The sequence below is a fragment of the Bos indicus x Bos taurus genome, chromosome 13, assembly GCF_003369695.1.
Source record: "Bos indicus x Bos taurus breed Angus x Brahman F1 hybrid chromosome 13, Bos_hybrid_MaternalHap_v2.0, whole genome shotgun sequence".
Lineage (NCBI taxonomy): Eukaryota > Metazoa > Chordata > Mammalia > Artiodactyla > Bovidae > Bos > Bos indicus x Bos taurus.
Window position 1 is genome coordinate 42,634,081 of NC_040088.1, and position 121,896 is coordinate 42,755,976.

The following is a 121,896-nucleotide window of genomic DNA, read 5'->3' on the forward strand; positions in this document are numbered from 1 at the left end:
GTCAAAAGTCATTTCCTCAAATGACCTTATAACTACAAGTCAATCTATATACAATTCCAGAATGAAAACATCTTTTGAGACCTCTTTCTCACTCAATGTCATCATCATCAAAACCATCAACAAGACTCACAGACATCTGTGCTATGTTTCCTGTGTGTCAGGCCCTATGGTTAGTATTTATATGGATTAATTCATTTAAGCCACACTATTATCCTTTCAGGAAGATGCTAGTATTTCCATTTTGCAGATGGGAGAAAGGTTGAGCTCTTGGCTGCACTTCTGGCAGGTAGGAAGCTGGAAGTGGGACATAAGTCCAGGCCAGTGAATATCTGAGTCCTCAGTCTTCATCACACATATGCTGGCCAGCTTTCTGTCCTAGAGGTTCAGTGAGCAGCGAAGCTTTGAATCTCCCTTTCCTCTGCCCCCTCTCTTCAATTACTCAAGGCCAATGGAGTGTAACCTGGCTCTCAAATCTCCATCCTCCCCTTGCTGGGCTCACCCTAGCTCTCAACACATCTCTTGCACAGCTGCTATTGCCTCCTGCCTCAGTGTCCCCTGACTTGAATTAATCCTCTGCATGGGCACAAAGCAAGGATGCAGTCAGCCCAGGTTCCGCTTAACAAAGGCAGAGATGTGATGTGTCACTCCTCGCTGATGACAGAATCAGGTTTCAGGCCCCGAGGATGCCCTTCGGAGCTGTGTGTTCAGGTTCCAACCCACCTTTCCTGATGGATTTTCCGCCACTCCTCCTGCCAGCTTCAGGTCTAGTGACCCGAAATTACCAATAATCACCCAGACGGGCTGGGGACTTCCCTGACTCCATGCTTTTGCTTAAATCCGTCCCTCTGTTTGGAATGTCCTTTTCCTCTCTCCTACCTCTAACCCCCAGTTTCTGCTAATCAAAGCCTATACCTTCCTCAAGGCCCTGCTCAGGTGCAGAGCCAGCCTTGACTCCTTGAGTTGGGAGGACATGCTCTCACAGAACTGTTTACATAAGCGCACCCCCCATTCCTTTTTTCACAGTTCAGAAATGTAAAACACTTAGAAAGCCCCAAACTTCATTTGATAACTTCCATGCAGACTTTTTTGGTGGCCTCACCCAATCTGAGCTGACATGAGACTGTCATTTATAGTCAGTGTGAAATGTTACCTTTTTCTTTAGAAATGTTGGCTTCACTTTAGAAATAGAAACTGGGGTGATTACCACGTGCTGCCCCAGATTCTGCTGGGAGTGGTACATAATACATGGTCTATGCACCACGTTGCCCTGTGTTCTGAACTCCATAGCACCTCTGGCCTCAGTGATTTCAGATGATGGATCGCAGACCTGTACTTAGTGCTCGCCACAGTGTTTGGGATTAACAGTAGTTGTTACTACTCATCCTGCCAGCCACCTGCAGTTCCTCTTAACAGAACCAAGGACATGTGTGGCTGACGTCACCACATCCCTCATGTCCCCAGTGAAGGGCATCAGGAATGAGTCCCTGAACCTCCTGATGCAGCACCACCACCACCTCACCTTTTTTTCCCTTCTGGTTTCACACTGCTGAGTTCCCACACCAGTCTAGGACCAGCTTCTTCAATCTGCATCTTCATCCCACTCCTCCTTTAGACTCGATGGCTTAAATTACCCCCTGTTATTCCCTATGTTACTTACTGAGTCTTTTCATTCCATCTCTAAGAAAATTCATGTCTGCCCACCTTCTTTCTAAAAACATTTATCCACACTGATATAAATAAGTTAATAGGAGCTCTTCTTTATAGTAATAAACCAACCAATAAATGCAGAAGGAATACATTTTTTTAGGGGAAAAAAAACACATTTTATAACCATCATAGTAATAACTGATTCAGGCAAAAGTCATCAATGAGGGGCTTCTCTGGTAATCCAGTGGCAAAGAATCCCCCTGTCAATGCTGGGGACATGGATTCCATCCTTGGTCCACGATGTTTTCACGTGGCGAGGGGCAGCTACTGAATCCACGCCCTAAAGCCTGTGCTAACAACAAGAGAACAGCAACGAGCAGCCCACACGTGGCAACAAAGATTAACTCCCCGCTCGCTGCAACTAGAGAACGCCCCGGCGCAGCAAGGAAGACCCAGCACAGCCAAAAATAAATAAATAAATATATTTTAAAAATATCATCAGTTCTGTTCAGTTCAGTCGCTCAGTCATGTCTGACTCTTTGAGACTTCATGAACCGCAGCACACCAGGCCTCCCTATCCATCACCAATTCCCGGAGTTTACCCAAACTCATGTCCATTGAGTCAGTGATGCCATCTAACCATCTCATCCTCTGTCATCCCCTTCTCCTCCTGCCTTCAATCTCTCCCAACATCAGGGTCTTTTCAAATGAGTCAGCTCATCGCATCAGGTGGCCAAAATATTGGAGTTTCAGCTTCAACATCAATCCTTCCAATGAACATCCAGGACTGATTTCCTTTAGGATGGACTGGTTGGATCTCCTTGCAGTCCAAGGGACTCTCAAGAGTCTTCTCCAACACCACAGTTCAAAAGCATCAATTCTTCAGAGCTCAGCTTTCTTCATCGTCCAACTCTCACATCCATACATGGCTACTGGAAAAACCATAGCCTTGACTAGATGGACCTTTGTTGACAAAGTAATGTCTTGCTATTTAATATGCTGTCTTAGTTGGTCATAACTTTCCTTCCAAGGAGTAAGCGTCTTTTAATTTCATGGCTGCAATCACCATCTGCAGTGATTTTGGGGCTCAAAAAAATAAAGTAAGCCACTGTTTCCACTCTTTCCCCATCTATTTGCCATGAAGTGATGGGACCAGATGACATGATCTTAGTTTTCTGAATGTTGAGCTTTAAGCCAACTTTTTCACTCTCCTCTTTCACTATCAAGAGGCTCTTTAGTTCTTCACTTTCTGCCATAAGGATGGTGTCATCTGCATATCTGAAGTTACTGATATTTCTCCCAGCAATCTTGATTCCAGCTTGTGCTTCCTCCAGCCCAGTGTTTCTCATGATGTACTCTGCATATAAGTTAAATAAGCAGGGTGACAATATACAGCCTTGATATACTCCTTTTCCTATTTGGAATCAGTCTGTTGTTCCATGTCCAGTTCTAACTGTTGCTTCCTGACCTGCATACAGGTTTCTCAAGAGGCAGGTCAGGTGGTCTGGTATTCCCATCTCTTTCAGAATTTCCCACAGTTTATTGTGATCCACACAGTCAAAGGCTTTGGCATAGTCAATAAAGCATAAGTGAAGTGAAGTGAAGTCTCTCAGTCGTGTCTGACTCTTTGCGACCCCATGGACTGTATGGAGCCTGCCAGGCTCCTCCATCCATGGGATTTTCTAGGCAAGAGTACTGGAGTGGGTTGCCAATAAAGCCGATGTTTTACTGGAACTCTCTTGCTTTGTCTATGATCCAGCGGATGTTGGCAATTTGATCTCTGGTTCCTCTGCCTTTTCTAAAACCAGCTTGAACATCAGGAAGTTCACGGTTCACATTGCTGAAGCCTGGCTTGGAGAATTTTGAGCATTTCTTTACTAGCGTGTGAGACAAATGCAATTGTGCAGTGGTTTGAACATTCTTTGGCATTGCCTTTCTTTGGGATTGGAATGAAAACTGACCTTTTCCAGTCCTGTGGCCACTGCTGAGTTTTTCAAATTTGCTGACATATTGAGTGCAGCACTTTCACAGCATCATCTTTTAGGATTTGAAATAGCTCAACTGGAATTCCATCACCTCCACTAGCTTTGTTTGTAGTGATATTTCCTAAGGCCCACTTGACTTCACATTCCAGGATATCTGGCTCTAGGTGAGTGATCACACCACCATAATTATCTGGGTCATGAAGATCTTTTTTGCATAGTTCTTCTGTGTATTCTTGCCACCTCTTCTTAATATCTTCTGCTTTTGTTAGGTCCGTATCATTTCTGTCCTTTATTGAGCCCATCTCAGTGAATACTAAACACTAATGGTAGGTGATTGTCTAATGAGGAGTAGGATACTTACATAGTCTCAAAGTATCTTTTCATAAATTACTGATTTTAAAAAGAAAATAGCTTCACAGTGGAGAAACGTGGCAGACCCTGCATTATCAAGTGATCAAAGATTCTGTCCCTGATAAGGAAATAAGGCAACATCATGTGCCTCCTGATAGGATGTCGTGAGAAAACACATCGCTTCTGGGGCCATCCTAAAAAAATTAGAAAGCTTAATCGAGTCTTGAGGAAGCATAATCAAATCCACACTGAATGACATTCTATACAATAACCAGTCCATACTCTTCAAAAGTGTCAATGTCATGCAAGATAAGGAAAGCTCTTAAGAACTGTTTCATTTCAAGGAAACCAAAGAGATATGACAACTCAGTGAAATACACAATCCCAGCTTGGATCCAAATGAAGAAAAAATAACTACAACAGGACTTCTTAGATATAGTTACTGAAATTTGAATACAGAATGTATGAAATTATTATTCTGGTCACTTTACTATTGTAATGGAAAGTAATGTCCTTATTCATAAGAAATCTACATTGAAATGTCATCTACTCCCACTGCTTCCTCCTAAGCAGTTAATCCAGCCCTGGCTCTCTCCCAAATTTCAGAACCACGTTACCAATGGTCTATGAGCTTCTCATGGATGTTCCAGACTTTACCAAATTGAATTTATTATCTCTCTCTTCAAACCTTCTTCTGCAGCCCACGTCTCAGTCACTAACATTCCTAAGCATTTCGTCTCACTTGGAACGGCAAGGTGGCTGTAACTTCTCTTTCCCTTCCTCTCTTGGGTCCCTCATTCTCTCTTCTCCTATGGCCACTTACAGCAGCTAGGCTTGGCCACCTGGACACCTGATGGAGCAGCTGGTTGTGGCCCAGATCCCTTAGCATGAGAGTCAAAGCACTTCCCAGTTCAAGTCAGCCTCCCTTCCAGCTTTACCTGCTCCCACCTCTACAGCCTCCTTCTCCAGCTACACTCGGCCTCTCACTGGAACCAGGCACATCACATCGTCTCGTTCCTTCACCCCTCTTCTCATGCTGTTTTTTCTTCTCTTCCCTAATCTTCCACCTGAGGATCCTACTCACCTGCCAAGGAAAAGCCAGTTTCAATACCAGCTCCATTACAAAGCCTTCCTCTATCCTTCCCAGTTTGGTTGAACCAGATTTAATTCTCCGAGCTCCCACAGCACTTGATTAGATGCTTGTTTTAGTGCCATCTGCAAACTAAAGTGTTGCTGATTAGTGGTATACGTATCTGTCCATCCACATTCTAAACTCCCAGGAGACAAGGCTACATGTAATTCACTTTTGGTTTCCAGTAACTCCCAAGCACACGGTAGGCTCCCCACCAGTGTTGGCATGGACTCTCATGCCTGTTTGCGGCAATGATGGTAGCTGCCCTGAGAACATTTCTAACAAACGTCCTTGGATCTTACTTTGAAGCACCTTTGTTGGGAGCTTGTTAGTCAATTAATAACAGCTCGTCACTCCTTTCTCTGCTCCTCATTTTGGCTCCAGGCATAATCCTTGGCTTCCACTCCAGCTCCTACCCCTGCCCTGAATATCAGTCAGGCTGATGGTCCACATGTCCTGATGTCCCATCTCCCTCTTTCCTGCCTTATTCTCTGGAACCTGAGCTTCAGGAAGAGGTGGGATTATAATTTGACTGGAAGGATGCATAGAAGTAACCATGCAATTCTCTTCAGAGACTGTCACTGTGTTCTTTTGTCCCCATAACCTAGCCCCTGCCAGGTGAGCTGTGTTCTGCTTTGGGTCACTCTGGGTTAAACAGACATTGACTTTAAGCTCCCAGCGAGACCCCACATAGCATCTGGTAGAAACCCTTCAACAAGCAGATAAGAAAATTCAGACTCAGAGAGAGAAACAGACTCGGCTAAGGTCATCTAGGCAGTTGCCAGCAGTCTTTTGAGGGCATAGCTTTCCCCAATTTGCACCTGGGAAGAGGTTTACCTACCATCACTCGTGATTATGAAACAGTTTTCCCATAAAAGGCCATTTCACAGCACTGGCTTATCTTATTTAATACCAGGCAGTCATGTTCCAGTGTTTGATTGCTGAATATATTATATTTCTCTATGTTTGCTAAGTAGGTTTTCATGTATTGTAAATAACATGCATGGACAAAGTCTCACAGATGGGAACTGACTAAATATTGGTCCTTATTTTGCCAGATAATTGTAAAATAATAACCACCTGGGAAAAAAATCAGATATAGTTTTCTATGCCATATTGTCTTCAATAACACTGGATTTGATTAACATGGGGAAAAAAACCAAAGCTGAAATGAGAAAAATAAAGAGGGTTATTTACATCCTGCTTTGTTTGTGTGTCCTCAAAGAAGCTTTAATGCAGCACAATTTCAATGATTGTCAGAAAATTGGTAGTTCTCAGCAGCACCTAAGATTCTCCATTGACCTGATTGTTCCTAGGATTCATTATAAAAGAAAGATAAGGATAATTTTCCTGGAATTGTTGTCAAGCGTCTGATTGTATAAGCAACTACAATTTTCAGGTGTTTTCTGAGCCTAAAAGTACAACAAGCAGAAAGCAGCGATTAAGAAGAAATCCACAAAACCGTGTTATATTCAGACCGCCTCATGTATGTCTGTATCTGTTTTTTCTTTAGAATTCAAAAATCAAAGAAGGCAGAAACGATTTATTTTCAGTTTCACTGATATTTATTTTATTTTTTTGGGGGGGGGAATAGCTAGCTTTTTATATAAATCTACCTTTCCTGTACCTTACTTAAATGTTTTTTGTACTTGGCATGTACTAATTGCTTTTATCAAAAATGAAAATCTTCTAAACAATGCCTGAGCCATTTCCAAACCAAAATGTCTTTGCCAGTACTTGAGTACATTCAGTTACAAATGAGAGTTTAATGATGCCCAGTATGAGTTTAATTACCCAACTGTTGGTGTGATGACTTGTCTTCCTCACTCTTCAGTAAGTGCCATTAAGCATCAATATTAACAAACATTTTGGTTTGGCTTCCTCCAGACAGCGAAGTCCTGAGCTGAGGATTTTAGCGCAAGTGGTTTATTGGGGGGTGACCCCCGGAAGCACGTCTGGGAGTGGGAAAGTGATAGAGAAAAGAAGGAAGTAAAAAGAGGGTGTACTACTGAGTAGGTCACCACTATGGGCCTCTGGGCTCAGCGCCGCTGGGGACGTCTGGAATGCAATGTGGAACGTGCCTCACCCTTGTTTCCCTTGGAGATTTTCACACTAACCACCCCTAGCTGGGTAGCTTGAGGGCAGCTGGGGCAGGGCGGCATTAACTTTGCAGTATTTTTGTCCTGTGCTAAGTCGATTCAGTCATGTTTGACTCTTTGTGACCACATATTCTGTAGCCCTCCAGGCTCCTCTGTCCATGGGATTCTCCAAGCAAGAATACTGGAGTGGGTTGCCATGCCCTCCTCCAGGGGATCTTCCTGACCCAGGGATGGAATCTGCATCTCTTATGTCTCCAGGATTGGCAAGCAGATTCTTTACCACTAGCACCACCTGGGAAGCCCCATTTATTTTGTCCTGAGGACAAATAAAACCTTCAGCAAAGAAGTCAAGATGCTGGTGTTTGCAGCCATAGTGTCAACATACACAGGAATGGTACAAGTGCAAAGGACATCTGGGCAGGGCACCCACAGCTGAGCTGTAATAGTTTATGCCTATTAAGAAACATCAATGGATGTGTATTGAATAGGTAATACACACATGGTTAAACCTTTTTTTTTAAACCTTAACCATTTATTTTTCTTGAAGTATAGCTGATTTACAATATTGTGTTACTTTCAGGTGTACAGCATAGTGATTTGCCTTTTTTTGTTTTGTTTTGGAGGTTATATTCCATCATAGGTTATTACAAGATATTGGGTATAATTCCCTGTGCTATAGAGTAAATCTTTATTGCTTATCTACCCTATGCCTGTTTTTCATCATCACTGCATCACCTACCAGACAGTGTGCCATGTGGTAGGTGCTCAATGTGAAAGAAAGGAAGGATGGAAGGAAGGAAGGAAAAAGAGGGAGGGAGGGAGAAATAAATTGCCCTGCTAAATGTATATCCAATCTAAGTGTCACAATGAAACTGAATAATTGATGGATGGGCTGGAGAATCCCATGGACACAGGAGCCTGGTGGGCTACAGTCCATGGGGTCACAAAGAGTAGGACACGACTGAACGACTAACACTTTTTTCCTCAGCTGGAATGCTCATGGATGAGGCCACATCCTTCTCAGGGTATCCCACTGGAGGCAAACAGTGTCGATCTGTCCCTTATTGGTGGACAGATGGCCAAGGCACTACCTGATTTCTCCGTTTTCCTTCACTGAAATAAACCTGGGTTTGTTTTTCACCTTCTAAGTGATAAGCAATCTGTGAGGTGATACGTTAAGATCCTACAAACATACTCCTCCTCATCAAAATTTCCCCTAGAGTTGGTACCCTTTGGTGATTCTTGTCTAACCCTATGTTTACTGTAACAGTTGAAAAACGATGAGGCTGGCAGTGGTGAGTGGCAACCAGAAGGAAAGCTCCCGGAAGAGTCAGGCAGAATCTCAGTAACAGGACTTCTAGGAGTCGGGGGCTTCTGTTTCTGTACATCCATCCATTCAGAGTCATAGAGGACCAAGGGCTGTGGGACAAAGCCACGCTACTTCCCTGGAGCACAGGGCACTGGAGAAAGCTGCCACAGCTCAGTCACAGTCTGAGAGCTGCACATGCCGGTCAGCCACTTCCCCTGGGCTGGGTCTCAGGAGGAGGACAGAGGCCAAGCTATGGCAAGCATCCCCCACTCTGCTTCAGGACATTGAACTGGAACACAGTTGACCTTGTCCAAATGTAAGTAAAGGATACACAAATCCACGTGGAGCTTATGAAGAAATACCATGAAGAGAGGGAAAGAAAACTGCTTCTAAATGACCCAGAGGAAGATTCTTTCTCTGGGAATGATGTAATTCAGTATACAGGGGAAAGAAAAAAAAGGCTTTTAGTAATATTTTGTTGCTGTGCAAGAATCTATTACCTGTAGAGATGGTAGCAGAAATGTGTAAGGAAATAATAGGCTGAAATAAAAAGGCAACAGAAAAAGATGAAAAGACAGTGAAATAAAGTTTTAATAATGGCTGTCACTTATGGAGTATTTACTATATGCCAGGCACAGTGTACACATTATCTGACTACTGCTAAAAAATAATCTCTACTCTAAAAGACAGAGAGTTCGATAAGTGAAGTAACTTGCTCAAGGTCAAGCGGTTGTAAATATCAGAGTAGTGATCTGAACCCAGGTTTGTCTGTCTGACTCTAATGCCATGATATACAGGCTAACCAAAGGATAACTGCAAATAAATTATTAGAATTATATATTCAGCAAATTTGTTGGATTTCTATATAGCTGTATTTCCATAATGAACAATCACTAGAAAATAAAAAATTTTGAATACTCCTTAAATAATACATTAAAAAATCATTTTCCTAGAAATAAACCTAACAAAATATGTGCAAAAATCTTTACAAAATAAACTACTAAACATTGAGAAACCTAAACAAATGGAGAGATATATTTATGAACCGGAAAACTTATAACAAATAAGTCAAGCTTTCTCTCCATTTAGTAGGCTGTCTTTTCTTTTTGTTTATGATATCCTTTGCTATGCAAAAGTATTTTATTCTGATGTAGTTCCACTTGTTTACTTTTTATTTTGTTGCATTTCTTTTGGAACCAGTTCTAAAATAGTATCACCAAGACCAATGTCAAGAAGTTTACTGCCTGTGTGTTTTCTTCTTGAGGTCTTTTATATTTTAGATTATTTATTTTAAATTTAACAGTTGTAACAGAGTTCTCCAGATGAAGAGAACCACTGGGATATATATAGAGAGGAGATATATATATATATATATATATATATATATATAGAGAGAGAGAGAGAGAGAGAGAGAGAGAGAGAGAGAGAGAGAAGTTTATTTAAGGAATTGGCTCACAAGATTGTGGGGCTGGCAAGTTTGAAATCTGTGGAGCAGGCGGCAGGCAGGCTGCAGACCCAGGGAAGAGTTGATGCTGCAGCCCTGAGCCGGACGGAGTACAGTCTGGAGGCAATATTTTTCTTCTGAGGACTTCAGTCTTTTCTCCTAAGGCTTTCAATTGACTGAAAGAGGCTCACGCACACTAAAAAGAGTAAAATGCTTAATAAAAGTCTACTGATTTAAATGCTAATCATATCTATTAAATAAAAAAATACCCTCTCCACAGGTATTTGACTGGAGTTTGACCAAACGATTGGTAACAATGGCTTCACCAAGTTAACACATGAAATTGACCATTACACCAGTGGAGTTTTAGAATTTTAGAATAAAAGAGGATAGAATTAGTATGGATTCTATATACTAGAAACATACAAACACCATGGTACTCCTAACCCCAGCCTCTCCAAGTGCTTTACTATGCCATGCAATCACAAACTGAAATATGATTCACTGATCAAGAGAAATATGTGATTATTTACTAATACAGCAGTCCCTGAAAAAGGCTTCATGATTTATTAAGGACTCTTAAAAGGCAATAGGAACATTCTAATGGTGAGTGAGATAATATTAAATATTGCCATAGTATCTTATGGATTTAGGCATAAACTAGAACATCAAATAGTAATATTTGAAGATTATTATATTGTATTAAAGTTTTACATTTTAGACACCTTTTCTTGGAAGGTATTTCTGATTACACCTTTACAGCATTATTTCATTATAATATTAGTAGTATGCCTATTTTCATAGGCAACAAGACATAGTTATCCTTCAATAATTGGTGTGTAGTTATGCTGAATGTAATTTTCAGGGAAGATTATAATGGTTACGTTGGTCATGTTATAGTGTAACTGCTGTAAGGATTGTATTGTACTTGCTCAAATATTTCTGAGTTCAGAGCTTAGTGATTTAATTCCATTTGACTAAAGAAACAAATCTAATCCATGTTAATGTTGACAGCACAATCTCTTTGTATTTTACTATCAAGTTTCTGGTTTATAGGGAGCAAACATCACTCTTTTGACTGGAAGATTTTTGTTCCATTTTAAGGGAAAATATACTCACCGTTTTCCAGGAAAACTGGACCAAGGACCCTTCCTATTTTTAGTTTTTGAGGTTTCTGTACTAACATTTTCTATATTTGTTAAATATGCCTGGTAAAAAATCCCTCACCTCGATGAACTTGATCTAAGTGTAAAATTCCTGTTGATCTCTCATAAATCTCCAGAATTCCCACAAGCAGAAATGTGGAATTTAAAGGATTTATGCAGTGAAAGGCACTTGAGTAATACCTCAAAAAAAAGCAAACTATTTGTACATACAATAAAAACCTAAGTTGGAAGCATGGATCAAAGGATTAAAGAAGATACAGTAGTATAAAAACAAAAGGAGAAGATACAAACTCTAAAAACAACTGCAAATGGAATTCATGACAAGCTTTCACAGAAGGCAAAAATTAATTACATAGCATAGCATTAAATAGTGGGGAAAAAAAGAGTAATATTTGGTTTTTCAGTTTTCCAAACCAATCATGTGGGCCTTGAAAATTAGTATTGGACATAAAGCCCAATTTACCTCAGAACTAAATGTTCACAAACACATACATAACTAATCAAAATCAAAGAACCACTGAAATCAAATGGCCATTTATATTATCAACAGAAGCAAGAGTATCTAAGAAATAGATACTCCATGATGTCAGTGTGTAGTGTTGAAAGTGCTTACCAAGAAAGCAGAAAATCTAAAAAGCAAATTGTCAAGGGCAGTAATGGCTGTCTAAAGAGACAGAATGAAATTACTGACAATGATGAAGTGATTTCAGGAGGAAATGAGAAAATCATATATCAACAAATAGAATTTTTACAAAAGAAAATAGTTTATCCAAGCTTTGATACTCAGCATACTAGAAATAAATGCATTGCTGACATCTGATTCATAGGATATTAGTAACTAAATCACCAAGTAATGGAAAAACTCAGGGCTGAGGCATTATCATCAGAGGAGTATAAGGTCATGTACATCAGTGTGGCTAAGGAAGTCATTTATTAATAAAATCTGTTTCAACATGAATATCTGGGCCATCAAGGAACCTGAGGTTAGATGTGATGAACACCCACAATGTGATTATCTGGAGTTCCAGACACATATTTTTAGCTTTCTAAAGGTGTTTGGCTTGTTGGCTATCTCCAGCTATCAGTAACTACAGAAAACACCTGAGTATGAACTAGAATTCTGTAGGGGTGAACTCTTGAATACACAAAGGTGCTCTCATCTTTCAGCACTTCCAGGAACCTAAGGATATGTAAATATAACTGTTCAGAGATTGGTGCTTACAATAAGGATTGTGCCTTCTATCAGCTTTTAAGCCACTCCCCTCCCTCTGCTGAGGCTTAAACCACTGCAGACGGTGACTGCAGCCATGAAATTAAAAGATGCTTGATCCTTGGAAGAAAAGCAATGACAAACCTAAACAGCATATTAAAAAGCAGAGACATTACTATGCCTACAAAGGTCCGTATAGTCAAAGTTATGGTTTTTCCAGTAGTCAAGTATAGATGTGAGAGCTGGACAATAAAAAAAGCTGAGCACCAAAGAATCGATGACTTCGAACTGTGGTACTGGAAAAAACTCTTGAGAGTCCCTTGGACTGCAAGGAGATCTAACCAGTCAATCCTAAAGGAAATAGACCTGAATACTCATTGGAAGGACTGAAGCTGAAGCTGAAGCTCCAATACTTTGGCCACCTGATGAGAAGAGTTGACTCACTGGAAAAGACCCTGATGCTAGGAAAGATTGAAGTCAGGAGGAGAAGGGGATAACAGTGGATGAGATGGTTGGATGGCATCACTGACTCAAAGGACATGAGTTTGAGCAAACTCCGAGATATGGTGAAGGGCAGGGAAGCCTGGCATGCTACAGTCCATGGGAGCACAAAGAGTAGAGAATGAACAACAACCACCTCCCTCTGACACCAGAGAAAGACTCGAATCAGGCAAGGCCCCTGCCCACATGTGGGAACCCTCTTCCCAACCACACCCCAGCCATGATAAACATGTGTCTCCTTTCTTTACACTCTGGAGCCATTCTGGACCTCCTTGACTACCTGGCCTTGCCCTCCCTAGAGACCTCCTATTAAGGACATAATTAAACTTTTCATACCCTCTTCATGTGTGTGTGCCTCCAACAGTCTTAACAACTGAGACAAATTTTAAGAGAGTGTCCATTCTGTTTCTCAGAGTGGCTGCAATGGTGTTGTTCAGTTGCTTAGTCATATCTGACTCTTTGTGAACCCATGGACTACAGCATGCCAGGCTTCCCTGTCCTTCACCACCTCCTGGAGTTTGCTCAAACTCATGTCCATTGAGTTGGTGATACCATCCAACCATCTCATCTGATAGGGTGAGAAGGGGACAATAGAGGATGAAATGGTTGGTTGCAACAGTAATTAATAACACATTGCTTAGCCAGGTTTCTTTCCCCTTATACAGAAAACTCTAGGCCAACTGGTTAGTGGTCTAAAATTATAAAGTTAGTACATATTTGGTCAAGGCTGGAAACAAAACATTCAGTTCAGTTCAGTTCAGTCACTCAGTCGTGTCCAACTCTTTGCGACCCCATGAATTGCAGCATGCCAGGCCTCCTGTCTATCACAAATTCCTGGAGTTCACTCAGACTCAGGTCCATCGAGTCAGTGATGCCATCCAGCCATCTCATCCTCTGTCGTCCCCTTCTCCTCCTGCCCCCAATCCCTCCCCGCATCAGAGTCTTTTCCAATGAGTCAACTCTTCGCGTGAGGTGGCCAAAGTACTGGAGTTTCAGCTTTAGCATCATTCCTTCCAAAGAAATCCCAGGGCTGATCTCCTTCAGAATGGACTGGTTGGATCTCCTTGCAGTCCAAGGGACTCTCAAGAGTCTTCTCCAACACCACAGTTCAAAAGCATCAATTCTTCGGTGCTCAGCCTTCTTCACAGTCCAACTCTCACATCCATACTTGACCACAGGAAAAACCATAGCCTTGACTAGATGAACCTTTGTTGGCAAAGTAATGTCTCTGCTTTTCAATATGCTATCTAGGTTGGGCATAACTTTTCTTCCAAGGAGTAAGCGTCTTTTAATTTCATGGCTGCAGTCACCATCTGCACTGATTTTGGAGCCCAAAAAAATAAAGTCTGACACTGTTTCCACTGTTTCCCCATCTATTTCCCATGAAGTGATGGGACCAGATGCCATGATCTTCATCTTCTGAATGTTGAGTTTTAGACCAACTTTTTCACTCTCCTCTTTCACTTTCATCAAGAGGCTTTTTAGTTCCTCTTTACTTTCTGCCATAAGGGTGGTGTCATCTGCATATCTGAGGTTATTGATATTTCTCCCGGCAATCTTGATTCCAGCTTGTGCTTCTTCCAGCCCAGCGTTTCTCATGATGTACTCTGCATAGAAGTTAAATAAGCAGGGTGGCAATATACAGTCTTGACGTACTCCTTTTCTACTGGGAACCAGTCTGTTGTTCCATGTCCAGTTCTAACTGTTGCTTCCTGACCTGCATACAGGTTTCTCAAGAGGCAAGTCAGGTGGTCTGGTATTCCCATCTCTTTCAGAATTTCCCACAGTTTATTGTGATCCACACAGTCAAAGGCTTTGGTATAGTCAATAAAGCAGAAATAGATGTTTTTCTGGAACTCTCTTGCTTTTCCCATAATCCAGCAGATGTTGGCAATTTGGTCTTTGGTTCCTCTGCCTTTTCTAAAACCAGCTTGAACATCTGGAAGTTCATGGTTCACATATTGCTGAAGCCTGGCTTGGAGAATTTTGAGCATTACTTTACTAGCGTGTGAGATGAGTGCAATTGTGCAGTAGTTTGAGCGTTCTTTGGCATTGCCTTTCTTTGGGATTGGAATTAGTTCAACTTAATAACAAGAGAATCATAGGTTCTACCTTTCATTTACTTATGAAGCATTTGGGATGCTTGTATTAACTTTGTAGACACAATCAATGTCATTAAACTGAGCTCTTGGTTCTACTCAACTTCTCTGGAGCTCAGGAGAGTCTATTTCAAAAGACCTGTCAAGAAGTGACTTTACACTCCCCACCTCCATTCAGCCTGGGAAATTATGCCACAATATTCTTTCCTTTAACAAAACAGCTTCTCCATGCTTAAAAGATTTTTTAAAATCATTAATGGCAATGCATGCATGAATGTTAAGTCACTTCAATCACATTCGACTCTTTTCAACCCTATGGACAATAGCCCGCCAGGCTCCTCTGTCCATGGGATTCTCCTGGCAAAAAATACTGGAGTGGGTTGTTGTGCCCTTCTCCAGGAGATCTTCTGACCCGAGGATCAAATCGAGTCCCCTAAGTCTCCTGCATTGACAGGCAAGGTTTTTTACTACTAGCGCCACCTGTGAAGCACCATTAATGGCAATAAATACAATTACATATTTTATAATCTTTGCATAGGAAATGAGTGAAAAATGAGAAGCCACAAAAGAAAATACTGGCACAGTTGGCTGTATACAAATTTAAAGTCCATTTAGCAAAAGACACTGGAATCAAAATTAAAGACAAACAAACTAGGGGAAATACCTGCAATACACACACAAGACAAAGATATAAAGAACTCTTACAAATCAAAACAAAAAAGATGAACACTATAGTAGAAAAAAAACTGTTGTTGTTTAGTTGCTTAGTCGTGACCGACTCATTGTGATCCTGGCTCCCTATCCATGGGATTTCCCAGGTAAGAATACTGGAGTGGATTGCCATTTCCTTCTCCGGGATGAAAAAAAGATATGAACAGGCAATTGACTATTACATATATGAAATGATAACCAACCCCATTAATAAGCAAAGACATGCAAACTGAAACAATAAAATACTCTGCCCTAATATAGGTACGATCTGAGACAGATGAAAAAGAATGATGAAGCTAATTCTGGGAACAGTGACCCTTTGGTACTGCTGAGGAGATTGTTAATGGTGCTATTTCTAAAGGGTGGTGTGTATCAACATATAAATGTTATTAGCTCCACCTCTAAGGATACACCCTAAGTCAGTCATCATCCAGGGGCACTGACGTGTACATACAGGGATGTTCAAGGGAGTATTATTCACAACATCTGAAAATTGGGGCAATGTGAACATCGGTCACTGAGGCTCTGGAGAAGCAAACCATGCTGTAATTATAGACTGCCATTCCATGCAGCCTACAACATGAAAAATGCCATACACACGAGGTGAATAAAGAAGACTGCAGTCTGTAAGGTGTCTATCACCCCATGTATGTTTGCTTTTTTTTTTTTTTTTAACACATAACATAATCTAGAAGACTACACACATTTTAAAATGGCTGACTCTGGGGGGTCATGTCCTGGAAAGGACAAGAGATGGCGTGACTGAGGCCCTGGGATCATTTTCACACAGGCACCTTCCTGGGAGACTGAAGTTTGAAAAGCGAAATGGAGTGATGAAGGCTGCAGATAAAAATCAGTTGCTTCACCTCCAGCCCTGGAAGACTGCTGGTCCAAGTCCTGAGCCATTAGGGCAGAGGAAGGTGCCGCCCACCAACAGCAGCCCAGCAAACAAGGAACCAGGAGCACGGGAAGGGTGGGCGGCTGAGTCAGGAGGCTTAGCTGCATTTTCACTGACCACCACCCAGCTAGTTATTCCTGGCTATGCTGCCCTCAAGAAAAGGGAGATGAACGGGTCTGTTGTAGCTCTGGGGGGTACGGGGCTGGGAGCTGGGGATGCTGCAAAGTGCTAAAGAGCACCGTGATCTGCCTGAGGCTGGCTTAATCAGTGGGCTCTGCTCTCAGCAGAGGGGATGGTGAGGAAGACTACCCACTTTATCAGGGAAGGGGGAAATATGTTGAGAAAAGGGCAATGGCTTGCTTCTGGGGACATGTCGGGGCAGAGTCCCTTCGGAGGCTTGCTGTGAGCTGCCGACTGGAAGAGAAAGAGACAGGCTTTGGCAAGCAGGAAACAGCACAGTTTAGTGGAGGCAACCGAGTGCCACTCACTGAAGGGGCAGTGAATGTCATTATCTGCAAGCCTAGCTGCAACATTCTGGAACCTGGTGCTCAGCTGTGTGCATGGAGCCGTGTGGAAGGCCCCTACAGTCTGTGAGTGACCTTGCTCGTCCAGTGTCAAGGCAGAGGGGCATGTTTGCAAAGCTACAGAAAGCCCACTCAATGGCAGTTATAGAACAAGAGCCATTGAGGAAAACCCTTCCTCTCTCATTCCTCTCTTCAATAGACATGGGGTCCCAGGAGTGAGGACGAACTTAGACCCAAGACCCGGGAGGTGTATGGAGCATGGCTTTGAGTGGCTGGTGCTCTATCCTTTGCTTCTGTACCCACACCACCCCCAAAAACAGAGATAAAATCTACCTAAAGCTAAATATGGACTTGGAGAGAGAGTACTTCAGAAACAAAATACCTGATGAAATACAGCTCTTGTCAAGAAACCAAAGAAGTCTTGCTTTGAACGTAGGCAGGGGAGAAGCTAGGGCCTTCACATCTTGATGCAAGCACTGCAGTTCAAATTCAGGCCAGAAAGACGGAGTGAGACAAAAACAAAGCGACTGGAGTTCAAAGAAAGAAACAGTTCTACCCTCTTTGTAATGTTTTACTCCTGAATACTTTTAACATTGAAACAGATTTTCTAGAAACTAGAAAGTAATTATGGAACCAAAGACATATCTTAACCACATTAATGAATTTAAAACCTTTGAGATTTATACTCATGTAGATCAATAAAACAGAACTGAGAGCTCAGAAATTTTAGATATACACATATGTGGTGAATTAATTTTCAACAAAAACAGAAAGGCCATTCAACAAATGGTCTTCAAATAACTGGATATCCACTTGCGAAAGAAAGGAACAGAGAAAGGAAGGAGGGAAGGAGGAAGGAGAGAGAGGGGAAGAAAGGGGAAGGAAGAAGGAAATAAATAATTAGATCCACACTTCCTATATTCTCACAAAAGTATCATAGACCTAAAAGCAAAATCTAAATCTTTATAAGGCCACAGTTGATCTTTTTTTGGTTAATGGAAATAGTCAGTATTTTTATTGTAGTGGTGATTACGTGACTACCTGACTACATGCGTTTGTCAAACCTCACAGAATTGAACACTAAAAGGGTGAATTTTAAGGTATCTTAATTATGCCTTAATTTAAAAAGTTTTATAATTACGACTGCTAAGAGAGGATCACTTTATGTAAAATCTATCAACTCTGCCACTAACTATCAAAAGTGACTTGGGCAAAGCCCTAAATTTTCTGGGCTCAACTCTTCAGGAAATACACTGGTTCCTGAAACATATAAATATGTTTACAAACATATCTGGGGTTGATTAGAGAAGAAAAAAACTGTATATAAATTATACAAAATTCAGAAACATCATTATTTCAAAATGATCTTTCTCAGCCCTTGAAAACAACATTTAAAAGATTTGCTTTATTTTTCAACATTTGGGAACATGATTGTTTCTTTAAAATAAAACAGTAAGTAGTAAAACAACCAACCAAGGTCTTTCTCTCCTTTGTCATTAACAATAAAGCTTTTAGTACAAAGGCAATACAAAATAGCTATATTGCACATAAGCTTTGTATTTTCAGCAAGCTTGCTACACGCAGCAGTTTACAATGGAGTTTGGCAGTTTAGCAATGGAGATCACCTTTAAGACATCCTGAGCTTATCTCTTCTCTGCACATGCTGCTGCTGCTGCTAAGTTGCTTCCGTCGTGTCCGACTCTGTGTGACCCCATAGATGGCAGCCCACCAGGCTCCGCCGTCCTTGGGATTCTCCAGGCAAGAACACTGGAGTGGGTTGCCATTTCCTTCTCCAATGCAGGAAAGTGAAAAGTGAAAGTGAAGTCGCTCAGTCGTGTCCGACTCTTAGCCACCCCATGGACTGCAGCCTACCAGGCTCCTCCGTCCTTGGGATTTTCCAGGCAAGAGTACTGGAGTGGGTTGCCATTGACCTCCTGCAAAAGGGGAAAGTCACTTCATAGGAGCTTGTGCACACTTTCTCTGTCCTCTGCCTCACAGGTAACATGAGCAATATCACCACAGCCCAGCACTGCTGGGTTCCATGCCTAACCCTTAGCAGCAAAGCTGGAATGGGGTTTAGAGCACTGAACATCAGCATCCTCTGCGCCATCACCATTAAAAGTGTGTAAATGGATTGAAACTCTAGTTAGACAAAACTTTGGAAGAGAAGTGGACTTCTCCCCTTTTAAAGGACAGTGTCTGAGAAACAAAGACTCTCCCCATTGGAAGTTACATAGTGCCCCCTCTCATCCAAGATAGTTTATCTTTTATCATCAGCACCTGAAGAGTTGTCATTTAACTTCTGCTTTTACCTACTCACCTGGGGGAACAGAAAAAATTTAGTGGCATCCCCAAATCAATTCACAATTAGGAATGGATTTTAAAATTAGTAAACTGCCACCTATATGCCCAACATTGTTGAATAATTTTCCCAGACTTTTATGTTGAATTAAGATCTGCCTACACACATAAAATTTCCACCAATAGATCTTAAAATTTTTTTTAATTGAGGTATAGTTGATTAGCAATATCATATTAACCAAATAGATCTTTTGATGCTACTGATAACAAATCCAATCTCCCTTTTATAACTCTCTAAGTATTTTAAGACAGCTTTAATTTTATACTAAGCTTTTTTAATGTAAGACGGTAATTTTCACAACAAAAAATAAAAATTTTAAACAAATACACAAAATTCTACTAATAAACTATTTAGTGGCTACTAAGTGCTCAGCACATTTCACCTCTAAAAGTAAAGAGCTTAGAAGTCATCATTCTCTTTTTTACAACAAGCAAAATCTGGACAAACTGAAATATCAGTGGCCTTTCTTAGACCCATTAGAGAACTGAGGACGCAAGGCTATCTGGTACCTTGAAACCTGGCAAGATGAGAGAGCCCTGGGAGTCGCAGCTGAGATCTGTCTAGCTGGAGTAGAAGTGCAGGAGCCATAGGCTGGTAGGGGCACACAAATAGCAATGTGGTGAATCGCTGGAGGCTGAGGGTAGAATAACGTAAGAGTGAGAGTCTCGTGGGGTGCTCAGCCTTAGACGGGTCCACACTTCTGTGGGTTTTACCGCCAAGAACCCCAGGTTCTGATGATAAAAAGCCAAGAAAGATCCCCCAGGGTTATGGTAGGGGGAGGGGAGAGTAGCCATTGTGAAATGCACCCAGACCGTTGCCCTACAAATGCCCATTCTCCAAGGGCAAGGACTTTGCTGGAGACTTCTCTGACCTGGGGGAAGGGCCTTTCTCCAGTCCCAGCCCTCTCTAGCTTTTTTGCCTCTCTACAGGCAGGGGAGAACTAAAACAACTTGTGAAGGTCACATCCAGGGACACAGCCCCACTGAAAGACTGAGATTTAATCATAAGATTATAGAACACTTCCCCCCACCCCATGACTGACCACCACATCATAACTATTATGGTATAATAACAGTGGGATTGCAGTTGAAAGAGCTTTGAGACACAGGCTCTATTTAAGAAAGTCCTTAATGAGGCCCTAAAACAACAGGAGTGACAAAAAGTAAGGACACTGGAGAAATATGTCCTACAACTGCAGAAAACATTAAACACAGCACAACTCCTAACCAGATTATCGTTAAAATGGAAACAGAAAAAAAAAGGCCAAGGTAGCAACACTTGTATCACACAAAACAGACTAAGAAGAAGATATAACAATTGTAAATATATATGCACCCAACATAGGAGCACCTAAACACATAAAGCAAATATCAACAGATATAAAGGGAAAAACTGACAGTAGCAGAATATTAGTACAGGACTTTAACACTTCATTTACATCAATGGACAGATCATTCAAATGGAAATCAATAAGGAGATACTGGCCTTATAGACTGTATGGACTTAAAAGATATATATAGAAAATTCCATCTAAATGCAGCAGAATACAAATTGTTTTCAAGTGTACATGGAACATTCTCTAGGATAGATCACATGCTAGACCACCAAATGAGCCTCAGTAAATGTGAAAAATTGAAATCACATCAAGCATATTTTTGACCACAACACTATGAGACAAGAAATCAGGTACAAGAAAAAAATTTAAAAAACACAAATACGTGGAGGTTAAACAATAGGCTACTAAACAACCAATGTATCACTGAATAAATCAAAGAGGAAACTTTTTAAAAATCTGAAATAAATGAAAACACAATGATCCCAAAATCTATAGTACACACCAAAAGAAGTTCTAAGAGATTAACTTTTAGTGACACAAGTCTACTTCAGAAATAAGAAAAATCTCAAACAAACAATCTAACTGTACACCTAAAGAAACTAGAAAAACAACAAACAAAAACCAAAGTTAGCAGGAGGAAAGAACTCATGAAAATCAAAGCAGAAATAAATGAAGTAGAGACTAAAAAATAATAGAAAAGATCAGCAAAATTAAGCTGGGTCTTTGAAAAGATAAAACAAACTTGATAAATCTTTAGCCAGATATATCAAGAAGAAAAGAGAGAGGGCTCAAATCAATAAATTCAGAAATGAAAAAGGAGAAGTTACAACTGACAGCACATAAATACAACAAATCATCAGATATTACTAAAGGACAGCCATATGCCAACAGAATGGACACCGTAAAAGAAGTGGACAAATTCCTACAAATGTACAATTCCCCAGGACTGAACCAGGAAGAAATAGAAAAGTAAGCACCTATCCTTCTCAAACTAATCCCAAAAATTTCAGGGGAAAGAATGCTTCTTAACTAATCCCGTGAGACCAGCATCACCTTGACACCAAAACCAGACAAAGATACTGCACACATAAAAAAACGACAGGCCAATATGACTGATAAGTACAGGTGCAAAAATCCTCAACAAAATGTTAACAAACTGAATACAACAATACATTAAAAAGATTATGAACACAAAGATCAATGGAACAAAATTAGTTCAGTTCAGTCTCTCAGTTGTGTCCGACTCTTTGCGATCCCGTGGACTGCAGCACGCCAGGCCTCCCTGTCCATCATCAACTCCCAGAGTTTACTCAAACTCATGTCCACTGAGTAGGTGATGGCATCCAACCATCTCATCATCAGTCGTCCCATTCTCCTCCTGCCTTCAATCTTTCCCAGCTTCAGGGCCTTTTCAGATGAGTCAGTTCTTTGCATCAGGTGGCCAAAGTATTGGAGTTTCAGCTTCAGTATCAGTCTTTCCAATGAATATTCAGGATTGATTTCCTTTAGGATGGACTGGTTTGATCTCCTTGCAGTCCAAGAGACTCTCAAGAGTCTTCTCCAACACCACAGTTCAAAAGCATCAATTCTTCGACGCTCAGCCTTCTTCACAGTCCAACTCTCACATCCATACATGACTGCTGGAAAAACTATATAGCTTGACTAGACGGACCTTTGTTGGCAAAGTAATGTCTCTCCTCTTTAATATGCTGTCTGCTGCTGCTGCTGCTGCTGCTGTGTCGCTTCAGTCGTGTCCGACTCTGTGCAACCCCGTAGACGGCAGCCCACCAGGCCTCCCATCCCTGGGATTCTCCAGGCAAGAACACTGGAGTGGGTTGCCATTTCCTTCTCCAATGCATGAACATGGAAAGTGGAAAGTGAAAGTGAAGCCGCTCTGTCGTGTCCGACTCTATCGACCCCATGGACTGCAGCCTACCAGGCTCCTCCGTCCATGGGATTTTCTAGGCAAAAGTACTGGAGTGGGGTAATATGCTGTCTAGGTTGTTCATAACTGTTCTTCCAAGGAGCAAGTGTCTTTTAATTTCATGATTGCAGTCACCATTTGCAATGATTCTGGAGCCCCCCAAAATAAAGTCTCTCTCTGTTTCCACTGTTTCCCCATCTATTTGCCATGAAGTGATGCAACCAGAATACAGATCCCATAAGTAAACCCACACACTTATGTTCATTTCCTCTACAACAGATGAGGCAAGAATATATAATGGAAAAAAGACAGTTTCTTCAAAAAGTGGCGCTTGGCAAACTGGATAGCTACATGTAAAAGAATGAAATTAGAACACTTCCGCACACCACACACAAAAATAAACCCAAAATGGATTGAAGACCTATACATAAGACCAGATACTATACAACTTCTAGAGGAAAATATAGGCAGAACATTCTTTGATATAAAGAGTAGTAATATCTTTATGAAACCATCTGCTAAAGTAATGGAATAAAAAAATAAACAAATGGGACCTAATTAAAAGGTTTTGCACACAAAATAAAAAGGGAACATACAGAATGGGAGAAAATACTTGCAAATGATGCAACTGACAAAGGGTTAATCTCCAAAATATACAAACAGCTCATACAGCTCAAAATCAAAAAAACAAAAATCCCAATCAAAAAGGGGTAGACGACCTAAACCTTTTTCCAAATAAGACATACAAATAGTCAAAAGGCACATGGAAACATATTCAACATCAGTAATTTTTCACACAGTTGTGTCCGACTCTTGCAACCCCATGGACTATATAGTCCATGGAATCTCCAGGCCAGAATACTGGAGTGGGTAGCCATTCCCTTCTCCAGGGGATCTTTCCAACCCAGGGATGGAACCCAGGTCTCCTGCATTGCAGGCAGATTCTTTACCAGCTGAGTCACCAGAGAAGGCCAAGAATACTGGAGTGGTTAACCTATCCCTTCTCCAGCAGAGCTTCCCAACCCAGGAATTGAACTGAGGTCTCCTGCATTGCAGGTGGATTCTTTACCAACTGAGCTACCACGGAAGCCCCAACTATTAATACTGGAGAAATGCAAATCAAAAGTACAATGAGGTATCACCTCACACCAGTCAGAATGGACATTACCAGAATCTCTACAAACAATAAACCATTGGAGAGGGTGTGGAGAGAAAGGAACCTTCCTACACTGTTGGGGGGAATGTAAATTGGTACAGCTACTATGGGGAACAGTATGGACATTCCTTAAAAAACTAAAAATAGAGCTACCATATGATCCTACAATCCTACTCCAAGGCACATATCCAGAAAAACCATAATTTGAAAAGGTATGTGAACCCATGTTCACTGCAGCACTATATACAACCGCCAAGACCTGAAGGCAACTTAAATGTCCATCGACAGATGAATGGATAAAGACGACGTGGTATATTTATACCATGGAACATTACTCATCCATAAAAGAGAAGGAAACAATGCTGTTTGCAGCAACATGGATGGACCCAGAGGGTACCGTGCTAACTGAAGTAAGTCAGAGAATAAGAAATACCATATTATATCACCCATATGTAGAATCTTTTAAAAAACGATACAAATGGATTTATATACAGAACACACATAGACACACAGACCTAGAAAACAAACTTGTTACCAAAGGGGAAAGGTTGGGGAGGGACAAATTAGGAGTTTGGGATTAACATGTATACATTACTATACATAACACAGATGACCAACAAGGACCCACTCTGCAGCACAGGAAACTATGTAAATATTTTATAATAGCCTATAAGGGAAAAGAACCTGAAAAAACATATCTATGTATTTAAAAGTAACTGAATTACTTTAACTTCTGAAACAAACATAACATTGTAAATGAACAATACTTCAATTAAAAAAATTTTTTAAGTACTTTCTTTATGCCTGAAGAGTCATGCTTTCTCCAAAGCGGGGATAATGTTATTCAACATTTTGGCTATAGAATGTCATGGGACAAGAGAAGAACTGAAGAAGAGATGTCAGGAGATGGTGAGAATACTCAGCCCTTAAAGGCATAAATCTCTCCACAAGCCCATATCCGTTATTATATTAATGTTACTTCTCATCTATCTCCTTTGACATATTGTGGGTTGCCAACCTCTACAATACTACATGGTATTTCAGGAAATATGTCTTTCTGTTGTTCTCAGAAAGAAAGCAGTGAGTGAGAGTAAAATAAAGGAAGCAAGAAATAAAGCAAATATTCTAGGGAACAGCTATGATCAGTGATTTCATCTACTATTTAAACCTATTTAAGCTACCCTTCACATTTTTACAGCTGGGAAAACTGAGTTCAGAAAGTTTTAGTAAAATTTGCCATCTAGTTTTACAGTTCAATAGAGTAGGAATCAACTGAAGTCTAATTCTAAAGCATGATTGCTTTTTACTATGCCATATTCCTCTCATAGAAAACTTACAAGAATGAAAATATGAATATATCAGAGCCCTAAGCTAAAATTTCTAGCTTGAATATTTATTTAAGCATGGTTATTTCTGAATGTTATTTCAAAGGACTTTCCCTTTGCACTCTATGTATGTCTTGGTTAATTTTCTTTCCTTCTTTTGGTTTTTTAAATGAGCAATAGTAACTTAGTAAATAGAAGACTATTAAGGAAATACTAAGTTACATATGTAAAACTGAACTAGACTGATTAAAAAACGCACTTTTAAATAATCATCCAGTGTTGGTGAGAGACAAAAAGTTACATCGCACATGGCTGCCATGTAAACTGTACAGGTTTTTGGGAGGGTAATTTGGCAACTTCTTCCACAATGTATAATAAACTTATCCTTCCATCAATTTTACATCTAGAAATCCATCCTGAGGAATTATTTGTACCAGTACACACAGATCTGCACGTACTCACCACAGCACTGTTTGTAATAGTAAGAAACAAGTGGAAAGGGAGAGGGAGGGATAGAGAGAAGAGGAGCGGAAGAAAGTACACTCGTTAACATGAGACCCATGAAATAAAATACAGTAAAACTATCATGGACCATTAATAATTAGAAAGAGAACACCTACACGCACTGCCATTAAAGCACATATTTGTACTGATGAGGAACGTATGTAAAAGTACTGATTTGCAAGCTGATATACAATACAGTTAAGTGAAGAAATCAGAATATATATGTAATGATGCCATTATGTTTTTTAACTGTGAATTCATAAGTTATAGATACATAAAGAAATAGAACTACAGAATATACGTGTATTCATACACACCTAGAAAAACATACCCAGAAAACCCTCCATAGTGATTACTTCTGGAGATAGTTGTGGACTGCATATTTGGAAAAATGACTTTCACTTTCAACTTGGCTGAGGTTGACCAACATTATCTGTAAAAGCACCAGCAAGTAAATATTTTAGACAAGTGGGCCATATGGTCTCTGTTGCAACTACTGTACTCAACTCTGCCACTGATAAAGGTATGCTGCTCTGTTCAATAAAATTTTATTTATGAACACTGAAATTTAAACTTTATACAATTTTAATGTTGAGTTTCAAGGCAGCTTTTTCACTCTCCTCTTTCATCCTCAAGAAGCTCTTTAGTCCCGCTTCACTTTTCACAATTACAGTCGCATCATCTGCGTATCTGAGGTTGTTGATATTTCTCCCAGAAATCTTGACTCCAGCTTGTGTTCCATCCACCCCAGCATTTCACATGATCTTCTCTACATATATTAATAATATTAAATAAGCAAATTATGTATTAATTAATACATAGCCTTGTTATACTCCTTTCCCAATTTGGAACCAGTCCATTGTTCCATGTCTAGTTCTAACTGTTGCTTCTTGACCTGTATACAGGTTTCTCAGGAGACAGGTAAGGTGGTCTGGTATTCCCATCTCTCTCTTTTTTTTTTTTAACTTTTATTTTATTTTTAAACTTTACAATATTGTATTAGTTTTGCCAAACATCGAAACGAATCCGCCACAGGTATACCCGAGTTCCCCATCCTGAACCCTCCTCCCTCCTCCCTCCCCTACCCTCCCTCTGGGTCGTCCCAGTGCACCAGCCCCAAGCATCGAGTACCGTGCATCGAACCTGGACTGGCGACTCGTTTCATACATGATATTATACATGTTTCAATGCTATTCTCCCAAATCTCCCCACCCTCTCCCTCTCCCACAGAGTCCATAAGACTGATCTATACATCGGTGTCTCTTTTGCTGTCTCGTACACAGGGTTATTGTTACCATCTTTCTAAATTCCATATATATGTGTTAGTATACTGTATTGGTGTTTTTCTTTCTGGCTTACTTCACTCTGTATAATAGGTTCCAGTTTTATCCATCTCATTAGAACTGATTCAAATGTATTCTTTTTCATCTCTTTTAAGAATTTTCCACAGTTTGTTGTGATCCACATAGTCAAAGGCTTCAGCATAGTCAACGAAGCAGCAGTTTCTCTGGAACTCCCTTGCTTTCTCTATGATTCAAAGAATGCTGGCAATTTGGTTTCTGGCTTCTCTGCCTCTTCAAAACCCAGCTTGTGTATCTGGAAGTTCTCAGTTCATGTACTACTGAAGCCAAGCTTGAAGGATTTTGGGCATAACCTTGCTAGCATGTGAAATGAGCACAAGTATACGGTAGTTTGAACATTCTTTGGCATTGCCCTCTTTGGGGATTGGAATGAAAACTGACTTTTTCCAGTCCTGTGACCACTGCTGATCTTTTCAAATTTGCTGACATACTGAGTGCAGCACTTTAACAGCATCATCATTTAGGATTTTGAATAGTTCAGCTGGAATTCTGTCACCTCCACTAGATTTGTTCATACTAGAGGGTAATGTGCTAAGTGAAATAAGTCAGAAAAAGACAAGTACTGTGTGAGCATTTACATTTATTCATTTACATGTGGCATCTAAAAAAAAAAAAAGAATCAACACAGCAAAATATATAAACAGAGAACAAACATGTTTTCCAGAGTTAAGGGAGAAATGGCAGGAAAAAAAATAGGTGAGGGAGATTAAGAGGTATAAACTTCCAATGGCAAAATAAGTGAGTCATGAATATGAAATGTACCATGTGGAGAATACAGTCAATAACTATGTAATGTCTTTGTGTGTATTAAATAATATATCAAAGCTAGACTTATTAATTGGAGAAAGCAATGGCAACTCACTCCAGTACTCTTGCCTGGAAAATCCCATGGACGGAGGAGCCTGGTAGGCTGCAGTCCACAGGGTCACAAACAGTCGGACACGATTGAGTGACTTCACTTTCACTTTTCACTTTCATGCATTGGAGAAGGAAATGGCAACCCACTCCAGTGTTCTTGCCTGGAGAATCCCAGGGACGGGGTAGCCTGGTGGGCTTCCGTCTATGGGGTCTCACAGAGTTGGACACGACTGAAGTGACTTAGCAGCAGCAGCAGCAGACTTATTAATCAGCTTGAAATGTATAAAAATATCAAATCACTATGTCATGTAACAGGAACTAACATAGTGATGTAGGTAAATTATACTTCAAAAACAAACTCAGAAAAAGAGATTGGATTTGTGCTTTAGCCTGGTGGCTCAGAGGTTAAAGCGTCCACGTGCAATGCGGGAGACCCAGGTTTGATCCCTGGGTTGGGAAGATCCCCTGGAGAAGGAAATGGCAACCTACTCCAGTATTCTTGCCTGGAGAATCCCATGGATGGAGGAGCCTTGTAGGCTACAGTCTACAGGATAGCAAAGAGTCGGACACGACTGAGCTACTTCACTTTCTTGTATACCTTAAATTTATACAGTGCTGTATGCCAATTATATCTCAATATAACTGGAAGAAAAAAAGTATTTTTTTCACTTGAATCACTATCAATGTTGATCACATTTTAAGCTCCCTTCTACTATAACAATCAAATGAGATAAGCACCTACAGTTCACGCATGTATAAAGCATATTAATAAAAGATGATTGTTAGTGGGTTATAGGATTTTAGCCTTATCTCCACCTTACAAGGTTTCCCTGTTAGCTCAGCTGATAAAGAATCTGCCAGCAACAAGTAGGATATGTTCTAAAAAGTTCATTAGTAAGTCAATTGTTTAGAACCTGGCATGTATACATGTGTGTATACACATATATGTATACATAAGCATATGTTCATACATACATAAAACTTAAAATGATAAAGTAATACACATATATGTACATATAATTTTAAAGTGCCACAGGACTGGAAAAGGTCAGTTTTCATTCCAATCCCAAAGAAAGGCAATGCCAAAGAATGCTCAAACTACCACACAATTGCACTCGTCTCACACACTAGTAAAGCAATGCTCAAAATTCTCCAAGTCAGGCTTCAGCAATACATGAACTGTGAACTTCCAGATGTTCAAGCTGGTTTTAGAAAAGGCAGAGGAACGAGAGATCAAATTGCCAACATCCGCTGGATCATCAAAAATGCAAGAGAGTTCCAGAAAAACATCTATTTCTGCTTTGTTGACTATGCCAAAGCCTTTGACTGTGTGGATCACAATAAACTGGAAAATTCTGAAAGAGATGGGAATACCAGGCCACCTGACCTGCCTCTTGAGAAATCTGTATGCAGGTCAGGAAGCAACAGTTAGAACTGGACATGGAACAACAGACTGGTTCCCAATAGGAAAAGGAGTACGTCAAGGCTGTATATTGTCACCCTGCTTATTTAACTTATATGCAGAGTGCATCATGAGAAATGCTGAGCTGGATGAAGCACAAGCTGGCATCAAGATTGCCGGGAGAAATATCAATAACCTCAGATATGCAGATGACACCACCCTTATGACAGAAAGTGAAGAAGAACTAAAGAGCCTCTCAATGAAAGTGAAAGAGGAGAGTGAAAAAGTTGGCTTAAAGTTCAAAATTCAGAAAACTAAGATCATGGTATCCGGTCCCATCACTTCATGGCAAATAGATGGGGAAACAGTGGAAACAGTGTGAGACTTTATTTTGGGGGGCTCCAAAATCACTGCAGATGGTGACTGCAGCCATGAAATTAAAAGACGCTTACTCCTTGGAAGGAAAGTTATGACCAAACTAGACAGCATATTAAAGAGCAGAGACATTACTTTGCCAACAAAGGTCCATTTAGTCAAAGCTATGGTTTTTCCAGTAGTCATGCATGAATGTGAGCTGGACTGTAAAGAAAGCTGAGTGCTGAAGAACTGATGCTTTTGAACTTGTGTTCGAGAAGATTCTTGAGAGTCCCTTGGACTGCAAGGAGGTTCAACCAGTCCATCTGAAAGGAGATCAGTCCTGAATGTTCATTGGAAGGACTGATGTTGAAGCTGAAACCTCAGTATTTTGGCCACCAGATGTGAAGAGCTGACTCATTTGAAAAGACCCTGATTCTGGGAAAGATTGAAGGCAGGAGGAGAAGGGGATGACAGAGGACGAGATGGTTGGATGGCATCACCGACACAATGGACATGGGTTTGAGTAAACTCCGGGAGTTGGTGATGGACAGGGAGGCCTGGCATGCTGCGGTTCATGGGGTCGCAAATAGTCAGACACGACTGTCTGTCTGAACTGAACTGAACCATTTCAAGATCAGGATAAGGATGACAAAAATAAGTTTCCCCTTTCTGGTACCAGACAGGTTCCATTTCCAATTTTCTAAAGCACTCAGGGCACTCTTGATAATCACTTGATAAATAGTAATCACTTGATAAATTCTTGGGTAATAACTGTGTATGTTCATTATAGATGTTTTTGTTCTGGGGAATTTTTCTGTGAAAAGGAGAGACACAGTATGATAATATGATTAATATAATACCTTCTTATATTTAGAGGGCTTTATGGGAGGAAACCAAACTTACAATGTGGCATCAAAGTATTGAACTGGACTGATACCTGCAAGTTAAGAGGGTCATAGCCTCAGTATAAGAACTTTGTAGTAGGGAAAGCATAACAATGTTGTGGTTTTTATGAGGTCTTCTTTGAAAGGTGTGGAGTTTATTCCTTGGCCATCAGAAGGTTACACATCTAGACCAGGCTGCTTACTTTGCACCCACACCTTGGAGTTACCTTAGTTGAGCTGGTGTTGAGGTCTCAAATTGTTGACGAATAGCCACTATAACAAGCTAACTTCAGGAAATAACTCCATCTGCTAGAGAACTATTAATAATTTTATATTCAGTGTTTCCTATGTGAAGCCCCCATGAGGAATTTCTTTCAGAGCACAGTATTAGGAAGTCCTTCTTTTCCTGAGGAATCAGAGGAGGGGGGTTGCTCTACCACCCCCCCTCCCCCAAAAAAGTTTAACTGGCTTTTCAGCTTACAACCAAGACTGAGGCTCAACTATAGGAACTCAATAGGCTTTATGACCCATAGAGTTGATGCTTCTTTCAGCCACATCTTAGCTTCTTACTTTCATGAGTATTTATCTATATTCTTTTATTGCCTATGTACTTAAATGGAAGTACATATGGAATACTGAATAGGTAAAAGATTCTCCATTTCTCCTTTTGAAACAGGTATAGAACAGACACTCTGATTTGATCATTTAAGATTCATGACCAAATCATCTCTTTATGCCACATAAATATTTTTTTTCAAGAGCTGAGCACTTAAACAACACTTATACCTACTAAATCTGGGTTTTATGTGAAAATGATTTCAGAGGGCACTGGAAACCCCAGGTTTCTTTTCGATCCTCTGGTGTCTTTAGAAAGCAATTCCTAAAGCACCATTTCCATCACCCTTTTAATCTCTGCAAATTGTTCATAAGAGCTGCATCAGGCAGACAGACGGTCATCAATTATGTTCATAGTGACAGCTCAATCATATATGCACTACCACAGATTATTCTAAAGAAACACTGCATTTAAGAGAATTAACTCCAGAAGAAATCTTCATACATACCAGACTATTTACAGAAAACTAAAACTTCGTATGTGAAATAGTTCTCTTTCAGATCTTTGAGAGTATTTTATATGTTTATAATGGTAAGTACATAAAACACAAAACAATGACCACATTTTCCATCATCTAACTCCTAGAATGACTTATGCACAACATTCAAGCATAAACTATGCTTCACAGATCAACATTTATTTATCCCATTAAAAAGTGAACAATTAAAAATTCTAAATTTCTTTTACTTTGTAATTAAAAACAATCTTTTACTCACTAAAATTTGCCATTTTCCTATAGTTAAGATAGTTTTGTTAGCTTTTTAAACTATTTTGCATGTACACATATGCTTTTTATTTTGGAAGAGATGATTTACTCCGTGAGAGAATTACTTATTTTTAAAGACTTGTTGTATACCAATGTTGCTTTCATTCAGGCTGTATTGATTTTCTCAAGTAATTCTTATGTGGCGTTTTTGGCCAAATTCCAACAGCTCTTGTCTCATGATACTTGTTTCCAGTATTACCTCTGTAATTCCCTACACAGTTACAAGATCAAATTTAGGACTAATTTTCAAATACTTAATAAACACTAGTTTTACTGAAGAGTCACCTCACTGTTAGTTTACTTTACAAACTGGGTATTTTGAGTCAATATTTAGTAATTATCAAGTTCATCTGACAGGTTTGTTATAATTTAAGACTCATTTTACTAGATTTAAAAAAAAAATTTTTTTAAAGAAAACCTTACAAGGCAACTTTCATCAATTAGTTCTCTTCATGCCACTCAGTGTCTATATAAAGCACATTAATAAAGAGTATTTCATATCAAGCTTTGTAAATTATTGAACCAGAAACTAAATTGCTTAAAATGTCCAAAAACTGATTTTGATTTATGACATGAACACCAGACTATTGCATCAAGTACAATTCTCAACCTAGAATGCAGAGACCTCCACAACATTTGTAGTACACAGAACAAACACAACAAAATTGGGCAACATTTTCTAATTATATTACTGTCATAGTTGTTTTTCTTTTAAAATATACATCTTGTTGTTTAGTCGCTCAGTCCTGTCCGACTCTTTACAACCCCTTGAACTGCAGACCGCCAGGCTTCCCTGTCCTTCACTATCTACCAGAGTTTGCTCAAATTCAATTCATGCCCAAAAAATATACACAGTAAAACTTTGTTAATAAATGTGACACATAGTTTATCAAAATACCCCAAACTGAAGTTTCTTTTTCAAGTAAGTGACAATAAGAAATAACCCCAGTACCTGACTCAGGTGGAAAGACAAATACGTTCCTTGATAATCACAAATTAATTTGTAAACATTAAAAGATACATCTTTAATGGGACTTGTAGGACAGAAAGAGACTTTACAGTAAATTCAATGAACCTCTTAGATTTGGAAAAATTAAGTGCACATGAGAATAAAAGTTATAAAATTGTATTTTTTAAAAAGTTGTATGTAATCCCTCAGGTTATGTGTAGAGATATAGTGCAAACTTAGACTAGCTTCTCACATAAAATAATAAATAGAAATACAATTTTGCTTAAAATTCAAATAATTCTTTCTTCCTATTAAAGAACAATTCAATTACATTCCAAGACATGTAAAAATGTCAGATAATGTTCAATAAAAATGCTATTTTAAAGTTTAAACATTCTGTGTAAGCAAAATATACAAGTAAACTTGTTGCCGCAATAAGGAATATAATTCCATATTGCCTGCCCTTGTTTCCCATATCATGTATTTAATACTTACTCTAAAATAATTTTTAAAACACAGAAAAATTTAAATTTCTAGCCAAAGCTTGTAATCCTAGGGTAGGAGAATTGTGCCCTAGTGGTCAATTTTCATATTTTTGAAAACTGACTAATATTTTTACACCTCTGATGTAGCATAACCTTATTCTCTACCTAGACTGTAAAAGTTAGTATTACAATTTGACACTAAAAGGGAAGACTTCGTTTTTGTGTGTGTGTGTTTTTTTTAGGAATCATTTAATTGGTCTCATTATTAGGATTCTAACAACAATCACATCTTTAACACCTACTACTCTTTCTCACATTGTACTAATAACCACTTCAATTTAAAATATATTCATTGATCAGAAAAATATTTTCAATCTAAAAATCTGATGATCAGGCAACACTGACTCAAATTTTTTTTTAATAGAGGAGTTAAACTGCAAGAAATTTGCATTTGTGAAGAAATTATGAAAGAATGAGGTGTGGGGGGAGGTGGTTCAAGTTCTCTAACTTCTTCTTTTTGTCCTCCCAAGGAGAGTCTCAGCCCTGGGCCCTAGCTGCATTTCAGGGCATCAGGGAGAGCAGAACGGAGGGTTAAGACAAGGAACCCTGGTGGGGAAGCACGAGGGTTGAGGGTGGGGTAGAAATAACAGAGTCATTCTGTTAATAACAAAGGGTAAAATTAACACAAGAGACTCATAATAATTGAAATGAACATCTAAAACAAAGAGTCTTTTAGGAGGAATAAAAAGAGATCAAATTTCAGAAATTGGTGAAATTCATAAACATTTACAATTTTTAAAACTTTGTGTTTCATATCTATAGCAATTTTGTTTCCTCTTTATAATCTCAATTTTGCTACAAAATATTAGTATCCTGACATATTCTTTTTGTTCCTTCCCTACTGCAAAGGCGATATTTTAAAGGCACTTCCAAAGAGTAAGAATTTTATTAACAACTATTTTAAACTAGTCACAAATGTGGCAAGTGTCTCATTTCTAAAAGGCATGGATCTTGAATATTAAGCAGAAAGTTGTATTTTCAAACATTATTTTCCCATATAAGTAAATTCAGGACACATTAGATATCTACTTGCTACCTTAGAAAAACAACATTGCCCTTTAAGTAACTGACTGGTTTTGCAAGGTCTCTCAGGCCTCTTTCTCTGAGCTTCTGTTTGACAACAGCAAATCCCCTATTTGGGTAAGGCTCCTACCTCAGGACTGTTTTGCCAAATAATTGTGGCCCTAAGGTTAACTAATACATGAGAAATTTTCAATGAATACCACATTTTTGTCAGAAAGCCAAGAGATTCTATTAAATCTTTTTGTTTAGGTAATTTTTCTATGTCTGCCACAGTCCCAATTATTAAGTTTTCAGTGGTGTGGTATACAAACGTACAAAAACCTAAGCTGTGAAAAAACTAAGGTATCAAACCACATGCCACCTCCCGTGTGTAAAATGGCAGCATGTTTCAAGATGTATAGACTCACCCAGAAGAATCAGGTAACCGTGCCTCTGAGGGGAAAGAAGAAGGCTGGAGGATGGGGAGGCAGGGCCATCTCTTTTCACCGTGTTCTCTTTGGTAGTATTTGTTGTTGTTGTTTTTTGCTGAGTGCCAGCATTGTTTTTAAGATAAGAAAAAAACCAACAGGAAAACATTTCTCAGAAATATATTTCCTGTGAAATCCAGTTTGGTCAACAGTATTTAACAATCTACTGAGTATTAATTTCCATACATAATTTAGGCAGACAATAATATGATGAAATGAATTTGATAAAAACCTTTAATGGAGTATCAATTGGATTATTCTAATTTGCATCTGTATATACACATCCTCCAGAATACATGTTTTCAGAATCATCTGCACACTTCCAGTGTTTTCAGCACGAAGATATGCAATTTCTGGAACGAGACCCAGACAATTGAGAGGAAGAACTGTTGAAGATTGTGGATATTTTCCATAACTGTTTACCTCTAGTAAAGGAGTACTAATTAGGGTATCAAGTTCCCAAGCAGTCAGAAAGTGACAGTCTGCAGAGAGCCTCCAGACACGATAAGGTGCTTTCTTTATTCAAAGGTGTGAGCTTTCCAGATGTCATTGAACTTGTAGCAGGAGCCACTACAGTTGAAAAACAAAATAAGCAACAACTTGTAGTTCAACCATCCGAGCAAACTGCTAAAGTTTATAAAAATATTACATGAGATGAAATGTATAGCCTGAAAACAGAGCAAATAATAACTGTCTGGAAAAAACTAATGATAAGTACTTTTGCAGCTTGGATAACTAACCAATACAAAGACTATGATAATAGGTTTCATTTTTGAAACATGTTTGAACTTTAAAAGTAAAACATAATGGTTCACAAATGACTTTTTCTGTCCATGGATGTTAAAACAACTATTTTTACTTACCCTGTTATCTTTGAGGAAAGTTTGAAATGAAAGACTATTATTTTTTATTTAATTGGATCAAGTAAACAATACATTTTGAATTAAACCAAAACTTAAAAACCAAAGTGCAGTTTTCAAGATTCCAGCAACTACTTAAATACATACATAAATGCTTCTCTGTAATTCATTAATTAAAAAAAAATTAAGTAAGCAATTCAACTGCAGGTAAGGATGAAGACCCAGCCCAAATGTTTCAAGCACAGGAAAGACCTGTAAAAGTGGCATGGTGTTAAAATTGTACCAATACTAATATTGCTAATAACTGACATCTGCAAATAATCATGGTACCTTGTCTTTTGTTCTTTCAGTATTTTAAAATACTAATACTCTACACACTTGCCCGGTTGACACTTTTTTCTCATAGGTAAATATGGGTCCCTTCTCCCCCATCCCCCCACCCATAGATTCTTTGCAAAACTCACTGAAATGAACAAAACAATGATTAAAACAATAAAAGCAAACCCATGGAAAACATTCCAATCAAAGTGCTGAAACCAAACAAGGAATAGGTAACTGTTCTTACCTTCAAGATGTGTATATTAGATTTTATGTTCTAATAGGTTAAACTGGAATTGTCTTCTTACATCCTGTTCTTCTTCTGTTTTAAACAATAAAATCTTGCTTAAGAAAGCATTCTCCCTGTTTTTCTTTCTCCTGCCCCAGTCTCCAGGAAACCTTAAAAACTGCATCTTCGTTTCCCTGGGTGTTTTAAGTGAAGGACTTTTCAATTTTTAGTCAATATGCTTCACAGACTTTGTCATATTCTTTGTCATGTTCAGCATTCATAGAAAAGTTCACAATGTCTAAGTTCTTCTATGCTATGCAGGTAAATTTACAAATCAAAAGCTGACAAATGTTTTTTTTTTTTAATCATTTATCTACAGTTGAGTATCTTTCAAGCGAAAGTACCACTCTCACCTGATTTCTGTATCCATTTCACATTTTTAAGCAGATTATATTTTTTGAACAGTAAAAAGGCCCATTTCGAATAGCTAGAAATTTTGGACTTTGGGTTTTGTTTTGTTTTGTTTTTGATTACTGTAGTGATAGGCCAGTAAACCCCAAGTTGGATATTTTCACTCGGGGGAGGTGGGGTGCGGGAGGAAAACAAAAGGGAAAGAAACCTGTACAGAACTTTACAGGTGCGAGCTGAACAGGAAACATTAGAACACATAAAAACCTAACCTCTTTCCCTTATCTAACCTCTATCCCCACAGAGCAGAAACAGAATACTTACAAATTAGCATCCGTGTATTTGTGTCTCTGTGTGTTTTCTCTTCTTTGGATTTGGATACTTTGAGCTAATTTGAAAGTGCCCGGTTGGTTGCCCACAAAATGATGCTTGAGAGTCTAAAGACGCATAAATTAGAAACCCTACAAAGGGAGAGGACGGTCATTGTACCTCATCTCTTTATGCGCTCTTACGGTGGGACCCAAGAGCTTTTTTTCTTTTTTTTTTTTTTTAACACTTTAGATGATGGAGCAAGTGAGAGGCTGATAGCTGGAGAGGACTAGGCGAAACCGCCATCCGCTCTCAACTTAGCACCATTCTGTCCACCTCCCCCCCAACTCCAAATACACTGGACTTTGCTACTAAATCACTTTAGGAAACTGGGGTCTGATGGGCAGAGGCGCGGAGTCCTTCACATCCAGCCTCGACGCCAGCCTCAGAGTTCCTGTTTCTGATGCTCCAGGGCTAGGGTAACAGGAAGTCTGGATGGAAGCAGGAAGGATGGAGAAAGCGAAGGGAGTGATCCTTTCAAGAAACATCCAACTGCCCCCTTTACCTTTTTGCCTCCTCTATGGGGAGTGGGGGTGGAGTGGGGGTGTTGGCGAGGGAAAAAAGATGTCAAGGACCATTGTTTGCTCGTTTGGGATGTTGCTCCGCCCCCCGAGTCTGTCGTAAACCCGGCGCCGGACTAAAATAAACCCCAGATCCCGCAGCTCGGGGGGCTCGCCGCGCCGCCGACTCCTGGTCACAGGCGCAGCCGCCGCGGCCGAGGTGGCGGCGACCCGCGCGCGCCCCGGGCCCCCCTACCTGGCCGCCCGCCGAGCCATGTCGTTGAGCCCCAAGCACACGACGCCCTTCTCCGTGTCCGACATCCTGAGCCCCATCGAGGAGACCTACAAGAAGTTCGGCGGCGCCATGGACGGCACGCCGCCCGGCCTGGGGGCACCCCTGGGGGCCGCCTACCGCGCGCCGCCGCCCGGGCCCTCCTCGCAGGCGGCGGCCGCGGCGGGCATGCAGCCCCCGCACGCCATGGCGGGCCACAACGCGGCGGCGGCGGCAGCGGCGGCGGCGGCAGCGGCGGCGGCCGCCACCTACCACATGCCGCCCGGCGTCTCGCAGTTCCCGCACGGCGCCGTGGGCGGCTACTGCAACGGCGGCCTGGGCAACGTGGGCGAGCTGCCCGCCTACACAGACGGCGTGCGGGGCGGCACGGCCGCCGCGGCCACCGGCTGGTACGGCGCCAACCCGGACCCGCGCTACTCGTCAAGTGAGCGGGGCGAGGAGCGCGGGACTGAGGGCCGAGGACGGCGCGGGCGTTCCCCGCCGCAGCCCGGGGCGCGGGGAGCGCTTGGGAATCCGGCCGAGGGTGCGCGGGGCGTCCTGGGGCCCTGAGACACTGAGCGCGCGGGGCGTCCTGGGACCCTGGGGCCCTGAAACACTGAGCGCGCGGGGCGTCCTGGGACCCAACCGGCCCCGCCGGCGTCGCGGCCGCCGCGGTGTGAAGAGAGCGGGGCGGCGGCTGCTGACTGGTCTTCCCCTTGGGCCCCTCCCCAGTCTCCAGGTTCATGGGGCCGTCGGCGGGCGTGAACGTAGCCGGCATGGGGTCGCTGACGGGCATCGCGGACGCGGCCAAGTCGCTGGCGCCCCTGCACGCTGCAGCGGCGCCGCGGAGGAAGCGCCGCGTGCTGTTCTCGCAGGCGCAGGTGTACGAGCTGGAGCGGCGCTTCAAGCAGCAGAAGTACCTGTCGGCGCCCGAGCGCGAGCATCTGGCCAGCATGATCCACCTGACGCCCACTCAGGTGAAGATCTGGTTCCAGAACCACCGCTACAAGATGAAGCGCCAGGCCAAGGACAAAGCGGCGCAGCAGCTGCAGCAGGAGGCCGTCCTGGGCCCGCCGCCGCCTCCGTCGCCGCGCCGCGTGGCCGTGCCCGTGCTGGTCAAGGACGGCAAGCCCTGCCAGAACGGCGCGGCCACGCCGACGCCCCAGGCCGGCCCGCAGCCGCCCGCGCCGACGCCGGAGCTGGAGGAGCTGTCGCCCAGCCCGCCTGCTCTGCACGGGGCGGGGGCAGGCCTGGCGGGGCTGGACGCGGCGGCGGCGGGGGACTACGGCGGCAGCGCGCTGGGCGCCAACCTGCTCTACGGCCGGACGTGGTGACGGCGCGGCTGGCCGGGGGTCCCGCCGCCGCCCGAGGGTCTGCTCGCGCCGACGGCGGGGCAGCTGCTTGCGAGAGAACGGACGGATCGCGGAGAGGGGCGGGCGCCGGGCCTCCGCTGCGGGTGGGGACGCGACAAGCCCCAGGATCGAATCCTGAGATCGCGCCGGCCAGGAGGCTTTGAGGTGATTTCCTCCTTCCGGAGGTTCCTAAATTGTGTAAAAAGCCGGCCGAGTCCACATCCACCACCACGTTCCTAACCAAAGCTCTCGGAGTTTTAAACGTTGGAGACTTAGGTGGTGTTTGTAGCTCTAAAAGTCAACCCAGCTTTAACAAGGTTTTCTTCTTGAAGTGGAACTTACCTTGGGAGATTAATTTTCGAAACCCCCCCCTCACCGCTCCCCCCGCCCCCGCTTAAGTGCAATTTCATTAATGTTTGATGGAAAGTAAATTGAATTGTAGCTCAAGATGGATCATGCACATAGCAACATTACTGCAGAGGAGTTATTGCCATTTAGAGAAATGGAATAAACGTAATCAAAATATTGCTTATACGAATTGATATAGCTTTTTAAACTTAATGCTGTTTTTAAATGTTTTGATCATGATTTGGCAATGAGTGTTTGTATATTATCCTAAAAGAGGCTTTTCCTCCTAAGATGCAGCTCATCAAAAGAAAGGATTGTAAGCTACTTTTTATATGGAAACTGGTCTCCCAAAATCAACGGACAAAATAAATTATACCCTATTCTACAGACATGTTATTTACTCTTTCTAAGGTATTTGATTATCTGAATTAAAGTACCTTGATAAAACACTAGAACAAGTAAGCAAAATTGCTAAGACAGACATCAATTAATCTATTTTTCAAAGCATGTCAAGGAAGAAAATAAGGTGACTTATTGAATGGTAATCAGTGTGTAAAGAATCAGTAAAATATTATTTTCTCATATTTAGAAGTTAATAGGGGTTACACACCGATTTTGTTGGTGTTTTCTTGTACAAATAATGTACTCTTTAATATGCTGATTTATATTTCCTATGTTTCAAAAGGATATTTAAATATAACTTAAAAGAATTCAAGAACTTTTTTTTGGTAAATGTCAAATGATCATTTCTTTTTCACTACGTTGTATAGGCTTTTTTTTTTTATACTAGTTGGCATGATGTGACAACACAGCTCAGTTTATTCATGATTTAAAGAACTGGTAGTAGATTAAAAATGCTAAAAGAAGGCTGGAGAAAGTGAGTTCATAAAATGAAGAAAAATTAAAGACATAACATGGATAATGCATGTTTTACAAATGACCAAAACATTTCCCAGAGACCCTAAACCTCTTCTACATTTTTGAAATTTTAGAATTATAGTTTGAAGTGAAACATTTTATTTCATTTCATTGCTTGGGTATTTTTCTGAACTGTGCAAAGTGTTTTTAAAAGTTGCACTTTCTCTATATTTTCTACAGTAAACAGTAATAATAATTAAAAACTCCAGTTCCTTTCACAAAGAGAAAAAAAACACTACAGAAGCAAGTGAATCAATCTTTATCAAGGGTCTGTGAATGCATTTTTGTAAACTGACAACTGATTTTTAACACATTTTACATAAAGAAAATTTGAGCAGAAAAAATATGAAAATGATGCAGTACACTTTCAGAAAATTCTCCCAGTTTGAGTTTTTGCATACTAATAAAATTGATTTTCAAAATGCTAGCCAGGCTAGCATAACTATTACCGATGTGCCAGGTTTAAAAATGCTTCTTTATATTGATTCCTTCAATTTCTGAAATTCTACTTCTAGAAAACATGTTACAAAAGTTCACATGGTTTGTAATTTTTTTTTTTTTTTTACAGCCCAATACTTAACAAAACCAGTAGCTTATGGAGTAAGGGTTCCGAGTAGCATATTTAAAGAAAATAAATCTTCATGCACAGTTTTTCCCTTGATAATTTCTGGAACAAAAAAATCCCTTAGACTAAGTGAACTATCAATCAAAAAGACCATTAAGAAGAAACAGCCTTCTTTATACAATATTTTCTGAAAGTGTATTTGGTACAGGCATATCTTTCTCCTTTCAGCGTTCCTTTAAATAGTAAGGGACTCAAGCCAGAGGTAATTGCCGCAGAGAGCTTAACATTCTGCACCCAGAAATGTACTGAGTTTATGTGTGCACATCCAGAAATTAGGATAAGGTTTGCTTTTGAAACATTAAAATAGAAAATGTTTATACTGTAGAATTCCACATTCTGATTAATGTGAAACAAAAGCTTTTTTTGCTTCTTTTGCAATTAGTGCTTTGCAGATCTTTTATAAAAACACAAACAGCCAGACTAGGTGAAACTCATTAACTGAAGAGGAGGATAAGTGTCTTCACAACCAAGAGAGAGGTTGGCGCAGGGTTTAAGTGGGAACAAAGCCCCTCCAAAGTTTAGCAGAGGCCACAGCAAAACTCAGTTTGAGAAATGCTAACTGAGGATGTCACAGTTTCCTAAAGGTTTTTGGGGTTTTACAACACTCTAACCTATTTTTTCCCAGTTGAGGCACAGAAACCAAAATCCAGAATCCAAGTTGCAGAGAGGAACGGCGGAGATTGCAGGTACTTTTCTGAAATCTGTGTTGGGATGTAAATTGAAGTAGTGTGTGTGTGTGTGTGCGCGCGCGGGCGCGCGCGCGCACGCCCAATGTTGAAAGATACAGGAAGGGTGTTTTGTACATGGAAGAGGGGGTGTAACCCAGTTGTCTTCTGTTTGAGGCTTTGCTTAGAACTAAAACCTAACAGTCAAAACAAGTAAGTCAATCAGACTTTTATCAACACAGATGTTGTGTCCAAACTCCATTCTGCTATTGACTGTTTACTTTCAATTTAAGGCAAATCAGAGACACAATCCTGTTCACTAAATGCAAGCACCTTCCAAAGACTTGCTTTGTTAGCTGCATTTCGCAATGATGACTTTTAGAAAGACTTAAATTTGTGAACTATAATCACATAAAGACCCATGACTGGATTTTAAGATATGAATTTGTGCATAAGATAATGCACAGTGTAATGGTGATAAAAGTTTCAGATGTAGTTGAGAATATGAATGATACCGCCCAACTCTTTAATGTTAACATTAATATGTGGATAAAACTCTGTATGTTAATTACTCAAGTCCAGTTTTTAAAAATACTGCTACTTGCCATGCTCAAATCCAATGAAACAGGGCACTAGGATACATTTTATTAAAAATGAATTAAATAAGTAGACTTTTGCTGCTAGTGAAAATGGGTGAGCATCTGGAGAAGATTCAAAGAAGACGAAGTCAGGAGTCACTCCAGTAAGTATTGAGATCACTTTGTGATTTTAGGATCACTTTTATGTCATTATTTTTTGAGCACGGAGATTTGGAAGCTTCTGAGAGAGGTGTTTTGGTTTCCTTTGTTTTTGCTTTAGAATGTTGGAATGAAATGCCTTTTCAGTTTCTAAATTTCCATGTAACCTCTTTCAGTAGTTGCTTCGGTGATTTCTAATAAACGTTGAATCACAAATGTTACCTAAGTTTAAGTTGTGCAAACTGTTTTGCGGTAGTAAATGGTTCCATTCCCATTTCACACACACTAATTAAAGCCTGTTACCTCTGGCCCTCGTGCCATACATGCGGTATCAGATAACTAGCAATGCAGATGTTCACCTCACCCTGAGTGGAGAAGAAATCCGCCGAGAATGGGCCGCTTGCTAGTTAAATTAGTTTTGGCACTCGCGGGCCGAAGGCTAGCGAATCTGCTCCAGGCAGCCGCGGAGCTGGACGAGCCGGATGCAGACCACGCCCGGGACCGCGCCGCTTGGTAACCCGGCTTCCAGGTTACGTCGGAGAACGACTACATTCTGATTTCCAAGCCAAGCGAAATTCACTTACCTTCAGGCTTAGAACTGAAAAAAAACAGCAGCCTCGGAGAAGACCCTTTCCGCTGCCTCCTTCCAGGGCCGATGATCGCATCCATGCGGGGACCCAAGGAACCCAGGTGATGATGCCGCCGACGCGCGCCCCCCTGAGCCGCCCGCCCGGCTGTGGCTCGGGGTCAGCCTGCAGGTCACCTCCCCACCTGCTTCCCCGACACCGCGCGGCCGGACAGCGCTCCGGGATGGACGGATGGCCGTGTGCTGCCCTCGACCTTACCCTGAAGACAGACGCTCACCACCGGCTCTCAGCGCCGCGATAAAGTCGGGCTGTCCCCAGGTTCTTAAATGCTTAAAAACCTTCAACATGAGACCTTGAAAACCTTGGCCCTATTCAAGCATAGTAAGGTGGAGTAAACTACACAAAATCGATCCTTTGGCTTTTACTCCGGAGTGTGGAGAGGGCTAGTTACAGCTTTAAACGCGCCACTGAAAGTTCTAAAAAGCCTTTGTTGAAATAACGGGGACTTTTTCTGAAAGATTCAAACGTGGGGACGTTGTAAAGAGATGTCAGAGTAAGGAGAGAGAAGGAAGCAAGGGCTCACCACCTGCTATAGGAAAGCTAGGGGCTTAGTTTTCCCATCAGGCTTTTGCTTAGATAGATGTCTTTGAAACACTTAAAAACATTTTCAAACTTAATGTTTTCATTAGTTATGTGCAATGGTGCAAAAAACCAAGTCAAAATTACTTTAGATATGCTCATGAAAACTTAAAAAACTAGACCAAAATTAATGATCTGAGAAATCTAGGTCCTGTAGAAGCATGGCTATAGGGTACTTACTGAAGCTGTATACCCTAAGACGTGTACATGGGCTCCTTCTGCATATGCAATACTTGATTCAGGTGTTACACATTTTTAATACTCAGCAGATAAACAGCATCATTCCTTCATTCTATTGTGATGGTAATATATAATGGTTAATTCCCAGCAGAGACTCTTTATTTCAACAATAAAGAACTCTGCTCTATTCACCCATCATCAGCAATGAACTCAATAGCTTCAAAATACCTTCCTATCCAAGGTTAAGGTGGGATTTTTCCTGAAGAGATTTAAGATTAACAAGTTGCCTTTGTTGAATATTAAAGCAAAAATGTCAAAAGTCAGAAAGACAGAAATCTGATTTTACAATCTGAGGCTAGAATGGAAAAGGGGACAAATCTTCATACATGTGTCTAAATCTGTTGTGGAAAGCGAAAAACACATATGGAAGTGCTTGTGTGTGACCTGTAAGCATACATTTAAGGAATGAGTGTACTTACTAGCAAGGAAAAAATGAGTACAAATTGGAATCTATTGTGAAATAATGCAAAAATATACCAAGGAGCATAGGCAATTTAGCTAGGAATTAAACTTTTCAGGTTTTCTTTTTTAAATCCTTTATTTATTCATCTCTGGCTGCACTGGATCTTCATTGCTGCGCTCTGGGTTTCTCCAGTTGTGGTGTGCGGGTTTTCCTTGTTGTTGAGCACAGGCTCTAGGGCAAGTGGCCTTCAGTAGTTGCAGTGCTGGGGCGTAGTTGCCCCATGGCATGTGGAATCTTCTTGGACTGGGAATTGCACTGGCTGGCAGATTCTTAATCACTGGACCACTAAGGGAAGTCCAAAACTTTTCAAGTTTTCTTCTTTCTGTTCTTCCATTGTGGTTTTTTTTTTTTTTTTTTTTTTTTCAATTAAAGTATAACTGACCTACAACACTGCATTAGTTCCAGGGGCATAGACTGATTCCAGATTTCTATACATTACAAAATGATCACCACAATAAATCTAGTTACCATCTGTCACCATACAAAAATAATATTATGTTCTCCATGCTGTAAATTTCATCCTATGACTCATTTATTTTGTAACTAGAAGTTTGTTTATACCACAGTCTTCCTCACCTCTCTCTCATCACCACCCCCTGAACTTTTCTCAAAGATTTTTCTCAAACTTTGAGAATTCCCCAAGATTTAAAACAAATCTTTAAAACTACAGCACAAATATGCATGAAATTTGTAAAATGTAGATAATCTCATGAAGATTTTATAACTTGCCAAATTAGTAGTGGAAAGGCATACGTGAGTCGGATGGGTTGTCTTTCTGACCATATCCTCTTAAAATCTACTTCTTCATTGATTTTCTTTTGACATCTAATTGTAGAAAATTCTGATATAGTGGTAAAAAAAAAAAAAAAAAACCATACACTTGCCAAGATTTTCAAAGTTTAAATACTGTAAAAGAAAAACAACAAAAGAGACCAGAGTTCTAAGTTTTGCATTGTTTTTTACTAAAGTCCAGAAATTTCCATATGACAAGTACATCAATGAAATGTTCCCAAAGAAATACTGAACAATATACACTCTAGTTAGCTGAGGGTTCCAGCTCAAGAGTTCATACTTAATTCTTGTGCATTAAAAATCAGCATGGATCTTAGATGATCTAGAATACACTGTGTTTTGAAATCCACAGCTGGTTTGATTTTTAACCATAATGAAAAACCAGTATTCCTATTCCATCAAATGTGTTTTACAAGCAATAATAAATTCAGATCCACTGTATTATGCAACACACATCTTTGGAAAGCAACATAAAACAGTGAGATCGGATCAGTAGAAATATACAGTTAAAAGAAATACACAAAGTACTGTAGTTTTATTAAAAACTACTACTTGAGAAAGAAATCTTTCCACAAATAGCATAAAACTGTAGAATGATGAAAGGATCTGGGAAAGCTTTACAAAAGCCTAATTCCAACTGTATCTTCCTGAGGGTGGTGGCAAAGGGTATTTCCTTCCTTCTCTGGGATATCCCTGAAGGAAAAAAAAAAAAGCAAAAGTTTACTTTGTGGATTAACACTCCTGCAAAGAAATTAATCTTACTTCTCAATGGAAAAACACACCAAAAAGAAAGGGACTATTTCTTATAGGTATATCACATGGATGGTCTCCATAAACACGTGTATTTGGTTTTCAGCCTTTTCCAAAGCTGCACGTGAGTGGAAATTAGCATAAATGCTATCACTGACAACTAACCAAATCAGCCTTAACAAGAACCTAAGAAATTCCTTAAAATGTACACAAATGAAGGACAGTTAAGTGTCTTGTGTAAAACACTTGTCAGTCTCGCCCACCACCAGCCCCTCCCCCAGCCCCCATGGTGTTTCAGGCCACATTGTGGGAAGGTGCCCATGTCATCCTCAGACATATTAGACTAGGAAAGCCATTTTGCTTAACCAAGGAAGGAGCTTGCTGCCTCAGCTGAAGCCCTTAGGCGTTTTTGTTTGTTTAGCTATAAATAATAGTAGACCACATTAGGTTATTACATAATCAATTATAGCGAACTTTCAAAACATTTCCTAGTATGCTTCCAAACACCATTTAGGTACAACCTAAAGATGAATGTGATGTGTCTGCCATCACAACTCCTCGTTTCTAGGGAGGATTCTAAAATGGACCCCTTTCCCCATACTGGCTCAGAGCACTTTACTAGTTCTCCACTAAAAATATACTGAAAGTATAGTTTTACTGGTTTTAACAGTGAGCTTCTACAATTTAACAGTGCTTCAAAATTCTACTTGAAAAAGAAATCTTTGCAGAAAAAAGGCTGAAAAAGAAATGTATTTCCAAAAGGTCCTAAATGATTTAGATCTCCTGAGTGAATAACAATTAGACCTCCTGGAACAGCAGAAAGCTCCTCTAAAGGGAGGGTCTCCCCTAAAGAAGGCAGGAGAGCCATTGAACTGGGGTCAGAAGTTAACAGGCACCCCCAGCTCTGCTGCTGAACAGCAGATATGAGGTTTTAACTCCTGACTTGGAAAATGAGGGGACTGGACTCAAATTTCTCCAGAGCAACTTCTAGTTGCAGGTACACCTTCCTTTCACCTTGACTCTAGCAGCATAAAGTCTCAATCTAAAGAACCTGCTGATATCATCTGTAGAGATTCTGGGCAGACAGTATGTAAAGTAATATTATACATCTAAAGAACTGTTAACAAAATTCTCTCAAAGGACAACTAAGATGATTATTTTCTTATAAAGTGAACTGAGACTTTTAAGAGTACACCAAAAAAAGTGTGAAGAAAAGATTTTTCTTAGCTGGCAAGAGATTCTTCTCAGTTGTCAGAAGAAAGGGACACATGGCAAGAACGTGAGTTAGAAAATTAATACTCGAAGCACTGCAAAAGGCTGAGGTAACACAAGGTAAGCAATTTAATAACCACTTCACATCAGCAACTCCACGAATACTACACACTCTGAATCACTGCATTCAGACCCTGCTCTCTGGCAAGCACTGGATTAAGGAGCATGTAAATACTGGCCAGGGTGTCAAATGGCTGAGGCACAGACTGAGGCAAACAGACCTCAGGCTTAAATGTTGCTATAAATGGATGTATTATAAAGAGAAGGAAATAAAGCTTCCTCTTACTGAATCTGTCTAGGAATTACTATACTCATTCAATGTATGTTTAAATTTAGTTTAAAAAAGTGGGAAATTAGGAGAGATTTCATTCCATGAAGACACAACAGATAAATCAAGACAGAAAACTCCTAAGGGGAATAAAAGTAACAGCTGAAAAGGTGAGAGATTACTTTCGGCTTCTATAAAATTACCATTCATTTTGAGAGATCCAGTTTCTAATACAACAAAAAGCAACATTATAAAGAGAAACAATATGTTTTGGTGCTGGACCATATTTGTGCTAAATATTGGACTGCTGTGATTAAAGGGGCTTTTGGTCTGAAAATTCTTCAGCATCTTCAAAGTACAACCTATTTAGTGAGGCAGATACTCACCCCATAAACATTTTTAATGAGAGATCCAAGGGAAACTGAGCTACTCTTAACAGTACTTACACAGAGATATTTTAAAACAACCAACCAACCACTGAGTCCCAAGAGGTACGGTTAGGACAAAGTGAGCAGTAAGCTTTCCACCCCAAAGCCCACACCACATCCATCACCTGTCTCCCTCCACGATCGTCACGTCTGGGTGGATACCCTCCCGGCCCAGCCAGCATCTGGTACTGGTTTGGCTGGAAGGCTGCATTTTGGGTTTGGAGCATCCGGTTCCATGGTAGCAGAGGTTCGGCCCCAACACCTCTGTGGAAAAGCATCACATTTACATTAAAGGTCAAAAATCTGGCAGGTACCATTTCCAAATTTGGGACAATCCAGTGTGCCTGGATTTGTCATATGGGATATATAGGACCAGAGTGGCCTTCAGGTCCCTCACAGCGAGTGTAGTGTAACATACTTCATGAAATATCAGCATCTGTTTAAAACTCAGTTGAATCAGAAAGATCTGACTTAAGAAAAAAAATTGTTCATCTTCAATTGTAAAGTTTCCTTTTTAGTCACTAAAGTTTTGGACCCAAGATCACCAAGCTGGCTACATTTTAAGATGCTATCCAAAGAGTAAACATGCACGAGACAAGAGAATGAAGCTTTATTTTTTAAAATGTCCAGGCTCGTTCTTCGAGTCCATTCTTTCTAGTTAATTGCATGCTGCAAATGAATTCTTACTGCTGAGTATTTTGAATCTAGGGTAGGGGACTTGGCTGTTTTTTCCCATCCATTATTCTGCTCAATATGTCAGAAGGTCTGATCAGGAGGAAACCTTTTCAAGTTCTATTGATGCGGCTTTCAATTGACCATGGTGACCTAGCAACATGAGCACTAATTGGCATGGACTGACTGGCATTTGGTGTACAGTTTACATGGGAACACAGATTCAAAAGCTATTATAACCCAGTTTGCTGGCCCGGATTACTGGTCAAAAGAAATGTTTTAATTGTTTTCAAGTGCCTATTTTAACTCTGCAGATACAAAACAACAGGTATGAAGTATTAAATCATAACAATTTAAAGCTGTCACATAAACAGTGTAGCAAAGATTTACCCTCTAAAGGCAATCACCCTGTATGACACAGCTTTCTTGAAGTATTTTCCTCAACTTCCATTTTATTCAACAGTCACTACCAAGAATAAACAGTAGCAAAATTCCCTAGTGTACTTCAGCAGTAGAAGCTTTGGGGGGTGTTACAGACACTGAGAGGAATTATAAGAAAACCTGAAATTTGCTAAAGCACTGAGTAGCTGGTATTAGCTATGACCACATCAGCATATGAATCTCACTGCCTAGGTCTTAGCAGGGAAAGCCCAAAGCTGGGCTCACCGGGTAATGCATTCTTCTCACAGCTATTCAAGCCTGAATCCATCCTCTCCACCCCCACTCTCCTTCCTTCACTTGGAGCTTGCCCTTTAAAAAAAACAAACAAAACCAGCAAAGATAACTATTTTTGTGTGATGTCTCCAAGAAGTGCTCTCTAAAGAATCCTAGAAAGGCCAGTGCTATTCTTCACAGTTAGTGGTGGGACCAGAACTCTAATAATATAATCTGCTGTGAGTCGAAATAAACTGAAAAATCTGTACCTCAGAAAGAATATGCATATATTCGGGGCTTTTACTTATTTCTGAATTCACTAATACAAATATATTTCAGTGAGAATGGCTCAACTGTCAAGCAGGAACGGCTCTGTATGCAGAGAAGACACGGTCTCTTCCAGTCTCTGCAGGACTGAGCAGTTAAGGTTCGTGCTGTGACCAAGGAGGCTCGTGAAAATTGGGCCATTAATGCAAAACCCGCTTGTTTTACGTACAGCTCACATGCTGTTTATGAGCTGTGATCATGTTTTCTCCACAGTTTTACAACAGTAAAACTAAGTCAACTGAGTTTCAGGAAAATCAGCTGGCATGGCTAAAATACATTATAAATGCACTTCTCCATTATTTTATGACCTAAAGAAAGGAACAAGGCCACAATGTAGGAGCACAAAGTTCTCCTTTTGGTTTAAAACGATTACCTGAAATGGGTTTTGACAAAAATATTTATAAAAATAATAGTCAAATAGTTACAAAAATAATTAATTAAATGGAAAGAGCCATGTAAGAGGGACTTGTATGAACTACCCTCTTCTGCTTGATAGTGGCAGAAAGGCCTTTATTTTACCTAAGTTTATCATATTTCTATACTAATTATATCAGTTTGCAAATACTTTTACAAACTGAAATCTGCCCTGGAAAATACATTCTAAATCTGAGATGGAAGTGCTGAGGCTGACACACATTTTTTTTAATGAGTAGCTAATGATTGAAGCAACTTATTTGAGGCATTCCGCACCATGGATGGCAAAAATATTCTTAAGTTTCTGAATTACTGTTTTGGAAAGTAGCTGGCAGTATGACATAACTATATACTACTCATTGTTTTAATTTATTTTAAATTTATTTTAAAATATTTTAAATTTATAAATACACACACACACACACACACATATATATGTATATAACAAATCAGCTTTTAAAAATCTACGACTGAGCTTAGTACCTATTAAGTTAAAAAACTAAATGGCCACTTTGGATAAGATATGGCCAGAAAAGAGACTCCCCACTGGCAAGGACACAGACAACAGGGCAGCACCCAGGGGAGGAGGAGGCACGAGCTGGACCTGGACCTCGATCACCATCATGATGACGGCTAGGTTGTCCTTTTGAGGGGAGGCAAAGGTGGGAGCAGGGTGTTCCTGTTGTAATTTAAGTGAAATGAACATATGAATTATAAATACTATCTCAAAGTAGGAATTAATTCAATAAACAGTGTAGTTTATGTTTAAAAAAAAAAGTATACTTAAAAAATTTTCTCCTCTAATAGGGTTCTCAACCAAACACTTAACAGTGCAGTGGAAAAGTACTGAACTAATGATCAGTGAAACCTGGTTCTAGCAAGAATTCTACTTACCAGTTGTGACATCTCAGCAAAGGCAAAGTGAGTTTGTATTTTCTCCTCTATGTCATGTAAGGTCAGAAAGGTTAGACTGACACAGGCTACAGAAATGAGTGATGTATCTGCTGAAAGGCTGGCTAATGGAGAAGTTTAGGAGGCTAAATTCAAACTTTGTTTTCTTTAAGAATAAACAGTGTGTTTCTTAAATGACCGCGCTCTAAGACATAAGAAAGAATTCTATTAAGCTCACACGTAACTTCTGCCTTATGGCACGGTTTTAGTTTCTGACTGAAAGTAAACCAAAACTCCAACAGAACACACCTCACATCTGCTGGGTTCACAGAGTCAATCAGGAAGATACCAACTTGACTAGGGCACAGATCATAGATCAAAGAAAACCCCACGGATGTCAGGACATAAGTGACGATCTTAGGGGGGCTTAATGTGGAGAGGGAAGGAAAGCTGCAGAACTGAAGAAAGGGTGCCTCAGAAGGGGAAGGACTTCTCTGAAGTCCCTGTGGCTTCACGGGACAGGATGCTCAGAGCAGTTTTCTGATGAGTTTTGCTCGGGTGAAAAGTTTCTTGGTAAAGAACGGTATGGAAGAGAGACCTCAGATAAGCTACTGAACTGTGGGCTTCAGTTTCCTCATATGTAAAAGTAACAATATCTACTTCAAAGGGGTGACAGGAGGAATAAATGAATTCATGTTTCTCTGGTGATTATTAATATTGGTGAGTATTTAATAACAAGGGAAAAAGCAAGCAACAAAGTGGGGAAACCAAATCTTAAACATCAAACGTGACAAACGTTCTGCAGAAGACGGTCATCTAAGGTTAGATCAGTGTGAATGTGATAATATGTATTTAGAAAAATTCACCCCTCACTCATTTAGTGACGATGGTGCCACTCTGAGGGTGCTGAAGTGGCACATACCATGTGCCCTGAGCACTCACACTGAAAGCAGAACATAAACACAGGCAAGAGCAGCTGTTCTAAATTAAAATGCAGCTTGCACTAAGTAGCTGATACTATTAATAAACAATTGAATAACATAATTTCTTTTATCTTCTTGAAGAAAATAATGAAATGAGGTTTTGGAGTCTCTAAAAAAGAACTTTCTTAAAGGGGGTAGAGGTTATAACCCTGTTCAAATAACAACACTTCATTCATTTCGGATGTGAACAGATCAGACTGCTAAAACGGCAAAGGAGAGGCGAACAAAACAGATTAGGACTGGGAAGGCAAAGAAGGAAGCTGTGCTAGGAGGAGGCTTAAACTCGTCTCAGCATCTACCGATGCGGGCAAGACCAGCATGAGACGACAGACTTTAAAGCTACCCTTAAAAATTATTCTTCAGATGTTAATATAATTATTCATAACACGCCTGGCTGCCTTGTCGTGCAGAGACCACCTGACTTAGGCGCGCACAACTTATCAATGAAAGAACACATGTCAAACATCCCTTGTTATTAAACCATGTCACATTCTTCCTCGTCCGTGGTACTTATTAGACTGCAGATCCCATAATCCTCTTCTGAGTCCTTTCTGCGTTTAATTCAGTTCAGTCTTAAGTAGTTGAAGAAACTGTTTTCAGTGGCAACTAATAACTACTGACCTACAGTGACACTGCACCACAATAAGCTTGTCAACCCTGAAAAAGTTGTACCAAAGAAGCTGATTAGGACTTCAAGAGGTCTGCAGCAAGGATCAATGGTGGGTCTGTACTGACACTGTGTTGCCGGCAAAGAAATGATAAAAGTGGAACCCCATTAGTTATGCCTCATTAAGCTGCACAACTCTTCTAAAAAGAAATTTGTTTAGCCTGACCAAAACCTAATAACAATTTTAAGCTCTCTGTGTTGCATTTTTCAGGGCACCTCAAAAGCATCAATAAAGTAAAGGCTAGGAACCAAGAAAAGCAGGAAACTATATAAATATGAATCTTTTGCTTCAACGTGTTAACCATGTATTTTCCTAAAGAACAGGCCCAAAAGAAATTCTTTAGAGGGGAGAAAGTACATTTCATACTACAGAGAAAGCCCAAACCTCAAATGCTGGTGTGAAAAATTAGTGAAAACTCATGTCTGCATTACCTGTCAAATCTTTGCTGCTGGAAAAGGGGAGGGGGACCTCGCCAGGAGTCCTGAGGCCTCACATCTGGAAGATAAACAGGAAAGGATTAAACAGCAGATTTTTTTTTTTTGGAAAAGTAATTATTACTCAGCTACCCACATATATTATAATTAACAATTCTTGGGAAAAATTGAGACTGAATATACTAACTAGCATAATTACACACCATGGAAAAGTGAAAAGATATGAAATCAACAAAGTCAACAAATTTGTCTGTAAAATTATTTCTCCTTTGATAAGAAAACATAGCTTTTAGTTTGAGAAGCCTTTCTCATTAAACTCACGTTTCTCCCTCCCTTGCTGTGTGTGTACGTGTGTGTGCAAAGACATATGTATGTATTTTACATTCATATTTTAAATGCTGTGCAAAACAATGGTATTTTGGCTTTATCCATAAACAAAAACTGAACAAATAAGTAACTTTAATAGAAAGCCTAAAATCTGCCCCTTAAACATGTCAACTTGAAAGCACCCTGACTTTCTGAGCGATGCCAACAGGACGCAGACAGCAGTCTCTCCAAAACAGGCCAGAGGATGTGCTCACAAGGGATCGCCTACTTTCCTGCTGTTTTCTGACAGTCAAACCTCTTCCCCTAACATGAAGCGAAGCCGGGAACACTGAACGAATGACAAGCAACAGGTAAGTGGCTGCCGGCCCTCTGTGTAAATGGGCTGCAGGGCACCCCCAGCGCGGCCCACAGTTGGTATCAACTGTCCGCCGCTCTGGCCCCCACTCTCGGCCACCTTCTGGCAGGGTCTGAGTGTGACCAGCTGTTCCAGGAGTTGTCTAATGAGGTCTCCGTGTGAGGACAGTAAGGCCTCCAGACTCCCAAGGCCCAAGGACAACAAGGCTTACCATAATGTATTCAAGCTCACATTTTAATGGAAACACAAACTAGAAACATGCTTTTCAAAATTACTTTCTTAAAGGAAAGAAGAAATGAAAGCTTATCTCTGGTTAGCAACCAAAAAGATGCAATCTGGATTTACTTGAGGAGAAAAAGAAAGAGAAGTAGAACGGTGTTTTAAAACCTCCTGCCAAGGAGAATCAGGAACAAGTAAAGGCACCTGGCTGCTCACAAGGGTTCCAGCAGGAAGCACCTGGCTGTTTCCGCTCTGGAAGCAACATGGCCAAGGTGCTGGCCCAAAGAAAGCCTCCGAGGTGGACAAACCAGCCTAGGGGAGCCACCCAGTCCCAGGCCAATGGCACGTGCATGAGTGAGGCCTTCACCTCCATCACTCCCAAGCAGAATGCCATTCCAAACTGAAAGAGGGATGGCATTTCCAATCAATCTGAATTATGCCTCCCTGTCATCTCTTTAAAACCAAACTGTTGTTTAGTTGCTCAGTTGTGTCCGACCCTTTGTGACCCTATGGACTATAGCCCACCAGCTCCTCTGTCCATGGGATTCTCCAGGTAAGAACACTGGAGTGGGTTGCCATTTCCTTCTCCAGGGGATCTTCCCAACCCAGGGATTGAACCTGCATCTCCTGCACTGGCAGAGGGATTCTTTACCACTGAGCCACCCGGGAAGCCCTAAAAACCAAATTAGTAGCAGCCAAACCGAGAACAATGCTGATGACCTTTCTCTGTGGTCATTTAATATTCAGACCTGAATGGAAACTCAAGAAGTTCATCACCACACAATTCACAGGAAGCAAGGCCAGGAACCCTAGTCCGGCCCGGGCCGGAGTAATGTCTGAATCACTATGCACCATCAGGAAATCTAAATCAGAGGAGGTAAAACCAGAACTTCTTACAAGACAGCAATCATTTCACCTGTGTGGTTTATTTCTATAGAGAAATCTAAAATACACATACCCCAAAACACTATGATTTTTCAATGAATTACGAAAAAGGAATCTACCAACAGTAAAACCAACACTTGGGCCACTTTTTCTAATCATTACTTTATTAAACTTGTAGTCCATAACTATTCAGATATTGTACCAAACTTAAGTTTGTGAAAACTGGTAAAATGTTCCCAGAAGCATTATAGTTTAGCGTCTTATTTATACAAAGTTAGCTAATATGAGAAACATCACCATGGAACAACTAAGCCCAAGGGCCACAACTATAAGCCTGTGCTTGACAGCCTGGGAACCACAACTACTGAAGCTCAACTGTGCTCTGCAACGAGAGAAGCCATCGCAGTGAGAAGCTCACACAGCAAGGAAGAATCAGTATAGCCAAAAAATGAATTAATAATTTAAAAAAAGATCAAAAGAAATACAGTAAATTTCATTCGGACCCCTGTCTAACTCTGTACTTTACACGTTCCAAAATCACTGTGGTCAGCCCAGAAACAGGCCTCCTTTTTAACAGACTTAATTCTGCGATTTGGGTTGCATGGTGTCTCTTTATATACGGTGTCATGGCAGAGTACGCACTCTCCATGGGACTGCCCCCTAATACGAAGAAAACTGAATGAAGATAATAAAAAAAAAACAGTCACATTAAGAAAAGCCTTCAGAAATGTTTATCCTAAGGTTTTATGAAAAGTAACGGTAGGGAAAAAAAGCAGGTGTATTTCCTCCCAGGAACACTGTAAGTAGAGGCAAAGTCTTCAACATTCTAGAATATGCACTACATCTGAATATGCCACATTGTTAGATTAAGCACACCAATATTTCTAAGGAGAACTGGAATGTAAAGTTCACTGTGCACAAATGTTTTCTTCGGAGAGGCAGAGCCCTTCTCAGTAGTCTAACTGTATCCCTATAAGTGCCCAGGAAAGCAGCTGGAGTTCCTACCCCACCAACTCTGGTATGCCAGGTGCTTTCCTCTGTTTCTCGTTCACTATTTCTTACCACCAAGACAATCTTCTTTCCAAACTCAGCACATGCAAAAACTATCGTTTTTTGTTAAAAACCTAAGCAAATTTTATACGACTTTTAAAAATTCTATCACATGACTATTAAAATACCTCTTGCTCTCAAAGAAGAAAACTAAAGAGGATTGACAAACTTCAAGGCTACCTTTAAACAAATCTCTTCATGTGATTCTGAACAATATATATGGCACGTAAGTGTTCATAAAGCAGAAATACTTCCTGGCTGAGAAGTAATGAAATAGAATGCAAAACAAACTTATTATCATTCATTTGTATGGCTCTAACAGAAGATCCATTAGAGAGGGAGAGAAAAAATTCTGAGATACTGAATTGCACTTCAGAAAGGTAGAAGCACAAGAGAGAAAAAAATGAGAGCTAATTTTTTCCCATGATCTTTAAAAACACATCCGTTTTCTAGAGCTCTCCGGCCACAGAAACCAAGGCTTTACCAACAGTTCCTCAAGTGACAATTTACCTAATCAGCGTGGCAATCACAGAAAAGATTTCATGTTTACTGATTGCCACGAATCAAAAATCACTTTTCAAATGCAGATAATTGACAAGTTTACGGACTGAAATGAAGAGAAATGACATGCCATGTTCTCCAGGCTGCAGAAGCGAATGCTTTATTCATGCCGAGCACTCAGGGCTGCACTTGACTCCCAACAGTCCCCGGACAATCACCCATCAGCCAAAAACTGACACATCAAAGACAAATCAAAGACCGACAGAGAGACGCCTGCAGCAGACACTTGACAGAAACTGGCTCTGTGACCAGTGGCTCTCCTTGATGGAACTCAGCACCACATGAAGAAACAGCTGTGATACTACAAATATTTTAAAAGACTGACTAACCAGTTTAGATCTCAATTTTACTAAAACTATTTCTAACCAAAACTTAAAGTTCAAAATTCTATAGAGAGGAACACTATATAGAGGATCATTTATCACTTAATACTTTCATAGCACGCACCATGTGCCAGGTACTGGTTCAAGTACTTAATAACTTAAACTCATTCACCATGGAATTTTGTGAGATGGGTGTTCTCTGTACCATTTCAGAAATGAAGAAACGCTGAGTACTGATCAGAGCCTGCCTGAGGTCACAGGCTGTCAAGGGGTGGAGGGGAAGCCAGGACCACGCCCACCACACCGTGCCGCGCCACGGTCCACATGCACTCGCGCTGTTGGCTGAGGTGAGTCTCACGTTATTTTATGTCAGAAGCACCAGGAGAGCTGCCTCCTCAACCAGAGACTCAGAAGCTCAGGATCTCCAGGAGGCAAGACTGGGGATCTGCACATTACTTTCAGTATTTTCAGTTTAGAATACACACATCTAATTAAAATAGGAGGGGAAACAAGCACACTTCACACATGCACTCTGGGAGTGAGCGTCTTGACAACACAGACTCATGGGGAGAAAATAAGAAAAGATCTTATCACTGGTCTTCTTAAAAGGATATCTCCACCCTAAAACATTTGGTATTCAAAAAAGATATGAAAGTGTAAATGTAAAGGATCAGATACAAATCAGATAGGAAATATAGAGAGAGATACAGATGGATGGACGGATGGATGGATGGATGGACGGACAGACTGGTTGGCATACATGCAGGGATTAGGTCTGTCTGCATAAACAGAAACTGAGAGGTCACAAGTGGCCATGAGATAAATATGCCATAAAGATCTTAATGACAGTTAACTTAAAAAACAAAAGAAAGAAGGAAAGCCAAATCTTATGTTGAGCTGTGTGTGAAGAGTATGGGTGAAAACTTCACAGGACATGGGATTTCCTTTCCTGACCGCTGCAGCATTTGTCTGTGCTTATTGTACAAGTGTGGCCACAGATGAGTGCAGACTTTCACCTCTCTCCCTAACCAGAACCACCACCAAGCCTTTCCACAACCGATCTGTGGTTCTAGAAATGAGATGTAACTGTGTACTTTTCTCCTTTAAAAAGCTTCAAAAAGCTCTTGCAAAAAAAGAAACTCACACAAACCACTGAATTCTTTGAAGGATTAAGACATGACAACAATCTCACAGTAACCCTTACTAGAGAAATAAAAATGTAGGAAACACTTTTTAACTTGTTTTATGAGCCCAGAATGTGTGAAGCTGTAAACTTGTCTCTCAAATCATAGATATGAATCAATATCCCACAAAATGCTAACACACACACACACACACACACACACACAGATAAATCAACATTAATCTCATTCCAGTAATGCGAGGTTAGTGTAATAGTCAAAAATCAGTTTGTGTCATTCACCACGTAACAGAAGAAGAAAAAATAAAAAACAAAGAAACAAACATTATCACCTCAAGAAATGGAGGAAAAGCAGTTGATAAAATCCAACATCCACGAGAAACAAGGAATAGAAGGAAACTCCTCCAACCTAACAAAGGTTATCTATACATTAAGATTTTTAAGTTGTTAAAATATAAATTAAAAATTTACCCAAAAATTAAATTATAGCCAATATCATATTTAATGGTGAAATATAATAAGTCTTGCCCTGAAGACTGGGAATGAAACAAGGATGCCCAGCATCACCACTTATGTTCAATCACACTAGAGGTCCTAGGTGGTGGAATAAAGCAAAAAAAACCAAAGGCATTAAGATCAGAAAATGAATACATAAAACTATCACTACTCACAGATGACATGAATGAAAAGGGCAAAATCCAAAAGAACATACAGACAAGACTTCAGAGTAAATGAATTTTAGTGACACTGTCAGTCAATATTCAAAAATCAACTCTCTCTCTCTATATATACAAGCAAGCAACTGGAAAATGATGTTTATAAGTCACCAGGCAGGGAGGGCCACCTGTTTCTTGCTCAAAGTGAATCCCTACTCTACAAAGCCTATTTCCTATTTTTAATTTTTATTTTAAAAATTTTATTTATCTTATTTTGGCTGCACCAGGTCTTTGTGGCAGGATGTGGGATCTTCCATCTTCTTTGGGGTATGTGGGATGTTTAGTTGCAACATGTGCGATCTAGTTCCCTGACCAGGACTCGAACCAGGCCCACTTATACAGATTCTCATTTGGGTCTGTGATGCCCTGTTAAGAACTAATGACCTGGGTAATACTTCCCAAGTGTGTTGCATATCACAGGTGATATAAAAGATGGTTTATTGGAGGTCCATGAAAAAGCCTGTTATCATCATGGTTGTATTCACTTTGATGTATATTTGAAAAAAATACATCAAGGACATCAAACCCAGAATGCATTGATCGATGATGGATGGAAGCTGCTTAACACGGAGCCCGTGCTTTCTTTCACCTGTGCTATTCAAACTTGTTTTCTCAAACCTCAGACTCTCTACTCGACACACTGACCTCCAAAATTCCCCACAATCACAACCGTAGTCTTGAGAATGACTGACTAAACCAAGACACAGTGATAGATGGATTACACCTGGGTCTAGCATTTGCATCTTATTTTGTTCTCCTCTTGGGAAGCCGTGATACCAGCAGATAGAAGTAAACAGCCAAGAGCCACAGAAGAAAGGCACTGACGAGGAGCGTGTGAGTGAAGAGTGGGCTCTAACTAGCCGCCGGAGGTGCCCTCACCCACTGGTGAGCTCCCGGGGCACAGACAGCTCTTTCAAACTGATTAGATGCTTCAGTTGTATGTGGTACATCCTGATACATACTCCACATACAGACATAAATGGAAATGCTAAGAAACACTATTTGCTCAATTTTGGGGGGAAAGTAGCTAAAGAAACTACCGTACCAAGGAGCTCTCCACAGCCTATTAAACGCCACACCCTCTGTGCTTCCTTCACTGAACAGAAGAGAACCGTTCAAGTCCACAGACTTTACAATGGAGGCAAGAACGCTCCATTCACTATCATTAAGATTCACAGAGAAACATACAGACAGACGGAACACAGTGAAAACAGAACCCTGAGAGCAGGAGACTGTCAGAACTCCTTTCTTACAGGGCTTCAGGTTAAAAATGCTCTTGTAAATAAATTAGCATGAAATAATACTAAATACATGGCATAAATATTTCCCAACAATCATTACTTTAATCTGGTTCTTTGACAGGTGTAACTTTGATTTTAAAAGAGTTCTAAGGGTTCTCTGCAATAGAGTAACCCCTCCTGCTTTTTCTAAATTTAATGTTTCTTTGAAACATTCAGAAGAAAATTTAAATGATATGACACTTGGACTTAACAAAAATGTCAGCATCCTGGCCACACTGTATCTTCCCCTGCCACCCGGGGGCTGACTGGTTGGGAAGCAATCGGACAACCAGGAATGGAGATGCAAAGTCTTCATGAAGAAAAGTGGCTTTGAGATGGCCTGTACATGGCCTGTATTTTCTAGAAAATTGAGCACAGCCATGGAGCGCAAACGTAACATTAAATGGGGATACGAACTAAAATGAAGGCAATTATGCTGTTAGGTCCACCCTTTTAGCAATGCAGATCAGAAACCACCCTTTGTCGCAGTACTTAATCTAGGAGGTAGAACCCATTATGGGAAACATACTTGACATGAGCTTTGGAATCTGGGCTTGTCCTCGCAAGAGTGGCCGGTACATGTTCCCCTGGAAAGCTGCAGGTGGTGGTGCAGCGTTGCTGTAGACACCAGTTCCGGAGGAGCCTCTCGGCATAACGTGGCTGTGAAAGGACCCCCCAGCCAAAAAACAAGTTAGACACAGACACACCCATCACTATTATAATAAAACAAATCCTGGCAGCCATCTCGTCACTACTAGACCTGACCAAGACAACGCGAAGTTGAAAGATTTATAATGAACAAAGTTCAAAACGTTACCTGATAATGAAGACAGCAAATGTTCATTTGTCACACCAAAGCTTCCTGATAATCATGTAACTATTTAGTACTTTATGCAAAAAAATCATTTCAGTCTATTTCTCTTTTTCTGCATTCTATTTACTTTTTCCCTCAAAGACCTATGCTGTGGCTGTCACTATACAGTTGACCCTTGAACAACACAGGTCCACTTATACGTGGAGTGTCTTCAACAGTAAACACCAGAGTCCTCCACAATCCATGGCTGTAGATGTTCAGTGAGTGAGCGTCCCTAATCCCACAGTCGTTCAGGGTTCACCTGTATATACTGCTACTCTATGTTTTACTATTTTCAGTTTATTGCATCAAACATTTCCATATACCTTTCATAGTCTTCCTAAGTGTAATGTGTATTAAGTATTACAGAATACTTACATGTTAGTGTCTCATACATTACTAAACCTGTCCACTCATTTAGTACTATTTAGTACTAGTAGTATAGACAGCAATGCCTAGAGACATGGGTGTATTACTAGGCTCCTTTAAAATATTTTCTCAGGATAAATTCTAAGAAGTAGGAATCTGAATCAAAAGTTCAGAGGATCCTCAGAACTTAACACCCTACTTAGAGATACTTCTACGTTGCTTTCCAAAGTGGCTGAAATAATGCAAAAAAGAAATCTAGAGAGTATTTTAGACTTGCATTTTTTTTTTTTTTTACTATTAAATGAAGACTTTCAAGCAACCTGCCAAATACCTCACATTTATACAGTGGTTTAGAAACTATCCCAAGCAGTTAATCCCCCCAACTTCACGAGGCTGGTGTGATTATAACCTCCATTTCACACACAGGAAACAGAGGCAGAGAGAGGTTCTGTAACTTTAACAAGAATATCCAGTGGTAGACAAAGTGTCTGATCCAGACACTCAGGACTCAAAGCCCATGATGCCACTGTCCCTTACTAGTCACCACATAAAGTACATGCTACTGATGGTAACCTACTGCCTAAAGCCCACTTTGAATCTTAAAGCTTTCCTATGAATTGGAAATATCTATTTATGAGTTACCAACATCGATTCACAGATGATAACTCATTAATACATGCCCTAGCACTTTGCTCTTTTTATCTCAGCTTTATGTGTTTCTGCTTCAAAGCTCCCTCTTTTATAGCCAAGAAAAAAGAAAATTTGAAGCTAATGAAAGCAAAGAATAAAAAACAAATTCACAGCAGAGGAGATACAAAAGGCCAGCAGACACTTTGAGAGGCTTGACCTCACTAACACGCCAGGAGATACACTCAGGCATCACGGACGCCTCAACACACGGGCACAAGCCCAGGAGCTGGCGGCTCCTCATAGAGGGACTGTGACACCCAGAGGTTAACTCAGTCACAACTCTCTTGAGAGTAAAGAGCATGTTTCATTCTTTTGAAATACGGTCAGAGACAGCAAGATCTCTTGAGAGAAAATAATGGAATTCTCAGGCAACACAAAACAATAGATAAACCAAAGACACAGAATTGAATTTAAAAAATGAAGAAAAGCAGAAAAGCATCAAAGTCATTAAAATAGCTGCAGAACAGTTATATTTAATGATCTCGAATATCTGTGGTGTAAGTGCTGAAAATGCTCCATGGAAGATTCCGAACAATCAAAATACACAGACAGAAAAACCTACCACTCACCCCAAAGCCCTGAAGGCTGCAGGATCCAGGTGGACAGGCCGCCGGTCCCGGTTAAAGCCAAGCTGGGGCTTCCACTGCCGTCCGTTGCTGGATTTCTCCCAGTCACTAGGTTTCAGGACCGGTGCGGGTTTTCTAACCATTTGAAAATACAATATTTAGTTACAGGGATGGACTTCACTTACACAAAATAAACTTTAAGAGTTTATATTTTCTAACTTGTACAGTTGTTACCTTGCTCCCGGAAGCATGACAGCTTTAAAAATGTAATCTTCAGCAAACTGTGGGTCTTTAAAATTGATACTAGAAGAGAACAAGAAACAATTTAATGATTTCACTAGATTAGCCTGCTTCACTACCATGTAAATTCAGGTACTTGTGACCTTGGTTCTATTTTTAAAGTTTTTTTATTTTTCTTTTTTTTGGCTGTTCTGCATGGCTTGCAGATCTCTGTTCCCCATCCAGGGACTGAACTCGAGCCATAGCAGTAAAAGCCTGGAATCCTAACCACTACACCACCAGGGAACTAGATACTGTGGCTCTTTAAACAGAATGACTACAATTCAGAAGTCTTCTCCCAAAATTATCTGAGTCAGCAGATTCTGCCAAACTGCCAAATGGCTATACATCTGTCTCACGAAACTGCCACTAATCCCCAGGATGGCCCTCATGTAACTTTATATGTAAAGTCATGCTCCACCTAACTGTAGGTGATCGCAGAGAAAGAACAACAGACACAGCCCAACTCTTGAGAAACTCCGGTATGATACCAAATACTGGTACAAGAGGTTTGCGACAACAAAAATAAAAACCACCTTTCCTTTTGTTCAGTCCATGGCAAAGACCCTCCCTCGAACATCTTCAAGATCAGAGCTTGTTACAAGAAACAGTAGAAACATTTGCAAAATCAACAACAATGAACAGATAATCCACAGGGGAAAAAACACAAAGCCTCCCTGTTGGAAGCCCCATATCCTGCTTGACTAATGTGTTTCTGTGAGAATGTAAACAGTCACAACTTGAAACGATGTGATGGCTGAATATACAGACTTTTAATAAGTTGGGCCAAACTGCCTTTTTGAGTGTGGGGGGGCGGTGTGTGTCTGTGTCTGTGTGTGTGTGTCTCACCCAAAGCACCCAAGTCTTCCTTCTGACAAAGCAATGTCTCTTCTAGGACTCTGGATATGCACCTAGTTTATATCTAAGGATGCTCATAACATCAGGATTCATAATGCTGAAAAACTGTAAAACCTAAGTATATGGGCGAATAGTGGACTGGTTAAAGAAACTATGGTTCTTTCTAAAAATGGTATCCTCAGAGACTTCCCTGGTGGTCCAGTGGTTAAGAATCTGTCTGCCAATGCTGGGGATGTGGGTTCCATCCCTGGTCCAGGAAGACCCCACATGTCAGAGGCAACTAAGCCTGTGCACCACAACTGCTGAGCCCACACGCCCTAAAGCCTGTGCTCTGCAGCAAGAGAAGCCACCTCAATGAGATGCCTGTGCAGCTAAACCAGAGAGCAGCCGCTGCTCAGCACAACTAGAGAAAGCCCACATGCAGCAAGGAAGACCCAGGGCAGCCAAAAATAAATTTTCAATTTTTTAAAAATAATAAATAAATAGAAATGGTATCCTCAATTGGCATTTCTTAAAATTTAACAAAATACTTAATGACAAGGGGGAAATACAGGCAACAGACTAGACACACGTTCACCAGAAGGTTATTTGTACAGACAACCATTTCCAGCCATTTCCTTTCCTTCTCTGTGCTTTTTTATATTCTCCAAAGATCCTCTGAAGATTACAGATTACAGTTGCAATCAGTGAAAAAGGGTTTTATTGAACTGGTTGACATTTTAGATAGCTAACTTTTTTCTCTTCAAATAATGCCACTTAAAATAATTAGGGCCCATCTGTTATAGAGAAATTTTTGTTAACTGTATATTTTAAGTACAAAAAAATGGTTCCATTTATAATAAAGATGCTATAAGCTCAAGAACAGCTGAACAGCACTTCATTGACTCAATCTGTTCCTCTTATAAACTCACTCTTCACCATGACTGTTTTTATCTCAGATGTTCTCTACTCTAGGTGGCTTAAGGCAAGGCCAGGCATACTAGGCAATGTGAAAGGTTTAAGAGGGTGAGAGACAAGGTGGTAGGTAGGTATGTGGATTTGTTGGGGCTTTCTAGACACAAAGTAAACAGAGAAAATTGGTAATAAAGCAAGGCCTGCAACTAAAGGATCTCAGAGCAGTTCTCTTAGTGTCAGCAGCCTTTTCGGCAGTTTACCGAACAAATTTTCAGCATGCCTGCTGTATACATGGTCTCAAGGTGGGCACAGAGGCACAAACAGTGCCCAACCATGGGGCCTGCCTCCTCTTCTAACAGGAGAGACAGACTGGAAAAGTGTAACAGTTTAGTAAGGAAGAAAGTGGAAAAGGCCACAACAGGCACAAGAAAGATGCTATCAAAGCCTGTCACTTGCCTTCCACATAGGACCTTGTGAGTGTGGGCTAAATGCACGCGTATGTGACGTAGGGGGTCTTCACGGAGGGACCAATCTGGAGAGCAAGGAGGAGGCGTCCCTGCGGAGCTGTGGGGACCCAGATACAGAGCACGGCTCCACCAAACTATGGCAGGAACCAAAGGTCTCCAAGGGGTGGCCATGGTTAAGAAAGATGAGAGAAGATTCAGTGGGAAGGTAGGTGGGATTTGGGAAAAAAATCAGCTGGGAGTGCACTACAGTAATCCAGGAGAAGAAAATACAAATAGGCTCACTGGGAAAAGCCAGATGTGAGAAATAACTGGAAAGAAAGACGGTTCCAGAGCAGTGGTATCAGTACACAGAGTCATATACCATAAGAAGTTGAAGTTCCTAAGTCTGGGCAACAGGGGAACAAGAGGTGAGAGAAAGGTGGAGAGATGGGCAAGGAGGTGTGCGTGGGTGAAGGACACAGCAGCCAGTGTGGACATGGAGCCCGGGTGACACAGAGGGTGGCACCTGCTCCTCCAGATGGGAAGAAAACTGAGAATCAAACAGAAGTTTTATATATTTACAGTTAACGAAGAGTTACTGTAAAAATACCAGGCCTAAGCAAGTTACAATGGTGGAAGAAGAAAAGGACGAGAGAAATTCTGGGAGATGACTCAGCTCTACTCACAGTTAAACTACTACTATGTGGAAAGATTTATGGAATCAGAATTGAAAGAAATTCCTAGGTCACAGTTGACTGTATTCTCTAAGAGTCCTTCCATGAATTTAAGACACTTCAATAACTTCTAAAATATATTTCCTCAACAGGTAAGACCTAATGTGATGGGAACAGGAGGTGAGGGAAAGTCCACTAAAGTGGACTCAAGGAGACAATTTCTCAAATACGGACTCCAACACCAGATGAGCGCAAACAGAGAAGGGGGAAATGCCAGGAGTCAACATAGACAGGAATAACTGGCAGGGGGCACTGGAGGCTGCATGTTCAGATTTTTTGTTTGTAAAGCAAGAACAACATTGAGATACAGAAGAAGCCCTGAAACAAACACCCAAAAAGCTAAAGTAAACTGCATCGGTCTCAACATGACCCCTCAGAGAAAAGACTGAAAATGACCTCATAAGAAAAGAGTTACTTTTGGTCTTTCAGGCATCTCCAGGAAATAAACTCAATTTTATTATGAAGTTACATTCAATATACACCTGAATATCCAGCTGAATTTGAGATTTCTTTTATAAATTTAATAATCTTGTGAAAACAATGGATACCAAATAACACTAAAGGAAATTTCAGGCTCAGAAATCACCATCACCATCATAATTATACAAACCAAACTCCAGGATTTGTCAACTCTGGAACTCTTACTTGGGCAAGTCTCTGTCCTAATTAGAAAGTTAAGTAGAACTCACTATTTCTAGGGGGCTGCGAAGGAACACCCTTGAAACACACTGAGAAACTAAGGAGCACAGCAAACGTGCCAATCCGGAGAGGACTGGTGGCAGTAACCGGCCTGAAGGGCTGCTGCAAGCCAGGGACCCAGGGGTTAAACACAGAGTCCACACTGGCTCTGCCGGAATCAGACTGTTTGTGGCGGACACAGGAATCTAGCTTATGATTCTGAATCCCACCTTTAACAAAAGAGCCAAAAGACAAAGAGCCAGGGCAGATTATATGCCAAGATAAACAAAAACTGTGGGTAAAGATAAAGGGTAAAGCAACCATATGCCAATACAAATTAATTTAAAAAATGATCCACCGGAAATTTAAGAATGGGGGTGGTGAGAGATGAAGACAATTAATCTAGCAAGATTTTTCAAATTCACAAAGGATTTCTATAAGTGAAAGCCCTCCTAGAATGGCAGCTGCTATCTAAATCCATTAAAGATAGGAAAATAAACATGCGTATACTTCACAATGAGAAATCTAAATAAAATCCAAAATAGTCCCTGAGAGTGAGAGAAATAATAACATGTGGGAAAACAGTATTCAGGAACAGCTTTTACAAAATCCTCGAGTTACTTGAACATTTGCCCTGTTCTCATCTAAAGAGGGAGGGAAACAACAACATAAACCTTGCCATCAAGACTAGGAATTCATACAACAGTTACACAGATGTGTAGCGAGTTTGCTGATTTTTATTCTAAAGAGCCGTATTATATTTTACATACTTGGCAGAAAATGCTGTCACCATTGAGGAAATGAAGTATGAGTTTTCCACGGAGCAGAAATTAGCCCTTTAAAAGTTTGTAACTGTTGATAAAAAAAATATTCCACAAATTCCTTCTATCTCATCTTAACCAAAATAAAGTATATTGACAGCTCTGTTTCTGAACTCTACAGGGCCACGAACATAAATACAGTTTATATTACGTTACAATACCGTGAGGCCATGGGGCCTCCAGGGTGCAGAGGTCTGTTTGAACCTACATAGCACACAACTCCTGGAAACTCCTACTTTCTATCTCCCACCTCTCTAATCCAGGAAGAATTAGAGGTTGTTAGGGGAAACCAGAAAGCAGAGAAGTAAGCTTGTTAAGTCAGTAACCTTAACAATATACATAATTTAAAGTCAAGAGGCTCTACTCTACTTGGAGGTCTGTAACACAGGGACTCTCCAAATATCAAAGACTTGATGGAATAATAATTACCATTTCCCTGTGAATCACAGGTCTTCTTACACTTATTTGCAAGTTCAGAGCTGTACTCTGGGCAAATGTCAGAAATTTGGGGAAACTTACCTGATCACAGCATTGTGTGTCAGATCCTTTAACACAGGAATAGGAGAACATACTACTCTAAAAAGAAACAAAAGAACCATCCCTTTGTAAGTTGTAACCTTTGGGAAAAGTGGAAACAAAATGTTGCTATGTTTCTTAGGCTTTGAGAGAGAGAAATCACTAAACCAATAAAAACAATATAATCATAGCTAACTTTTAAAAAGGGCCCTGTTTGTATTTTCACTAATAGAAAACAATTACGAACAAGGGCTTATATCAGAATTTGTAAAGAATTCTGGTATAAGAATTCTTTATATTCTATAAACCAAAAAGGGGGCAGTGGGGGAACAGATAACTGAATAGAAAAATACAACAGGTATTTCATAAATAAGGAACACCAAACAGTTGAGAGACAGGTACACAACAAGGTACACAACATCCTGACACTTTAATAAGATTATGAAAGTAATTTTGACCTTGTGGATCGCCTCAAGAGCTGGGCTCTGACCCCAAGAGTCCAAGGGTTTTATGTTGTTTTGTTTTCTCACTACTTTCTTATTATTTCTAGAAAATGAAACATTTAGGCAACAAAGTAGAAATGCTAACTAAACATCCTCCCACCCCCTCAATTATATACAACGATGCTTACTGATTTGGAAGAACAGCTTCCTCATCCAAAGAAAACTTCCCTTGGATCCCATGACACAGTTCAGGTGGTACATCCACTGACTGTGGGGAAAAAAAACAACCCAGTCCTGATTATACAGGTAAAAGAATGGGAAGCAGGAACTCAAACATGTTTGTTCACCAGTGGTTTACAGGCCTACCATCCTTAACACCCCAAAGGTAGAACCCACTCAAGTTCCCATCAACAGATGAGTGGACTAATGAAATGTAGTGTATACACAAATGAAGTATTATCCAGCCATAAAAGAAAGAAACACTGACGTAAGATGGCTAAACCTTGAAAATTCTGCTAAACGAAGTGGGAGGACAAATACTGTATGATGTGACCTAGGGGAGGTGTTAAAATTAGGCGATTCCATAAAATCAGCATGTAGCAGAGGTTGTGAGAGGCTGGGGGCAGGGAAGGATGCAGAGGAGTGTTTAATGCTGTCTGGCAGGTACAGAGTTTCTGATCAGGAAGATTCACAACTTTGTAAATGGTCTTAATGCCGCAAAATTACACACTTAAAAATGCTCCGAATGGTAAATTAGGTTTATATTTGGCCAAAATTGTAAAAATGCATTCCTGATTAAATAATCAAATGAATGTACTGTCAAGCAACGCATCATGATGGAAAAGAAACCATACCTCTGTGGAACCTGTCTTGTACAGCTCTAAAATGAAGTCATGCAGTGGGTGATGTTTCCCAACAAATAAGACGTCGCCTCCAAGACTGTTTCTTCTGGCTGGGGGGAATGCAGGACAAGATCAAAGTTATATCCGCAAGACCAGTTTTTATTATGAGACCAAAATTAGAAGATGCATCTAAATTTTTAAAGCTTTATTATAGGGACTTCCCTGGTGGACCAGTGGTTAAGAATCCAGTTGTTGCCAGTGCAGGGTGCGGGTTCGATCCCTGGTCAGGGAACCAGCATCCCCAGAGGCCGCAGGGGAACTAAGCCTGAGCGCCACAGCTAGAGGGCCCAAGCGCTACAGCAAAAGATCCCACATAATGCAACCAAGACCCTACGAAGCCAAATAAATAAATGAATGCTTTTTTAAAAACTTAATTATAGAGTTTGTGAGAAAATAACAAGAAGAGGCCTAAATTTAGGTGATGTGCTTCTGCAGAAGAAACAAAACTTTGAAGATAAGGTTTCAAAAATCAATTATTATCAAAAAAAAATTTAATCTCAAAAAAACTTTAAAAATCAATGACTATTAGGAAAAGTCACTAAAAGATACCTGCATATAGAATTGCAAGATTTTATTTATGTAGAACTCAATTTCTTATAAGATATGAACATTCCCCAAGAAAATACAAATTGTATCATCTAAGAACAAAAATTATCCTAAGGATGGCTGATAAATTATTTCTATAGGTTTGGTACACTTACATTAAATTTTCCAGTTGAACCCAACCTTGCAATTTCCTAATATTTTAACTATCAGTATAATGACAAAAATCCCACTTGTGAAAAATAACATTTCAAGTTAACAATCTGAGAGTAAATGCCTACAACTCATCTTAACCTTCAAGCAAAATTATAATCTGGGAGGTGGGGGAAGATGAAGGGAAGAAGGGAGATGGAGGAAATCAAACACTTATAACTTAAAAACTTTCAATTTAATTTACTATTAAATTACTACTCAATGTACAGATAGTATTAATTTTAAGAAACTAATTTTTGTTACAAAGAAGTAAAATCAATGATTTATGCCTCCTTTATGAAAACTTTGACAAATGAAAAAAAAAGGTTTAATTAATTCTATAAGCAAACGTGAAGCCTGTGTCACAGACTGTGCTGCCCGGTGGGCACGGCCTTACTCTCTTCAGGGGTGAGGTCTGGGTACACCTCTTCCAGGGCAGCACGCAGTCTCCGCTCGTCCACAAATGGCAGCAGAGCCACACCTGGGGACACAAAAGCACACCAAGCGCCCAAGTGTGAGAGTCACCTAAATAGCAACTGATCCAAGTGGACATTTCTAGTAGAGTATTTCCACAAACATAAAAACATCCTGGAATTGAACTATATATAGCCAAAATTCAAATGCAGAAGGAAAAAACTTCCAATTTTCCATTCTTAAAACAACTCATATGGAAAACCATCTTTGATCTTAACTCTGTGATAATAAAAATTTTAAGTTAAAATAACACTTAAGATAGCAGCCTGTTCTCATCTTCCTTATGAGATGGCCTTGGGCAAGTTAGTCAATTCCCCAAAGGGCTTGGGTTTATCCATTCATCATTCTAGAACGTTGGATTCTTTTATAAAACAAGATAATTCAACAAAAGTATTTAGAAGTTCTATCACATTTTAAAACCTAATAATTAACTTACACAAAAATTTTAGAGATTTGTTTGCTTAAATAACTTGGGGATGGTAGAAGAGATGTTAATTTTCAGGCTGAAAATTGTCCTCTGGAGTGTTAAAAATTAAGGTCATTGTTTTAGCTAGACCTGTGTGCATCATCTTCAAAGAAGCACACCAGTAAATGCAGGATCCATTACTAGAAAAACATATGAAGCTTCTGAAGCATAGTAAGCTATGGACGTGAGTTTGAGTGAACTCTGGGAGATGGTGATGGACAGGGAGGCCTGGCGTGCTGCGATTCATGGGGTTGAAGAAAGTCGGACACGACTGAGTGACTGAACTAAAACTAAACTAAAGTTATGCTGCCTATAGTATAAATAGTATCTTTGCCAAATAAAAAACTTAAATAGCAAAGAGAAATGCTAAATGAAGCTAAACAGTTTTGAAACTGCCATTCAAAACTGCTGCATTTATGACTGTTCCCTTTAAAATGATTAGAAGTGGAAAGTTTCCAAAGTTGTCATTAATGATTTAGCTGCCGTATTTTCAAAGTTAAGAAATGTGTTCAATTGTACTACCTACTAAGGAGAATACATATTTTTTTTTTTTTAAGTTAAAAAGAAACTAAGTTCTAGTGTGAATTTCATAGGGCAAAACAGCTGATAAACACTTCGATGGAAGAAAACCTCGCGAGTTGTTTGAGTTTAGTTAGTCTACACACACAAATTACCATGAAAAGCTAAAACACTACCTGGCTTTCATTTTCCACCTACTAGATTCAGGATCTAAACAAATTATGAGAGACTTTCCCACAATATCAACTCCAGAAGCAAATAGTAAGCAATTTGCAGTGCTGATGACAGCAATATGGTTAATAAGTAACAAACAAGCCCTACAGGCCAGTGGAAAAAAGAACACTTTGCACCCAGGTATGAAGATGGTGGTGCTTGAGAATGAAATGATAGTAAAAACGACAGCAGTGGTGACTTTTTCCTGAGCACTTATATCCAATGGCTCGTTTAATCGTCTCAATAGCCCAGAGGCAGTCCAAATGGTGGTAGTATTTAGGTAAAAACAGTGGTCACACTTTCCAGGTTCTGGTCTTCTGACACTGTGTGACTCTGATCAAATAACTTATATTCTCTGTTCATATAAAAAACACACTTGAAATATCTGTTATATTATTACATATAGTATTTGTATGGTCAATAAATGTTGGAAATATACCCAGATAAGTTTTATCTTCTATCATTTTCAGTTCAGTTCAGTCGCTCAGTCGTGTCCGACTCTTTGCAACCCCACGAATCGCAGCACGCCAGGCCTCCCTGTCCATCACCAACTCCCGGAGTTCACCCAGACTCACGTCCATCGAGTCAGTGATGCCATCCAGCCATCTCATCCTCTGTCGTCCCCTTCTCCTCCTGCCCCCAATCCCTCCCAGCATCAGAGTCTTTTCCAGTGAGTCAACTCTTCACATGAGGTGGCCAAAGTACTGGAGTTTCAGCTTCAGCATCATTCCTTCCAAAGAAATCCCAGGGCTGATCTTCAGAATGGACTGGTTGGATTTCCTTGCAGTCCAAGGGACTCTCAAGAGTCTTCTCCAACACCACAGTCCAAAAGCATCAACTCTTCGGCGCTCAGCCTTCTTCACAGTCCAACTCTCACATCCATACATGACCACAGGAAAAACCATAGACTTGACTAGACGAAGTAATGCCTCTGCTTTTGAATATGCTAGATGTACTCAATTTAGGCAAGAACTTAACTAAGTATTATCATTACCTTCCGTAAGTTTTAAACACATGTATGGAGAAAAAAACTATACCTCCTAATAGTAGTAAGTTTTACCTCAAGAAAGGTATATTCTTGGTACAGAGTCTACTAAGTGAAAATATTTATATAAGATATAAAAATATTAAAGGTCTGAGTTAAACCCATGCTGGGACTGCCCGGGTGATGCAGTGGTAAAGAATCTGCCTGCTGATGCAGAAATGGGTTCGATCCCTGGGTTGGGAAGATCTCCTGGAGAAGGAAGGCAACCTACTCCAGTGTTCTTGCCAGGAGAATCCCATGGACAGAGGGAGCCTGGCGGGCTACAGTCCAGGGGGGGTCCCAAAGAGTCGGACATGACTGAGCATGCATGCATGCAAACCCACCCTAAAATTCATTTGGACTCTCAAGGGACTCAAAACAATCTTGACAAAGAAAAATAAGTTAGAGGACTCCAATCTTCTGATTTCAAAACTTACTGCAAAGGTACAGTAATTAAAACAGTATACGGTACTGGCATCAGACAGACTTACTGACCAATAGAACAGACGGCCCAGGAATAAACCCCCACAAGGCCACTGAGTGGGGAAAAAGCAGTCTTGTCAGCAACCAGCACTGGGAAAATGGATATCCACGTGCAAAAGAAAGAAGGTGGACCCTTACATTACACCATGTACAAAAATTAACTCAAAATGGCTCAAATGTCCTAAATGTAAAGAGCCAGAATTATCAAGCTTTTAGAAGAAAACATACAGAGGAAACTTCAATGACACGGGGCCAGGCAGTGATTTCTTAAGACACCAAAAGTAAAGGCAGGAACAACAAAACACTCCAACTAAAACTGAACTTCACCAAAATTAAGAATTTCTGTGCATCAGAGGACACTATCAACAGAGGGAAAAAGAAAACACACAGAATGGGAGAAAATATATGCAAATCATGTATTTGATAAAAGATTAGAGACTGGAACATACAAAAGACATCCACCATACAGTACCAAAAACCCAAGTCAAAAATGGGCCAAGGACTTGAACAGACAATTTTCCAAAAAAGATACAGGAATAGCTAATGAGCACATGAAAACAATGATCAATAACACTAATCACTAGGAAAATGAAAATAAAAACCACAATGAGACACCGTTTCACACCCATCCAGATGGCTACTATCAAAGGGAACAGAAAGCTACTATCAGTAAGGATGTGGAGAAGCTGTAACTAATGCACACTGCCTGACCTTTCCTCTGGGTAATTTATACTACAGTAGTAGCAGGTTGTCTGCATGTGTATGTATTTACTTACTCATTTAACACACACTCACATAAATACACTCATATTTTTATTTACTACTTCCTATTCTCCTGTCTCCTCTCCCTGTTACTCCTCCACAAAGCATCTTCAAAAGCAACCTAAATCCCAATTCATATGTGTAACACAATATGCCCACAGAGCACTACACTTGCATAGCCCCAAGCAATGGGCTGCATTTCGCACTACCATTCTGTTTCAAGTTAATACGAAATTCCAGTTACTGCGTAAGTCAACTCTAAAATCTCATAAAATAATTATTTCAATTGGTAAATTATTACTTATTCCCCTTTGTTCCACAATTCTGAGTTATTTTATTGATCTTCTGCACCACAGAGAATAATCAAGGAAAAGGTGTGAAAAATGGTAGTACTAAACACACTTATCATTTTAGAACAATAATAGTGGAAGGAGAGGTTAAAATGACTTGTTGAAAGGGATTTTGATGGGAAACAACAGCTGGCTTACTGTGTTTGAGACTTTCTTGTGTTCTACTGTTATTACACATTTTTTGAATGCTAAATTATCACCTTAAATTTAATACTAATTTTTACTGCCCTTACTTCTACAAAGTCCGTGAACAGAAGAAATGAGAAAATAATATATAGATAAATAATAAACTTTAAGTGATGATCAATGTTAAACATTTAAACTAAATGTCTAATATATTTTTCAAAAGAGTGTAAGTAAATCTCCACATGGATACCCTTGTGTTTCTATTAATACATCACCAAGCAACTTCATAAGGCATCAATGACTAACAGGAGCCAAGTCCCAGGCTCCATTAGTTAATTCAAAGGAGATGAAAGATAAAATGATTAATCTGTCTCAACCTGATTTACTATTTATCATAATGTGACTATTAAAATTACATTAATCATGGCTAATCCCAGTTTGGATGGCAAAACATAGAAAATTCTTTCATTCCATAAGTCATGTCCAGTTCAGTTCAGTCACTCAGTTGTGTCTGACTCTTTGTGACCCCATGGACTGCAGCACGCCAGGCTTCCTGGTTCATCACCCACTTCCAAGCTTGCTCAAACTCATGTCCACTGAGTAGATGATGCCATCCAAGCATCTCATCCCTTGTTGTCCCCTTCTCCTCCTGCCTTCAATCTTTCCCAGCATCAGGGTCTTTCCCAATGAGTCAGTTCTTCGCATCAGGTGGCCTTCAGCATCAGTCCTTCCAATGAATATTCAGGACTGATTTCCTTCAGTATCGACTGGTTTGATTTTCATGCAGTCCAAGGGATTCTCAAGAGTATTCTCCAGTACCACAGTTCAAAAGCATCAATTCTTCAGTGCTCAGCTTTCTTTATGGTCCAACTCTCACATCCATTCGTGACTAGTAGAAAAACCATAGCTTTGACTTTTGTTGGCAAAGACCTTTGTTGGCAAAAACCTTTGTTGGCAAAGTAACGTCTCTGCTTTTTAATATGCTGTCTAGGTTTGTCATAGCTTTTCTTCCAAGGAGCAACTGTCTTTTAATTTCATGGAGTCACCATCTACAGTGATGGTGTAGCTCAGCACTGGAGCACAAGACAATAAAGTCTCTCATTGTTTCCATTGTTTCCCCATCTATTTGCCATGAAGTGATGGGACCAGATGCTATGATCTTCATTTTCTGAATGTTGAATTTTAAGCCAGCCTTTTCACTCTCCCCTTTTACTTTCACTCTCTTTTCACTATTTCACTTTTCACTCTCCTCCTTCACTAAAGAGGCTCTTTAACTCCTCTTCGCTTTCTGCCATAAGGGTGGTGTCATCTGCGTATATGAGGTTATTGGTATTTCTCCCAGGAATCTTGATTCCAGCTTGTGCTTCATCCAGCCCAGGATTTTGCATGATGTACACTGCACGTAAGTTAAATAAGCAAGGTGACAATATAAAGACTTGATGTACTCCTTTCTCAGTTTCGAACTAACTGTTGTTCCATCTGGCTGTAACTGTTGCTTCCTGACCTGCATAAGGATTTCTCAAGAGGCAGGTAAGGTGGACTGGTATTCCCATCCCCTGAAAAATTTTCCACAGTTTGTTGTGATCCACACAGTCAAAGGCTTTTAGCGTAGTCAATGAAGAAGCAGCAGATGTTTTTCTGGAAAAAGTCATGTTAGTACACAGTTTTATCAGAAAGAGAAAATTATTTTAACAAAAAGGAATACTGTCTAAATTTTACCTTGCCATGCATACCTCTTCCCATTCAAATCAATAGCAAAATCTTCAGGGTAGAAGTCAATTATACTAGAATCCTATAGCAGGGAGACAAATACAGATTCACAAAATGAAGTCACACATTTCTGTTATGAAAAATTTGATATAAAACTTTTGATCACACTATCATGCATGATAAGAAAACAAGCTTTCCTTTTAAAATAGTATTCTTTAAATTGCAGGTCCAGGGAGAAAAAAATCAACAATTTTAAAAGATAAAAATAAAAGATATTAACACAGAAGAATTTTAGAGTGGATATCTGTGGATCCAGTGTAGAGTGAAGAATTCACAGAGAACCCTGTTTCCCAGCTGTGCCTCACTCCTCCTCACATACAAGATAAGCTAGGAGGGGATTCCAGCTGTGCCAGTCTTAGGTCTGGCAGCCACCACAAAGGCCCGGAACAAACAAAAATAAGGGCTTACAGGTAGGCGGAGAACAAAATAACTGTTTTAAGAATTTCTTCAAAATACAAATGCATTTTATTTACTAAATAGGGTACTGATAGCCAAGAAAAGCAGAAAAAAATAATAATAAAGTTGTGAAAAAATACAGAAGAACTCAAATATTTGCACTGTTTCTGTACTTCAGTCTTTTAACTATGAAATGCAAATGCAACTGTGACTCATGTTAGTAAAGTGTATGACAAAAACCCAGGTACACACTCAAAACACCAAGACTCATGGCAAATATATCTCAGAATATATCGGATACATCATATTGAATTTAACATTAATACAGTAACATGTTGATAATATAGAATAATTTAAATTTGGCTAATTTTGTGAACAACTCCAAAGATTTACTCTCTCAAGCCAGACAGCAAAGTTTCTATATCATAAGAAAAAAAACAAACCACCACTAACACCAATCAAGAAAAATTCTTAAATTTACTATTTAATATTAAGAAGTTTACTTAGTTATTAGCAGGTTGAAGAAATAGAATGCACCTGTTATTTTGCAAAATAATAAACGTGTCTAAGACTTGGCAGGGGCGGGTAGGGAGAGACTCACTGGATCACTCATGAGCTTCCGCCATGATGGAGGTAGAAAGTTACCACTAGCAGCTGGAAAAACCCCCATAAGTTGTTCCAGTGGTTTAAACTATTAAAAACAAAACAAACAAAAAACTTTAACATATGACACACAATTTTGATCTATGCCAAAATTCTATAAATTTTATGGCTCTAAATAGCTCAGCTTACCGGTTTGGTACCCTTCTCAAAATCAGAAGGCATGTCTGCAATCCCTTCAAAGTCTGAAGCGAATGGTGCATAATGGAATGGGTAATACCACTTCCAGGACGCACAGCCCTGGAATCATTCAAAACAGCAAAGCCACAAATCTATGTTAATGATATACACAGAAAACCAAAAAATATTAGGCTATTAATCTATAATATTCTATTTATAAAACATATGATTTCTAGTAGATAGTCCATGTATTAATTTTTCCATGAGTTCTAAAAGTTATTTTGATTCAATTTGAACCTTTCACTTCATATCAATGGCCCCTTTATTTAAAAAAATACTGCAAAACACCTTTAAAATCAGTACTTAATACCAAATTTTATATTGACAAACACAATTTGGTGAAATTTTTGTCCTTCAAATGCGTTTGGTGGCATTTCTTTACAACTCTAGAGCTTCCAGTTAAAATGAAGAACAAAAGTGTAGCTGACACTGAGCCTACAGATGGAGAAGGGACATCACCATGATTGACAGCAAAACCAGCAAAAGCTTCATTTGAGAATTCCCTAGATTTTCAGTGAGAACTTTCTTTTTCTTATAAAAATATTCAATGATATGTATTTTGACAATGTGCCTGGGGAATTAATCTTTGTAGAAGTAAAACACTATATTAAAAAATTCTATAGTTAATACTTAACACATTAAATTACTTTCTACTTACTAATTTCAGATTACAACAAACTGAACTTGCTTCATTCTACAAACACAAAACCAGATACTAACTATGAGTTACAACCCCCATGTCTACCTAACCTCTCACCAATCTGACATCCCAATTACCAAAGGCTTTAAGTCAAACTTCAATAACATCATTACTTTACATGGAAGAAATGGTATCATTCAAATTCCTTTCCAATTCTTACTAGTATTTTCCAGGCTTTCTCTTTTGTTCTGTAATTTAGTGACTATCTAATAGTTGCTCAGTTATTTTTTTTCTTCCAATTCATTTAGTGACTACCTATTAGTTATTCAGTTGTTTTTTTATTCCAATTAAAAAAAACACTAAACTGTAGTCATTTGCAAGACAAAGCATACTCAACAACACTCCTTTATGTTGAAATTCTTTAACAACAAAAATGAGCTCTGTGTATACATTAATGAGCTTTATAAACAAATATTAGGCTCAATAATACACATTATTACAAAAATTATCTTTCTAAAATTAACAGCTAGAAATTTAGAGGAAAATATCCTTTGTACCTGGTAATAATATCGTAGAACCCAGCAGAGTCCTTCAACGTAAGACTGAACAACTTTACGTCTGAATTTCTCATCTGCTGCATCAACATCAAATTTGTTCTTGTAGTATCGCTGTTTCCAACCAGCTTCCCATAACCTAAAAAACCAGGCAAGATCAGTTTATCCTGATTTAATATGGTAAGTGTACACCTATTTATCACCCCAATCAACTTACATCTAATGTCCAGGTGAAATGTAAATGAGTTCAACAGTAACGCTAGCAAACACAGTTCATTTAACTATTTTCTAAAACCTCCACTTTCACAGGATTTATTACCAACTTAAAGATATTTAAACATCAAAAATTCAAAACACTGATTCCAGTAAGATCATTCTAAAACTACATTTTAAAAAAGGATCATCACTTATGCTAAAGTAGATACGTAACAGGGCTTCCTGGGTAGCTCAGCTGGTAAAGAATCCACCTGCAATGCAGGAGACCCTGGTTTGATTCCTGGATCAGGACATTCCCCTGGAGAAGAGATAGGCTACCCACTCCAGTATTCTTGCCTGGAGAATCCCTGTGGACAGAGGAGCTGGTGGGCTACAATCCGTGGGGTCACAGAGAGTTAGACATGACTGAGTGACTAAGCACAGATACATAACACTTGTTTGCTTGAAATTTTATACTATTTTATATGCTTTTGGACCGTGAAGTAATTCTAAAACTACATTTTAAGATTCAAATACTGAATATATTTTTATATAGTTCAAGTTCCTCAGTTTATTAGGATATATCTAAACTGTACGAAACAAGTCAATTAAACTACTTTGGAAAAAAAAGATTTGCTATGGGTAATTCTTTTAAAGGTAAAACACAATTTATAAAAGAGTAAAAGCCAGGCAGAAACTTGGTATAGCTAATCTATACTCTGCATGCTTGGGCATCTTAAAGTTAAGAGTTAAAGGGAAGGACATGCATGCACACGTACATATGTATATTTGCATGTTCTGGTAAAACTTAGAAGCAGGCCAATCAATTCACTAAGTTATCATTAATTACTAAACATACAATGAGAAGAACCACAAAGTACTGATTTCTCATTCTCTGAGAGATTAAAACATTTTCTTGATAGAACACAAAGAAGCCAAAATAATTTTCTTTTCATCAGGACAGATCTCAAGATGCCTCTATAGTAAGGCCACTTTCTACCACGTGCCAGACCTTACAAAGTAATTGCAGTCATGTTTCAGAATACAGGTAAACCCTTTGCAAAGTTCACTTTACACTACTTGGCTTGTGCAAAAGACCTCCATCAATGCCTGTTTTCCCTAAGTGAAAGAAGTGAAGAGACAATTTCATTTTTTTTTAAAAAGGCAAAAGTAGGAATCTTGTTTAGCACATTTGTTTTCAGGGTGCACCCCAGGAGTGGGATGCCCTGCCAGCTGCCAGCTCCTTCCTCAGGAACCACACTCAGCGTCTGAGCATCAGTCGTCAGAGCTGTGAGCTGTGTCTGTGAGCAGCTGGGCCTGATCTCAATTTATTTTGTGCAGCAAGATGCGACCTGGGGTAACTGGTTCTTCACTATATGCCATTCTAGCTATGAAAGGTTTCATAGCTACACAAAGGATTCACAGAACACCAATCTGGAGAAATATCTCTATTCATGATGTAGATCACCATTATACAAAAGACAGTAAGAAAATAAATGCTAAGAATCCCAAGCATTTCTTGATAGAAGCATTTCCATCATGATTATTCCCAGCACCAAAATTAAACAATAAAACACTAAATAAATCAAGTTTACTATTAAGCTAGCATTAATTAGTTTACTATTAAACTAGCCAGATCATGATGACTTCTTAGTAAAACAAAAAACACTCAAAGAGGAAAATCCATTGTCATAGAAGCAGAGGACAAAAACTCAGGTAAGGTAAAAGTACGATGACACGTCATCACAGACTGCAGTACCTGACATCAAAGGTTGTTTGGAAAATGCAGAACCACACGACATTTGTGAGGTTTCTAATCATAAACACAAACGCACCATCCATAACCTATATAAGAAGCATGAGCTGCTTTTGTGCATGCTTTTGGACCACTATTGTTCACTTAACTTTGGACTACCTATTATTTTGCTAAATTATTAATGAGTTACATTTATTGAGACTGTTGGCCTTTTGTACTTGGGAGTCTAGGATTCAAGCTTAGATTTAATTATAAAAGAGGTTATTAATCTCTGATCTGGACAAATGAAAGAATCAAAGTTTCCCATCATAAATGTTAAGTGTACAGTTAAAGGGAAACTCCTTTGTCATGAAATAGAACTGTGCATATACAAATTTGTGGTTTTTAAAAATATACATATTTCTTAACCAAACGATTTCTGCATATTTCATCCTGAGGAAGAAACTTTTCAACTGAGAAGATTAAAGCAAACTATATCAAGTATCCAAGTGTTACTGAACTTTCTGGGTTAAGCAGCTTGAAAATTTAATCCCCACACAGTCACATTCAGATCACATAGTCAGAGCTAAACACCTCATGCCTAGCCTATCTAGCGCCTGGTCTCAGAGGGAAAGTGGCTTGGAGGATGAGAACCTGCACGCATACTAATCTAGATACTTAGGTTTAACAGCTATAGCTTACACATCTCACTGGAATTTACTGACTATCCTAACCCTCCACATTAATTACTGCTGGATAAAAAGATCACAGGCAAGCAACTGAAAGCACTGCTTCTCTGAGCTAAATAGCATTAATTAGACCACCTCTATTTCAGCAATTTGCTAACAAAGTGCTACCAAAAAATGGCCTCACCTGACGTTATCCTCTGGCTCAGGTTCACTGTCACTGTCGTCCGCTTTCCGTTTAATTCCTCCTCTCGGAGATGGGGAGCCGTCAGAAGTGAAACTCGTATTAGGAGAGACTGAAGGACTCTGCAGACAATTATGACATTACAGAGGAAGGATTTAATTATTCATTTCACAAAAGAAGCTACATCCCACTGCTTCTACCACCATGCTTCATGGTAATACCTTATTTAAAGCTGTTATTTTTTAAACCTGTTAAATGGATATGGTGAATATATTTAGAAAGCATAAAGACTGATTTTGGCCTATTGTACTTCTCCCCAAAAAGAGTAATATGGTACCAAGTTTCCTATGCTTAAATGAATTTGAACGTTCTTAGGGCAAAAACTGCTTGAAAAGAAAAACTGAATTTTATAGATTTTTAAAATTATTATCTAAATATTTCTTTTCTTTGCTGATTCCCTGATCTTACGAATTCACAATCACTTTCTACTAATCAAACAGCAGAACTGTAAAAGGGGGAAAAGATAAATATATAAATTAACTATAAAATAGCCAAGCAGATGAAAATGAATTTAAATGGTACGTGTTCAACCTAGCATAGTATAACCACTCTGGAAAGCAACAGTTTAGTAATAAGACTCAGCCAGGTAACTATTAAATTATTAAATATTTTACATACACTGCTTTAAAATTCAATGTACAAATAAAAATCTATTGGTCATCTTAGAAAAATATACATTAGTATTTCAAAGACTTGGATACCAGTTTAAATTCAGTGTTCTCTTCTCTATGTACCTAACTCAGTGAGGATAGGCACACCCTATCCTTTAAACTAAAAATTAAAATCTTCTGCAACTTTAGTTTTAAGTGACCAAAAACATATGCAGCAGAAAAGGTTTTCATAGTAAAGGTTTTGTTCTATTAGTGAAAATCTATTAGATATTTTGAATAAATTGAACTTTTTAAATTGAGAAGTTCAAGAGGCTATTTTGATGAAACTGTAAAATCTGAGCATAAAGGCAGTTCAAACCATAGGCTAAGAAAGTCTGTTACAACAAAGCAAAATTCTGTTTCACATGGTGTTTATAACCCTTTCTTTTAAAAATGTAGAGCATCAACTTTACTCATGATACTGTATGGCCAGGTGTCACAGGTTACAGAGTTTAGACCTAATGTCTCCCTGATGTTAAGAAAACAGCACTCCATCATCAACATGGTGTTGCCAGTCACGTTCAGTCCATTCTGTGGGGACAGTAGCCACTGTGCTCTTCAATGACAAATATCAGTTTCTTTTGTCCTACTCAAGAGTCTCACTGCAATCCCTTTCACTGACCCTCTGCAGCTCACTGTTAATGGTGCAAGAAATAAGACAAGAAAACAAAGAGCAAAAAGAAAAGATACATCTATATATGTACAGCTGAATCTAACTGGAAACCAACACACTGTTAACCAACTATACTTCAATATAAAATAAAAATAATACTAAAATAAATAAATAAATAAAAATAAAAATAACAAACCCACAACAGTAAGGCAAGCTTCTTCTCTTGGAAGATGCAAAACCTTGTTTCTTCAATTTCAAATCTAAGGTCCTAAAACTTCTCATTGTGAGTTAATGGGAATATAAATTCAGTCTCTTGACATGGCAAAAATTCCACATGTAGGATTGCCCTATAATAAAGAACTTGAACATCAACAGGATAACTAAAAGGAATAATAAAACTTAAATATCCAAAGTTACACAATTTCCTTGAATTCACCATAGTAAAAAGTTATATATCTTTTTTCCCTGTACAGAACTCTCTCTCTCTCAGGCCTGCTAGACTGAAATAAGCAATAGCTTCGATCATCTGCTGTCTGTCTGCGTTAGCTCATGGTCTCTTCCCTCATCCCTGCTTGCTGTCCGCCATGTGCCCCAGGCTCTTGGGTCTTCTGTCAATACAACAGAAAGCTAATGGGCAGAGTAGAGACTTGCCGGCTGAGATGGTCCGCTCCTGCAGTCTGGATTACAAAGTTCAAACAAAGAGGGCTATCACAAGGCAAATCCATTTAGTTCCTGAGTTTACAAACAGGCAGCAACTAGAATTTCGGTAGTGAGAGCTACCTTAAAATAGATACTTGGATCTATTCCATGACTGAATCAGAGAGCGAGACTTTAGGCAGTAATGAGCACCTGTACTTAACAGACTGAGGAATACCATTCTGCAAAATGCCCACAACTGATCCCTGGAAGAAAGGGGAAATTAGGTAGCAAAACCCTCCCTCCTCTCTTGCCCCAGCTATGAGACATGTGAATATCCCCTCACGCTTCCATCACCATCACCATCGTGCCTTGGGGAGGAGCTGGAAGCACTGAGGCCCATGTTCATTACAGAAACACTGCAGCCACTAAGCCATCTTATTTACATGCATTTTCGTTCCCTTCACATCATTTAGGTATTTTCATATTTCATATTCACATTTAGATCATTTCATATTAATAAAGATAGATTTAACAGAAATAAAAATATCCCAAGGCAAAAGACATTGAAAAAAGCTGTAAAACAAAAAACACCTCCAGGCTACATGATCAAATTCACACACAACTACAAGGGGCACCTGGTAAGCCACCAGCCTTTCAGGCTACATGAAGAGTGAGTCCCTTACCAAGTTATTCTGCATCCTCATCTCATAAGCCGCTTGTCTTGGATTACTGGCCACTTGAGATCCTGGTGAGCTTCTTGAACCAAGGGCATGAGGGGTTAATATTCCACCAGGAGAGAAAGATGGTTGATCTCTCTAAAATAAATGAAGACAAACGAATGTAGAAATTAAAATGAAACCACAACACAACTGGATGACAGGGAAAAAAAGAGGGCAATGGAAAGAGACCCCACTACAAGAATGGAAAAGATGGGATGTTCTGTTGACGTTCAGGGTTGTTTACCCTTTGATATGATGGTAACTCACCCTGTAAACAGTCTGTAATAGCAACTCTGCTCTAAAAGTACATATAATTCATTGTTCTGGTACATACATGGGAAGTTTGAGAATAGCCATCATCACATTCAGTTCCACTCTATGGAACTATTCAAGTCTCAGGCTGTTCTCTTACTTATAATTTCGCTACACGTTCGAGACATAATTCTAGTCAAATAAAAATAACAAATAACATTAACATTTTACCTTAATGGTTAAAAAAAAAAAAGTCAAGCCTTTGATTTCTACTTAGGAAATACAGCTTTTATTCACTCTTCACCTTGCTAGAATTTAACTCTTTATTGCCAGAGCTATGACAACAGCTATAATAGATGACAGCTGTGACTGACAGATGTTTTAAAAACAAATACTGACTGAAAGAAAATAATCATACATAGTATGAACTATGATGGATAGAATAAATAAGCTGCAAGGATATACTGCAAGACCACAGGGAACACAGCCAACATTTTATAATAACTGTAAATAGATTATAACCTTTAAAAACTGTGAATCATTATGCTGAAACTTACATAATATTATATATCAACTATGAATGAGTGAGTGAAAGTCACCTAGTCGTGTCCAACTCTTTGTGACCCCATGGACTATACAGTCCATGGAATTCTCCAGGCCAGAATACTGGAGTGGATAAGCCTTTCCCTTCTTCAGTTATCAACTATACTTCAATTTAAAAAATTAATAAAAGAAAAAAGAAAGCAGTAACCAAACAGGCTTCTCCCCAGATCTAAGTGGTTTGGAACTAATTCAGCAATAAATTACTCTTCTCCTTTCTAGGTTCCTGAAATTGCTCAAACCCAATAAAATCTGAAAATAAAAGGCAGTCCCTCAACTCCGTTGAGTTTAAAATCTAGGAAGGACAACAAGAATCACCAGAGGTAAAGGAAAGGCCTGCTCAACCCAGGCACCAGCCAGGCAGCAAGGGAAGCCATGGAGAAGGCGAAGTGTGCACAGATGGGAGAAGGAACCTCTGGAGGAGGCAACGGAGGCCAGGCTAAAACAGCCTGGCTTGTTTAGAGGATGTTGAGAGGACAGGAAGGGAGGAGCTGGCGGCCGGCGCTCTGCAAGCCAGACTGAGAATGGACTCTGAGGGTGACTAAGAAGTCACTGCTGATTTCTGAGCAGAGAAACAACAAAACTCCAGGTAGCCATCCTATTATGTGGGCTTCCCAGGTGGCACAGCAGTTAAGGGTCCACTTGCCAAGCAGGAGATGTGAGTTAGATCCCTGGGTCAAGAAGATCCCCTGGAGAAAGGAAAGGCAACCCACTCCAGCACTCTTGCCTGGAAAATCCCATGGAAAGAGGAGCCTGGTGGTTACAATCCACAGAGTTGCAAAAAAAAATAGGATGCGACTGAGCATGCATGCCTTCTATTCTAGGAAGATTAACCTGACAAAATTAAAGACAGAGCATAGTGACTTCAAGAGACACCAAAGGTTGACTGCTTTTATTACAAAAACAATAATAATAACTGATCATTGTAAAAAACTCAAATAACTAAGTACCACCTGCCCATCAAGTATTTCCCTTCAGACTTGAGACAGAGCTTAGATAGGACTCCTTTAAAATCAATACCAGGCAGGAAGGCAGTTGGGTGGGTACCATGTCTCTAACCAGATCCTACTGGGTAAAGAATAAAAAGCTACTGTCATGAACACATTCCTCCCAAATTGTAAACTTATACCACTGCCAGTCTTATGAATTAAAACTCACCTTCATTCTCTTTCTTTTTTCTTTCTGTCGTCTTCTAAAACTGTCCTAAAAGTATAAAATCCACATATTCTGTCAAATAATTACACAAAAATGTAAGAGTTAAACATTACCAGGAATGATTTGAGAGACAATTAAAGTTTTAAAGGAAGACCCCAGAAACCTAGGTACATAATGAAACTAGGCAATAGACTGCATGTTCAAAGTGCCGCTTATCAGAACTGCACATGGCTAGAGGGCATTCTGAATTGGGTTTATATACAATTTAAATGGTTCCTCTTAATTTTTTTGCAGATAGTTTTTAATATCATTTCAGGGAAAAATGTAAGAGTCATGACAAAGACCCTTGGTTTTACCCTGGAGTGAACAGGCTGTCAGTATAGAGAAGATACACATAAGAAAACAATTCTTTAAGTTGTAGCTGAATATAGTTCATAATCAAGATGAAAATTTTAAAAATTCAATAAGACAATTTAATAATGAGCCTCTATTACCTACAAAGGGCTGGACAGTCCCTACCCTATCACATGTGTGGCACAAATGATAAAGAGAACAGTGGGGCTCTAGGAAAACACTACCACTCAGATGCTCCCCTCAATGACCACCACCAAATAGACCCAATGAGAGAAGGAAGAAAAGACAGATGACTGCACTGCTTATTCTGGGCCAGTTTAACTCACAGGAAAGGGTCCAATCTGCCTTGATTCTTCCCTCCACTCATTTTTGAAATCTAGCCATGGTTTCAACTAGACAGGATTTAGGGCTGACCTTGCTCCCCACTAACTGAGTCATTCAAAGGCGTCCTTCCCCAGAAAGCACCCCTCCCATGCCCATGCCTGAGTGTTCAGGCACTGAAACGACAGCGAAGGTGCCCACAGCAGGTACTATAATGACCATCACCCTCCTCTTGGCACTTCCACCCTCCAAGGCAGTACTGCCACTCCAAGAGAACACTTAACAAGATGGGAGGTTAGCACTTTCTGCCAGGAGGGGCTGAATGCCAGATACATGCTGACTGACCACTTAAAACCTCCTAAGATCCGAACACTGCCAATTTCCCTAACCACACTCTGCTTACACAGTTAATGAGCCGTCTCTTATCTGGCCGTGACTCCTCCTTCTGAAACCACGCTCTTCACCTCGCTGCCAGGACACCACACTCACCTGTTCTTTCACTCCTGCTGCTGCCTTCACTCGGCCCTCCTTCCACCCTCTGAAAGCCGCTGCTCCCCTGGGCCCATCACCTGGACCTCCCCACTTCTCTGCTCTCCTAACAATAATCACCTAGTCTCATGAGTCTCCAACCAGAGCCTCTGCCAACTCAACACCCCCACCTACGTGTCTCAACCCTGACATGTCCAAAACAGAATCGCCACCCCCATCTCTCCATCTCCCAGTCTTCTCTTCACAGCTACTCAGACCAGACCATTTTTCGGTTGTTCAGAAAAAAGTGCCTTGGAGTCATGCTTGATACCTTTCCTTCTCTCACACCTAGGATTTAATCCATCAGCCGATCCCACTGGTTCTAGCTTCAAAACCTATCTCAAATCCAACCATCTATTACCACCTTCACTGCCACCATGCTGGCTCCCTTAGCATACTGCAGAGGAGCCTCTTAATTGGGCTTGATGCTTCTGTCTCTGCCTCCACACAGCAGCTCGAGTTAATGTTTCCTAGTTCGTGTCAGACTTTGTCACTTCTATGCTTCAGTGATGCAGACTGAGAGCTGAAGTCCTGCTAATGATCGAGAGGGTTCTACTACATCCACCACCTTTCTGACCTCTTCTCCTATTCCCTTCCCTTTGCATCCTCTGCTCCCACACGGGCTCCTCGCTGTTCTCAACATCCCATACGTGCTCCAGACCAGAGCCTTTTGGTGGGTGATTCCGTCCGTCTGCAGTGCTCTTCCTGAAAACATCTGCATGGTCCACTCCCTGACATCAGCAAGGCCTTCTCCAGCCACCTTTCCTAGGGCTGTGACCTCCCCAGACACTTCGTCCCCTGCTTTAACTTCCTTCACGGCACGTGTCACTCTCTCACACCCTGCATACTACACTTCAGCTTTGTGTTAATTATCCATCTCCCCCAGAAGAACGTCAGCTCCACGAGCTAAGAAGTTCCATCTATTTTTTATTTTGTTTTTTTGTTGTATCACTAACCCTCAGAATATGAATACTATCAGGCACATTGTAAACAGGAAATGTGTGCTGAATAAATGAACATTTGCAAGATAAAAGGCAAAGATTAAAGCTCATAAAATAAAAAAGACATTTCTGACCTAACTGTTCTATTTTAATAACAAGTATCGATAGACTCCCATTCTACTATTTTGCTCTTTTTAAGGGCGGCAGCCACATAAGCAGATCAAATCTACCTGGACAAGACCTTACTGATACTTCATCTTTTGTGTGTTATGAATTTCTTTGGAAATCTGTCAAAAGCCATGGACACACGTTCCTGGAAATTATATACACTCAGATACTTTTATGTTGAGTTTCTGAGGGTTCATAAGTCTGTCCAATACAATGCCCAACCATGCCAAAAAACATCGTAACAAGTCATGGACACCAACAAAGACCCAAAGCTGTCAAATGCCCTCTCTGCCAGGCCAGCCAGAAACCACATGATATACTGAAGTCTGAAGCACTTTGGTTTCTATCAAATCCTACACATCCCAGTCTAATGCCAAATACCATCAATATTTAACACTACAGAGTCCGCTAAAGTCACAGAAAAAGACTTTTCTAAGATGAGATTTTATACCAAGTAATACAAAATGTGTGTAGTTTATTTCTTCAGCATAAAGAGCAGCAGCTCAAGTGGAGCCACTGTGACGGCTGAAGACTCGTTAAAATGGCTGTTCTGGTAGGTGTTTCACACTTCAGAGTGAGTTATTTCTGCTATTTGAATCTTACATGTGACGATTACCAAGTACCAAAGGCTTTGAAAAAATGCCTACAGGCCACTCACTGTTATACAAAATGGTACCCAAGATTCTAAAGAAGAGGCCATTAGCTACAGTAGCAAAGCTGAGGAAAACACAAAATCTTATCAGATACAATAACATGTTTTAATCTTTGAGGAGATCAGGAAGTTATGTATCAATATTATGTTGCCATCTGCTCATAAAGATCTATAGGACTAAGAAGCTGAAGGGTCTCCTCTGCTTCCTTTCTGCTCCTCTCACCCACTGTCGGCCTCCCTCCAGCCCACTCTGCCTCCAGGCTGCGGCCCCTCCCTCTAGCTTGAGGACCAGGGGCCCATCCATCCCACTCTGACAACCTCAGGCAGCACCAACAGCTTCGCCTCTCTCCAGGGGCTTCCTCCCCCGGCCTTACCTTCTCCTGAAACCTCTACACTCCCAGAGACCCCTGATGGAAAGCACTTTCCCTCTTTATAAACTCCCAGAGATGTCAAGTTTCTGCTCAAGATAGGAGCCATATCCTATCTGCTCACGGTTCTCAAATCTCCTTCTGAAGGATTTCTGACCTGAGCTCCACATGGATCCATCTGACTGGTTCATAGACTTCTCCTCTCAGGTGTCCTGTGGCCCCTCAATTGCAGCACCTCCAAAACGAAACTCATTTCGACCTTATCTCCACCCCATCTACTCCACCTGCAGGGCTCACTGCCTGGGTGAATGGCACCAGCAAACTTCCCACTGCCCATGCTAAGACTCACCCTATCCCACATAAATAATTCCAAAATGCTCTGCGACTTTATTTCCTTCTTTTATGCCCACATTTCTTACACCAGCTGCAACCCTCTGCCTTGGCCAATGCAGTCAATCCATCCCAGATCCCCTACATTCCGCCACCAGAGTACGGAGTTGCAAAGTCCAGAGCATACACAGTGCCTATAAAACACGGCAGCCAGGAGTTCAATTCCAGAATTCTTCTAGCTTTGGAACCCTCATTTCACAGCCCATTGATTAGGCAGGTATTTGGATTTATATCTTACTTGAGATTAAAAAGAGAGAAGGTACAATGCAACTCACACAGGGTGCAATACATAATTCCACACAGCAAGCATCACAGCCTTTATAAAATCATCAAAGCACTGACCACTCGTGATTACACTGGTATTTGATACACTACATTGATTTAACAGCGCACTCAGAGAGGTTAAAAGGACAATCACAGGATCATCACAGCCTATGAGAGACAGGAGCAATTGAGCTACTGCAAGAGAAACACTTTACCTCATCATCCTTTCTTTTTTTAAAAATGCTATCCTCAACTTCACCAACTGCTAACATGATCATCTGTACTCTCTGCAGATTGACATAACCACTTTCTGTAAGGTAACCCTGTAAGTGATAAAATACATGTAAAATGACCTTCTTACAAAAGCAAACACTTCTGTTTTGAAATTATTCAAGAGTGAACTTACCCCGGTTTTGTGTACCACATTTTTGTATATGTTAACCAAGCGGTCGATGGCACCTTCCCTGCCACCAGGAAACAAACATCAAGCATTAGGACCAGACTGCACTGAAAGGCCAGAGGGCTAAACAGGAGCTTGAGCACACAAGCTCACACACACATACCTAATCTCTAAGGATGGCAGGTGAGGAAGGAAGTCGTTTCCCACAAAGAAGCACATGAAGACCCAGTCATCAATGCTCCTCTCGACATCAAACGTGAACGGCAGGCTGGCCATGGTGAGCTCTCTTTCCAAATACTGCGACCAAAAAGGAATGCTGTCACTAAAGCCATCAAATAGCAGTTGGCTTATTATTGGTGCACCCATGCCAACGGTCACCGCCACATACCTCACGGAGAACACTGAGACGAATGAAGATAAACTCTCCTTCTGCACAAGGAAGGCTGTCTGCCAGTTCATCGTGCTGTAAGAAAGGGGGGAAGACTCAATTTATCTACTCTGAATCTTGGAACTTCCTTCATCCAAACAAATAGCACAGCTTCTTCTAAAGCAAGACCCATTTTAATATTACAAGTATTAAGTAAGAGCAGAATTTACCAAACCATTTTAAAAATAAAAATTACCCACAATTTCAATCACACCTAGACCAGGGGCTGAGCGCTCAGACGCACAGTCGTGTCTGAGTCTTTTGCGACCCCATGGGACTTACTAGGCTCCTCTGTCCATGGGATTTCCCAGGCAAGAACACTGCAGTGGATTGCCATTTCCTCCTCTAAGGGACCCTCCCGACCCAGGGACTGAACCCGCGTCTCCTGCGGGTCTACACTGGCAGGCAGGTTCTTTATTATTGAGACACTGACTGAGCACACACATGTTTTTAACAGAGGGCGAGACACTAACTATTTCAGCCTGCGGAGGGAGACATGTATGGTTTCTGTTGCATATTCTTTCATGTTTTATTTTTACAACCCTTTAAAAACAAAAGACCCTCTAAACTCATAGGTCAAACCTGGAAAGCTATAGTTTGCCAAACACTGACCTACACCCAACCAATATTAACATTTTAATGTACATGCCTCACCCTTCTCTGTGAATATGTATACTTTTTACCAGTTTTCACTCAACACATCTTTTAAAGAGGTACTATATTCTTAGACACCCTTTAAAAGGATATAAATGGTTAAATGGATATAACCAAGGGAACTCATAATAGGGAGAAACTAGGAGTTACTCAAAGGTATCAAGAAGTTTAATGGACTTTATTTACAGTTCAAACAAATCATGCACAATGGGCATCATTACCTATGAGACCTCAGCCTTGTGCAGATGTAAGCTGTGCTAGGAAAGCGGGGAGGAGAAAGAATCTGACTGCGTGCAAGGTTGTGAATGTGTGTTTAAGGAGTTTGGAAAGATACATCTCTGTGAGGGGTAACAGAGCAAATAGATGAAAAATCAAATCAACCAGTCTTCTTTTTATCCATTTTTAAAATGAGGCATTTATATACTTAATGCCATTGAACTGCACATTTAAACATGGCTAAAAAGTGGTAATTTGTTATGTATGTTTGATAACAAAAATAAAACTGAAAAATATTAAATGAGGCTACTACCATCCTGAAATTCTTACCTTTCCCTTCTTTTCTCTCGGCAAACCCTCACAGTCCTTGACATCATGTCCAAATTGATTACAAAGACCACAGGGTTTGGGTTTGTTCGGTTTGAATTCTTCTCTGATAATGGTAAAGTTGGGCTCATGTGTAGCAAGGCCAAGCATAATGAGATCAGCTATCAGTCAACAACAACAAAACACCAAACAGTGAGCATTTCCGGAAGACCCTTACTGTAACCAAAGGCAAGATATTATCGTAACACAAGACAGCAAGGCAAAGAAAAGCCCCAAGGATCACACAGAGAGCAAAGCTGAAAAGCCTAAAACTTCCTAGTGGCCAAGAACAGGACCTCCAGAAACATGGGCTTAGAGTGTAACTACCACTCAGAAGTCAACACTTGGCAACTTTCCATTTTAAAAATATGTGTGACCATATTAAAAAGTTGAAAAAAAAAAATCAAGATAGGTGAATATTAAACACAGATTAAATGACTCCACCCTAGTTCTCTCTCAAACATAAAATAAGCATGGCATTTTAGAATTTCCAGGCAGCCATGAATAATTCATTACTACACACCAAACCATGGACTCGCTACTGTTTAACCCAAACAGATTCAGATCCCAAAGAAGAAACTTACCATCTGCTCCACATAAGCAGTGATGAGTGTTTGGGTCATGGTTAGGCTGGGCTAGAGAGATGGGAAATATATATTTATGTAAATAGATTTCATACTACAGGAATATCACATTTTACCAAACATTTTCTACACAATGGCTTGTCTTTTTTTTTTAATAGAACATATAATCAACTATTTATGTATGAATTTTACCTCTTTGTCTTCTAATGTAATCCATGATTTTATGTTCCCCTTCACCAGGAGCACTAGCATCAGATAAAATAACCTACAAAAAACAGTTTAAACATTTTTAGCTCATTCCCATTTTTCAAGCTCAAAAATCAACAGAACTGAACATTTTAAAATAAACTGGGATAATTCTATTAAAACAGTGTTACTAATTGGAAATTTTTATTAATAAGGTGTGTGTTAGACATCAAAATTATTTCACTAGTTAACTGACTACTTGAAATAGAAAAAATGAAATGTTTGGGTCAAACTTAGCCATTAGAAAAACAGATCAGTTCACAAGTTTCTACTCTTCACTGCTACTCAAGTATACAGCACCGAGCCATACAAGCCCTGAGAGTAATTGGTAAGAGATACCCATTAAATACAGAGTACCACATCTAATTAACAGGGAAATGGGCTTATGAACCCAAGATTATATAAACATTTTGCTTAAATTTTACTTAAACACTCAGGAGCACACAGCCATTCTTTAAAGGCAGCCCCAGGGCTTTTTATCTTGCTGTATTTTGATTTCTAACAACAGAAATTACTTTCATATATATGTATTTTAAATCATGAGTCCCATCTTATAGCTTCACGGTGACGGTAAGAGGACAAAATTGGCACTGAGAGAAAATTCGGCTGCCGGTCACTGGACCACGCAAGGTACCCCATCTCTAATAACCCTAGAAGCTTCTCGTTCCTCTAACATCAATCAGCATTTCATGGAGGGAGAAAAAGACAAATAATATCAGTCCTATCAAAGGACATGACTTTGATATGACTCAAATTGTCACCCTCATCTTTTTGAAGTACCAAAATGTGAAACTTACTGTCAAATTTTTCCACCCAGGGTCATTATTTAAACGATCAGCTATGTAATAGCGAAGGCATTTAGCAAGATTGTCCATGAACTCAGTTCCCTAAAATGATAGAAAAAAATAAATTAACCTATCATTTAAGAGTTAGCAATAGCTAGCAAAGTATGAGACTACTTACTGGTGTAATACAGTTGCTGTCAAATCTTTCTTTTATTTCTTCTGGAGGAAGATAGCCACCTAGAGAAGAAGGGGCAATGCTTTGTTCTCCCCATAAACAGTGAGGTAAGTTACTCAATATTAGACCAGAACAACAAAAACAGAAAGTTGAAATATAAAGAAAGAGAAGTGTTGTCACCTGAGGAACAATGTTCCCCCTTTTCGAGGAAAATAAGATTCCTCCCCTCAAATTACATGAAGCTGCTTTAACATGACTGTCAAACAAGACATGGTACACGGAAGATACTCTATCGTTATGTAAAAATGACATTCTTCCTAATGACCTGGCATACACGCATGCGTGTGCACACACATACAGGGTAGAAGCTCTAATCCCAGTAACAGTTCTTAAGATGAAGGGGCCCAAGAAAAAACTAAAAAGCCAAGTTTATCACAGCTTTATATCACTTAGAGCGATTTAGAAATTCTATTTTTTCCTCTGTATCACTGAAAAGCCTTTTCTTGAGCTTCTAACATCTTCAAGAAAAAAAGACATCTTTAGAAGCAAAGACAACCTGTTATAAATACAAACAGTAATCAGAATATTAATTACAAGCTGTTAAAATATGTATGTACTTGCACACTTCCAGCAAATTAAAAAACATGAAATGCACAGTAACTACAAGTCTCAGACGACTACACTACGCCTCTTTTTCCACCTGCCAGACACAACATCCTGAACCAATAATGGTGGCTCTCCTGGTCTATCACGTTGCCTCAGGTAACACAACAGCAAACGAGTCACCCTGCAGGCACCGCACTTCACCCCGCCTCACCCACAGGGATCTTGGGAGAAGCGGTCCCAGGGGCTCAGCACCCTGGTCTCCCTCCTCTCTGAGTCGCAGCCAACTCCTGCCTCGACCCATCAGGCCTTAGACGGACTGCAAAGACGACCCCATTCGACCCCACAAGCCCCTTCCTGAACTGAGGGAGCCCTGGGCACAGTGAGTGTGCACGATCCCAGTACAGCCTGGAAACATGGTGCCATCATCCCAGGCCTCTGCATACAGACCTGAGTGCTACGGAGAAGCAGCAAGCAAGCCACCAAGACTGATGGGAGGAAAACGCTTACAGTAGTGCGGCTTCCTAACAGCCCCCACAGCAAAAGGCAATAAGAAGCACTCAATGTATTTCTAGTTTACAGACAGATGAAACTGAACCGAAGGGCTGCACTCGCCCTGACAGAAGTTGACAATTTGCTCTCCCTACTTAATTCCTTCCTTTTGTCCACAAGTTTCCCTGGTGGCTCAGCTGGTAAAGAATCTGCCTGCAGTGTGGGAGACCTGGGTTCAATCCCTGGTTGGGAAGATCCCCTGGAGAAGGGAAAGGCTACTCTCTCCAGTATTCTGGCCTGGAGAATTCCAGGGACTGTAGAGTCCATGGGTTCGCAAGAGCTGGACACGACTGAGAGACTTTCACTTCCCTTTTACTACAGAGTTCAGAAACGAAAAAGCTTATTAAAGGAATAAACGATTCTATTAACTACTTTTCCTCAACAGTGAACATAAACTTCTCCTGGATATCCTGGGATCTTGATTAAATTAAAACCCTGCCTACTTGTAAGGAGAAGGCACCAGCCCTGCCCCCTCCACACAGTTCGTGTAACACATCTAAGCCCAAGGTGCATGCTCTTTACCTTTCGCCAGGATCTCTTCCCTGACTCGCTGCTTCTCTATCTCTGCTTCCATGCCTTCTTTGGATGCTCGGAACCTCCTTGAACGCTGCTGGTTCATTTTAGCACGCGGTGCCTGAAAATGGGTATTTCATATTCACATACTATTTCAAACATTTATAACTATATTTGTACATTATTTTGAACCAGCTACTCTGATAAAAATAGCGCACTCAAATGGAAAAGCTAAGTAATACGTCCAAACAATCCTTTTACCACATACAGTAGAACCTGAGGGCTTAAATTTGGACCAAAACCCTTAAACGCAGTGCAGTCAGGTGAACGAGTGACGTGTCAATAAAGGACAACCCCTCTATAAGGCCACAGCACTGAGGGCCGCACAGCACAAGGGCGGGCCCAGGACAGTTCCATTAGGCTACAATACTTTCAGGCACCCCAGATGGAAAGCTCGCTTTACTCAGAGACTCAGCACACAGAGAGGGAGTAGTTGCCACAGAGCCAGGATCAGGAATACCTTCTCTGAGCCCACACCTAAAAGGAAGAAAGGTCTCTAAATGGGATTCACAAGACCATAATTATCACGCTGTCTCTATAATAAAGCACAGCGGGTAGAAAGAGAACACTTTATCTTATATCACTCTAACCAAATGTAACTTCAATCACTGAGTAAGTGTGAATGAAGTGAACTGAACTGCAAGGTTTTGCAATTACTGAACTGGGTTTGGAAGGGACTCTCAAGCCTCCTGTCTGCATAAAGTAAGCTATTTCATATTCTCTTTAAACAGTTCCCTTTCCTGTAAAATGAGATCACCTAATCTAACTCTTTCAAGTGCTATGATCTACATTTATATTTTTAACATAAACAAAAAAAAAGGGTTACAGACAAGAATGGGTACATATCTATAAACATTCAAATGTGCACATAACTTATCCTTGACCCAGCAGAAAAACACAGTGGAGTACAGTGAAAGGGATTCTGCAAGAAACTTAGCTAACGTGAGCTGTAATCTGCTCCAAGAAAGACATACTCCCGTTCCCTTTACTTTTTTTTACTATACTTTACTTGTAGCTTAAGTTTTTAGGCAGCTAAGATTCTTTCCTTGAATAAATAGAAAAGTTAATCTTCTCGAACCCAAAGCTTTCTGGATTTTCAAAATTATTTCATTCATTACTTTTAACTCTTCAAAAATAAATAAATAAATAAATGGGACAAACGCCCGCTCCTCTCTGTTGCCTCACTGCCATGTAGCACTGCCCACTCCACGCCCCAATGCCCTGCATGCGCTGCTGATGCTCAGGAAGACCCTGGGTAACTCACCGTACCCATCTACCCCTGCCTCTGCCCCTGCAGTGGCAGCCACCAACACCCCCAGGACCTCATGGGCTCTGGCACAAAACAGGCACACTCACAAAACACAGCTGAATGAGAGGCTGAAAGGTGAGGCTTTCTTTCTCAAACTCATTATCGTCAACCATTCTTCACTTAGCTGACTTTCATTCCAGACACTGGGAACACAGCAAAAACAAACACAGGGGAACTGATTTTAAGTCATTCAGCACTTACCACTCCATCTATTGCCATGTAGAGAAGCCGTCTTGGTCTGACAATATTGAAGAGTCTGTCAATGTACTCAAAGATTGCAACCATCATTTCATCCTCGTTTTTTGGTGCTGGTCTACAATGACAAGCAAATAGTGTAATATCATATAGCACTCCTCCGTGACTTGTGCTATCAGCGACAAAAATGGGTTACGTACTTGTCTTCAGGATGCGTACAGGGGTGGATGATTCCATTCATATCCAAATACAGATTATCAAACTCCACATCATTGGGGTTAGGCTTACTGGCATCGACAGGAATCTTTACACCATTGCATTCTTTTGGCTATGAGGAAGTGATAATTAATAGTAGTTTGGTTTGACTGTTCAAGTCTGAAATTGACATATCCTAGGCTCAGTATGAACCTGTGCTTCATTTCTGAATTGGAAATAAAATACTTTTAGTCATCTTTAAGTTACAAGATAGGCTATTTTTACTCCTTAAAGCTTCCAGCACAAGTTACTCTTGACTACGTGGGGGATAGTGACCAAATTCCCAAGTCATTCGGCTGTGCAAGAGACAGACCAGGGAGTCTTTCCAGAATTCTCTTCCTTACCGCCCATTTCAACTTAACCTGAAAGATGCCTCTCCATGCCACATGTTCTCACTCCTGCTACCAGCATCAGGCATCACTTCTCACCCAAAAGATCGGCCTCTGGATGGACTGCCCCACTTCCAGGCTCTCTCTTCTCCAGCCCACCCTCTATGCTGTCAGTTTTCTTTTAAGTACAAACGTGGCTGTGTCTTCTCTTGCCTACATCTTCCAGTGCCACCACAGCACGTGCAGATCCACGAGCCTGGCCCTTACCAGCCCTCGGTCCTGCCACAACGCTGCTCAGGCCACCCCACCTCCCCTGTTCCCAGAAGATGCTCTTCCATCTCTCAACGCCTCTGTTCCTCCTTCTCCCTCCTGACCAACACTCCTTCCTGACATCTTATTCATTTTCCAAAGTCTAGACTCAGATCGAATGCCACCGTGTTATCACACCTTGAACACATCCCCCCAACGAATTAACTGCTCCTCTTCTATGTCCTCACAATTCTTCTTATTCTGTGTTTTTCTACTTGGTTTGCCATTCTAACCCCCAACTACACTGCAAGTTCTTCAAAAGGTAAGGACTGTGCTACACTCACTCCTGGAGGCTCTCAACTGTATTTTTGTGGTAAAGCATTATCTTTCTTTCTGCCAGAGCTTTAGCAAATGATAAGAGCTAGGTTTTTATTCTTAATAATAGTAAAGGTACTTTAAAAATAACACATGCAAAGTATCATTTTTAAAAAAAATTGTGAACTTAAAAACCCATTATATACATGCTACCTCATGGATGAACCTCAAAAACATTCTGCTAAATAAAAGCCAGTCACAAAAGACCACAAAAGATCCTATTTACATGATTCAGAACAGACAAATCTTTAGAAAGAAACAGATTAGCTTCAATCTGCAGTGGGGGCGGAAAGGAAGGGAGGAGATAGGAAGTGACAGAAAATGGTTACAACATTTCTTTTGGAAATGAGGAAACTGTTCTAAAATTAAGTAATGGTGCTGGCTATACCACTGCATTCATACTAAAAGCACTGAACCATATCATTTTAAGGGTGAATTATATGGTACATATTGCAATGAAGCTATTTTAAAAAGATATAAAGACAAAAGGTCAACTTAATGAGAAAAAAAACAGGGCCCACAGAAAGGATTGATGAAACCGTAGTACAACCATATACTGCAATGTCTGACAAAAGTACATTCCAAATGTACAAAAGTAACAATAAGTACAAATGTTACAAAAGTAACATCCAGCTGGATGGTCACAAATATCTTAAGCCAAAAAAGGAGATGAAGAAAAACACATCCTGTATACCACTTACAGGAAATTATAAATGATCAAAACAGTGCTAGGCACTGTTCAGGGATGAACAGAAACCACAGAGAAGAGCAGATGAAGGATGAACACCAATCTCAGGACAGTGGTGATCCTCGAGAGAGAAGGAATGAGATTGGGCTTCAATTTGCATTTCTAATCGGAAGAACTGGGTGTGAAAGAAAGAGGCTATCAGAGTTCTGTGCAGACACCCTGTGAATCAGGAAAGAGGGGCTTGATCAGAAGCAGTGAACCAGAAGGAAAGCAAGTCAATTTTTGAGGTCTATCAGAGAAGATCGTCTGATGACTCTCAAACAAAAACAAGCTCTATAAAGGCAGGAGGCTGTGCCGCTCCACTTGCTCTACACTCAAGGTCCATACCTCCCTTCCTCCTGAACCAACCAGACACCACACTCAGGAGAATCCAGACCCACTTTCTCTATGATTCCCAAGAAGTCAGACAGTTAAGTATTTTTGACTTGTTGACCTATGACCTCAGTTGCAACGACTCATTTCTGCCTTTATAAAATTAAAGCACCCCTAAACAATATGGACATGAATGAGTATAGGTGTGTTCCAATAAAGTTTTATTTACAAAAACAGTATAGACCGCTGGCTTGCTATATTGCAGCTTTTCAACAAATGCTGAGTGGAGCTGATGAGTTTCCACTTCCCCTGCCTAGAAAGCAGAGCCTAGGGAAGGTGTAGGCGGGTCCTGATTTTGAGAAAAGAGCGCCAGGCATTCCCAACAAGAAAGACACACATTTTCCTCTTGGGAGTTCTAAGGATATCTTCAACACATTAATTACATAACCCTAGAGTTTCTTTCTTCAGGAGAAGATTCTCAACAAAGGAACTTACTCTTCAAGAGGCTGGCCATTAACTACAATGTGAGTGTATCTGCTGCTGGATTCGAGAGATTCTTAATCAAAGAGTAGCTACACAGACAGCTACTCTGAACACGAAAACCAATTCATCTCAAATAGCTTTTCATTATCTTTGGGGGTTTCCAGTAATAAACTGAGCACACATCGCAGCCTTTCCTTTCTATCCCCGGACCACGTAAAAGACTAAAAACATCCCACCACAACTACAGAGCTGTGCTGGAAAACCAAGAGAAGAACCGTCGGTGACTGGTAAATCACAGGGGACGCCCAAAACGTGGAAAACTAGTAGATCTGATCAGAGGACGTGCCTCGAACATGCAGATGTGGGAGAATCTGAGGGCTCCAGGCCCACAGGGGGCTCACGTAAGAGCCTCTGGAGGATCCAGAAGCAGCAACAGCAGGAACAGTCCAGCTGGTCAAACTTAGCACTCTCCCCTCCGCTCACCGTCTCAGGCCCCATGAGGACCAGGCACCTTGAGACCGTTATTCTCAAAGGACAAGGGTGCTTGCGGAGGAAGGGCAGTCAGCACCCTGGCTGATGGAAGGCTGGCTATCAGGGCAGTCCTACCCCGTGGGAAGCCCACTTCTCCACGGCCCACGGCACGAGGGGAGAAAGAACTATCTGTATCCCAGACAAGCAGCTGAGAGATCACCCTGTTTCTGCACAAGCTGATAAAGAAGGTATGTGAAAAAGTAAATATGGTCCACACACAAATAGTGACTCTGTATAAAAATACACTCCACAGTTTTTAATGCAAAACCCCTAAAATAAACTCCACACCAACCTGCTGTTCTAGTCAACGATATACAACTTTCTGGCTCTTCACATGTAAGGTAGAAACCCCAACTATCAGTAATATTTAAGTAAATGCATTTTTTTGTGTAAGCCTGCACACATTTCACAGCAGCATAACGAACCCACCTGCAACGCAGGAGACACAGAAGATGGGGGTTTGATCCCTGGGTTGGGAAGATGCCCTGAAGGAGGGCATGGCAACCCACTTCAGTTTTTGGTCTGCAGAATCTCATGCACCAAGGAGACTGGTGGGCTACAGTCCTAAGCATCACAAAGAGTTGGACACGACTGAGCAACTAAGGGTACAGCACACGCAGACACAGAAAAATCAGGACTCATGCCTGAGGTTCTGCTGCAGTAAGAGCTCCCTCCATTTAATGAAAGGGAAGTGAAATGGCTCAGTCATGTCCGACTCTTTGCGACCCCATGGACTATAAAGTCCATGGAATTCTTCAGGCCAGAATACTGGAGTGAGTAGCTGTTCCCTTCTCCAGGGGATCTTCCCAAACCAGGGATAGAATCCAGGTCTCCCACATGGCAGGCAGATTCTTTACCAGCTGAGCCACAAGAGAAGCCCAAGAATACTGAAGTGGGTAGCCTACCCCTTCTCCAGGGGATCTTCCCAACCCAGGGATCCAACCCAGGTCTCCTGCATTACAGGCAGATTCTTTACCAGCTGAGCCCCAAGGGAAGCCCAAGAATACTGGAGTGGGTAGCCTATACTTTCTCCAACGGATCTTTCCGACCCAGGAATTGAACTGGGGTCTCCTGCATTGCAGGTGGATTCTTGATAGATAATATATTGTAGAACTTGGTTTTAGATTTCCCTTAAAGCAGCTCAGAACTTACAAAAAAAAAAAAAAAGCAGCTCAGAAAAGACTTACAAAACACAGGTGATATTTTGGGGAGAAAGGGTCACAAGGCTACTGAAAAATTTAAATTACAGTATTCTTGTTAAAATTTCAGGCCATAAATTTTGATGTAGTTGCCAAATAGAAAAGCTTCATATTTTTAGTGATTAGTATTTTTTCACGTAGTATGTCAGCTCTCCATTTTTATATGGTGTCAGTCAACAAGGACTACTAATTACCACCACCGTTTACAGAATACTTAAAATGGGACAGGCACTGTTCTCAGGGCTTTTACTCGTGGATTATTTCCCTCTCTTTTCACAACAACCCTGTGAGGTATAGAGCATCTCACTTACTAATGAGAACACAAATGCTCAGAGGGGTTAAGTGGCTTTCCAATGTCATACTTCTGTCAAGTTCAGAGACCAGGATTGAACTCAGTCATCTGAATTCAGAGCTGGTACCTTAAGCCGTATGTCAGGCTGATTAATTGCAATTTCACTAGATTCAGCATGAACTCAACACCTGTAACGGGCATCAAGGACCACAGCCAGAACTACAGGGGACACATAGCGTGCTGACGTGTGAACCTGATCTTCACTTGCCCAGAGGGCACACTGGTGAGGAGAGCTGCCACATGACAGCATGAGGACTTCTGCTCACCTGCTCTCCAGCTGAACTAGTGAGAATCTTTTGAAAAAGACAAAAGCCTTTGGAAACAGTCTGGAGGCAAAGAGCAATCTAGTCAAGAAAACCTTTGAAAATTCAGAACTCACTTCATTTGTGACAGAACGTGGAGAAATTCACACCCAAGGGCATTCTCAAGAACTGTGTAAGTTGTGGCGAAAAGGGACCAAGAAAAGAATCAGGGACCTAAGGAAGATACAGCTTAGACCACAGACTGGCTAGTCTGTGGGACAGAAGTGGCGTTTAAGACAGTTGGGAGGAGCCGCCCTCCAGCTGGGGTTAGAACAGATACCAGACATTAATCTCAGAGGCGAAGCCTTGCAGGTGTCACTGCATTAGTCTATAACAGACTTCTGTGGAATGCTCAACAGACTATATACATTCTCGACTTCGTGTGCAACATTCTCTGGGATAGACCAATCGCCGGGCCATGAAACAAGCCTCAATAAACTTACAAGCATGAAAGTAATACAAAGCATGTTCTTCAACCACAACAAAGTAAATAAAATTCGAGCTCAATAACTGGAGAAAAGTTGGCAAATCTGTAAACATGGGAAATTTAACAACACACTCACAAACAATCAAGAAGAAATCAGAAGGGAAATCAGAAAATGATTTAAGATGAATGAAAAACAGGATACGACATATGAAAACTAACATTGTAAAGCCCAAAAGCAGTGTTCAGAGGAAAATTTATAGCTGTAAACGTTTGTATTAAGAAAGATTCCAAGTCAATTACCTAACCTTCCAACTTGACACTGGAAGAGCAAAATAAATCCAAAGCAAGCAGAAGGAAGAAAACAAATATGAGAGAAAATGACACAGAGAATAAAAAGGACAATTTTCTAAAAAAATCTATGAAACTAGACTTCCCTGGTGGCACAGTGGATACCCCACCTGCCAGTGCAGGGGACCCGAGTTCGAGCCCTTATCCCAGAAGATCCCACGTGCCACAGAGCAACTAAGCCTGTGCGCCACAACTACTGAGCCTCTGCTCCAGAACCTGTGAGCCGCAAGTCTGAGCCCTTGTGCTGCAACTACTGAAGCCCATGTGCCAAGAGCCCAAGCTCTGCACCAGCAGAAGCCACTACACGAGGCCCACACACCACAACTCGACAACGCCCTCACGCAGCATCAAGACCCAGTGCAGCCACAAGCAAATAAATAATCTATGAAACCAAAAGGCGGTTGTTTTACAAGATCAACAAAATTGACAAGTCTGACCAAGAAAGAAAAAAACAAGGTGGGAAACCTAGATTTCACTGCAGGCAAACAGCATAATTCTATACGACGCAATGCTACTGAGAACTAGACACAAAATTATCTCCACTTTTACTTGGATATATAAACTACCAAAATTAACTTATCAATCAATGCAAGGCACTATTCGAAGCTGTTAACTTGGATTTACTGACTCAATCCACACAACCAACTTCTGTGGCGCACATACAACTGGTCATCTTTATTCACGAATTCCAATTTGCGAACTCATCTGCTCACTAAAATTTTATTATACCCCAAATTAATATTGTTGCAGTCTCGAGGTCATTCACAAACACAAGCAGAATGGAAAAATTTGAGTCCACCGACACACACACTCCCAACTGATGTTAAACAAGGCAGCACTCTGCCCTATGTCAGCTCTCATACAGAAATGACCAGAGCATAGACTGTAGGAATGGGGTTGTGAAATACAAGAAACTCCAGTTTGCTTATAAATATGGCATATAAAGGTTTCCAAAAATCCTGAAAAAAAAAATAATAAATTGATACATGCGAACAAGGATGAATCCTAAAAACATTATGTGAAATGAAAATGTGAAATACACCAGACACGAAATAACAAATATATGATTCCACTTACATTAGTACTTAGAATAGGCAAATTCATAAGACAGAAAGTAGGTGGCAGGGGAAGCAGAGAATTGTTTAGGTGAGTACAGAATTTCTATTTGGAATGATAAAAAAATTCTAGAAATGAGTAGCAGTAATTTGGCAAATTGACTCCCACGTATATAAAAAAATAGTACACCATGACCAGGTGGGGTTTATTTACCTGAAATACCAGACTCATGTTAACATTTAAAAATCAATGTGATTCACCATTTAAAAAAAAAAAAAAAAACTAAAAAAGAGAAAGCATAGCATAAAGTGTAATTTTATAACAGTATAATTTTAAAAACTCTTAAGAAAATAAGAAAAATCTCAGTGACCTTGGCTTTGACAAAGATTTCTTAAACATAACACAAAAAGCAGTAATATAGAGAAAAAAGAAAGCAGGCTTTACTAAAATTAAAAACTTTTGCTCTTTTTTGCATGAAAAAGGAAATCACAGATTAAAAGAAAATATTTACCAAAAAAATCAATATGTAAAAAACTCTAATTCAGTAAGACAAACCATCCAACTTAATAATGGGCAAAAGGGACTTCCCTGGTAGGACTCTGCTTTCACTGCTGTGTGTCTGGGTTCAATACCTGGTTGGGGAACTAAGATTCCTCAAGTCTCATAAAAGGAAAAAAAAAAAAAAAAAGTCCTTACTCTTAAAAAAGGGGGGAAGGGGAGATCTGAACAGATACCCAACTCAAGAAGATATATGGAAGGCAAATAAGCACCTAAAGAGATGCTCAGCATCATCTGTCATCAGGGAAATGCAAATTGAACTCACACTGCAGTACCACTGCACTAGAATGGCTAGAACCAGAAAGACTAACCACACTCAGTGCTGACAAGGAAGAGCAACAACCAGACCTCTCATACACTGCTGTTGGCAGTAAAACAGTACAGCCTCTTTATTAAACAGTCTGGCTAGTTTTTTCTTTTTAAATAATCAAACACCAGCATACAATGCAAGCACTTCTCTAAAGAAATGAAAGCATTATGTCCACACAGAGATCTGTATGCCAATGTTCACAGTTTTTCTTAATAGCCACAAACTGGAAATAATCCAAATGTTCACCAATCAGGTGAATGAAAACCAATCCAATGAATGAAAATCAAAATGTAATATATGCACAACACAGAATACAATTCTAAAATAAGAAACTATTGATACAAGTAGCAACATGGAAGACTTTCAAAATAATTACTCTGAATGAAAGTAACCAAGTTAACTGAGTCAGGTTTTTTAAAAAAGTACCTATTGTATAATTCCATTTATATAAAATTTTAGAAAATGAAAACATCGATAGAAATAAATTAGTGGTTGACCAAAGATGGGCAGCAGGAAGGGGCTGGGGGAACAAAAAAGGAGCAGAAGGAATGTCTCAGAGGTGATGTTCATTACCTTGATTGTGGTGTTGAGTCCATGGATAGACACATGTCAAAATGTATAAAATTGTACACTTTAAAAAAGTGCAATTTGTTCTAGGTCAATTACACCTCGGGGGAGGAGAGAGAAAAGAAAAATAAATCAACTAGAAGGACCAGTATTCAGAGTTCAGAGAACAAAGTAAAAGGAAAACGGGAAAAAAATAAAAAAGCATTCCCCATAACTACAGAACACAAGCCTCCAGACTCACAGTCAGCCAAGCACTGATAAAAAGGAATTAGAATCTTAAAAAAAAAAAAATCTGTAACACACAGTCACACAAGCTTATATTATCAAGGATAAAGCTCTTTTTAAAATTCAGAAAGAAAAACCGATCAACTACAAAAGAGTGAAAGCAAAGGAACACAGAAATTAAGAGCATGGGCTTCCTGGCTGACACAGGCCCTGACATGCAAAACCACATGACCGTGAGTACATTACTTAAGCCGCCTGTGCTTCAGTTTTCTCACCTGTAATAAGAAGCAAGACGAAAAGAAATAGTTACGTGGTTGTTATGGGGATTTAATAAATTCATCTGTGAAATGCCTGCTGCTCCTAAGTCGCACCAGTCGTGTCTGACTGTGCAACCCCACAGACGGCAGCCCAACAGGCTCCTCTGTCCCTGGGATTCTCCAGGCAAGAATACTGGAGTGCGTTGCCATTTCCTTCTCCAATGCATGAAAGTGAAAGGTGAAAGTGAAGTCGCTCGGTTTTGTCCGACTCTTAGCGACCCCATGGACTGCAGCCTAACAGGCTCCTCCTAACAGGATTCTCCTGGCCAGAGTACTGGAGTGGGTGCCATTGCCTTCTCTGGTGAAATGCCTAGTACCTACTATATACTGCATTTAAGTGTTAGCTAAATAAATAAACTGCATTAACATTCAACTTTTCATCAACAATTTTGGATGACAAAAATCAAAAGAACAATGCTTTCCAAGTTCTGAGGGAAAGCAATTTTCAAACTCAACCTCTGCCTAGCTAATGATTACTCATGTTTACGAGGAAGAATGGACTTAGAAAACTCACATACTACAACAGCACTTCTTAAGAACTCAAGTAAGAACAAAAACCAAGAAAAATGATTAAAAAACAGTACCTCCAACTGCAGAAATTTTTAAAAATATCAAGAAGCAGCTTTTCAGCTAGGCTACATAACCAGGTGCCACAGCAGCAGAAATACAGACTTCAAGCAGTCTCCAATTAGAAAGAGGACTTGATAGAATATCTGATATAAGAGTCTGGATGGGGAACCATGTACAGTGGAAAACACGCAACAGGCAAAAAGACAAACGTAGCAGAAAAGAGAATCCTAGTACACAACCTAGATCTACATAGTGACAATAATCACCAACACTACTTGATTCTTCAGCTTTTAAAACAAACTTGTATAGCCAAAGCCCTGACAATTTAATCCTGGATGCCAACAAGGCAAAAAGCACAGCTGACAAGCTTGGTATGAGGAGTAAGGACAGCAGGGGTTTAGAAAAGTTAATACCTAACCTCAGCATGTGAAGGGTCAAGGGGTACTCTGTATAGGAGAGGAAAAAGAAAAAAAAAATATATTACTTAACGCTATAGTTTATCAGTAGAAGAATAAAGGCACTGATGGGGGGGGGGGGGGGCGGGGGCCTGTACAAGTGACTGCTCCTAACACAGCTACAATTCCACAGATACATCCAGAAGCAATACATCAAACATAACCATGACACTCAGAGACAGAACCAAAAATAAGTTTAAAGCAGTTATCCCTGCAGAGCAGAAAGGAGGTAAGATATAAAGTTAAGAAAAGTTTTAAACGCAAAGGACATGAGCATTGTTTCCACAGTTTCTCTTTGAGAAAAACACAGGCGGTACTGGAAATTTCATCAGAACCATCAGTTTCGGTTTCTCCTCGGACAGGAACTAAGCAAGGTCAAGATCTCACACAGAATGATGAATGAAGTCTGAAGACCCATCTACCTGTCCAAAACAAACAAAAACTAAACAAACCTTTGCCACCCCCCCCCCAAAAAAACCCTCACTAGCCTAAGCAGAAAGTTCCCAGTGTCGGCTGGGCACTTCGTTCAAAAGCAGGGCATCGTGTGTCCCTGAACCTCCCCGATCTGGAAACTGAAAGCACGGGTACCAAATCGAAACCGGACGGAGAAACCTGGAAACGACCAATAAGAAACGCCAAGAAACCAACAGCAAGAGGCATAGCACCGATCGAGCGCGCCCAGGAACCCTGAAAATGTCAAAGACAGGCTTAGCCCAACAGTCAGACAACGAGGGAGGGGCCCCTTCGCGGACTTGAGTGCTGTCCGAGACCTTCCCGAGGCGCTGCTCTCCCCGCGCGACCCCTAACACGACACCGACGGACTGCCTCTCCCCGAGCCGAAAGCCTCTCAGGTCGGCCGCCCCGGGAGGAGACAAAGCCGTGGGCGGGGTCTGCCGCCCGGGAACCCGCGGGCAGCGCAGGGGCGGTTCTCGCGCCGCCCGAGCCGCTCCCGGGCCGGGAGTGCGAGCGCCCGCGCCCCCGACGCGCGTCGACCCGCGGCGACCGGGGAGGCAGCGGGCGCGGGCCCCGCGGGCGGGCGGCGGGCCCCCCGGGGACCGCGGCCTGCACGCGCGCCGGGGCAGGGGCGTGCTCTAGGCGTCGGCGTGGCGGCCGCTTGGCGCCCCCTCACCTTCTCTTCCACGCAGTTGACAATGATGGACGGGTACTTGCGGCTGAGCCAGCGGAAGAAGGCCGGGACTCCCATGGCGGCGGCGCAGCAGCGGGCGGCGGCCCGGCCAGCGAACGCGCGGTAACCACAGAGACGAGCCGCGGCGGGCACCGGCGCTTCCGCCCACGTGCGCCCGGCGACCGGAACTTAGGTCACGGCGCCGCCGCGGAAGAGACCAGGAAGGAGGTGCCGGCCGGGTGGGGCGGGGCCGGAAAGGGGCGGGGCTAGTGAGCGGGTGGCCCGGAGCAGTGACCCGCGTGGCTCGTCGTCCTCGGCCGCACGGGACTCGGAGCTTCCCCGGCAACCGGCGACCCTCGGGCGGGAACCCTGCGTACCAGGCTGCTCCAGGGGAACCTTGGCGGACTGGTTTCCTCCTTCTCACCCACCTCGATTCATGTAGAATCTAAGCATCCACACGCACTCGTTACTTCTGCTTCCTGCTTTCTCCCGATTTTATGCCACAGCATGAATCTGGGTTAGCAACCGTTTTTTTTGTTTTTTTTTTTTTTTTAAGTATTTTGCACTGATGACGGCTGGTTTGCGTAAACAACTCACTTATCACTGGTTATAAAATGCAATGTAGCATGTAATTCAACCTTCCAGCTACATTTATGAGTGTAAAATAATTGCTGGTGTCACTCTCCAGCACTTATTTGCAAGTTTACACTGTGCTAAAGCATTGACAAAGGCATTATCAATGGCACCCCACTCCAGTACTCTTGCCTGGAAAATCCCATGGATGGAGGAGCCTGGTAGGCTGCAGTCCATGGGGTCGCTGAGGGTGGGACACAACTGAGCGACTTCCCTTTCACTTTTCACTTTCATGCATTGGAGAAGGAAATGGTAACCCACTCCGGTGTTCTTGCCTGGAGAATCCCAGGGACCGGGGAGCCTGGTGGGCTGCCGTCTATGGGGTCGCACAGAGTCGGACACGACTGAAGCGACTTAGCGGCAGCAGCAGCAAGGCATTATCAAATTTGATCGTCACTGGGCCTTCTGAGGGTGCTTTCATCATCTTCCTGTAACAGACGAGAGGCCGCGATAGAGGGGGCTTAAGTCTCTTGCTTATTCACACTGCTTCTGTTTCAGTCCAAGTAAAGATCATTTAATACTCTGTCCTTGCACTAAGAGGATACTTATATCCTTTGTTTTCTGATGGCTTTAAATACATTTTTTTTTTCAACATATAAGAAGGGAGGCATGGAAGAGGAGGAATGTATGTCCATTTGCTCAAGTCTGGAAGTCTGTCTCCCTGGAATCCCCTCCTGCCTTGACAAATCACACTCAATCCTAAAGGCTCACCTCAAGAGGTCTCTAGGGAAGTGTTTCTCCCTGCCACCTGGCAGTATTCATTGCCCCCTTCTCTGTGGTCTGATGCCACTTTGTTTAAACCACTGGTGTAGAAATTAAAGAAATGGTTAGCCCATATTTTACCTAAGAACAGTCAAAACCTGGAACCTAAGAACATAATTACCTGGAATTGTGTCTGTGGTGAAGTCCCTCGTTTCTCCTACAAAGAGCCCTTCCTCAAGTATTTGACTTCCCTGGGCAGTGCTATGTTCTCATAGGCACACATGTCCAGTAGGCATTTGGTATGGGGATGGTTAGCTGGGAAAGCTGAGTCCCTGAGAGTCCTTGCCCAGTGTTTTTCAACTTCAAGCCATAAGGAAGGTGAGGCAGTACCTCCCAGATGGTTGAGGCTGAAAGATCACAATGGGATTTCTTGCCGGTCTGCAATGAGAGAACCAGATTTAGTCCCTGGTTGCAGTGGGTTTCGAGTACAGCTAAATCCCTCTTCCTGCAGTTTGGTTGGTAAACCTGTTCTTTATTTCCACGTGCCAATAAATGATCCTTTTGCCCTAAGCTGTTTGGAGCTAAGTTCCTCTCCTTTGCATAGGAAAGAGTCTTTGTGCCAGCTCAAATCCTACGTGTTTCCACTTCCCCTCTTCTCCATAAATTTTTCCCAGCACAGAGCCCAAGGCTCCTGCCAGTTCTCATCTTCCATAGCTCTCCTTGACTTCTAACGTGTGGTATTGCATCTTACATTTTCCTTATCTCATCTGTAAATATTCTCTTTCTTCTAATATATCAGGACAAGCTACGCTTTGCTGGGATAATAAATAATGGCTGAAATCTCATCAGCTGACCAAAAGTGTGGTTGAGCTCCCTCCAGGGCTATTTGTCCTCCACATGGTGACTCAGGGATCCAGCTGTTTTCATCCTGAGGTTCTGTTAGCTCAACATGTGACCACCACAGCCACTACCAAAGGAAGGCAGGGCAAGAGGGCTGCCCTGAATGTTCTGAAGGGCTAGGCTTGATGGTGGCTTACATAATTTCTACTTACATTCATTTGACCAAATTCCAATCACTTGGCTCCCAGCTGAAGACAAGATTGGGAAATATTGTGGGGAAATATTTCCCAATCTCATCTTTTGGAGTACTCAATAAATAGAAAAAGGAAACAGGATGGGGGAACACAGCATTGTCTCTGCCACACTCCTTAGTTAAGCCGCAAATCAAATTATTAAATATCTATTTAAAGTCCACAGCCTTTGCTGCCTATGTGGGCACCATTAGCAAAATAAATCATCGTCTTGCTACCATCACCTGTCTTATCCATCACTAGCAAGGACAAAGTACAGCCACGGCATATGAAATAAGTGAAGTAATTAAGTCACATTTTGACCAATAATAAACAAGCCTCATACCACAAGTCTTATTAAATATCCCAAATGAACTGCACAGACAATTGCTACAGACATTTTAAAAAGATACAGATCTAGTCATCTAAAGGGGTAGTCAGAGATGATAGGGAGGAAATAGATTGACAAGGAGTCTTGAAATCTCAGTGAGATTGGGTTGGAAATGAGATGTGTGTGGAAGAAGACATTGTAAGTTCCCTGGAGGCAGGGATGTGTCTTTATTGATTTTGTGATGAGCATCCAGTAGATTGTTAATATTTTCATGGTATTGAATTTTGAGAGCGGTAGTTCTCAAAATGTGGTTAAGGGATCCCTAAGATCCCAGAGATTCATTCAGTGGGTCCATGATGTTAAAACTTTTTATGATAATATTAAGATGTGATTTGGGGGAGTTCCCTGGTGGTCGAATGGGTAGAACTCCAAGCTTCCAATGCAGAGGACATGGGTTCAACACCTGGCTGAGGAACTAAGATCCCACATGCTGCACAGCCAAAAAAATGTGTGATTTTCTGTCTTCACTTTCATTCTCCAAGTGTATAAAGTATATAATGGAAATTTCTAGAGGCTATGTGATGGGATCTCTCAACGAATTGCCAATCAGAAACAGCTGTGGCAACCCAGTTGTCTTCTGTTAAGTCAGACACTGAAGAATTTCAAAAAATATAAAACAGTGCCAATCTCCTCACTAATCTGGGTTTGGGAAAAATAGTTGTTTTCATAAGCATGTTACTTCTGTTAGCATGTTAAGGGCTTCTTGTTATTTTTAAATGAATTAATAATTATTTATTTTAGCATTTTAAATATTTCTAAAATTTTCTCAGGTTTGATTTCAAACATGGTAAATATTGACAGGTATAATTACCTGAACAAAACCTCTTTGGGGTGCTGGATAATTTGTAAGAGTATAAAGGAGTCCCAAGGCCAAACACTTTGAGAACCTCTATCTTAAGACATAAGAAATGGAAATAGAATCAACAAATTTCTGCTCTTAGAACCCAATCCAAAGCTACTTTTTCAGATTTCTAGGATTTTGATATATTGAGATCTTACGCAATAGGCAATCATCATCACCAAGTGTAATTCACGGGTACAAATGAACATGACGTTGGTGAAAGCATGTGTGCTCCTATGCAGTCCTGTCCTGGCTGAACTTCAGAATGCAGCTCAGAAATGTAGATAACTGAAAGATGCATTTGTAAGGCCTCCATCTGTACACATTGATGAATGTATTCAGAAAGATTATTTCCTTCTCAACTTTCTCCATCTGTGCTCACACCTTAAGTTAACCAAAGACATTAAACAATGAGCATCGTACCCCAAAGTGTTGAGAAAGGGAAACTGTAATGAAATGATGTTAGGGTTAAATTGCATTAAGTGGCTTACATTTCTGTGGCCATTTTAGAGCCTTTTTTCATGCCTCATCTCTCAATTTCTCCAACCACAAAAATCTCTCTTTTTTTTTCAAGGCCTTGTATCCCTCAGATGCTTTTAGAATTGATGCTGTATGTTTGTAAGTGTGACACGTTGTGACTGACATTTTCGCAAAGTTTGGCTGGCTATACATAGTTTGGTTTCAAAGAACAGGATTTGACCAAAACCACAAATCTAAATCATACTTATTATTACATGGGTTTCAGTGACAAATCCCATGCTCTAAAACATAACCCCAAACAGTCAAAGTCCGCTAGAATGTGATTTGCTTATAAAGCAGGTACTAGACGTTCTCGGTCAGCACCATGAAAGACTCCTGCTACATTTCACCCCATAATATGACATTTCAGAAGATCCTGGCAGATTTCTGTTTAAGGCCACAGGTTATATTGTCTCCTAAAGCAAAAGACAGGACACTGACAGAAGGCACATGTTTCAAGGAGTCAAATGGTAATAATTCCCTTTGGGTGTGTAAGTGGAGAGACTGGAGGGAAACAGCCTCGTTTCAAGGATAATAAAGCGTGAAGCACTCAGAAGTATTGAAGGTACAACCTCAACCCTACAAGCTGATAAGCAGGCCTAGACTTTTATTTATAGTGACATGAGTGACATTTATCTGCCTTTCATTGGAACATCTAATCCACTTGTCAAGGTGTGTCTTAAGCGGACACCTGATTTCTGGCCAGAGTTGGCAGGCTTCGAATACAAATGTGACTGCCCTGGCTGAAATTCAGGATTGAAAAAAAAAAAATGATGGAGATATGAAATCATCAGGGAAATACATCAACTTGATTTCAGTTTGCTGCAGAGACAACATCGCCTGAATAGGGTATTGGCTTTGTGGTAGAAATTATCGTCAGTCAATTAAAGTAGAAACAGAGATGAATTACCGAAGGGTTCACAAACCTCAGTATCTCTTGTTGTTGTTTAGTCACTGAGTTATGTCCAACTCTTTTGCAACCCCGTGGACTGTAGCCTGCCAGGCTTCTCTGTCCATGGGATTTTCCAGGCAAGAATACTGGAGTGAGTTGCCATTTCCTTCTCCAGGGGATCTTCCCAACCCAGGGATCAAACCCACATCTCTTACATTGGCAGGCAGGTTCTTTACCTGGGAAGCCCCAGTATCTCCCTACTTAGCCCTTAAGTTCAATCATAACAGAATTGTAGCTGTCTCTTCCTTATGCCAAATTATTAACAGAGTCCAGTTTTAGGAAGTGAAAACCAACATGAATCAAGAACGTACACAAATACTGCCTGACTTCTCTGGAGGCACTGAGGGGGATCCAGACAGTGGTTCCCTCTTCAGGGCCTGGCAGTAGAAGATGATGTAAAGTGTAACCACATTTCAAATTAAGTAGCAATAAGCAACTGAAAGAGCAGTACAAGAAGAAGAAAAAAAAAAAAGCCATAGTTACCTCCAAACAAATTAAACAAACAGGACTTACTGTAAGAGTTCAGAAGAGAGAAAGAGGAAAAGGCTGGTGTGGGCAGGAGCTCAAGTAAGACTTCATGGGAAGCAGGACTGGAAGGAATCTTGAAGGATGAGCCAGTAGGTAAGATCTTCACTAGAACGACATGCATTAATTAACTGCAGGGATCCCATCCCCTCAACACATAAACACACACACACACACACACACACACACACACACAGGCATTCTTGGCTCCTTTCTGTCCACGTGGTTCCTTGGCCATGCCACCTGGCACCCCCCGACCTCCCCACGCTGCTGTCCATGGTGCTACAGAGCAGGGCCTCTATGTCACAGGCTACACCTCACCTTCAGGCTAAAGGACAACCACGTTAGGAAAGTCTGTGCTGTTTCCTTTGCCCTAAGTAGTGCTGTGCCCAAATATAGTTCGGTTTTCTTTTTTTTAAACCAACTTCATTTCGCTTTAATTTACATACATTGAAATGCATCCGTTTCAAGTGTACACTTCAATGAATTTTGACCAGTGTATATACTTGTGAAACCACCACTACAACTGGGACATAGAATAATTCCATTGCCCCACACACACACAAAGTTCCCTGTGCTCCTGTGCATGGGGTGGCAACTCCTCCCCTCACCCCTGGCCTCAGGCAACAATTAATCTGCATTTTGTCCCAGTAGAATAGTTTTTCTAGTGTGTGCTTGTGTGCTCATTCGTGTCTGACTCTTTGCGGCCCCATGGATTGTAACCTGCCAGTCTCCCCTGTCCATGGAATTCTCCAGGCAAGAATACTGGAGTGGGTTACCATTTCCTCCTCCAGGGGATCCTTTTGACCCAGGGATCAAACCTGTGTCTTCTACATTGGCAGGCAGGTTCTTTACCACTAGCACCACCTGGCAAGTTTTTTGTTTGTTTTCTAGATTTTCCTATAAATGAAACCTACCATTTGTAGTCTTTTGTCTGATATCTTTTCCTCAGCGTAATGGTTTTGAAACATCCATATTCTGTGAATCAATCCTTTGTTAATTGCTATGTCTATGTCCCACAATTTCTTGGATCTTCACCTCTTGGTGGATATTTGAGTTGTTTTCAGCTTTTTGGAATAGAGCTTCTGTGGACACCCATGTACAAATTTTTTGTGTTTGCAAATACACTTTTCATTTCTTTAGAGAAAATACTAGGAATAAGAATTGCTGGTAACATATATGGCTTCCCTGGTGGCTCAGACAGTAAAGAATCCACCTGCCATGTGGGAGACCTGAGTTCAATCCTTGGATTGGGAAGATTCCCTAGAGGAGGGCATGGCAACCCGCTCAAGTATTCTTGCCTACAGAATCCGCATGGACAGAGGAGCCTGGTGGGCTACAGTCCACCGGGTCGCAAAGAGTCGGACGCAACCGAGCAACATTTATGTTATATATGTTTGATGATTATAGGCATGGCCTCTATGAGCATTCTTGTCATTGTCTAAAACCTTAGGAGGCTCTCTGATTTCTATGAGTGGAATTCATACTCCTTAGACTAGCATCTTTGGCCCTCTGCCATCTGCTTTTCATTATTTTGCTTTTCCACCTCGCTAGTATACTTATACTTCACTCACTCACACGCAATTGAACTTGCTTGTCCACAACTGAGCCAAATATAAGTGGCAGTGCTTCCAGGACTACACATGGATTTCCTCCTCTTTCTGCCTCGTTGTCTGCGACCACATACCTACCAAAGGTTTAAGTCCTAACTTAGATGTGTGACTTATGTACATTCTTAAGACAAATTTCACAGATATCATGAATCTTGAAATTTTGTTTGTCTCTAAACATTCCAAGCATGTTTGTAAGATTTCAGAAATCCTCTTTTTGAAGGGTGGGGAGTACAGAAGGCATTCTCTTCACAGATTCAGTCTTCAGGCATTTAGTGAGCATCTACTATGAGCAAGGCATAGTAGTAGATACATTTGTAGAGTCTCCGTAGGATGGGTGTGGGTCACTGCAGCAGTCTAAAAAGGGCAAGTAGCAGACAGCTCCAAGGGAGCATGAAGTGACCACATGGGCTGATACAATTTTATCTGAAGCACAAACAAGAAAACTGGAATGTACAGTTCATAATGATTACAAAGAGGAAGAAAAAGAAAGGGTTTATCTCACCCTGTCTCACTCAACTGTTTTCTCTTGTCAACTTAAAAAATACACAGTGCAAGAGTTGCAAGTTAAGTTTGGTTTGAGGCAAAATGAGGACTGTAGCCTGGGAGACAGCGTTTCAGATAGCTCTGAGAAACTGCTCCAAAGAGGCAAGGGGGAAGGTCAGTACATATGTGATTTTGGCGAAGGTAGAGTACATGCAATTAAGCACATTATTTTTTACAGAAGGTTCTGATGGTCATGAGGAGCAGCTGTCACCATGAAGAATTTCATGCTTTTCTAGATAAAGAAGATGTAAAAACTGGGCTCATGAAATTGGCCCCTGAAAATATCTAACTATCTGGAGATGTGTTCTATCAGTTCCCCAACCCCCACCCTGAGCACAGAGGGTCTCATTACTGCTCTCCACCCTGAACTCCTTTCAGGGGGTGTCGAAGATCAGCGGCACATGCTTTAATCCTGTAGAGGTAGATGGTAAGTGCCAATTCATAGTTGACACTCTTGCCAATTTGTCATTAACACCCTTCAAGATGGGCTTCCCTGGTGGCTCAGCTGGTAAAGAATCTGCCTGCGATGTGGGAGACCTGGGTTCGATCCCTGGATTGGGAAGATGCCCTGGAGAAGGAATGGCTACCCACTCCAGAGAATTCTCCAGTATTCTAGCCTGGAGAATTCCATGGACTGTATAGTCCATGGGGTCACAAGGAGTCAGCCACGACTCAGTGACTTTCACTTTCACTCTTCAAGGTAAACCTAATTATGAAGATGAAAATAAGGATGGCCAGGAGAAGAATTGTGCATTTAAAAATATTACCAGTGGCCCACTTTGCTAAATTTGCTAAAACCATGCCAATTTGAAGGAGAAAGTCCATTGGTGTAGAAAGCATGCAAGCACCATTTCTCATTTCTTGTATTTTTTAAAAAACTAATTCCCACTGTTCTGCAAATCCTCGTTTTCTTTTCTGAAATGAATCTTCTACCTGGACTAGTGCACGTCTTTGTCTTAGAATATGTTACTCAAATAGAATCACTCAAGAAACTTGAATAAGAACTAAGACAGAATTGGACACTTGTGTAATGCAGAAATGAGTCATGACTCAAATTCTAGTTGCACAATGTGGGAACTAGTCCAGCACCATGAGAGAGTGCCTCAAATTAATTAGTGCTTTCAGAAAGTTAACAAAGGTAAGAACCTGAAAGCTTTTCTGTGTGTGAATGGCAGTCAGGTGTTTCTATCTTTCTATCACGGGATCACTTACTTAAGGAGAACTGGCTTAGAAACCTCTGTCTTTTACAGTGAGCATTTTAGCTGATGTCTGGGAAAAACAGGCTTTTATGATACCAAAGACTGGAAATATTTTTCATGCAGCTGATCCCATGACCCAAGGTGAATCAAATAAAGCTCCAAAGAATATGTTTCCCTCTGTCTAGTACCCAGAGATCCCACAGCATGTGAGCCTGACTTTTACTGTCCAGTCCATAGTCTCCTCCTGAAATCTCATTCGTTTTTGCCCAGCCAGTCAGCACTGTCAGGCTCCAGATGCTACGGCCCTAAAAGATGCTTCATTGGAGAGAGGAATAAGACATGTGGAGCTTTAAGTTTACATAGTGACCCAAGTCACTGGCCTGACTCTAGACCTACCGCTGTGTGGCCTTGAATAAGCCTCTCGCCTCCTTGGGACCTCACTGTCCTCACTTGTAAAGCCACTTGCTACACCCAGTCACCTCTGAGGATACTTCTGGCTCTAACCATCCAGTATTAGACACCCCTTCCTTGTCCAAATGCCTGTGGCATTTGTGATCTTCACTGAATACGCTGACATACACAGCTTGTTGCCACTTGTTTTCAGCTGAATGGGGCTTCCCTCCCCAATGACTGCGGTCATTCAGTGCTTTTGGTGACATTTGATAGATCTTGACTGCACAGCTTTGTGTCAGCCTCTTTTGCAGGTGCTGGGTGTTTATCAAAAATGACCTGTTCTCCTAGATTCTACAGTCTTGCTTGGGGTAGGGAGCAACTAAGTGAAGAAACAACATGTAATTGGGTTGTGATAAGTGCTATGGAGTAAAATAAAACAGGGCCTAGGGATAGAGCATGAGAGTGGGGTGTGGGCTCTATTTTAGTGTCAAGAAAAGCTATTTTCCATACTTTAAAATTGGAGTGTGCACATGTGTGCTAAGTTGCTTCAGTCATGTCTGACTTTGTGCAACCCTGTGGATGGTAGACTGACAGGCTCCTCTGTCCATGGGATTCTCCAGGCAAGAATACTGGAGTGGGTTGCCTCGCTCTCCTCCAGGAGATCTTCCCAACCCAGGGATGAAGCCTGTGATTCTTAACGTCTCCTGCACTGGCAGGGGGGTTGTTTATCACTAGCACCACCCGGGAAGCCCTAACATTGGGTTATAATTAACATATATGCTTCTGACACCAGTTTCAGTGTGTAATTGCAATTCTCCATCAAGCAATTCTCTGACACCAGCTGGGTGTCCTACAATTCACCTAGATTCTGACACTGTCTACCCCAAGACAGCATCAGACCATGTTCATGCAAGTTCGTGTGTTCGATGCACAGTGAGGCCAAACAGAAAGGTCAGAGTTTGGAGCAGAGCAAGTTTTACTGCCGGGCCATGTAAGGAGACAAGGTAGTTCTCACCCTGAAAAACCTCTAGTTTCCAAAAGAGTTTCGGGAAAGCATTTTTAGGACCAGGGAAGGGAGTGGTGTCACAGGTCTGAGGTCAGCTTGTGCAGTTATCTGACTGGCTGATGCTGAGGCAGAAGGATGGGATCACAGGGATTCAGAGTGTCTCAGTCCTCAGGCTCCAGGAGGCTTGGGGCTCTGTGCTCTCGGTCTTCAAGTAGTCAACATCTTCCATTTGTTGGAGACTGGGAGGCTTTTACATCTTTAAAACAACTCAGGAAATTTGCATCCAATATTGTTATCTAGATAGTTTGTGTGTGTGTTAGTCACTCAGTCGTGTCCCACTCTTTGCGACCCCATAGACTGCAGCCCACCGGGCTCCTCTGTCCATGGGATTTTCCAGGAAAGCATACTGGAGTGGGTTGCCATTTCCTTCTCCAGGGGATCTTCCTGACCCAAGGATCAAACCCGGGTCTCCTGTACTGCAGGCGTATTCTTTACCAACTGAGCTACGAGAGGAGCTAAAGCAGAGGATGGGGGTGGGGGGAGACATGTCCCTCCCCCAACCCAGGAAGGCCCCAAGGGGTACTTCTTGGTTACAATTTCTGCCCCTCCACCTTTCTTTGGTATTCCTGTCAACTACAAATTGGCACTTGCCATCTACTTATCTATTTGGTGGCTATGGTTTTTCCAGTGGTCATGTATGGATGTGAGAGTTGGACTGTGAAGAAAGCTGAGTGCCGAAGAATTGATACTTTTGAACTGTGGTGTTGGAGAGGACTCTTGAGAGTCCCTTGGACTGCAAGGAGATCCAACCAGACCATTCTAAAGAAGATCAGCCCTGGGTGTTCTTTGGAAGGAATGATGCTAAAGCTGAAACTCCAGTACTTTGGCCACCTCATGTGAAGAGTTGAGTCTTTGGAAAAGACTCTGATGCTGGGAGGGATTGGGGGCAGGAGGAAAAGGGGACGACAGAGGATGAGATGGCTGGATGGTATCACCGACTCAATGGACGTGGGTTTGAGTGAACTCTAGGAGTTGGTGATGGACAGGGAGGCCTGGCGTGCTTCGATTCATGGGGTTGCAAAGAGTTGGACATGACTGAGCGACTGAACTGAACTGAACTGAACTGACAGGCTAAAGTGGGAATCTGGGAGGCAGGCACCTCTGCAATTAATGAGCACATTTAAAACTCCCCAACCTGCAGACGCCACAGACAGGAAACATTTCCAGGAGACACCCAACCAGAGGACCAATGCCACCACCAGTTTCACGTGGGGATGGGGGTTCTAGACTTCTGACTGCTTTCAGGCATGGGGGTCTCCACCCTGGAGAAGGAGGAGATGGACAGTGAGACTATCCCCCAGCAACTGCTTTCAAACCTGGGCCACCCACAGAGTCCCCCATGAAAATGGCTGAAAAGCAAAGGAAATGACAAGGACTTTGAGATTATCCGCAGACCTAAGCTAAACAAGAGAACTTTCCAGCTATTTCTTGGGACTCCCTTCCAGATGAGCTACTCTTAGGAATCTTTTCCTGTCTGTGCCTCCCTGAACTCCTGAAAGTCTCCAGTGTTTGTTAAAAGACAGCATTATCTAGAGTTTGATGAGTCTCTCTGGCAGACTGTGGACCTCACGGGCAGAAACCTCTACCCAGATGTGGTTGGTCGGCTTCTGTCCTGATGGGTAGTTGCCTTCTGCTGCCCGTGATCATTTATGGACCAATTGTTAGTTGAATATTTCAGCCCTTTTTGTCTACAGCACCTGGACCTATCGAACTTAGTGATTGACGTGTTTACCCTCCACGGCCTTCTGTCTCACTGCTCCAAGTTGCAGAATCTCAGCCTGGAAGGCCTCCGGCTTTCTGATCCCATTGTTGATAATCTTGCTAAGAAAACAAATTTACTGCAACTCAACCTTTCTGGGCATTCTGGATTCTCTGAATCTGCCCTGAAGATTTTGCTGAGCAGCTGTTCCAGATTGGATGAGCTGAGCTGAAACTCTCTTGGTGCTTTGACTTCACTGAAAAGCACCTATAGGTGGCTATTGCACACGGTGTCGGAAGAAGGTAATGGCACTCCACTCCAGTACTCTTGCCTGGAAAATCCCATGGACAGAGGAGCCTGGTAGGCTGCAGTCCATGGTGTCGCATAGAGTTGGACATGACTGAGCAACTTCACTTTCACTTTTCACTTTCATGCATTGGAGAAGGAAATGGCAACCCACTCCAGTGTTCTTGCCTGGAGAATCCCAGGGATGGGGGAACCTGGTGAGCTTCCACCTATGGGGTCGCACAGAGTTGGACACGACTGAAGCGACTTAGTAGCAGCAGCAGCAGCAGCATACGTGTCGGAGACCATCATCCAGTTGAATCTCAGCAGGTACCAAAGGAATCTGCAGAGATCAGATGTCTCTGCCTCAGTTGGGAAGATGTCCCAATCTTGTCCACCTATACTTAAGTGATAGTGTTATGCTGAAAAGTGACTGCTTTCTAGATATTTACCAACTCAGCTACCTCCAACATAGCACTCAGTCAGTGCTATGACATAATACCTGAAACTTTACTTGAACTTAGAGAAATTCCCACACTAAAAACACTACAGGTCTTTGGAATCATGCTGGATGGTAACCCTCAACTGTTAAAGGAAGCCCTCCCTCATCTACAGATTAATTGCCCCCATTTCACCACCATCGCCAGGCTGACCATTGGCAACAAGAACCAAGGGATATGGGGCATCAAATGCTGACTGTCCCTGGAGAAGCCCAGTTGTCTATGATGAATCTGTTGTAAGATGGTGTCTCCTCTTTTCTTTGAACAGGAAAAGTAGGCAGGAACCCCAACTGTGGAGAGCTCAGCTATTTTTATTCTTGATTTTCTGTTGCCTTCCTTCTACAAGTATATTAGAGAACCATTGGAGAGACAAAACTGTGAAGTGTTGCTTTTTAGAAATGATTATGAAAGCTTTTATCACTGCTGCTGCTGCTGCTGCTAAGTCGCTTCAGTCGTGTCCGACTCTGTGCGACCCCATAGACGGCAGCCCACCAGGCTCCCCCGTCCCTGGGATTCTCACTGCTATACCCTTAAAAGCCTAAGTTCTATGCTTTTTGAAATTTTAGGGAGAGTGAACCTTTAATTTCAAGATACCTTAAATAGCAAAATTTGAACCACATTTTCCAAGTGCCCTTCTCAGAAAATCTATTTAGAATCAGGCTTAAAAATTACCACCAGCAAATCATTTTCATAGCCTATATGGCAACTGAACTTTCTTCTATTTAATTTTTCAGCACTGCTTTATTGTAAGACATAGGTTGCAAAAAATAATAAGCTATTTGTATTGTAAGCTGAACAGAATGAGAATCAGAGTAGATTTGCAGCAATATCTTCTGAGGATAGCAAGAAAAATAGACATCTCAACTGTGCCTTTAGATTTGAAATCAGGTTGATGGAAACAAATAGCCCCAGGTCATTCACCTTAAAACCTAAATAAAGGAAGAAATGATAAGCCAACCAGAGGTGTAGAACTGGTATAGAATTTAAAGGCTCAAGAGACAGTTTTCTATGACAAGTTAACCTGGGGGATCCTCTAATGCCCATTAATGAAGTCCCGTTTA

At 40.9% G+C, this 121,896-nt stretch overlaps 2 protein-coding genes and 1 pseudogene across 6 annotated transcripts; 2 read left to right on the forward strand and 1 right to left on the reverse strand.

The window, feature by feature from the left end:
* Positions 1 to 37,825: 37,825 nt before the first annotated feature.
* NKX2-4 (NK2 homeobox 4) lies at positions 37,826 to 40,013 on the forward strand. Its single transcript, XM_027558191.1, has 2 exons — positions 37,826 to 38,311; positions 38,599 to 40,013. Exons 1-2 carry the CDS (start codon positions 37,870 to 37,872, stop codon positions 39,198 to 39,200), a joined length of 1,044 nt encoding a protein of 347 aa, XP_027413992.1. The 5' UTR covers positions 37,826 to 37,869; the 3' UTR covers positions 39,201 to 40,013.
* A 5,365-nt stretch (positions 40,014 to 45,378) lies between these two features.
* On the reverse strand, positions 45,379 to 108,081 carry XRN2 (5'-3' exoribonuclease 2). Of its 5 annotated transcripts, XM_027559582.1 has the most exons (31): positions 107,908 to 108,035; positions 105,218 to 105,312; positions 97,011 to 97,138; positions 96,817 to 96,928; positions 95,256 to 95,367; positions 93,582 to 93,640; positions 93,416 to 93,505; positions 92,565 to 92,637; positions 92,373 to 92,423; positions 91,753 to 91,910; positions 90,514 to 90,588; positions 90,289 to 90,422; positions 90,132 to 90,189; positions 89,941 to 90,048; positions 85,743 to 85,787; positions 83,697 to 83,828; positions 81,055 to 81,173; positions 78,255 to 78,390; positions 77,010 to 77,117; positions 76,819 to 76,908; positions 75,771 to 75,843; positions 70,032 to 70,115; positions 68,852 to 68,949; positions 68,186 to 68,265; positions 67,558 to 67,614; positions 62,563 to 62,631; positions 62,332 to 62,463; positions 60,380 to 60,510; positions 52,991 to 53,054; positions 48,076 to 48,214; positions 45,379 to 45,925 (listed from the first exon to the last, which is right to left on the reverse strand). In XM_027559582.1, the coding sequence occupies exons 3-31, from the start codon at positions 97,049 to 97,051 to the stop codon at positions 45,860 to 45,862; spliced, it is 2,694 nt and encodes an 897-aa protein (XP_027415383.1). In that variant the 5' UTR covers positions 97,052 to 97,138; positions 105,218 to 105,312; positions 107,908 to 108,035; the 3' UTR covers positions 45,379 to 45,859. The 5 variants fall into 5 exon arrangements, with proteins under 5 accessions (XP_027415383.1, XP_027415380.1, XP_027415385.1 ...); XM_027559579.1 differs by lacking the exon at positions 105,218 to 105,312 and having other exon boundaries at positions 107,908 to 108,081; XM_027559583.1 differs by lacking the exons at positions 97,011 to 97,138; positions 105,218 to 105,312 and having other exon boundaries at positions 45,749 to 45,925; positions 107,908 to 108,072.
* An 11,306-nt stretch (positions 108,082 to 119,387) lies between these two features.
* Positions 119,388 to 121,238, forward strand: LOC113902826 (annotated as a pseudogene).
* The last annotated feature ends 658 nt before the right edge of the window (positions 121,239 to 121,896 follow it).

Coding starts and splice junctions, on each gene's coding strand:
- NKX2-4 (XM_027558191.1), top strand. CDS start 37,870: ATGTCGTTGAGCCCCAAGCACACGACGCCCTTCTCCGTGTCCGACATC. Junction 38,312..38,598: donor GGACCCGCGCTACTCGTCAA/GTGAGCGGGGCG, acceptor GCCCCTCCCCAG/TCTCCAGGTTCATGGGGCCG.
- XRN2 (XM_027559579.1), bottom strand. CDS start 107,982: ATGGGAGTCCCGGCCTTCTTCCGCTGGCTCAGCCGCAAGTACCCGTCC. Junction 90,589..91,752: donor CGAGAGAAAAGAAGGGAAAG/GTAAGAATTTCA, acceptor CCTTTCTTACAG/CACGATGAACTGGCAGACAG. Junction 81,174..83,696: donor TGAGGATGCAGAATAACTTG/GTAAGGGACTCA, acceptor AATTGTCTGCAG/AGTCCTTCAGTCTCTCCTAA.